Genomic DNA, 144,179 nt, shown 5'->3' with positions numbered 1-144,179 from the left:
GGGGAGCAGAGAGGTGGTGGAGGAGGACGGGAGAAGAGCGGTCTGGCTCACGGTATCCCTTCTGGCATTTGCAAACCCAGACTGGTCCATCACACTGTAAAGGTTCCCATACGCCTTAAAAAACGTGTTCGGCACAGCTGCTCTCTAGCTGCGGCTTGTCTCTTTCTGAACACAAAGCTTGGCTGTGATTTTCCATCACACCTGACCCCTATCACCACTGACATCATCTTTGGTAGTGGTTCAAGATGGCCCCATACATGCTAGATAAAGGTCAAATCCGCCGCCGCCAGCAAAAGGTTCAGCCGACAATAGCCTTAAAGGAAACATCCTATGGAAAGGCAAAAAGTGCAGGAAGGCTGGTGGGGAAGGAAAATAATAAAGACCTGAATTTACCCGTCCTCGTGCCACCAATGTGCTGCTCCTGGGTCCCTTTCGTAGCAGCCAGCTGTCAGCTTCAGCTGAAAACGTGAGGGCCCAGCTGAGCGATCCCCAGTGGCTGAGCGGGAAATCACTCAGCTGGGGTCAGGACATTGCAGCTATTAGGGCTACAGGTAACCAGCTGATGTGAAAGGGATCCAGGAGAGGGGCATCGGAGGCATGGGGACTGGTGAGTTCAGGTCTTTACAATTTTCTTGCCCCACCAGCCTGCCTGCAGTTTTTGTCCTTCCCTGGGCTTTCTCCTTTAAACATATGGGGACCTTAAGATGGAGAAGTGTAAATTGGTAACTCCATAGAGTCCAATGACAGCATGCTTCCCTCCTCTTCATTCGACACCTGGCATTGTGCTTGGGAGTTGTAAGGCTTGCATGCCACTTTTCGGCAATGGATTTAGCTACAAATATGTAAATTAGTACGTTAGAAGCACTGGAGGTGTTCCTCAGCCCCCCAGAGCATCGTTCACCTTGCCCATTGCCTCCTACAATCACCCCTACTTATACACATTTAAGTATGCATAAGAAGGCCAGTTTAAAAGGAGAAGTCCAGTGAAACTTTTTATTACAGTATTGTATTGCCCCCCAAAAGTTATACAAATCCCCAATATACACTTATTACGGGAAATGCCATACGGGTGATGTCATTTCCTGGATAACATTGTGATGTCACTTCCTGGATAACATTGTGATGTCACTTCCTGGATAACATGGTGATGTCACTTCCTGGATAACATGGTGATGTCACGAACCGACTTCCAGAGCTGTGCGGGCTGTGGCTGCTGGGGATGAAGATGGCAGGGGGATGCTCAGTGTCTCTCCAGTGCCCTGTGTCCCTCAGTGTCCCCCTGCCATCATCTTCTCCAGTAGCCACAGTCCGCACAGCTCTAGTAGTCGGGGCGTGACATCACCATGTTATCCAGAAAGTGACATCACCATGTTATCCAGGAAGTGACATCACCATGTATCCAGGAAGTGACATCACCATGTTATCCAGGAAGTGAAGCCTTGATGCAGTAGTAAGTGCAGGGAAAAAAACACTTTATAAGCCTTTCCCGTAATAAGTGTATATTGGTGATTTGTATAACTTTTGGGGGGGCAATTCAACACTTTAATAAAAAATTTCACTAGACTTCTCCTTTATGTACACATGAATGTAGAATGTACACATAGAATGTAGGCAATGGGCTGGGCAAATGGTGCTCTAAAGGGGCTGAGGATCGCCCCAGTGCTTCTAACATACTAATTCACATATTTCTTAAGGATTAAAGTTTAAAGGATTAAAGTTAAATTTACAAGCATCGGAAGAGGAGTGACAGGAAGAGGTAAGGGGCGACTGGGAGCTGCACCAACTTTGTCTGCACCAACCTGCTGACAGTTTTCCTTTAAGTGCCCTACTGTCAGGGGCGGTCTTGGCATTTCTGGGGCCCCAAGCGAAGTTATGTCTGCCCCCCCCCCTCAACGCGCGTTCCAAAACAATAGACCGCTGTGTGTTGCCCCCAGTAGTATATACCCCTTGTGCGCTACTGCCAGTAATATATACTCCTTGTACTCACCTGGGTCCGGGCGTCTCCTCTTCTCTTCACTCTTGTGGCCGCACTCTCCTTGTCCTTGCGCCGATGCTCCAGTGATGTCACTGGAGCACCGGCACCACAAGGACAGAGGGGCCACTTGTGACCGCAGGGAAAACCCTTCCTGCGGCCACAAGAGTGACTGACAGGAAGGGGGCCAATGTCTCCCGCCCTGTCAGTGCTGCTGCATGTAACTATGAGCGCTCATTACGAGTGCTCATAGTTACAGTTTAGATGGCAGCAGCGAGCGGGGCAGCGGCCCTGTCCAGCGGTCTTGAGCACAAGAGCGGAGTGTGGGGGCCCCCCTGGATGTTGGGGGCCCCAAGCGATCGCTTGGGGTGCTTGGTGCCAAAGACCGCCACTGCCTACTGTCATGATATAGCATCACTGTAGCATGAACGTTAAACGTTTTCCCTAAAGTGAAGACGTTTTCCAGAGTGAAGAGCAGTGGATCACACAGTGCAAATCCCCCCGGAGAAATCTTCATAAGGCCACCACCTTAGGAGAACATAAGATATGATCTCCACGATTCCGAGGAATAGAAGATCCTATACGGACACAATAACAATGCATTTAAGGAACTTCAACGTTTCCTTCATCAAAGAACAAAAATATTAGAAATATCCAAAAATCTGCTGTGTATAGGCAACGTGACAATGAAACCCAATCCATCCCTCGAACAGCACTGCTGATATGTGACCCCTCCATTCTTTATGAGAAGAAGAAAAACAGGGCAAGAAATGTCAAAGCAATTATTAAATGATGTTCTTTATTAACAGATAGAAATGTTTTTAGTTTTTGTTTTTCTAAGCCATTCCAATACTCTAGGGACACATAGAATGAACCTGTCCATGATATAGATGACAGAGTGTGAACACGCGCGTTCATCAATCATTGGAGCTATGATTTGAGTTTTGCTTTTCCTAACCTCGCGGAGGTTGAATACAGGCTGGAGACGATGGGCGGCCTCGGGGTCATTATAAGAATACAGCAACCAAATCATTCATCCTATACACCTAGCAGTACAAGATAATACTCCATACAGTCTAGGTTCATTTGTCATTAGAGTAGTTTATACCCGATTAGATCAAAGAAAAGGTAGATTTTTATTCCCCCCCTCCACACATGGGCCAACGCAAGGCTTCTCATTGTCTCCAGCTAGACGTGTTAATCGGTCAAAAACCTTCTCGGTGCAATTGCTTATTTATCAGATGGCCAGTCTCTACCGGTTTGCCGTTTACTATAACTTGATTTTCTGCTGTCAGCAGCATTTCGGTTTAATAGCTGTAGACTAAACCATTGTGATCATTTCTGGCTGCCTGATGGCTAAAGTGCAAACGGATTCGCTATTTGGGAGTCAAAAAAAAAAAAAAAAAAACAAGAGTCACAAGAATGTCATAGTAAATTGGATTGTCATAGCAAAAATGGATTCAAGGACCATCATAACTCATTACTAGTGTTGAGCGGAAAGGCCGAACTGTTGGGATCCAGCAATGTTCTCCAAATCCGAATGCTCATCATTGGTTGGATGAAGCTCTAGGGAGTCCTGGAGAACATGTATGCAGCCATAGGCCAAAGGGAGTCAAACGCGGAGTGTTCGGCTTCAGACAACAATGCCAAACGCAAAAGTTTGGCCTCTCCGCTCAACACTACTCATAACCTTGGGCACTAAATACAATTCTAGGCACCACACATGAATTGAGATGATGCTAGAGATGAACAAACCTCCAAACCCGAGCGTGCAGCATTTGATTACTAGTGGCTGAAGAAGTTGGAGTCAGCACTAAAAAACATGCTGGCCCATGTTTTCCAGGGCTCCCTTGGACTGCATCCAGCTTCTTCAGCCACCGGTAATCAAATGCTGCACGCTCAGGTTCCGGTTAGAAGATCGCTCATCTCCAGCTGCCGCCGCTACCCTGTGAACAGGGACAAACTGCTTGTGTATGTTCACTATGCAGTGTGCCGATCAGCAGGGGTGCCGGGTATCTGCAATCAGTGACTGATGAGCTACACGATGAATAACTAATCAGTCTGTTTTGGCCAAAAAACCCTTGAAGAAAGTGTCAAAGGAGATGCTAGGCACTGGTGGCATGTTTATGGTAGAGCTGGGGGAGATGCTAAGCTGATCCCTCCATGCATGTTTAAAGCGACTCCGTACCCACAATCTGACCCCCCCCCCCCCCCCCCCAAACCCTTTGTACCTTCGGATAGCTGCTTTTAATCCAAGATCTGTCCTGGGGTCCATTCGGCAGGGGATGCAGTTATTGTCATAAAAACAACTTTTAATCAGGCAGCGCTGTGTCTAACGGCCGGGGCTTACATTTGTATATGCATTAGGCTGGCACCACCTCTATGTCCTTCCTCCCCACCCTCCTCATCATTAGGAATACTCCAGGCAGATTGCTTCCTATTCCCCACCTGTGTGTATAATGAACATAGGCTGGATCGTTAATACACCTGTGCAAAGCTCAAACAGCAGTAAATGTTCATGGATCATTCCTAATGATGAGGAGGGTGGGGAGGAAGGACAGAAAGGTGGTGCCAGCCTAATGCATATACAAATGTAAGCCCCGGCCGTTAGACACAGCGCTGCCGGATTAAAAGTTGTTTTTATGACAATAACTGCATCCCCTGCCGAACGGACCCCAGGACAGATCTTGGATTAAAAGCAGCTATCCGAAGGTACAAGTGGTTTGGGGGGTCAGATTGTGGGTACAGAGTCACTTTAAGGTGGAAGGATATGCAAAGCAGCACTCTGGCACCACCTTATGGAGGCGGCTTTGGCTTTCAGGAGAGATGGTTATGGTAATGGTGATTATGATGCAGCCAGAAGGCATTTTCCCCCGAGTTGCAATGAAGTTATGACGAGGGGGAAATGCCCTGTACTGACTGATGGACTGGCAGCCCCTTAAGACCCCCCCCCTGCCCCCTCCTCACCCCCATGTGATTTTTCTGGTCCACAAAACCTTCTATTAGCTTCTTTTTTTTGATCCATATAAAATCATCTGTAATTGTGTCCATTTCCATATATGTAAAATGTTGAACTGGTAAAAGAAAAATGGGACTAGTTTGCTTAGATTCAATCCACGTTGTTCACGGACGTCACAAATGTAACACCCCTGATGTCCGCAAATAACATAGACATCTATAGGTAATCAATACCGCAGTTGCAATCCGCACTAGGACATGTCCTATATTTTTATGGATCAAAATTAAAACGGACTGTATGACTAGCCCAACACAAGTCAGTGTGCTCTAGGTTAAATCCGCAATTACGGACAACTTTGCGGAGCGTGTGAATACGGCCTCAGATGCGCGACACCTTTGAGAGTTTATACAGTGACCCCAAAGTGCATAACCTTGACCTAAAACAGGTAGAGTCTTCAAGATGTCAAAGACGCGTCTTAAGTGTTCAAATAACTATCATTTGTCTAAGCCAGCCAGCTGGAAGTAATCCGTGTGATGTGTAGACCGCACAAACCACAGGCGACTGTCGCTCCGTCTATCAATAAACATCAACATCAAATGCGAAACCGGAAAAACATCGGACGCAACAAAGAGAAGAAAAGCGAAGCGTCTGGGAATAAGATGAGAGATGACAGAGCTGTGGGGACTTTGTGAGGCCGATGTGGTTTGTAGCCTAGAGAAGGCCTGGAGAGTGCGCGACCAGCTCTCTCCTACTATAGAGAGCGATTTCTGGGCATCAACACTTTCTCATCTTATTCTGGGAACTCATATTATCATTCTTATAGTTTAGGAATCAGAACGAGACCTTGGAATATTGTCTCATCTGTCTTAGAAGAAGAGGTCCCCCGTTTGCAGGTAGTCGGAGAACGCGTTGGGTGACGGGAGCTTTCCCCTCTCTGGTTCATCTCTTTACTCTCTAATTCACTGTAATCTTTATCAGGGATAATGACGGCTCTTTGAAGCAGTAAATCAGCGACTATTGTCAGCGAGAAGTGTGTGACCTAAGAGAGTCCCACTCTCCCTCCGTACTTTGCATCTTAAAAGAAGACCACCCTTGAGTTCAGAGCCTTTGGTTTTTGGTGCTTTAAATCAATGCAGATTATGGGGGGATTTAGCCTATCTGTGTGTACACTAGGAAACTCACCTACACACAGATGTCTATGGACTCCTGCAGCTGGGAATCTCAGGCGTGGAGGGGTCAGCTACGGCCTCCATTGTGAGAACCTGCTATATGGATAATGTCGCTGCCTTCTGACATTGTCATATCTGTTTACAGCAGGGGTAGGGAACCTTCGGCTCTCCAGCTGCTGCAAAACTACAACTCCCATCATGCCTGGGCAGCCAAAGCTTTAGCTTTACCTATCCATGCATGATGGGAGTTGTAGTTTTCACAACAGCTGGAGAGCCAAGGTTCGAATCCCTACCCTCAGGTTACCCCTGAGTCCGTACTATCTGCTCCATCTACTTTGAGTTTATTCGCTCCCATTATTATTGGGTGGGTGCTTGTTTTGTATTTTACTTTACCTTTTGTTTTTTAATCATGTCTTTCAATGAAAAGTTTATTTCTAATTACAATGTTTAAAGGGGTAGCTCAGCATAAAAAAAAAATCTTTCAAATCCACTGGTGCCAGAAAGTATGGGAGACTTGTAATTTAATTTTATTAAAAAATCTCAAGTTTTCCAGTACTTAACAGCTGCTGTACCTCCTGCAGGAAGTGGTATATTCTTTCCAGTCTGACTCAGTGCTCTCTGCTGCCACCTCTGTCCATGTCAGGAACCGTCCCCATAGAAAACCTCCACTGCTCTGGACAGTTCCTGACATGGACAGAGGTGGCAGCAGAGAGCACTGTGTCAGACTGGAAAGAATATACCACTTCCTACAGGACATACAACAGCTGATAAGTACTGGAAGACTTAATAGAAGTAAATAACAAATTTCAGACACTTTCTGGAACCAGTTGATTTGAAATAAAACATTTTTGATGAACTATCCCTTTAGGAGAACTTAGCCCCTGGGGCCAGATGAGGAAAACAGTCACAATTCTGCATAAAACCAATAACCTTAAAGGAATTAAAGGAGCAGAAAAGGTCCTACCTATGGCTTGAAAGCCCCCCCCCCCCCCCCCCAAGGTTTGGTCCATTAAACACAATGGGCCTGCAAGTATACATCAGCATAGGTTTTTTACCAGTTGCTAACATCCGTTCTTGCATAAGTTTTTTTCCCATAAAATGGATATGCAAAATGGATTGCAAAAATGCAATGTGAACCCAGCCTTAGACAGCCCGCCAGCACCCAACACAATGCTCACGTCGCCCCCTACTGCTGCCAGTCAATGAAAGTAACAATACATTTATTTTAATATATTTAATTAGTAATATAAGTAATAAAACTGCATTTTTGCTGTCTGTTTTACTGATCCGTTCTTAAATAGTTAGTTTTAACGTACACAAAAACGCTAATAAAAAAAAAAGAAGAAAAGACACATCCCTTTTGATCTTTTTTTTTTGTAATGGAAATCAATGGAAAAATGAATCCAAATTGCACACATATGTATCAGTTTTTTTTTCATAAAACATACGTTAAACGGACAGCAAAAACACAGTGTGAACCCAGACTAATTTTTTTAAAGCAATGTATTAGTAAAAAAAAAAAAAAATTGCCTCCGCAGTACCCTTTAAAGGGGGTTTAAAGGTGTTATCCAGCAAAAATCTTTTCCTTTCAAATCAACTGATATCATAAAGTTATATAGATTTGTAATTTACTTCTATAAAAAAAAAAATCACAAGACTTCTCATACTTATTAGCTGCTGTATGTCCTGCAGGAAATGTTGTTTCATTTTCAGTCTGACACAGTGCTCTCTGTTAGAAACTCTGTCTCGGTTTTCACTGAATCCCTATAAAAATCCTCTCCTGCTCTGGACAGTTCCTGTCTCGCCCAGAGGTGGCAGCAGAGAGCAGTGTGTCAGACTGAAAATAAAACAACATTTCCTGCAGGACATACAGCAGCTAATAAGTATGGGAAGACTTAAGATTTTTTAATAGAAGTAAATTACAAATCTATATAACTTTCTGACACCAAAAGATTTTTGCTGGATAACCCCTTTAAACTGACCTTGTGTTACCACATTCTCCATTTTGTCTCTTGTCAATTATAAATCCTATCTATCCATATCAGTTGTAGAAGGGTCTGATGAGTCTTTATGTAAGTTTTATTACAGTATATACTTTTATATATTGCTGTTTCGGGGTCAGGCCCCCAGAGTGTTAGTTGTACCGGAATTACCATTTGGAAATGTAATAATTTAGGTCATTATCGCGGCTTTGCGTAGATCTCAAGTGGTTTATAAACCAGTAAGAGGGAAGCACTGGGAATTCTATAAATCTGTTGACTGGGAGCATTCATGAGTCTCTTTAATCTTGGCCATCTTATCACCACCAAGTGCACAGAATAGGGCGGCATTGTCTCTGAGAATGGGCCTCTCCATTTGCCTTCCTGCACTATACACGCTGCAGAGATGATTGACGTATGTAATAGAAGGCCGTGGGTGTAATGGAATGTGGATGGAATCCAGGCGCACACAACACACGCTAGTGATACAGCGAGACCCCACTCTGCACACCCGGGGGGGAACATTCTCCACAAAGCCGCACTTGCGTGCGATATGACATTATCGTTGGCTTCGGTCGTAATGCTTTGTCTCTATGGTGGATGGATGAAGCCTTCAGAGGATGAAAAACTAATGTTTGGCGCTAAAGACCTTGTCTTGGTGACCTATGGGTGGTACATAGCGCTGCACAGGATTTGTATAGACTCTGCATTGTAGGCTGCACTTTTGCCTATATACCCTAAAGGGGAGATTTATCAAACATGGTGTAAAGTGAAACTGGCTCAGTTGCCCCTAGCAACCAATCAGAATCCACCTTTCATTTTCCAAAGAGTCTGTGAGGAATGAGAGGTGGAATCTGATTGGTTGCTAGGGGCAACTGAGCCAGTTTCACTGTACACCATGTTTGATAGATCTCCCCCATGCACAGCCTTAATGTGGTTTCTCCATTTGTAAGCACTGATAATGAGACTTTTAGGCCTTATTCACATGTCCAGAGTTTTTTAAGGAGCGTAATTTTGTCCGTGAATAACACTGAACACTGAGTGCATCTGTTTGGATGGGCTGGGATGAGGGTCGGGAGGCGATGGTGTTGTCCAGGGGCGGAGTGGGGGCTGACAGGAGCGGGGAGAGACAAGAGCACAGGGTGACGGGAGCGATGACACGAGCCGGGGAGCTAGGACCAGTGAGAGACAAGAGTGGGGAGATAGGAGCGGGTGACAGGAGCGGGGAGAGACAGGAGCAGGGAATTGTGAGCCGGTGACAGGAACGGGGAGAGACAGGAGCAGGGAGATGAAAGCGGGTGAGAGGAGCGGGGAGAGACAGGAGCAGGGAGATGGGAGCGGGTGAGAGGAGCGGGGAGAGACAGGAGCAGGGAGATGGGAGCGTGTGGTAGGAGCAGGGAGATGGGAGCGGGTGGTAGGAGCGGGGAGAGACAGGAGCAGGGAGATGGGAGCGGGTGGTAGGAGCGGGGAGAGACAGGAGCAGGGAGATGGGAGCGGGTGGTAGGAGCGGGGAGAGACAGGAGCAGGGAGATGGGAGCGGGTGGTAGGAGCGGGGAGAGACAGGAGCAGGGAGATAGGAGCGGGTGATAGGAGTGGGGAGAGACAGGAGAGGGGAGATGGGAGCAGGTGATAGGAGCAGGGAGAGACACGAGCAGGGAATTGTGAGCCGGTGACAGGAACGGGGAGATGGGAGCGGGTGACAGGAACGGTGAGAGACAGGAGCAGGGAGATGGGAGCGGGTGATAGGAGCGAGGAGAGACAGGAGCAGGGAGATGGGAGTGGGTGATAGGAGCAGGGAGAGACACAAGCAGGGAATTGTGAGCCGGTGACAGGAACGGGGAGAGACAGGAACAGGGAGATGGGAGCGGGTGACAGGAACAGTGAGAGACAGGAGCAGGGAGATGGGAGCGGGTGATAGGAGCGAGGAGAGACAGGAGCAGGGAGATGGGAGTGGGTGATAGGAGCGGGGAGAGACAGGAGCAGGGAGATGGGAGCGGGTGATAGGAGCGGGGAGAGACAGGAGAGAGGAGATGGGAGCGGGGAGATGGAAGCGGGGGATAGCAGCGGGGAGAGACAGGAGAGGGGAGATGGGAGCGGATGACAGGAGCGGGGAGATGGAAGCGGGTGATAGCAGCGGGGAGAGACAGGAGAGAAGAGATGGGAGAGATCGATAGGAGTGGAGAGAGACAGGAGAGGGGAGATGGGAGCGGGTGACAGAAGCGGGGAGGGACAGGAGAGAGGAAATGGTAGTGGGTGACAGGAGCGGGGAGCGACAGGAGAGGGGAGATGGAAGCGGGTGATAGGAGTGGGGAGCAGGAGATGGGAGCGGGTGACAGGAGTGGGGGGTGGGTGACAGGAGCGGGGACAGGCATCCGTGCCGTCCGGGCAAGGATCACGGCACGGATGGTATGAATGAACACAGAGGATTTAATGGGCCCTAAAATTGTCCTTGGTCGCGGATTTGCGACCATGGACAATTTTACGGGACGTGTGAATATGGCCTTAGTTCTGAAATGTCAATATTTCCATACCATTCTGTGGTGAGCCCCTGCGGTGCTATGGCGGAGGAACTGCCGGTCACTTGCTTGATGGTGGGGTGTGACGCCACTCCTGTGGTGGTTGGTCGGACCCTGAGGTGTTGTGTCGTGACGCCAGTGCCAGTTGGGCACACAGGTATGGTGGCACACCTGCTTTTATTTTACACCTTTTTACACCTGCCACATTGCTATGGGTCCCTTGGGATGTGATCATGGTGGGCAGTAGTGGTGTAGTGACCCGGACTATCGGTACAGCCACCCACAGAAAGGGGAAATGTCCCAAGAATGTAGTGTACACTGTGTTGGTGTGAGGCGAAGAATCACAGAGTCTCTTTATCATAAATAATATCTTGTTTAATTGGAAAGTACTTGTGTGCAGCAGAAAATACAACTTTCCCTTGACAGGACACGTTTCTTTTGAGAAAGCACTTGATAATATACTGGGGAGTACACTCGATAATACAGTTCTGTGATAGGAGTATAGTGAAGAGTATACTCGTGCTGACTAGGTTGATTGTTGACAGATACAAAGAATCAGAGGAGCAGAGAGGAGGATGTGGTGAGAGTCCCAACCTAAGTAGTACTGTGCTCTGCCGGGATGTTGGAGGATGAGGTAGAAGAATACTTTAGAAGAAGAAGAGAATACGTGTTCCTGTGTTTTGACCTTTGGGTCTTCGCACCACCTTATCCCCACCAGTGTCGGGTGACCCGTCCTATGAGGGTGACGCAAGCCCCAGAATAGGGATGGTCCGAACCTGCCAAGGTTCGGGTTCTGCCCGCTCCATGGAGAGGGTGGATAAAGCAGGAGGATCGCCTGGAAAACTGGGATACAGCCATAGCCATAGGCTGTATCCCAGTTTTCCACGCGGTCCTTCCGCTGTATCCACCCGCTGCACGGAGCGGCCAGACAGCGGGAATCTGATGCCTAGCGTTCGGGTTCATACGAACCCGAACCTCGGCAGGTTCGGACCATCCTTACCCCAGACCCTGTTACCTGGGATGAGCGGAATGCTGAGGATTTCCTGCTGGCAACCGCGCTGAGAGATAGAGTTCCTAGGCTCTTAGGAACTTTGCTCTAGCCAGATCACTCTGTAGCTTACTGCTGTCTGTGGATACTGTCCTGCACTGTGACTCTCCTAGTCCACGGCGTGGGTTGAGAGGATCTCTGACTTGTCCTCTCCTGTAGTAATTTAACACTGCATCACGTTGTAAAGAGTAAGCTGAGGAGAAACTGTTAGCTGTGTCTTGTCTTGCTTCCTACCCAGATGGGGATCTGACTAAGACTGATCCTTGAGGCTGGGGACCTGGCAGAGGGCCGGGGCCCAGAGAGGACCACTGTAGGGAGCTTTATAGCTTGCGTCCTCCCCCTACAACTTCCAACACAAAAGACCTTCACACTTTCTCTACCCATGTGACTTCCTATCTCCAGCATATCTAAGGAGCGCTGTGAGTGGTTGAAGAGTGCATAAGAAGAAGTAAAGTGAGAGATGATAGGATAAAAGAAGAAGAGACTCTTATAGGTTCACAGATCCATGTGACACACAAATAAACAATAACTCTTTCCATACTTCAGCCGTGCAGCATCTGTGTACATACATCTGTAATAGCGACATCTAGTGGCGAAACTTTATCACTACCTTCATCACCACTGACTCACAATAAGTACAGTCTTTTACAAAGGGTGTAACCAATAGCAACACCCGTGGAAGGACACCACAATGTTTTTTGCATACACATATATTGAACATATGCATATTTGTGATCCATTTTACATTTTTGTATGTATATGTTTACTTTTAAGGGCCTTTTACACAGGCTGATTATTGAGATTGCTAAAAATGCTCCTTTGACTGATAATCCAGCCATGTAACAGCGATCAGCTGAGGAGCAGGAAACCGCCTGATCCTCAGCTGAACACATCTTTTGCGCTGCTTTTGTGGCCGCACATCTCCCTTTGTAACCAATAGCAAAGGGAAACTGACAGCACGGATATATCCGTGCTGTCAGTTTCCAGATCATACATGTAGTGCATACTTACCATCATGATGAGTAATCCCGCACTGTCAGCTTTCGTTCTGTCACTGATGTGTCTTCAGGCTGCTGCCCCGCCTCCTCTGGCTGTCAATCATTCTGGATGAGGCAGGGTGGCAGACTGTAGTTACATCAGCAGCAAGACAGGAGATGGATCACACAGCAGCACTGATGGTAAGTATGCACGGCTTGTGTGATCTGGAAACTGACAGCACGGATATATGCTATCAGTTTATATGCATTTCAATGGCTGCAAAAGTGATGCGAGAATCGTTTGCGCTCAATAATCGTTTGTCTAATAAGACCCAGTAAACACCAGACAAAAACCCAACAGACAACTGAAGCCAATGGAATCTGTCAGGTATCCGTCTGTATCATTTCCCATCTGTTATTGAACATGACGCCGAACAGACTTTCTCACAGAGTCTCTGAACTGAACCCTGGTGGAAATGTAAACCTAACCTTAACTGTAGTGTTGCATTTTCTGGTACAGCAGCTGATAAGTAATTTTGGACAGCAGAGAGCACTGTGCCAGACTGCAAAGAATACACCACTTCCTGCGGGACATACAGCAGCTGATAAGTACAGGAAGACTGGAGATTTTTAAATAGAAGTAAATTCCAAATCTATATAACTTTCTGACCCCAGCTGATGTGAAGGAAAAAAAAATACTGCTGGAATACCCCTTTAAGGGACTTTTGGCATACATCTACTTAAAGGGGTAGTGTGGCGATTAACTTTTTACGCTTAATTAACACACTTTACAAAGTTATATAACTTTGTAATGTGTGTTAAAAAGCTTTCTGGAGATTCGGCAGGAGATTCGAACGGCACCAGAGGGATGGTAAGTATAAATGCTGTGTGGGGGGTGTCACCAAAGTACTCCTTTAAAGCGACTCTGAGGAATGGTAAGTATAAATGCTGTGTGTGTCTGTGGGTTTTTTTTGGGGGGGGGTCACCAAAGTACTCCTTTAAAGCGACTCTGTACCCACAATCTGACCCCCCAAAACCACTTGTACCTTCGGATAGCTGCTTTAAATCCAAGATCTGTTCTGGGGTCCGTTCGGCAGGTGATGCAGTTTTTGTCCTTAAAAACAACTTTTAAACTGGCAGCCCCATGCCCAACGGCCAGGGATTAGATTGTGTATGCATTAGGCTGGCACACCCTCTCTGTCCCTCCTCCCCTCCCTCCTCATCATTAGGAATACTACAGGCAGATTGTCTCCTATTCCTCACCTGTGTCAGCACGGCACATGAGCTGGAACGTTAAGCACCTGTGCAAATGTTCAGACAGGAGAAAATGCTCCAGTGGCATTCCTAATGATGGAGAGGGTGAGGAGGAGGGACGGAGAGGCGGTTCAAAGTTAGGGCACAGACACTCTAAGCCCCGGCCGTTGGGCACGGGGCTGCAAGTTTAAAAGTTGTTTTTTAGGACAATAACTGCATCACCTGCTGAACGGACCCCCAGGACAGATCTTGGAATAAAAGCAGCTATCTGACGGTACAAGCGGTTGGGAGGGGGGGGGGGGTCAGATTGTGGGTACAGAGTCACTTTAAGGAAAGTTTATGCATTGTTGCAGAACTCTATGGTTTCTTGGTGCAGGATCAGAATCCTAACTACTAACCAAGTAGCAGGTAAGTACTACACGCTGCAAATACGATGCAAGATGTATATGAATGAGCTACAGTCCACAGTACACTTTATCTAATGTGTCAGCCATATATACATATATACATCAACAGACTGATCACAGCAAGTTCAGGAAATAAATGTAAATGAAAAGTTGCACAGACTTCCCCTCAATGATATGTATTATCTCAGTATATTATATATATATATATTGCATAACTAGCCCATTGTTTCCCATGCTTTTCAGCACAACTCTATGCAGATATATTACAGTACTGTTAGATGGGAAGAGCCCATTGTTTCCCATCCCTTTCAGCACTGGGGAGCCTCTGGAAAGTTCTTACCTTGAAGAGCCGTAACAAATACATTATAACAAAGACTAAAAGCAGATAAAACACAATACCAATAATCCCTCTACACCAGCTAAGCCATTAGCACCAGAAATTGAGCTTTTAAATGGGAAAACAAGAGTGTGTGAAACCTGTGATTGCTTCATTGTACACAAATGTGACTTTGTGACCTTATTTTTGACAGCCCCCCCGACTCCCACAATGATGGAAGGTCATTAAAGTGATATCACCCCCCCCCCCCCCATGTCAGGAGTTCTCATCACATTCTTCATTCTTAAGCTTATATTCTTGGCATTTCATCTTACCATATAAAGTATTTCTTGGTGGTCTCTTCCCTCAAAAATGCATGTTATTGTTGGTGGACAGTGCCATAGGGGCGGGGCTTAATGGATGTGGTGACCCATATGTCCACCCATATCGGCACTGTAGGCCCTGCCCCTCCGTGATGCCATCAATGTCTAGGCCTCGCCGCCTCCACAGCCATTGAAATGGGCCAATCTACAGTCCTAGGCCTCCTGCTTATGGCGCCCTTCTCACACAGCCTTCTTCTTATTGCCCCCCATTCACACATTCACACAGACTGCACTCACGGCCCCCCATTTACAAAGCCTCCTGCTTATGGCCCTCTTCTCACACAGCCTCCTGCTTATGGCCCTCTTCTCACACAGACTTCTTTTTATGGCCCCCTACTCACACAGCCTCCTGCTTATGGCCCCCTTCTCACACTGCCTCCTGCTTATTGCCCCCCATTCACACAGACTCCTTCTTATGACCCCCTTCTCACACAGCCTCCTGCTTATTGCCCCCCATTCACACAGACTCCTTCTTATGACCCCCTTCTCACACAGCCTCCTGCTTATTGCCCCCCATTCACACAGACTCCTTCTTATGACCCCCTTCTCACACAGCCTCCTGCTTATTGCCCCCCATTCACACAGACTCCTTCTTATGACCCCCTTCTCACACAGACTCCTGCTTATAGCCCCCTTCTTACACAGACTCCTGCTTATGGCCCCCTTCTCACACAGACTCCTGCTTATGCCCCCCCCCTCCCTTCTCACACTGCCTCCTGCTTATGGCCCCCTTCTCACACAGCCTCCTGCTTATGCCCCCCCTTCTCACACAGACTCCTGCTTATAGCCCCCTTCTCACACAGACTCCTGCTTATGGCCCCCTTCTCACACAGACTCCTGCTTATGCCCCCCCTCCCTTCCCACACAGACTCCTGCTTATGCCCCCCCCCCTCCCTTCCCACACAGCCTCCTGCTTATGGCCCTCTTCTCACACAGCCTCCTACTTATGGCCCCCTTCTCACACAGCCTCCTGCTTATGCCCCCCCCCCCTTCTCACACAGACTCCTGCTTATAGCCCCCTTCTCACACAGACTCCTGCTTATGGCCCCCTTCTCACACAGACTCCTGCTTATGCCCCCCCTCCCTTCCCACACAGACTCCTGCTTATGCCCCCCCTCCCTTCCCACACAGCCTCCTGCTTATGGCCCTCTTCTCACACAGCCTCCTACTTATGGCCCCCTTCTCACACAGCCTCCTGCTTATGCCCCCCCCCCTTCTCACACAGACTCCTGCTTATAGCCCCCTTCTCACACAGACTCCTGCTTATGGCCCCCTTCTCACACAGACTCCTGCTTATGCCCCCCCTCCCTTCCCACACAGACTCCTTCTTATGGCCCCCTTCTCACACAGCCTCCTGGTTATGGCCCCCTTCTCTCACAGACTCCTGCTTATGGCCCCCTTCTCACACAGCCTCCTGCTTATGGCCCCCCATTCACACAGCCTCCTGCTTATGGCCCCCTTCTCACACAGACTCCTTCTTATGGCCCCCTTCTTACACAACCTCCTGCTTATGGCCCCCTTCTCACACAGCATCCTGCTTATGGCCCCCTTCTCAAACAGACTCCTGCTTATGGCCCCCCTCCCTTCCCACACAGCCTCCTGCTTATGGCCCCCTTCTCACACAGACTCCTGCTTATAGCCCCCTTCTCACACAGACTCCTGCTTATGGCCCCCTTCTCACACAGACTCCTGCTTATGGCCCCCCATTCACACAGACTCCTTCTTATGGCCCCCTTCTCACACAGACTCCTTCTTATGGCCCCCTTCTCACACAGACTCCTGCTTATGGCCCCCTTCTCACACAGACTCCTGCTTATAGCCCCCTTCTCACACAGCCTCCTGCTTATGGCCCCCTTCTCACACAGACTCCTGCTTATGGCCCCCTTCTCACACAGACTCCTGCTTATAGCCCCCTTCTCACACAGACTCCTGCTTATGGCCCCCCATTCACACAGACTCCTTCTTATGGCCCCCTTCTCACACAGACTCCTTCTTATGCCCCCCCCATTCACACAGACTCCTTCTTATGGCCCCCTTCTCACACAGACTCCTTCTTATGCCCCCCCCCCATTCACACAGACTCCTGCTTATGGCCCCCCATTCACACAGACTCCCTCTTATGGCCCCCTTCTCACACAGACTCCTTCTTATGGTCCCCCATTTACACAGCCTCCTGCTTATGGCCCCCTTCTCTCACAGACTCCTGCTTATGGCCCCCTTCTCACACAGACTCCTGCTTATGGCCCCCTTCTCACACAGACTCCTGCTTATGGCCCCCTTCTCACACAGACTCCACTCACAGCCAGTGACGTTTCTAAGTGCCCGGCGGGGCCCAACAGCGCCCAGCCCCAGGGCACTCACCACTGCACTCTATTGTGACCGCAAGCATTGTTTTGCTTGCGGTCACAAGAAGCCAGCTCTTACTGGCCCCCGGCCGATGCGCGGCTGCCGGGGGTGTCCCATCCTATCCCCACAGCTTGTTAAAGACGCTCCCTGTGCCAGAAGTTCCAGCTCCGGCGCACAGGGAGCTCTCTGATGTGTGCGCTGCCGGGGATAGGACAGGACACCTCCAGCAGCTGCGCTGAAAAAATAGAAAAAGAACACTCCCTTTAAGATAAAAGATGCCGTATACCATATATTTTGGACATAAAATCCGACTTTTCATGTATTCTTTCCAGCTTTAAATGGCTGGTGTATTTTCTATAATGGAAGACTGCTGGATTATACAAAGCACAATGCCTCTCATTGTGAAAAGAGGAAAACAGGAAAGGAAACAATGTGGGTTTTCATTACAGAGAACAAAAGAAAATGTATTTTAACACTCTACAAACTATAAGGTAGAGAAGACTGATGCACTCTGCTATCTGGTCATGTATGTAGCTGAATATATGAAGCTCTTAAAGTAATTCTATTACCAGGCAGCTATACTGCAGGGGCAGTTTCCCCTAGACTGGCCAGGTCTTCGCATCCCCCAGTTGCACTGAACATCTGACCAGTGGCGGTCTTTGGCACCAAGCACACCAAGCGATCGCTTGGGGCCCCCAACATCCAGGGGGGCCCCCACGCCCCGCTCTTGTGCTCAAGACCGCTGGACATGGCCGCTGCCCCGCTCGCTGCTGCCATCTGAACTGTAACTATAAGCACTCGTAATGAGCGATCATGGTTACATGCAGCAGCACTGACAGGGCGGGAGACATTGGCTCCCTTCCTGTCAGTCACTCTTGTGGCCGCAGGAAGGGTTTTCCCTGCGGTCACAAGTGGCCGCTCTGTCCTTCTGGTGTCGGTGCTCCAGTGACATCACTGGAGCATCGGCGCCAGGACAAGGGGAGTGCGGCCTATTGTGATCGCAGGGAAAACCCTTCCTGATGCCACAAGAGTGAAGAGAAGAGGAGATGCCCGGACCCAGGTGAGTATAAGTGTTTGTTTTATTGTGTTATATACTATATGGGAGGGGGAGCACACAGGGGCCTGTGTAACTGGGGGAGCGCACAGCGGGGGTCTATATAAATGGGGGAAGCACACAGGGGGGCTATATAACAGGGGGGCTATAGACTACTGGGGCTTCACAGAGGGGTCTATATACTACTGGGGGCAGCACACAGGGGGTCTATATACTACTTGGGGCAGCAGAATGAGGTCTATATACAAATTGGAGAGCACACAGGAGGTCTATATCCAAGTGGGGGAGCACACGGGGGCTATATACTACTGGGGGAGCACACAGGGGTCTATATACTACTGGTGGGGCACACAGGGGGTCTATATACTACTGGGGGAACATACAGGGGGTCTATATACAACTTGGAGAGCACACAGGAGGTCTAAATCCAAGTGGGGGAGCACACAGGGGGGCTATATACTACTGGGGGAGCACACAGGGGTCTATGTACTACTGGTGGGGCACACAGGGGGTCTATATACTACTGGGGGAACATACAGGGGGTCTATATACTACTTGTGAAGCACACAGGTGGTCTATATATAACTGGGGGAGCACACAGGGGTCTGTATACTACTGGGGCAGCACACAAGGGGTCTATATAATACTGGTGGGGCACACAGGGGGTCTATATACTACTGGGGGAACCACACAGGGGGTTTATATACTACTGGAGGAGCACACAGGGGTCTATATCCAAGTGGGGGAGCACACAGGAGGTCTATATCCAAGTGGGGGAGCACACAGGGGGGCTAAATACCCCTGAGGGAGCACACAGGGGGCCGATATACTAGTGGGGGAGCACACAGGGGGTATATACAACTGGGGGCAGCACACAGGGGGTCTATATACAACTGGGGCAGCACACAGGAGGTCTATATACTTCTGGGGGAGCACACGGGGGGCTATATATAACTGGGGGAACACACAGGGGTCTTTATACTACTGGGGGCAACTGAACCGCCCCCCAACTGAACCGCCACCCCCCCCCCCCCCCCCCCCCCGCATTACCTCTGCTACATCACAGACTCATCTCGGCTACATCCCTAATTCAACTCAACTCTTCTACACCTCTGCTCTGCTTTTTATCCATCACAAGTCTAAAAAGCTTTAGGAGACTGGACCTGGATACAGTAAGTATAGCTGTTATATAGCTGCATTTAGAAGACTGGACCTGGATACAGTAAGTATAGCTGTTATATAGCTGCCTTCAGGAGACTGGACCTGGATACAGTAAGTATAGCTGGTATATAGCTGCCTTCAGGAGACTGCACCTGGATACAGTAAGTATAGCTTTTATATAGCTGCCTTCAGGAGACTGGATCTGGATACAGTAAGTATAGCTGTTATATAGCAGCCTTCAGGACACTGTACCTGGATACAGTAAGTATAGCTGTTATATAGCAGCCTTCAGGAGACTGGAACGGGATACAGTAAGTATAGCTGTTATATTGCAGCCTTCAGGAGACTGGACCTGGATACAGTAAGTACAGCTGTTATATAGCAGCCTTCAGGAGACTTGACCTAGACACAGTAAGTATAGCTGTTATATAGCTGCCTTCAGGAGACTGGACCTGGATACAGTAAGTATAGCTGTTATATAGCTGCCTTCAGGAGACTGGACCTGGATACAGTAAGTATGGCTGTTATAGAACTGCGTTCAGGAGACTGGACCTGGATACAGTAAGTACAGCTGTTATATAGCTGCCTTCAGGAGACTGGACCTGGATGCAGTAAGTACAGCTGTTATATAGCTGCCTTCAGGAGACTGAACCTAGATACAGTAAGTATAGCTGTCATATAGCAGCCTTCTGGAGACTGGACCTGGATACAGTAAGTATAGCTGGTATATAGCTGCCTTCAGGAGACTGCACCTGGATACAGTAAGTATAGCTTTTATATAGCTGCCTTCAGGAGACTGGATCTGGATACAGTAAGTATAGCTGTTATATAGCAGCCTTCAGGACACTGTACCTGGATACAGTAAGTATAGCTGTTATATAGCAGCCTTCAGGAGACTGGAACGGGATACAGTAAGTATAGCTGTTATATTGCAGCCTTCAGGAGACTGGACCTGGATACAGTAAGTACAGCTGTTATATAGCAGCCTTCAGGAGACTTGACCTAGACACAGTAAGTATAGCTGTTATATAGCTGCCTTCAGGAGACTGGACCTGGATACAGTAAGTATAGCTGTTATATAGCTGCCTTCAGGAGACTGGACCTGGATACAGTAAGTATGGCTGTTATAGAACTGCGTTCAGGAGACTGGACCTGGATACAGTAAGTACAGCTGTTATATAGCTGCCTTCAGGAGACTGGACCTGGATGCAGTAAGTACAGCTGTTATATAGCTGCCTTCAGGAGACTGAACCTAGATACAGTAAGTATAGCTGTCATATAGCAGCCTTCTGGAGACTGGACCTGGATACAGTAAGTATAGCTGGTATATAGCTGCCTTCAGGAGACTGCACCTGGATACAGTAAGTATAGCTTTTATATAGCTGCCTTCAGGAGACTGGATCTGGATACAGTAAGTATAGCTGTTATATAGCAGCCTTCAGGACACTGTACCTGGATACAGTAAGTATAGCTGTTATATAGCAGCCTTCAGGAGACTGGAACGGGATACAGTAAGTATAGCTGTTATATTGCAGCCTTCAGGAGACTGGACCTGGATACAGTAAGTACAGCTGTTATATAGCAGCCTTCAGGAGACTTGACCTAGACACAGTAAGTATAGCTGTTATATAGCTGCCTTCAGGAGACTGGACCTGGATACAGTAAGTATAGCTGTTATATAGCTGCCTTCAGGAGACTGGACCTGGATACAGTAAGTATGGCTGTTATAGAACTGCGTTCAGGAGACTGGACCTGGATACAGTAAGTACAGCTGTTATATAGCTGCCTTCAGGAGACTGGACCTGGATGCAGTAAGTACAGCTGTTATATAGCTGCCTTCAGGAGACTGAACCTAGATACAGTAAGTATAGCTGTCATATAGCAGCCTTCTGGAGACTGGACCTGGATACAGTAAGTATAGCTGGTATATAGCTGCCTTCAGGAGACTGCACCTGGATACAGTAAGTATAGCTTTTATATAGCTGCCTTCAGGAGACTGGATCTGGATACAGTAAGTATAGCTGTTATATAGCAGCCTTCAGGACACTGTACCTGGATACAGTAAGTATAGCTGTTATATAGCAGCCTTCAGGAGACTGGAACTGGATACAGTAAGTATAGCTGTTATATTGCAGCCTTCAGGAGACTGGACCTGGATACAGTAAGTACAGCTGTTATATAGCAGCCTTCAGGAGACTTGACCTAGACACAGTAAGTATAGCTGTTATATAGCTGCCTTCAGGAGACTGGACCTGGATACAGTAAGTATAGCTGTTATATAGCTGCCTTCAGGAGACTGGACCTGGATACAGTAAGTATGGCTGTTATAGAACTGCGTTCAGGAGACTGGACCTGGATACAGTAAGTACAGCTGTTATATAGCTGCCTTCAGGAGACTGGACCTGGATGCAGTAAGTACAGCTGTTATATAGCTGCCTTCAGGAGACTGAACCTAGATACAGTAAGTATAGCTGTCATATAGCAGCCTTCTGGAGACTGGACCTGGATACAGTAAGTACAGCTGTTATATAGCTGCCTTCAGGAGACTGGACCTAGATACAGTAAGTATAGCTGTCATATTGCTGCCTTCAGAAGACTGGACCTGGATACAGTAAGTATAGCTGTTATATAGCTGCCTTCAGGAGACTGGACCTGGATACAGTAAGTATAGCTGTTATATAGCAGCCTTCAGGAGACTGACCTGTATACAGTAAGTATAGCTGTTATATAGCAGCCTTCAGGAGACTGGACCTGGATACAGTAAGTACAGCTGTTATATAGCAGCCTTCAGGAGACTTGACCTAGACACAGTAAGTATAGCTGTTATATAGCTGCCTTCAGGAGACTGGACCTGGATACAGTAAGTATAGCTGTTATATAGCTGCCTTCAGGAGACTGGACCTGGATACAGTAAGTATGGCTGTTATAGAACTGCGTTCAGGAGACTGGACCTGGATACAGTAAGTACAGCTGTTATATAGCTGCCTTCAGGAGACTGGACCTGGATGCAGTAAGTACAGCTGTTATATAGCTGCCTTCAGGAGACTGAACCTAGATACAGTAAGTATAGCTGTCATATAGCAGCCTTCTGGAGACTGGACCTGGATACAGTAAGTACAGCTGTTATATAGCTGCCTTCAGGAGACTGGACCTAGATACAGTAAGTATAGCTGTCATATTGCTGCCTTCAGAAGACTGGACCTGGATACAGTAAGTATAGCTGTTATATAGCTGCTTTCAGGAGACTGGACCTGGATACAGTAAGTATAGCTGTTATATAGCAGCCTTCAGGAGACTGGACCTGGATACAGTAAGTACAGCTGTTATATAGCTGCCTCCAGGAGACTGGACCTAGATACAGTAAGTATAGCTGTCATATTGCTGCCTTCAGAAGACTGGACCTGGATACAGTAAGTATAGCTGTTATATAGCTGCCTTCAGGAGACTGGACATGGATACAAGTAAGTGTAGCTGTTATATAGCTGCCTTCAGGAGACTGGACCTGGATACAGGTAAGTATAGATGTTATATTGCAGCCTTCAAGAGACTGGACCTGGATACAGTAAGTATAGCTGTTATATAGAAACCTTCAGAAGATTGGATCTGGATACAAGTAAGTATAGCTGTTATATAGCTGCCTTCAGGAGACTGGACCTGAATAAGTAAAGTAAAGCTTTGTTTTAAAGCTATTTTAAAATAATAAATGTAAATTGCAGACTTGCTTTATATCACATTTACTGTTGACTTAGAATTCTAAAGTTATAACGTCAGAGACACTTTAAAGTGTCACTGTTGTTACTAAAAACATTTGACATGTCATAGAGACATGTCAAAAGTTTTGATCGGTCTGGGTCCATCAGACCTGTACTGATCAGGAAAATTAGCATGGAGAAGACCGCGCTGCAGTGCCTCTGTTCCCCGCTCTATGTAAGAAAAGGAGTTGGGTTCCATAGAGCTTCATTATAAGTCTGACTCTTTTTTCTGACTCTAGAGCGGAGAGTGGACGCTCCGCTGGGGTCTTCTCCCTGCTCGTTCTCCCGATCAGCATGGGTCTGAACAGACCAGGACATATCAAAACTTTTGAAGTCTCTATAGTGATGAGCGAACATGTTCATAAATGTTCATATGTTCATACGAACATGACGTTAATTGTTCGTGTTCGCCAATCACAAACAATTTGGTCAGTGATCGGAATGGTTATGACAATCATTTTCGATCATGTTCGTGTTCGGGATCCATATCACTAGTCTCTATGGCATAAGACAAAAAGTGCAACAGCAACCTACAGGTGCAAGTGCTTACGGTACATACTGTCAGGCCTGTATTTAGAGTTCATGCTGCCCTAGGCACTTTTCACGCAGAGGCGCCCCCCAACCCCCCCCACACACACACACGTTACTGTACATGCATGGTATATACCCTGGCACTTGGGTGCCACTTCGCTTGATGCCCACTGTTCTTATCAAACAGACGTGATGGAGGAAGGAAGGAGGTCGGGGACGTCTTAGTTTGGGGACTGGTTCTGTCCAGTGTTGGACTGGGGTACCTGGAGCCACCAATATACAACCAGTGAGACACGACATGCTGACCCGCTCCTTTCCTGAATTCATCTGTATCTGTGACAAATCTCAGAACCCCCTCTATTTATACAGCTCTCAGGGTATGCTGGGAGTTGTAGTCTCTGAAAGGACAACCCTGTAATAAATCACTGTGTGCAGAGTCTCCTGGTGGCTGCAATCTGTGGGTGACAACCATCAGCCCTGAAGGTCCAGCAATACATCTGTCTACAGCGTCAGCTATCAGAGGATTATACTACTGTACTACAACTCCCAGCATATCCTGAGGGCTGCAGACTGTCAGTACATGCTGGGAGTTGTAGTGCCTGCAGCTGTTGTAGTTGGATCCTAGGTGCATCATACACTGGATGCTTTGTGGCACATAAGAATACATAGATCTGTGGGGGCTCAGTGCAGGGAAGTGACCCCAGAACGGCACTAATAGGGGATAGAACAAAAACATCTCCCCCTATATCTTATTAGTGATGTTCTGGGGTCACTTCCCTACACTGAGCCCCCACAGATCTATGTATTCTTATATGCCACAAAGCATCCAGTGTATGATGCACCTAGGACCCAACCACAACAGCTGCATGCACTACAACTCCCAGCATGTCCTGAGGGCTGCAGACTGTTCTGGGAGTTGTAGTGCCTGCAGCTGTTGTAGTTGGGTCCTGGAGGCGTTGTGGGAGATCAGAATACATAGATCTGTGGGGGCTCAGTACAGGGACGTGACCCCAGAACATCACTAATAGGGGATAGGGGGAGATGTTTTTGTTCTATCCCCATCAGTGATGTTCTGGGGTCACTTCCACACACTGAGCCCCCACAGATCTCTGTATTCTAATCTTCCACAAAGCCTCCAGTGTATAATGCACCTAGGACCCAACTACAACAGCTGCAGGCACTACAACTTCCAGCATTTACTGACAGTCTACAGCCCTCAGGATATGCTGGGAGTTGTAGTGCCTGCAGCTCTTGTAGTTGGGTCCTAGTTTAAAAGTTTGGGCTAGTGTACTGTAGTGACCGCAAGGATGTGTCAGTACACTACCGCAAACAATACACTGACCCATTGAGACCCCAATGGTACACAGGCTCTAGAGCACACTATAGAAGTGATTACAGTGCAGTTACTAATGGCTCACAGGTGACGTCTTCTCGAATTGCCGTCGCTAACTTTTTGCTTTCTTCTCCATCTGGCGCAGCATCATGAAGACTTCTCCGACTACAACTCGTCTGCAGTGTGGGCAGCTGGTGGTGACTGGGGAAGGGAGGCAGCTGGGGGTGACTGGGGAAGGGAGGCAGCTGGGGGTGACTGGGGAAGGGAGGCAGCTGGGGGGGGACTGGGGAAGGGAGTCAGCTGGGGGGGGACTGGGGAAAGGAGGCAGCTGTGGGGGACTGAGGAAGGGAGGCAGCTGGGGGTGACTGGGGAAGGGAGGCAGCTGGGAAGGGGGGGACTGGGGAAGGGAGGCAGCTGGAGGGGGGGGGACTGGGGAAGGGAGGCAGCTGGGGTGACAGGGGGAGCAGCTGGGGGAGTCAGGGAGAGCAGCTGGGGGAAAGGGAGAGCAGCTGGGGGGCAGGGGAGCAGCAGGGAGGGGCAGCTAGGGTGGCAGGGGAGAAGCTGGGGCTCAGGGGAGAAGCTGGGGTTCAGGGGGAGAGGCTGGGGGTCAGGGGGAGCGGTAAGGGGGCAGGGGAGAAGCTGGGATTCAGGGGGAGAGGCTGGGGGCATGGGAGAGGCTGGGGGTGAGAGGGAGAAGCTGGGGGTCAGGGGGAGGGGCTGGGAGGCAGGGGAGCAGATGAGAATGCAGGGGGGAGAGGCTGGGGGCAGGGAAAAGCCTGGGGACCAGGGGAGACGCTGGGGGGTCAGGGGAGACGCTGGGGGGTCAGGGGAGAGGCTGAGAATGCAGGGGGAGAGGCTGGGGGGCAGGGGTAGAGGCTGGGGTCAGGGGAGAGGCTGGGGGGCAGGGGAGAGGCTGAGGGTTAGGTGGAGAGGCTGGGGGGGCAGGGGAGATGCTGGGGTCAGGAGAGATGCTGGGGGGCAGGGGAGAGGCTTAGGGTTAGGGGGAGAGGCTGAGGGTTAGGGGGAGAGGCTGGGGGGGCAAGGGAGAGGCTGGGGGGTTAGGGGGAGAGGCTGGGGGGTTAGGGGGAGAGGCTGAGGCTGGGGGGCAGGGGAGACGCTGGGGGTAGGGGAGAGGCTGGGGGTTAGGTGGAGAGGCTTGGGGGCAGGGGAGAGGCTGGGGGCAGGGGAGAGGCTGAGGGTAGGGGGAGAGGCTGGGGGGGCAGGGGAGAGGATGGGGGGCAGGGGAGAGGCTGGGGGGGGGGCAGGGGGAGAGGCTGGGGGTTAGGGGGAGAGTCTGGAAGGTAGGGGAGAGGCTGGGGGCAGGGGAGAGGCGGGGGGGGCAGGGGAGAGGCTGGGGGCAGGGGAGAGGCTGGGGGGGCAGGGGAGAGGCTGAGGGTTGGGGGTCAGGGGAGAGGCTGGGGGGTCAGGGGAGAGGCTGAGAATGCAGGGGGGAGAGGCTGGGGACCAGGGGAGAGGCTGGGGGGCAGGGGGAGAGGCTGGGGACCAGGGGAGAGGCTGGGGGCAGGGGAGAGGCTGGGGGTTAGGTGGAGAGGCTTGGGGGCAGGGGAGAGGCTGGGGGCAGGGGAGAGGCTGAGGGTAGGGGGAGAGGCTGGGGGGGCAGGGGAGAGGCTGGGGGCAGGGGAGAGGCTGGGGGGGCAGGGGAGAGGCTGAGAGTTGGGGGTCAGGGGAGAGGCTGGGGGGTCAGGGGAGAGGCTGAGAATGCAGGGGGGAGAGGCTGGGGACCAGGGGAGAGGCTGGGGGGCAGGGGGAGAGGCTGGGGGGTCAGGGGAGAGGCTGAGAATGCAGGGGGGAGAGGCTGGGGACCAGGGGAGAGCCTGGGGGGCAGGGGGAGAGGCTGGGGACCAGGGGAGAGGCTGGGGGCAGGGGAGAGGCTGGGGGGCAGGGGAGAGGCTGGGGGTTAGGGGGAGAGGCTGTGGGGGCAGGGGAGACGCTGGGGGGGCAGGGGAGAGGCTGAGGGTTAGGTGGAGAGGCTGGGGGGCAGGCGGAGAGGCTGGGGGGGCAGGGGAGATGCTGGGGGAGAGGCTGAGGCTGGGGTGCAGGGGAGAGGCTGGGGGGGCAGGGGAGAGGCTGAGGGTAGGGGGAGAGGATAGGGGGCAGGGGAGAGGCTGGGGGGCAGGGGAGAGGCTGGGGGGGCAGGGGGAGAAGCTGGGGGCAGGGGAGAGGCTGAGGGTAGGGGGAGAGGCTGGGGGGGGCAGGGGAGAGGATGGGGGGCAGGGGAGAGGCTGGGGGGGGCGGGGGAGAGGCTGGGGGGGGGGCAGGGAAGATGCTGGGGGGCAGGGGAGAGGCTAAGGGTTAGGTGGAGAGGCTGGGGCAGGCGGAGAGGCTGAGGGGGCAGGGGAGACGCTGGGGGGCAGGGGAGAGGCTGAGGGTAAGGTGGAGAGGCTGGGGGGCAGGCGGAGAGGCTGGGGGGGCAGGGGAGACGTTGGGGGCTGGGGACAGTCTGGGGGTTAGGGGGAGAGGCTGAGGCTGGGGTGCAGGGGAGAGGCTGGGGGGGGCAGGGGAGAGGCTGGGGGGCAGGGGACAGTCTGGGGGTTAGGGGGAGAGGCTGGGGGGCAGGGGAGGGGCTGGGGGGCAGGGGGAGAGGCTGGGGGGCAGGGGAGAGGCTGGGGCTGGGGGGCAGGGGGAGAGGCTGGGGGGCAGGGGAGAGGCTGAGGGTAGGGGGAGAGGCTGAGGCTGGGGGGCAGGGGAGAGGCTGAGGGTAGGGGGAGAGGCTGCCCCGCAGAGGGGGGGCAGCTGAGGATGCAGGGGGGCCGGGCAGACGCAGGGGGGAGAGACTGGGGGAGACAGGGCGGCCGGGAGAAGGATGGGCAGGCAGGCTGGTTCCCTCCCCCCATGCAGCGCCGAGGTCCGGGGTGCGAGGCAGGGGGTGAGCTTCCGGCACACACAGTCTGACAGAGGCCGGAAGCTCACAGCTGCAGCCCCGCGATGCCCGATCTTCTCTCCCGCTCGGCGGCGCTCACGTGATGTCATCGCCGAGCAGGAGAGAAGATCCGGGACCGCGGGGCTGCAGCTGTGAGCTTCCGGCCTCTGTCAGACTGTGTGTGCCGGAAGCTCACCCCCTGCCTCGCACCCCGGACCTCGGCGCTGCATGGGGGGAGGGAACCAGCCTGCCTGCCCATCCTGCTCCCCCGCCGCTCCGTCAACACCCACACACCCCCACCCCCACCCCCCACCCCCACACCCCCGGCGCGGACTAGGCACCCGTGGGCCGGTGTTTTTTTTTTTTTTTTTTTTAAATAATAAAAAAAGTGTTCCCTGCGGGTGCCGCCCCCCGCAGAGCGCCGCCCTAGGCACCGGACCACGGGTGCCTAGTGGCAAATACGGCCCTGCATACTGTGGGTGCTATAAATAGAGATTTGGCTCCTATCTGCCCCGTTGTAAGCTTATTTAGCCCAGAGAGGCCATTGCTAGTGTGAGAATGCTAGAGTAGGACCATGTCTCTGAAGACACCTTATGTGGTGACATGGTACACTCTGTTTGATCAGGTGGTTTGCTGGGATCATCGTTTTTTTCTATATTTTTAGAGTAGGTTTTTATTGTGTGTACACTTGGGGGAGTATGTACGGTAAGCCCTTGCACCTGCTGTTGCACTTTTTGTCTTTTGTTGGCGCTTTAGACACATGCAGCATGCAACCTACAGTGTGAACAGAGGCATTGGGGCGCTGCCAATTTTTGCTCAAGTGTTCCAGTACTTATCAGCTGCTGTGTGTCCTTTAGGTAGTAGTTTATTCTCTCCAGTCTGACACAGTGCTCTCTGCCACCACCTCTGTCCATGTCAGGAACTGTCCAGAGCAGCAGCAAATCCTCATAGAAAACCTCTCCTGCTCTCCAGACTGCAAAAAAAAAAAAAACCCACTTCCTGCAGGACATACAGCAGCTGATAAGTACTGGAAGATTTGAGGGTTTTTTTGTTTTTTTTTATAGAAGTAAGTTATAAATCTCTAGCATCAGTTGATTTAAATAAAATAAAAAAATAAAATAAAATAAAAAAAAAAAATAAAAAAAAAATAAAAAATATATATATATATATATATATATATATATATATATATATATATATATACATATATATATATATCAGAAAATGTACCCGGCGCTGCCCGGGTATAAAGTGTCAGTGTATTAATTAGATTTATTCTAAGGTGCCCAGGAGGTAAATCTATGTCCTTTTTTTTTTTGTTTAAGGGTAAATCGCCAGTAGCCCTATATACCCAACAGTTCTGCACTGTTTATGTAAATTGTAGCTTATGCACATTAGAAATAAACTAAAAACTGCAAACATCCGTCCTGTATACCTGTAGTGTATAGTTGGGGGTAGGGGGGCTGTATACCTGTAGTGTATAGTTGAGGGGGTCCTGTATACCAGTAGTGTATAATTGGGGGGGCTGTATACCTGTACTGTATTGTTTGGGAAATACTGTATACCTGCAGTGTATAGCTGGTAGAGGTCCTGTATACCTGTACTGTATAGTTGGGGGTCCTGTATACCTGTAATATATAGTTGGTGAAGGTGCTGTATACCTGTAATGTATAGTTGGTGGGGGTCTTCTATACCTGTAGTTTATAGTCTGAGGGTCCTGGATACCTGTAGTGTATAGTTGGTGGAGGTCTTGTATACCTGTAGTATATAGTTTGGGGGTCCTGTATACCTGTAGTGTAAAGATTGGGGGGTCATGTGTACCTGTAGTTTATAGTTGGTAGAGGTCTTGTATACCTGTAGCGTAAAGTTTGGGGGTCCTGTATACCCGCAGTATAAAGTTGGTGGAGGTGCTGTACACCAGTAGTATATAGTTGGTGGAGGTCCTGTATACCTGTAGTGTATAGTTTTGGAGTCCTGTATACTTGTAGTATATAGTTGATAGAGGTCCTTTATACCTGTAGTGTATAGTTTGGGATCCTTAAAACCTGTAGTATAGAGTTGGTGGGGGTGCTGTATACCTATAGTATATAGTTGATGGAGGTCCTGTATACCTGTAGTATATAGTTTTGGGGTCTTTTATACCTGTAGTTTTATAGTTGGTGGAGGTCCTGTATACCTATAGTGTATAGTTTTGGGATCCCGTATACCTGTAGTATATAGGTTTAGGGTCCTGTATACCTGTAGTGTATAGTTTGGGGTCCTGTATACCTGTAGTATATAGTTGGTGGAGTTCCTGTATACCTTTTGTGTATAGTTTTGGGAACCTGTATACCTGTAGTGTATAGTTTGGGGTCCTGTATACCTGTAGTATAGAGTTGGTGGGGGTGCTGTATACCTGTTGTATATAGTTTGTGGGGGTTCTGTATACCTGTAGTGTATAGTTTAGGGTCTTGTATACCTGTAGTATATAGTTGATGGAGGTCCTGTATACCTGTAGTGTATACTTTTGGGGTCCTGTATACCTGTAGTGTTCTGTAGTATATAGTTTAGGGGACCTGTATACCTGTAGTATAGAGTTGGTACAGGTGCTGTATATCTGTAGTATAGAGTTGGTGGAGGTCCTGTATACCTGTAGTGTATAGTTTTGGGTTCCTGAATACCTGTAGTATATAGTTGGTGGAGTTCCTGTATACCTGTAGTGTATAGTTTTAGGTCCGGTATACCTGTAGTATAGAGTTGGTGGTGGTGCTGTATACCTGTAGTATATAGTTGGTGGAGGTCCTGTATACCTGTTGTGTATAGTTTGGGGTCCTGTATACCTGTAGTATATAGTATGTGGAGGTCCTGTACACCTGTATTATAGATTTGGTGGAGGTCCTGTATAACTGTAGTGTATAGTTTGGGGTCCTGCATACCTGTAGTATAGAGTTGGTGGGGGTGCTGTATACCTGTTGTATATAGTTTGTGGAGGTTCTGTATACCTGTAGTGTATAGTTTAGGGTCCTGTATACCTGTAGTATATAGTTGATGGAGGTTCTGTATACCTGTAGTGTTCTGTAGTATATAGTTTAGGGGTCCTGCATACCTGTAGTATAGAGTTGGTATAGGTGCTGCATACCTGTAGTATAGAGATGGTGGAGGTCCTGTATACCTGTAGTGTATAGTTTTGGGTTCCTATATACCTGTAGTATATAGTTGGTGGAGTTCCTGTATACCTGTAGTGTATAGTTTTGGGTCCGGTATACCTGTAGTATAGAGTTGGTGGGGGTGCTGTACACCTGTAGTATATAGTTGGTGGAGGTCCTGTATACCTGTAGTGTATAGTTTGGGGTCCTGTATACCTGTAGTATATAGTCAGTGGAGGTCCTGTATACCTGTATTATAGATTCGGTGGAGGTCCTGTATACCTGTGGTGTATAGTTTTGGGTCCTGTATACCTGTAGTATATAGTTGGTGGAGGTCCCATGCACCTGTAGTGTATAGTTTTGGGGTCCTGTATACCTGTAGTGCCCTGTATACCTGCAGGGTCGTATTTACCATTAGGCACTCATGGTCTGACTAGGGCAGCACCTTGCATGGGGGCAGCACCAGGGAGCAGGGGGAAGAAAACAACTTTTTAATTTTTATTTTTCTAGTCTTCCACCTCCTGTTCAGGGTCTTTTCAAAGTGGGGTATGGTAGTACTGGTCAGGTCTGGTGTGGCAGTGTTATCCAGTCACAGTATGGCGTTATTGGTCAGGTCTGTTATGGCTGTGTCATCCAGTCACAGTATGGCGGTATTGGGCAGGTCTGGTATGGCGGTGTTATCAAGTCACAGTATGGCGGTATTGGTCAGGTCTGGTATAGCAGTGTCATCCAGTCACAGTATGGCGTTATTGGTCAGGTCTGGTGTGGCAGTGTTATCCAGCCACAGTATTATGGTATTGGTAAGGTCTGGTATAGCAGTGTCATCCAGTCACAGTATGGCGGTATTGGTCAGGTCTGGTATAGCAGTGTCATCCAGTCACAGTATGGCGGTATTGGTCAGGTCTGGTATAGCAGTGTTATCCAGTCACAGTATGGCGGTATTGGTCAGGTCTGGTATAGCAGTGTTTTCCAGTCACAGTATGGCGGTATTGGTCAGGTCTGGTATGGCGGTGTTATCCAGTCACAGTGTGGTGGTATTGGTCAGGTCTGGTATGGCAGTGTTATCCAGTCACAATGTGGCGGTATTGGTCAGGTCTGGTATGGAAGTGTTATCCAGTCACAGTATGGCGGTATTGGTCAGGTCTGGTATGGCGGTGTTATCCAGTCACAGTATGGTGGTATTGGTCAGGTCTGGTATGGTGGTTTTATTCAGTCACAGTGTGGCGGTATTGGTCAGGTCTGGTATGGCGGTGTTATCCAGTCACAGTGTGGCTGCATTGGTCAGGTCTGGTATGGCGGTGTTATCCAGTCACAGTGTGGTGGTATTGGTCAGGTCTGGTATGGCGGTGTTATCCAGTCACAGTGTGGTGGTATTGGTCAGGTCTGGTATGGCAGTGTTATCCAGTCACAGTGTGCCCGTATTGGTCAGGTCTGGTATGGTGGTGTTATCCTGTCACAGTGTGGTGGTATTGGTCAGGTGCGGTATGGTGGTGTTATCCAGTCACAGTGTGGTGGTATTGGTCAAGTCTGGTATGGCAGTGACGTCTGGAGCTATTACCTACCAATCTATCTTGATGCTAATTGGTGAGTGAAGATGGGGCGTCCTCAGGTTCAGTGCTTAGGGCAGCAGCAGCTGGTAATACTGCCATGTATACATGTACTGTATAAATGGAGTAGGGGGTCCTGTATACATGTACTGTATAGATGACGTAGGGGGTCCTGTATACATGTGCTGTATAGATGGAGTAGGGGGTCCTGTATACATGTACTGTATAGATGGAGTAGGGGCTCCTGTATACATGTACTCTATAGATGGAGTAGGGGGTCCTGTATACATGTACTGTATAGATGGAGTAGGGAGTCTACCAGTTATTTCTGTGGATGTTGGGAGGCAGCTGCCCTAGCAACCACAGCTCCCTGTGAAAATGAAAGTAGCAATCCTATTGGTTGCTAAGGCTCCCAACTGCCATTTACTGCTGGGCAGAGCTGCAGCTAATTATATCACCTGTGTGTGCAGTGTGGAGATTTTACCATTCATCTCTATGGGGCGCTCTTCTGCATCCCCCTCCTCTCCTGTACATCTGGTGGGGACGGGACCTTCGCTCTAACCTTCCCAGGCGCCCAATGTATCTGTGGGCCAAATTTGGTAAACATTAATCATTATCAGTAATCATTTTGGTAAACTACCCCTTCAAGGTTAAACAAAATAAAAAAAAAAAGCTAAATTGAGCTCTTTTGCTTTCAAGTCCTTTGTGGCTTTTGACTTTATTATTTTTAATTATTTCATTCAAATGAAATTAAAAACACATTGAACATTAATAACGACAAATCATTTTAGACCTCAAAGAATTCAAAAAGGCAAAGGATTCCGACCTAGCGTGAGTTTTTGTTTCTGAAAGCAGAACCTTGTGAACGTCAGCGGGCCGCTGCCTAAGGGACCTTTGGCCGGTGTGGGCCGAGATTGTGCCGCTAGAAATGGGACATGTAACAGACCATAAGAGCTTGGGCGATCTAACAGATTCCAGAGAACAAATGGTTGGTATGAGAGGGGCCGCTCCTGAGTAGGTGGGCAAGAACATGAGAGAAATATTATGGTCTTCTACAGGCAAGTTCACGAGGGCAAAAAGAAACGGAGCTGGCACGAGTTTTTACCTTGAATGGATAGATTCTTCTAACCCTAAACGAATACAGAGCCCTCGCTGTCTCTTTGTTCACTTCGGATTTTTTTTTTTTTTTTTTTTTTTGAGCTACACAAGTTCATGGTGAGACACGCGTTGACTATTAGGCCGCTACAAAAGGCCGATTTGAGTCCATAATTTAGAGACTCATAAAAACATTATTGTCTCTGTCGGGACATTTATTTACTAGCTCAACAATGAGACTGAATACTGTAAGGCAGAGGGTCAATGGGGGCTCTATGTCCCAGGGCGATGAATGGATAATAAACAGTGAGTTAAAGGGGCGGAAAAATATGCTGAAGATCTAGGAGGGGACGGTCAGCAGAAAAAAGTTTGCTTAGTTAGATATGTGACCCTATACATACAAAAAAAAACTTATAATATGGTCAAAAAACAAATTTATTCCATAAAATGGCAAAATAATAAACACAATAAAATTCCTACCTTCTATGGGTACTATAGTCAATAACAATAAATATTTGCCTTTCAAAGGGGTACTCCGGCGAAATTTTTTTCCTTTCAAATCAACTGGTCTCAGAAAGCTATACAGAATTGTCGTTTACTTCCAAAATTCCAATCTTCCAGTACTTATCAGCTTCTGTATGTTCTGCAGGAAGTGGTGTTTTCTCTCCAGTGTGACACAGTGCTCTCTGCTGCCACCTTTGTCCATGTCAGGAACTGTCCAGAGCAGCATTGAATCCCCATAGAAAACCTCACCTGCTCTGGATAGTTCCTGACAAGGACAGAGGTGGCAGCAGAGAGCAGTGTGTCAGATTGGAGAGAATACACCACTTTCTGCAGGACATACAGAAGCTGATAAGTACTGGAAGACTGGAAATTTTTAAATAGAAGAAATTTACAAATTTGTATAACTTTCTGACACCAGCTGATATGAAAGGTTTTTTATTCTTCGGAGTACCCCTTTAATATCTGTAATCTATATCTATATCCCACATTCAGCACTACTGTTACTTGTCACTTGTCCATGTAAAGTGCTGAATGTTGATGCCAGGAGCTTCTCTATCTTTTCCATGTGACTTTCTGTAAGTTTAATCCTGGCGTTTCCTCGCTGTGACCCTGTCACTTAGGGATTTGGACAAGTTGTTAATTTGTTTGGACTGGTGATGCTAAATAACATTGATTTCCAATGTGTAAGACTAAATGACATTTAACTGGGTGTTCATAGGTCAATAACGCCATATGCAGTAACTTATAGCTGGTTACATCTGTCATCCAATAATCACCAATTCTTCATACAGTAACCCCAATCCACGCCGAGCAGTCAAACTGCTGCCGTACTACCCAATACTATAGTACATATATTATATACTACATACATATATACTGCATACATATATACTACATACATATATTATATACTACATACATATGTTATATACTACATACATATATTATATACTACATACATATATACTGCATACATATATACTACATACATATATTATATACTACATACATATGTTATATACTGCATACATATATTATATACTACATACATATGTTATATACTGCATACATGTTATATACTACATATATATGTTATATACTACATATATATGTTATATACTGCATACATGTTATATACTACATACATATACTACATACATATACTACATACATATATACTGCATACACATGTTATATACTACATACATATGTTATATACTGCATACATATATTATATACTACATACATATGTTATATACTGCATACATGTTATATACTACATATATATGTTATATACTACATATATATGTTATATACTGCATACATGTTATATACTACATACATATACTACATACATATACTACATACATATATACTGCATACACATGTTATATACTACATACATATGTTATATACTGCATACATATATTATATACTGCATACATATGTTATATACTGCATACAAATGTTATATACTACATACATATGTTATATACTACATACATATACTATATACTGCATACATATACTACATACATATATACTGCATACATATGTTATATACTGCATACATATATTATATACTACATACATATGTTATATACTACATACATATATACTGCATACATATGTTATATACTACATACATATATACTGCATACATATATACTACATACATATGTTATATACTGCATACATATGTTATACACTACATACATATATTATATACTCCATACATATGTTATACACTACATACATATGTTATATACTACATATATATACTACATACTTATATTATATACTACATACATATATTATATACTCCATACATATGTTATACACTACATACATGTTATATACTGCATACATATGTTATATACTACATACATATATTATATACTACATACATGTTATATACTACATACATATATACTACATACATATATTATATACTGCATACATATATACTGCATACATATGTTATATACTGCATACATATATACTACATACATATGTTATATACTGCATACATATATTATATACTACATACATGCTATATACTACATACATATTTTATATACTGCATATATATATTATATACTACACACATATGTTATATACTACATACATATATTATATACTACATACATATATTAAATACTGCATACATATCCTATATACTGCACACATATATTATATATTGCATACATATGCTATATACTACATACACATATTATATACTGCATACATATATTATACACTACATAGCAGATGAAGACAGAGAAGAGGTCTGGTTTATTTGTGCAGAAACAGCATTACTCCCATCTGTGGGCTTGTGCTGCAGCTTGAATAGTGAGTCTGAGGACACTGAATGAGCTGTATTTGTGTGCACTATAGTGGAAAGTCATGGTTTATTTTGCATTAGAGCTTCATTCAAATAGCCTGACCGGGGGTGGATCCAATGTACGCTGGTTCCTCGGCTGTCCGTCCATCTTTGCAACCCCCCCCCCCCAGTAGCGGATTATAATAGGTGCTTTGCGGGCGGTAGCCCGGGGCTGCTTTTTTACCTCAATTTTGCACAAATCAGGGCATCATGACATTATATATCCCGCACTATGTGCTGCCAGTGGGGTGGAGGGGCCCAGGCTTGGTGAACAGCCCGGGGCCTATGGTAAAGTTAACCCACCTCTACCCCCCCCCCCCCCCCCTTCCAGTGTGCAGATGCACTGATGCAGGACTCTAGAGTGCTCTTGTCCCCCTATAGTAAATAGCCTCCTGTGTAGGTCCCCCTATAGTGGATGGCCTCCAGTATACTTACCCCTTTAGTAGATGGCCCCCAAGTAGTCCCCCTTTAGTAGACGGTCCCCTGTGTAGTCCCCCTTTAGTAAATGGCCCCCTATGTAGTCCTCCCTTTAGTAGATGGGCCCCCTGTGTAGCCCTCCCTTTAGTAGATCCCTCCCCCCCCCCCAGTGTAGTCCAACTTTAGTAAATGGCCCCCTACATAATCCAACCTTTAGTAGATGGCCCCTCTGTGTAGTCCCCTTTTAGTAGATGACTCTGTGTAGTCCCTTTTGTAAATGGCCTCCTGTGTAGTCCTCCTTTTAGTACATGGCCCCGTATAGTTCTCTTTGGTAAATGGCCTCCTTTGTAGTCCTTCTTTTAGTAGATGGCTCCCCTGTGTAGTTCTTTTAGTAGATGGCCCCTGTGTAGTCCCCCATTAGTAGATGGCCCCTGTGTAGTCCCCCATTAGTAGATGGCCCCTGTGTAGTGCCCCTTCAGTAGATGGTCCCCTGTGTAGTCCCCCTTCAGTAGATGGTCCCCTGTGTAGTCCCCCTTCAGTAGACGGCCCCTGTGTAGTCCCCCTTCAGTAGATGGTCCCCTGTGTAGTCCCCCTTTAGTAGGTGGCCCCAGTGTAGTCCTTTTGGTAGATGGATCCCTCCTGTGTAATTCCCCCTTTAGTACATGGCCTCCATAATGATAATAAAAAAATAAAAAGAAAAGCTCACCTCCCAAGCGCTCCCCATCGCTGCATCTATTTCGGTGCAGCGTTCCTCTTATGTCTTCTGGCACAGGCAGCATGTGTTACAGAGCTCCCACCCACCTGTCAGCTTACAATTGAACAGTGTGTTCAAGGTTGGCCCTGCAGCCGCAATTTACTTGGGGCCCCACTGAAGAATCCTCCGTTGGGCCCCCGAGTCATGTGCAGCTGCAGGACAAGATCAGTGAGGCGGTGACTGATTCTAAGAGGCCACTTTTCCTGTCAATCCCCCCTCAGAGCGCGCTGACAGGCAGAGAGCAGTCACAGCCCAGATGACTACTTCCTGCCTCTCCCCCTGCCTCATGCGCCCGAATACAAGACCAACTTCCTGCAGCTAAAGATACCACAGACCTCACAGAACACACGGTAAGGCAGCGGTTTACCCCTCTATTGGCCGATGCTAGCAGCTTTAGAAGGAAATTCCTAGTGAAAGGTTCCCTTTAAGAAAGGATTAGATAAGCTGACATGTCACATGTTAGTCTGAATAAATGGTCACGCCCTCCCAGAAGTTCTGTCTGAGTCAGGACCCCTCTGTGGTCAAAGCAGGTAGTTTCTGCAGGGTCAACATGTTACAGTAACCAGAAGCAATGATGAATGGAGCTGCAGAGGATCAGGGTAGGTGAGTATCACTTTTTCAGAAATATCCCTGAACAACCCCTTTAACTGCAGCAAAAAAATTGCTTCAGGGTTATGTGCTGAAGTCATACTTGGATTTTTTTTAACCCCTTCAGGACGGGACAAATTTTGTTTTTGCGCTTTCGTTTTTTCCTCATCGCATTTAAAAGGCCGTAACACTTTTTTTTTACCTACAGACCCACATGAACCTTTATTTTTTGTGCTACTAATTGTACTTTGCCATGACAGACTTAATTTTTCCATAAAATAAGCTGTGGAACCGTGAAAAAAAATATTTACACCGTGAAATTTAAAATAAAACACATTTTTTCTATTTGGGAGGGGGGGGGGGGTTGTGTTTACACCGTTTGTCCAATGGTAAAACTGATGTGTTATCTATGTTCCTCAAGTCAGTACGATTACAACGATATGTAACTTGTGTAACTTTTATTTTATTTGATGACTTTAAAAAAACAAAAACAAACAAACAAAAAAAATTGCTCTATGGCCATTCTTATAGCGCTTTTATCCTTTGGTCTATGGGGCTGAGTGAGGTGTCATTTTTTGCACTATGATCTGTACTTTCTATCTGTACATTGATTGCAGATATGCAACTTTTTGATCACTTTTTATTACAATATTTCTGGATTTGATGTGGGGAAAAAATCAGCAATTTTGCACTTTGGCAGGTTTTGGCACTTACGCCATTTACCGTACGAAATCAGAAATATGATAATTTAATAGTTCGGTTGTTTACGCACGTGGAGATACCAAATATGTTTTTTTATTTATAAAATGGGAAAAGGGGGGGGATTTTTGAAATTTTTGAAGGGGATTAATGAAAAAACTTTATTTTATTTTTTTTTACACAGTAATTAGAAGTCCCCCTGGGAGACTTCTAGATGCACAGCACTGATCCCCCTGGGGGACTTCTATATACACAGCACTGATCCCCCTGGGAGACTTCTAGATGCACAGCACTGATCCCCCTGGGGGACTTCTATATACACAGCACTGATCCCCCTGGGGGACTTCTATATACACAGCACTGATCCCCCTGGGGGACTTCTATATACACAGCACTGATCCCCCTGGGGGACTTCTAGATGCACAGAACTGATCCCCCTGGGGGGACTTCTATATACACAGCACTGATCCCCCTGGGGGACTTCTATATACACAGCACTGATCCCCCTGGGGGACTTCTATATACACAGCACTGATCCCCCTGGGGGCTCCTATATACACAGCACTGATCCCCCTGGGGGACTTCTATATACACAGCACTGATCCCCCTGGGGGCTCCTATATACACAGCACTGATCCCCCTGGGGAACTTCTATATACACGGCACTGATCCCTCTGGGAGACTTCTAGATGCACAGCACTGATCCCCCTGGGGGACTCCTATATACACAGCACTGATCCCGCTGGGGGACTCCTATATACACAGCACTGATCCCCCTGGGGGACTTCTATATACACAGCACTGATCCCCCTGGGGGACTTCTATATACACAGCACTGATCCCCCTGGGGGACTTCTATATACACAGCACTGATCCCCCTGGGGGCTCCTATATACACAGCACTGATCCCCCTGGGGGACTTCTATATACACAGCACTGATCCCCCTGGGGGCTCCTATATACACAGCACTGATCCCCCTGGGGAACTTCTATATACACGGCACTGATCCCTCTGGGAGACTTCTAGATGCACAGCACTGATCCCCCTGGGGGACTTTTTATATACACAGCACTGATCCCCCTGGGGGACTTCTATATACACAGCACTGATCCCCCTGGGGGACTTCTATATACACAGCACTGATCCCCCTGGGGGACTTCTAGATGCACAGAACTGATCCCCCTGGGGGGACTTCTATATACACAGCACTGATCCCCCTGGGGGACTTCTATATACAAAGCACTGATCCCCCTGGGGGACTTCTATATACACAGCACTGATCCCCCTGGGGGCTCCTATATACACAGCACTGATCCCCCTGGGGGACTTCTATATACACAGCACTGATCCCCCTGGGGGCTCCTATATACAAAGCACTGATCCCCCTGGGGAACTTCTATATACACGGCACTGATCCCTCTGGGAGACTTCTAGATGCACAGCACTGATCCCCCTGGGGGACTCCTATATACACAGCACTGATCCCCCTGGGGGACCTCTATATACACAGTACTGATCCCCCTGGGGGCCTCCTATATACACAGCACTGATCTCCCTGGGGGACTTCTATATTCACAGCACTGATCTCCCATAGAGATCAATGCTGTGTATATAATAGAGCACCCATCCATTAGATCGGTGCTCTATTGGTCTGGTCTGCTGCAGACCAGATCAATAGAATACCAAGCTGGGATCACCGTCATTCCGGGGAGTCTGAGATGTCGGGCCCCTAGTATAGTGGGGGGGGCCCAGCTGCAGTACACGCCACATCCCTGGTTAGACAGCTCCAGGACAAAGGTCTTGAATGGCTAATCAGGGACATTACAGAGTTAAGTAGGTCATCGGGGCCATCTGTTGTGGCGGGCCCTGTAGCAGCCGCTATAATGTGCAAGTTATGCCTCTTACCTTTATCCTTGTAGACGTTCCTGTGCACTTAGTAGATCACTTGACTGTAAGACTGTTTGGGGTACTGCCCCGTCCCTATGTCGCCAATCCAGCCTGCCCTTCTAATGGTTAGCAATGGAATGGGGTGGATCATCGCTAAGGGGGGCAGCAGTGCTCCAAATGGTCTTACCAGACCGAGGAGCAAATTACTAACTGCACAGGAGCGGCTCAGAGGATGACAGTAAGAGACAGCTTCATCCCTGGCTCCTCTGCACTATAGGGACATATGAGCAGGTAGTTCCCCTTTAAGGTAGATTGGAAGAGGGCCCAAGCAAAGCATTTGCATTGGGGCCTGTAAACCTTTAGCTACCGCCCTATTTATGAAGTTTTTAGCATATAAATCCTGCATTGCATTCAGAGTATATTGGAATGTTGCGTCCTGCTTCACTCCAGTAGTTGTCAGGTCTGGATATGTATAGTTCCTCTAACTCCCCTAGACACACCATGCCTCCAGCTCTTAGTGTGTGCTATTTCCAGCTTTGTCGCCTGCAAGACACAGGAAAGCGAGAATGCAGGTAACATCAACACCTCCTTCTACATTCCCGCAGGGGGTGTTCACTAGGTTTGAGACTGCAAAGTACAAGGGTGGGAAATGTGACTATTTGTATTCCACAGAAGTGTCCGGAATGACTGCGCTAACCTGCTATCAATCACCTTCTTACACGTTTAAAAAAAAAAAAGAAGTGGGAATAAGCAGCAGCTTGAGATGCTGCAGCTACCGAGGCGAAGCAGGAATATACTGAACAGTAATGGTCCACCAATGGTGCCTATGTGGACGTAAGATACTGCCCATGGAATGGCCGTGACTGTGGGGCTGGCCGTCAGTACACCTGACCCTGAAATAAGCAGATGCATTATTATTCGCACGGCTTCTTCTGTTGCCGCCATGTACTAATATACCTATACCTTAGATTTGCATTTTAGTGTACGGAACCACTGTAACTCCTTGGCAGCACACCCAGGGCGGTATAACCAGCTGCTGCCCCCGGCACTACACCTGAAGACCCCCCCATATATACAGTACCCAGGGCGGTATAACCAGCTGCTGCCCCCGGCACTACACCTGAAGACCCCCCATATATACAGTACCCAGGGCGGTATAATCAGCTGCTGCCCCCGGCACTACACCTGAAGACCCCCCATATATACAGTACCCAGGGCCGTATTACCAGCTGCTGCCCCCAGCACTACACCTGAAGACCCCCCCATATATACAGTACCCAGGGCGGTATAACCAGCTGCTGCCCCCGGCACTACACCTGCAGACCCTCCATATATACAGTACCCAGGGCCGTATTACCAGCTGCTGCCCCCAGCACTACATCTGCAGACCCCCCATATATACAGTACCCAGGGCCATATTACCAGCTGCTGCTGCCCCCGACCCTGCACCTGCAGACCCCCCATATATACAGTACCCAGGGCGGTAAAAGCAGCTGCTGCAGCGGCACTACACCTGCAGACCCCCCATATATACAGTACCCAGGGCGGTATAACCAGCTGCTGGCCTCGGCACTACACCTGAAGACCCCCCCATATATACAGTACCCAGGGCCGTATTACCAGCTGCTTCCCCCGGCACTACACCTACAGACCCCCCATATATACAGTACCCAGGGCGGTAAAACCAGCTGCTGCAGCGGCACTACACCTGCAGACCCCCCATATATACAGTACCCAGGGCGGTATAACCAGCTGCTGGCCTCGGCACTACACCTGCAGACCCCCCATATATACAGTACCCAGGGCCATATTACCAGCTGCTGCCCCCGGCACTACACCTGCAGACCCCCCATATATACAGTACCCAGGGCGGTATAACCAGCTGCTGGCCTCGGCACTACACCTGAAGACCCCCATATATACAGTACCCAGGGCCGTATTACCAGCTGCTGCCCCCGGCACTACACCTGCAGACCCCCCATATATACAGTACCCAGGGCGGTATAATCAGCTGCTGCCCCCGGCACTACACCTGCAGACCCCCCATATATACAGTACCCAGGGCCATATAACCAGCTGCTGCCCCGGGCACTACACCTACAGACCCTCCATATATACAGTACCCAGGGCCGTATTACCAGCTGCTGCCCCCAGCACTACATCTGCAGACCCCCCATATATACAGTACCCAGGGCCATATTACCAGCTGCTGCTGCCCCCGACCCTGCACCTGCAGACCCCCCATATATACAGTACCCAGGGCCATATTACCAGCTGCTGCTGCCCCCGACCCTGCACCTGCAGACCCCCCATATATACAGTACCCAGGGCGGTATAACCAGCTGCTGCCCCCGGCACTACACCTGCAGACCCCCCATATATACAGTACCCAGGGCGGTATAACCAGCTGCTGCCCCCGGCACTACACCTGCAGACCCCCCATATATACAGTACCCAGGGCCGTATAACCAGCTGCTGCCCCCAGCACTACACCTGCAGACCCCCCATATATACAGTACCCAGGGCCGTATTACCAGCTGCTGCCCCGGGGTACTACACCTACAGACCCCCCATATATACAGTACCCAGCAGTGGCGGATTAAATGTACCCTGGGCCCCGGGCTGTCCACCCTACCTGGGCCCCCCCCCCCCCCCAGTCAATTCGCCCACATTATAATCTGCTACTGCGCCTCCCCCCCCCCCCCCCCCCCCCCACTGTCCCCAATAAACACTGCCTGCCTCCCCTCCCTGCTGGCCCCAATAAACATAATGTTTGGTCCCTTGCTGCTACCCCCAGTAAGCATTGCCCACCCCACCTCCACTGCCCCCAATAAATATATTGCCACCTCACCTGGTCCCCTGATGTTGCCCCCCCCCCCAAGGTCACAGCAGCACAGAGGATGTCAGGAGAGGAGAGTGCTGATCTTATAGGAGAGGTCCGAGCAGCACAGAGGATGTCAGGAGAGGAGGGTGCTGATCTATAGGGGAGGTCCCAGCAGCACAGAGGATGTCAGGAGAGGAGGGTGCTAATCCTATAGGAGATAGTCCCCCCTTATAGATGGTCCCCCTCTTTCCCCCTTTATAGATGGTCCCGCTCTTTCCCCCTTATAGATGGTCCCCCTCTTTCCCCCCTTATAGATGGTCCCCCTCTTTCCCCCTCTATAGATTGTCCCCCTCTTTCCCCCTTATAGATGGTCCCCCTCTTTCCCCCTTATAGATGGTCCCCCTCTTCCCCCCCCCCCCTCCCTTATAGCTGACCCCCCTCTCCCCCCCCCCCCCTTATAGCTGGTCCCCCTCTCCCCCCCCCCCTTATAGCTGGTCCCCCTCTTCCCCCCCCCCCCCCCTTATAGCTGGTCCCCCTCTTCCCCCCCCCCCCCTTATAGCTGGTCCCCCTCTTCTCCCCTTTATAGATGCCCCCCAGTCAGTAAATAACACACAAATAACAAAATATAACTCACCTACCCTGCGTTCCCCCGTCGATCCTCTCTCCGTCTGATGCGCGGCTGCCGGGGGTGTCCCGTCCTCTCCCTGGCAGCGCGCGCATCACACAGCTCCTAGTGCCGCCTGGGCCCTGACTTCCGGTACGTGCGCTCCCAGTACCGGAAGTCAGGGCCCCAGGCGGCACTAGGAGCTGTGAGATGCGCGCGCTGCCAGGGAGAGGACGGGACACCCCCGGCAGCCGCGCATCAGCCGGAGACTCTTGTGACCGCAAGCGAAACAATGCTTGCGGTCACAAGAGTGCAGTGGCGAGGGGGCCTCCCGGGCGGCATTATAATGTAGGCGGCAAGGCATGGGCCCCCCCGGAGCCTCGGGCCCCGGGCGGCCGCCCAAACCGCCTACATTATAATCCGCCATTGGTACCCAGGGCCGTATTACCAGCTGCTGGCCTCGGCACTACACCTGTGGACTGCCATACTGCCATACTGTGACTGGATAAAACCGCCACACCAGACCTGACCAATACCCCCCCTTCGAAAAGACACCGGATTTACTGATAAGTCTGAATGGGAGGTGGGAGACTAAAAAAAAATATTTGACAAAAAAGTTTTCCCTCCTGCTGCTCCCTGGTGCTGCCCCCCTGCAAGGTGCTGCCCTGGGCATCGGACCACGGGTGCCTAGTGGTAAATACGACCCGCTTGTAAAGCACAAGAGAGGGACAGGTTCGGGGTAATGTTGAAGGAAACCTGTCATAGAGAATGGAGTCCAGTCAGCAGGCGTCATGTTATAGAACAGGAGGAGCTGAGCAGATTGATATATAGTTTGGTGGGAAACGTTCCAAGATGATCCCGGCTCCTTCTGTCTCGGGAGTCATGTGAGCGATTGTACTGATCTGTGTATAACAGTGCGTATAGAGAGAGCTGTCAGTCACCAACCCAATACAGACTGTGCAGGGAGGAGAGGAGGATGACCCCCAAGAAGTTATGTATCTGGGAACCAATAATCTTGTAGAGAAGAATCTGCATCTCAATCCAACCAGACACTGTCATATATATAAAACACTAAAAGCATATCCTTAGCGCTGCTGCCCCCTTAGATCCTCCAGGCTGCCCATTGAAGTCAGTGGCGCTGCTCCTATTGCGCGGGGTGACATGCAGCAGACCGTCACTGACATGAGTGTTATTCTTCAGCTTATACAGGATAGCAATAGAATATTCCGGCACTGCTCACTGCAATATGTGACACTCAGCGTGTGCAGCCGATCCGATCAGACCCCAAATGGGGCGACCCCTGTGGTGCTCAGTTCCCACTAGGCCGTGAGCGTCTGTTGCCTGTGGAATGCCCCTGCTATTCAGCGCCGATCAGCAAGTTTGCATTGCCTGGACACGACACAAGAATCGAGCGGCCAGGCTACATGAATGACCCTTGAATCATTCGTACGGCTATGGAAACTAACGGCACCGATTTCAATATATCTGTGCTGTCAGTTTCCACATCACACATGCAGTACATACTTACCTTCTGCGCTGCTGTGTGCTCCGGCATCTTGCTCTCCGGCTCTCCCTTCCTGCTCTTTGGCCTGAAGATCCCAAGAGCAGGACTGGAAAGCCGGTGAACGGGATGACGGATCACACAGCGGCGCAGAAGGTAAGTATGCACTACATGTGTGATCTGGGAACTAAGAGCATAGATATATGCAGATCTTTGCTATCAGTTTCCATGGGCATACAAACGATTCAAGGGTCGTTTATGTAGCCTGACCGCTCGATGTTGTGCCATGTAAAGGCGACGCAAACAAGCCATGATCTCGCTGTTCGGCACTCTTTTGCGTCCTTGCATGGTTTACAACATGTTGGAAGACCACAAGCATGTCAGCTGACCATGGTCTTTTAACATGCGCTATTACACCAAATTGTACCTACTTACCACTATATTGCTGGCGCCCTCGTCTACTGCAGGATAAGCTTCTTATGATACACTGAAATAAAGGCATGGTCACAACGATTTGGTGAGTGCCGCCTTATATATTTTCTGACTGCTGGTTTATGAATCGTGAATACAAAGCTGGAGAGAGCGACTATATACTCAGACCGTCTGCGCCGCCCTCCTTCATAAGATCATAAGTGGTGCCGGACGCTGTATCTGCTTTTTGCCTAATAGAATTATTATTATTATTATTATTATTATTATTATTATTATTACACTAGCATCTATATTTGACCTAATTGATCTCCGATTAGCTTGGACACCAAAATCCACATAAATCATTTGAAGGTGTTTTCCAGGACTCTATGATTGATATTCACAGGAAGTGAATGGGAGCCAAGCTGCATCATCATCATCATCATCATCATCATCTGGTGTCCCAGTTACTGTGTAGTACAGGTCACCGAATAGCTGATTGGCGGAGGTGCTGGAAGTTGGCACCCTGCCGATCAGTGATTGATGGCCTATCCTGAAGAAGGGTCATCAATTATATAGTCCAACCCCTTTAATGTCCATTATACCTCTATAATTAATAAGTACCAATCTAATTTTATGTCAGATATAAATATATCTTTGAATTAGCACCAAATGATTCTAAGATATATATCCTGGATCTCATCTATGGCTATGCTCGAAACCTTACTTATAGAGATCAGCCCGTGAAAACAAAGTGAAGCACTTTGTTTGATCCCTTTCCCTGACACTCCATGCCGTTCTTCCCCAGGTGCCAGGAAAAGCTGGATCCAGTCCTAGGAAACTTCTCCTAGTTTCCCAGGACTGGATGCTGCTTTTCCCAACACCCAGGGTGGAACGTCACGGAGTGGAACTGAGTTAAAAAGCAGCTGGCTGATAAGGCAGCCGGCGATTCGCTCATCTCTACTAACTATGATAAGACATTTGGTAGCGTCATTGGCGGAAACACATGGTTTACTACAGTACTGTCACTTGGCGGGAGCAAGAGATCGATTATCCATAATAGTTTGTGGTCATCAAATCACCTGCAAGCCCCTCTCTAATGTCAGCACCTCCCCCTCACTCTGTATATATAGTGTGAGCCACTTCCCGGATCGGGTGGGCGGGTGTCTGTGGGTGAAGTTATTCCAGGAGTGGTCAGTGTCCAATGAATTCAGACTGTTGGTGGTTAACCCACTAGTATCCCAGGGTGTAGCTGCTGTGAAACTATTCTCCTAGGAATCCAGTCTGTGGATGCTGTAAAGCCAGTGTCTATTTAAACCAGTGTGTGGGTGCTGTGGGTGAAGTTAACCCAGTGTTTCTGCTTAGTCAGATTACTAGATAGTCGGTTCATGTAAATATAACAAAACACATTCAAATCCCCATCAAACCCCTTCCAACCCCTGTACAATAAAGGATTCAACCCCTTCCATTACCTCCAAGTAAACTCCCCCCCCCTCCCCAGTTATGTTACATTTGTGGCCTGTCCCATCTGTTTAGTCACCAGTACTGCCACTATCCCCCATATATATCTTATTTAGCTTGAAAAAATTTCAAAGTGTGCTAAAAATTTGGGAACAAGAGGAGTATGAGAGCTGCTGGAGGCAGCTGAGCATTGTACCTGGCTATCTCTGGCAGCTGCCTTAGGGCCCTATTAGACCGGCCGATATTAAGGAGCAAGTGAGCGCCTGCTCCCTGTTTACCGTTCTCTGTCTGGGCTATTACATGCACAGACATCATGTGACACCATGTGACCCCAGAAATAGCCTGGGGTCACAGGACATTGGCCGTGAGGTAAACATTGTGGTCCTGTCAGAAGAATAACTGGTGGGCAGAACAGTTTGGAGCAGCACATCCACATAAAGGAGAGCAGTGTCCGAGGAGAGAAGAGCAGTGTCAGCCATGGTGGTAAGTATTACAATACTGCTACATTGCTTCCCACTTTATACTTACATTAGGTTATTGCAGTGTGATTAGATATCTGACACATATATAATAATCCACAATTAATTAAATATTCTATAGCTATAACCCCTCCCACACGTCAATGGCTGCAGGATTTTGGTGTTGCGGTCATCGGTTGCCATATGTGAGTGTGGTTCCATCTGTATGAGGCTTCCGCAATGTGTGGATCTACTTAAAGAGATCTATGATGAGTTTTATTAACTTTTACATTGCAACCTTCTCCTGATCCACATCAAAATAATAATAATAAAAAAAAAACTGATGCAAATGGAAGAATAGTGTCTGTAGGTGTAGGTCATTTCAGCGGCACGCTTTCTAAGGAAATCACAATTAAAAGTCAATTAAAGAAGGAAAAAGTCATCATTCACATCCAAGCATCTGGCTCTTCCAAAGCATGTCAGCCAGACGGCAGCATCTCTCATTAGCTGCCATACATCATTAGCATGCACTAAGCATTGCTAAAGACAACAATCACAGTTCAACACAGTCCGGAGGAAGTTCACATTTGCACCAACACTTTCACCTCTTGTCCACACCTTCCTCCATCTGCCGTTCCTCCAGTCTTTGCAGCTTGCTGGGGATAATGGAACTAATGTGACATCCCACTAACCTTCCCAAGTGGCTGCGAATGGAGGCTTGTCCTGTGCTCATTTCCTTGTTGCTTTGTATAGATCATATTTTTTCTATTATTATGGTTTAATAAAACTGCTATATAAGCGTACAAACACGAGGTACACAACATGGTTCACATTAGATAAGGTATAGGCTGTCCTATATTGGCATATCGACAAAAGTGTGCCAATATATATCACTGTATCACAGCAGGCCCATTCACTTTAATGGATTGAAAGTAGTCAACTAATGACTGCATATGGTCCACTTCCCAAATGTATACATTGTAGCATTCAAATGCCCAGTGGATTAACTCCATCACAAATCAATAGTACAGGCAATTTTAAGAAACTTTGTAATTGGGTTTATTAGCCGCAAAATGCATTTTTATCCTGAAAAAGCAGTTTGAAGCTCTCCCCCCCTGTCTTCATTTTTCTCTGGAGAGGGGAGGGGTGGAGGGAGATGAGGCACCAAAACAGGACAACAAAGAGTTAATTTACAACTACATTACTGGGCTATCTCCTCTGAAGTCAGCACTGACCTCTCTGACCTCTGAATACCGGCTTTCACACAGGTCCCGCTGTGTAATCCGTTGTTCTCTGCTCTCTGCTGCCGACTAATCTCCCTCCTCCCCCTTCCCTCTCCATAGGTTACATAGGGCCCAACTGATGTAAAAAAGTTGAGAATTCCTGATAATGAGCAGTAAATGAGAGGTGGGGGGGGTCTTTTTGAATGCAGATAATGGCATATTGGCCTAATAAACCCAATTACAACGTTTCTTAAAATCCCCTTTTCTATTGATTTCTGTGAAATTTTATATATATATATATATATACTGTATATATATGACAGTGACACTTTAAGAAGTGGAAGACGAGGCTTAGTGAGGGCCTATACTATTATTAATGCAGGGTATAATAGGGGATTTTCTAAAATTGCTTCAAATTAAAATAATATAGATACTTTACAATCATATAGATAGCTCCTTACTTAACGAGTACCTGTCGTTTCATTTTTTATTTTTTTTTTGCAGAAATCAGTAGTCCAGGTGATTTTAAGAAACTTTGTAATTGGGTTTATTAGGCAAATCTGCCATTATCTGCATTCAAAAAGACTTTCCCCAGCCCCCCCCCCCCCCTCCTCTTTCTCATCCACTGCTCATTATCAGGAAATCTCAACTCTTTTACATCAGTCGAGCCCTGTGTAACCTATAGAGAGGGGAGGGGGGAGGAGGGAGATTAGTCGAGAGCCGAGAACAAAGCATTACACAGCGGGAGCTGCATGAAAGCCGGTATTTAGAGGTCAGTGCTGACTTCAGAGGAGATAGCCCGGTGATGTAGCTGTAAATTAACTCTTTGTTGTCCTGTTGTGGTGCCTCATCTCCCTCCACCCCTCCCCTCTCCATGGAAAATCATGAAGACAGGGGGGAGAGCTTTTAAATGCTTTTTCATAAAAATGCATTTTTCAGCTAATAAACGCAATTACAAAGTTTCTTCAAATCACCTGTACTATTGATTTCTGCTAAAAAACAAAAAACAACAGTGACACTTTATGCCCCCATTACACGGGCCAATCAGAAGGAGTCAATGAGTGCCGACCTGTCAGATCGGTGCACCCTTGCCCCTCATTCCCTCTTGTGCTTTCAGCGCTATTACATAACGTAACGGACGATAATCGGCAAAATACACCTGATAATCGCTTGTTATACAAGGACCTTTGCTCTCCACTCCTTTACTCTCCCTCTCTCCTGCTCCTTTCAGTTTTTATTCATGCTCTCTATTGTTGTATTGTTTTCGGCCGTTCTATCAGTTTACACTTGTTCCGACTTTCTGTGTAGTCTATTGTGTCTATTGTTTCCACTGATTTCCTTTCCTGCCTACAGCAGTTTGACTCATCGCTCCTGGCATATGGTAAACTCCTATTATACAGATACTTCTTCCAATCTGTTGTCTATGTGAAAACCCATGGGTGAGATGTTTGCAATGTTGCATAAAGTCCATTAGCTGGTGCGGGATTTTATACATTTTATTACATATTACTGCATGAGCAGCTCCTCATCAATTGGAGCCTCGATGTGTATGGCCGTTCTCATTAGGACATGGCAAAGAGGTATCACTTATTGGGGAAGTTCCCAGTCAGGAGGACTCAAGCTATCTTTGCGTTAGGGTCCTATTACACGGGTTGATTGTCTGGCCAATCGAGCTGATTTTGGCCGATATTGCCCTGTGCAATCAAAACCATGATCAGCCAAGGAGCTAAATGAGCTAATTGTTGTCTTTCAGCATGTTAAAAAATCATTGGCCACCATTCCCACATCGTTCCATGTAATAGGAGGTGTGTAGCTGGCCGCTGATTAAAGTATATAGAAAATAATAAAGATGAATACTTACCTCTCCACGCTCCCCGATGTCTCCTGTCTGTTTCCCACTGACCAGAGCCGCAGAAGTTTCTGCCAATCACTGGTCACAGCGCTGTTTTGTCTCCATCAGTGATTAAGTACCCGGCCTTCAACTTCAGAGACAGGTGACTCTGGTCAGTGGGAAACAGGCAGGACACCGGAGAGCTTGGAGAGGTAAGTATACACCTTTTATTATTTTCTATAAAAAGCTTTACTGATATTAACGATGTCCGTGTAGATGTAATCCAGATGTATAATAGGCTCTGTAAACGCAGATCGGCCCTCGATTACTCGATACATCGGCCTGTCTAATACTGTGATAACAAAGACCCCCACACACACACACACCACCACCCCCCGTAGCATGGATTAGTGCTGTGTTTAATCGTGTTTCTCTTCCACTTTGCCTTCCTTCTGTTTTACATTTTAGAATGTTTTTTTTTATTTTATTCAAATTCATTTCATTAAGATTCAGTGTTTTTTACATTCAGTTAAAAGCCAGAATGGATAACAACAAGTGTGGTGGTCGTATTGTAAGTCTTATATCAGTTTATATTGACATATTAACTTCAGGAATGGATGCTAAGATTTTTAGGGTAAAATGTGATGTGATAGGGTGATGTGTGAATTGAGTAACCATTTAATTTTTTTCAACTCTTCCCTCCATCTAGGAGCCAACTCTTCTCTATTGGCCGCACACAGTGAGGGAAAAAAAAGTATTTGATACTTTGCCAATTTTGCAAGTTTTACCACCTATAAGGAAGGGAGAGGTCTGTCATTTTTATCGTAGGGTCACTTGAGAGTTGAATCTATTAAAAAAAAAATCTAGAAAATCATATTGTATGATTTTTAAATATTTAATTTGCATGAAATAAGTACTTGATCACTGTTAGTTTTTCTTTAAAAAGCTCGTCCTACTCTGCTCCAGTTTAAATTTGTTATCTGTATATAAAAATATATTTCCACATACTCAATACAACCTCTCCATTATGGCCATGACCAAATGGCTGTGTAAGGACAAAATTGTAGACCTGCAAAAGGCTGAGATGGGCTACAGGACAACATAACAACATAAGGCAACAACTGTTGGCATAATTATGAGAAAATGGAAGAGACACAAGATGAGACTCTTCCTCAGTCCGGGGCTCCATGCAAGATCTCACCTCATGAGGTAAGGAAAATTTTGAAAAGCATCAGAAATCAGCCCAAAAAAACAGGGGAGAACCTAGTCAATGACCTGAAGTGAGCAGGGACCACAGTCTTATAGATTACTCAGAGAAATCCTTGAATCACGTAACTAAAGAATCACGATTTGTAATGTGAAAAAGGCCACTAGCAAAAAAAAAAGCATATAACAAAACACGCTATTTTTGTTTAAAAAAAAAAAAAAGCTGCACCAAGTACCCCAAAAAAACTGTGTTTTTGGAGCTTTTTTTCAACTGCTATGAAAAAATCATGCATGAAAGTGGCCAAAGTTTTATCTCCAGTAAGCCAATGTGTAGGTCCAGAAAATAGAAACAGGCGGCACTATAGGTTGATACAAGCGGTATATAAGGAATACAATGTCTGCTGGCAGTCTGCTGTGAAAATGGACTCAACAAGTGATGCGAACTCCAAAAAAGAAAAATATAGTCCAATGTAAACACCTTCCAAAAAGGAAGAGAAGAATGGGTTGCACTCACCGAAGGAGTCTTCATTGGCTTTATTTCTTCATATCAAACGATAAAAAACTGGACATAGTGCAAACATGGCAGACGCTAGATAAAACAAGGCGGTGACAGACTGTTTCGCGCATAGCCGCACTTCTACAGACCTTCCCGTAGAAGCGTGGCCATGCGCGAAACAGTCTTGTTTTGTCTGCACAATGCACTATGTCCAGTTTTTTATCGTTTGATATAAAGAAATAAAGTCTATGAAGACTCCTTCGGTGAGTGCAACCCATTCTTTTCTTCCAACGTGTAGGTCCAACATGTCTTCTATATTTCCTCCACACCTTTCCCACCTCTAACTGGAGGCAATCGCATGTCCGGAACACGCGGCTAAAGCTTTCCTCTAATTGAGCCTGTCACTTCCAGTATAAAGCACTATTTATTCTGTGAAATATGCGATTCCTCCGCACTAAATCCATTCTTGCGAATCAAAGTTTCAATCACATTTAGCGCTCTGAATTGCCCAGATGACGAAATTCCTTTGTTAACCCAAAATAAATGTTAGTCTTCGAAGATCACACTCAAAGGCTGTTTTCTCCGCTGCATATCATTTGGCCGTCATCCCACGCCTTCCAGCTCGTTATAAATATGCATCCGCTGCTGGCGCTACCCCAATCATCTCTGCAATCAGAGCTTTTAATTAGGTTAATTAAATTGTATCAAACCTCACAGGGATGCGGCTCACTGATGCTGATGAGGCATCCACAACAAGACCCTAACTCCGGCTCCTAATGAAGGCCCCTCTCACTGCTTTAGCTAATGACAGTGCATAATAAATTAGATATTCCCTAGGAAGGTACATCGGGGGCCAACGCTTAAGTAAATGATGAGCCAACTCCATACTATTTCTGGCTCAGGGTCCTGCCTGGCACAGACATACCCAGGGAACGAGAGGGAGCTAAATAATGAATGCGCACCTCGGCCGTCTGACCTAGGGATTTATAGCTGCTAAAGCAACAGACGCTATAATAAATATTGTGCTAGGACAGATAGAGGACTTTTCAAGAACCAATCCCATTAACTCCAACAGAAAGGAAATGGGAATACAGTGTGTAATTATTATTATTTTTTTATTTATTTAATTATTATTTTTTTTTTGCATTGACAGATGTGTTGAAACGTAAACATCAATTGATACACACGCAACGCTGCGCCTTATTACTTATTACTTATTATTACTTATTACATAAAAAAAAAATCCGACGTCCTTCCCGACAAGGAGCCCATGGGGGGTGATGAGCTTAAAGGGGTACTCCAGCGGGGGGGGGGCACTTTTTCGTGTCACCTCCTGGTGTCTGACGCGGGCCCGAGACGTGACGTCTCAGGTCAGCTCAACCAGTCAGTGACAGAGGCGGGATCTGAGCGGACTTGAAACGGATCCCGCCTCCTTCACTGAGTGGCTGAGCGGACCTGAGATGTCACGTCTTGGGCCCGCGTCAGACACCAGGAAGCGGCTGGGCACCGGAGCGGCGCGATGCGGGACCCGCCGCTGGAACCGAGGAGGTGAGTGGACGTCTTTTCCCTCAGCCACTTCGTCCCCGGTCCCAGCGAAAAAGTGGCCCCCCCCCCCCGCTGGAGTACCCCTTTAATTTACTATTATAGTCTGGCAAATATGGCCAAAAATTACAGTGACGACTACTGGACGGGGTTGTGTCACATATGGACCATTTTTAAAGGGGCTATAACAGATTCAGAAACATGGTTGCACCTATCCAGAGGTTGCGTGTTTTATTGTAGCTTAGTTTTTTTTACATGCAGAACTGTTATACCAGAGACGCACCATGGACAGGTGTGTTGCAGTTTCTAGAAGAAAGCAGCCATGTTTTTCTGTTCCTGTTCAACCCCTTAAAGAAAAATCTTTCAAATCAACTGGCGTCAAGTTATATAAGTTTGCAATTTACTTTTATTTAAAGATCTCCAGTCTTCCAGTACTTATAAGCTGATGTATGTCCTGCAGGAAGTGGTGTATTCTCTCCAGTCTGACACAGTGCTCTCTGCTGCCACCTCTGTCCATGTCAGGAACTGTCCACAGCAGGAGAGGTTTTTTAAGGGGGTTTGCTTCTTCTCTGGACAGTTCCTTTCTACCTAAACTGCAGCTGTGCACAGCGAGAGTGAGACACCTAGTGGTTAGAGTAGGGCACAGCAACTAACTGCACTAGCTGTGGAGCCTGAGTGAACTAATTTTACCTGGGTGTGTAAAGATAAGAAAACCACCCATAGTGGGACACCACATATGTATAGATATACTGTATACATATGTCCATGTCTCAGTGTCTCATGGCTCACTGTGCCAGCCATCACCCACACCAGGGTCACAGTCGGGTAGGGACCTAACAGGAGAAAACAGATCCTCAGTTTAAAGGAAAAGTATGGCGCAGACAGGGGAGGAGGTGGGTGAACATAACAACATGCACTTACCTCCTTGGCTCCAGCGTTGGGGTCCACTGTCATCTGCTCTGGTCCCCCAGTAATCGAAATGCTTCTAGGGGCCGTATTACATGGAGTGATATATTGCCGAACCAACCGGACGATTATCACTGTGTAATAGAGACAACGATCAGCCGATGGAACGACCATCAGCTGATCGTTTCTTAAGGCCCAGACCTAAAGTGCCGGGGAGAAAACAGCATGGAGGAGGAGACCAGGAGCATGGACAAGTGATTAAACTGTTTGGGCAAAGGCTGCACAGACCTCGCTAACGATGTCCGTGCAGTCCTTGCGTAATGATTCTTGGGCCCTGTAAATTAGCATCGATCAGCTACTTTACAGTATTGATCGGGTCGCCACTGGCCCATGTAATAGGACCCAAAGTCTGAGTGGGACCTGGAGGTTTACTAGACCAGTTAGGAGTCTACTTCCAGTCTCAGTCACAGTGACTACAGCAGCTAGGTATTGCTGAACCCGGAGAAACAGGAAACACCCTTGCCTACTCGAGAAACGGTGAAGAAGTCGTTGTGTTATGGATCGGGACATCTGAACCCCACCATAATTTCCTATGATAGGAAAACCCCTTTAATCAATATTTATTTGACTGGTAACCATCGATAAAAACCACATATTAAGACGTGCACTGGCAAAGCTTTTTATGAACGTCCTCCCTGCATTTTACGTTATTGAGACAAGGTCTGTGAATTATATATGTTAGTTCTGCAATGGTGACTGCAAAAGTAATAGATAGATAGATAGGAGATAGATAGATAGATAGATAGATAGATAGATAGATAGATAGATAGGAGATAGATAGATAGATAGATAGATAGGAGATAGATAGATAGATAGATAGATAGATAGATAGGAGATAGATAGATAGATAGGAGATAGATAGATAGATAGATAGATAGATAGATAGATAGATAGGAGATAGATAGATAGGAGATAGATAGATAGATAGATAGATAGATAGATAGGAGATAGATAGATAGATAGATAGATAGATAGAGAGGAGATAGATAGATAGATAGATAGATAGATAGATAGATAGATAGGAGATAGATAGATAGATAGATAGATAGATAGATAAATAGATAGATAGGAGATAGATAGATAGATAGATAGATAGATAGATAGATAGAAGATAGATAGATAGATAATAGATAGATAGATAGATAGATAGATAGATAGATAGATGATAGATAGATAGATAGATAGATAGATAGATAGATAGATAGGAGATAGATAGATAGATAGATAGATAGATAGATAGGAGATAGATAGATAGATAGATAGATAGATAGATAGGAGATAGATAGATAGATAGATAGATAGGAGATAGATAGATAGATAGATAGATAGATAGATAGGAGATAGATAGATAGATAGATAGATAGATAGATAGGAAATAGATAGATAGATAGATAGATAGATAGATAGATAGATAGATAGAAGATAGATAGATAGATAGGAGATAGATAGATAGATAGATAGAAGATAGATAGATAGATAGATAGGAGATAGATAGATAGATAGATAGATAGATAGATAGATAGATAGGAGATAGATAGATAGATAGATAGATAGATAGATAGAAGATAGATAGATAGATAGATAGATAGATAGATAGGAGATAGATAGATAGATAGATAGATAGATAGATAGATAGATAGAAGATAGATAGATAGATAGAAGATAGATAGATAGATAGATAGATAGATAGATAGATAGATAGATAGATAGGAGATAGATAGATAGATAGATAGGAGATAGATAGATAGATAGATAGATAGATAGATAGATAGGAGATAGATAGATAGATAGATAGATAGATAGATAGATAGGAGATAGATAGATAGATAGATAGATAGATAGATAGGAGATAGATAGAAGATAGATAGATAGAAGATAGATAGATAGATAGATAGATAGATAGGAGATAGATAGATAGATAGATAGATAGATAGATAGGAGATAGATAGATAGATAGATAGATAGGAGATAGATAGATAGATAGATAGATAGATAGATAGATAGATAGATAGGAGATAGATAGATAGATAGATAGATAGGAGATAGATAGATAGATAGATAGATAGATAGGAGATAGATAGAAGATAGATAGATAGATAGATAGATAGATAGATAGAAGATAGATAGATAGATAGATAGATAGATAGGAGATAGATAAATAGATAAAAACGCGCGTTTCGTTGCCTTCGTCCCACCCCGGACGAAGGCAACGAAACGCGCGTCGGTGTGGTGGCGTCCTGGAGGATAGACACTGTGATTGACCATAAAAGGTATTGAATTGGCTGGATCTCTAGATGTTGTGCGGCAAATAATAGTGGATGAGGGGCGGATAAGTAACTTATTTATTTAAGCGTCGGACTATTTTATGATTTGCATGCACTAGCACTTTATTTTATTATATTATCTATATATTGTCCTACTGCCTGTCATTGAGAATACATCCCCCCTTTACTTTGATGTAGGTTGTTGGTCAGGGATCCTTGCCTATGTGATTGTGCTATATTAAGAACACCTCCAGGATAGCCACCGTTCTTTTAATGTTTGGTTTGTCTCTCTTTTTATTAATTGTTTTAAAATATATATATTCAATAAAGATACAAGAGTTTTTGCTATGAAAATCAGCATTTGTTCTTTTCTTTTGTAGTTTGTGGTAGCTGTAGTGGCAATATAACGGCTGTTTTGCAATACACCTATATCAGTGACAGTTATAGTTTACAGGTGCATAGGTATTGCATATAGACAAAATTGCGAATCTAATAAGTTTCTATAACTAGTTTATTTGAAAGACAAAAAAAGTCTCTTTAACTCCATCATTTGGGAACATTTCCATGGGTGGAACAGGTAGGTCCCAATTTTGGTGATTTATATATGTTGGTAAGTACGGTTCTGTTCAGTTACTTAAAGGTATGTGAATTAGTCTGTGTCCCGTTTATTTTTCGCAGACCCCTCCATTACATCTTATTACTGTGTGGCGGTATACCGTGCAGAAGGAAATCCGTAGTGCGGTGCGCGGTACACGATGAGGGTGACAGTTCAGGTGTTTCCCGGCTTTGTCGGATAATTTACAGCCTCAGCAGCACAAATCACACAAGTACAGGATAGATTCCGCTTCCAGCAGTTTGCTATAAACTGTGTTTGACCCTTTTTGCCGGAGAGAGATTAGCGCGGCTCTCTAAGCCGCCGCCGCCACCATCCCCAACTCCTGCCTGTAATTAATAAGAAGCTTCCACTTGGGATCCAGGCAGCGGCTTCTCTCCGGAGCGGCCGTTCTCAGCTGGATGCTGGAGCTTTTGATGTGAATCTAAACTGTTCCTGATGGATTTCTGGGTTTCATGGGATTTGTTGTATGTGGAATGATGTGATGTGTAATACACAGCTGTGGAACATCTCCGACCGTTATACAATGTCGCGGCCCACGCGCAGTGTAACAAGCCGTATTATGAGGACCTGGTCACATGAGCGTTCACCGATACAAAATGGGGACAATGCATTTTACTCCACTCAGATATTGGGCTATAACTTGGTAAAAGAAGATGGCTGAAACCAAGGATGGCTACGAGAGAAGAGCGCAAATCCAGCATGCTTGGCTCTATCCAAAACGAGCATGGAAAACATGGGTACGGCCCATGGCCTATGAATGGTGTTGTAGGAGAGCGGACCACGTTTGTTTCTTTTCTGTGTCCCAGATGGGGGGAGAGGCTGCGTCTACTTGGTTGTGCTCTCCATCCATCCCACTTGCCAGTATTAGGGTCCCATTACACTGAGCGATTTTTAATGATTAACGACTAACAATAAACGATCACAATCGAGATTGTTTATCGTTAATCTGAAATTGTTCACCATATTACACAGAACGATGGTCGTTAGTTGCGATCGTTACTACAATCGATACTATGATCGTTTATTCCTTCTGATCCCAGCAAAACAATGAACAACGTGCAATGACACTGAGCGATTAGTGAACAAATGCGGAACTTGAGCGAACGAATGTGGAATTACAGCCAACGATTATTGATCATTTTAGGTTCAGATCTAAATCAATGATCGACATACAAAAATTTTACGATCGTTGCCTGCAATTACACAGAACGATTATCGTTAAAATTCTGACTATATAACGATTTTTCGCCCGATAATCGTCCCGTGTAATAGGGTCCTTAGTTGGATCCTGCATTCCGAGAGCATTGGCTTATAATATGCCAAGAAGAGGCTAAAGCATATTGTAGGGTGCATCCTGGCATGACGCCACCTTATCACGGTGGGATGGTACATACTATTTGCAAATATCAAGCAATATGCCACAGTCCTGGAGGGGGGGGGCTGCTTTTCGTGATTTTCATATCTGTATAGGGTCTGTATCTTGCCATTGCGGTGAGCTGTAGCATTTTTTTTTTTTTTTTGGGTCTTTGCAATTTCAGCCATAGTAATGTGCTCCTGCCTAGTGTGAATGGTGTTCTAGGAGAGGTGACCAAATTTGTCTTTTTGCCTGTATATAATTTATACTTTATAATTTATATTTATTTGTTTATTTATTTGTTTTATTTGTTCCCTCCACCCTCTTCAATACGTCTTCTCCGTCCCTGACTTTTAGCTCTAATGGATGTCATGCTGGGGACTGGGGGGAAATAGCCAATTACCTGTAGTAAAGCCTTTCATACTTACCATCTTTGTCCCGGTGATGCTCTCGCTGCTGGTCCGGTTGCAGGAAAATCGGGGATTCTTTTCTTTGCGCTAATTATGCTAATTAGCACAGATTCCTCCTCCTCCAGCTTGATTGATGTTCTTCTTCCATCTTTATTTCTTGTTGGATCCCACGCCGCCGCAGTCTTCACAATCTTCAGCGTACGCACGGTTCAGTGTTGAAGTTGCTTGAAAGTGTCTGCCTTTACCTCGCATTGGGCTGAATATCGGCCTGCAGACTCTGGGCTGATGACGTCGCTCTTGCCTGGAGCAGCGAATCTCTGTCTCTGCTAAAGGAGATACTAAGCCGCTTAGTTAGGCCTCCCTGACCCCTCCAGACGACACTACTGAACTTCTAATAAATGACCCTCTCACCTGCACCACTGAAATACCAATGTGGTGTCCCACTAGCGGTGCTACTATTGTTTACACTCTTCGCAAAAGTCTGTACTTTTTGTGGTCTTATTGCAGCCAAACTAGTATTAAGAGATGACCACTAGATGTTGCTATATTATGTATTGAAGTGTAGAAGCTGCACAGCTGAAGTGTCTCAAAGGGTTATTGTGTTTGTGTGTACCAGAATCTGTGGACCAGTAGGATCTTCCCTTTCTTCTGTCCTATCACCTCTTTCCTCTGGTCTTCTGTTGCACTCTATTCACCCAACCACAGCGCGTCTTACATGCTGGATTGGAAGTTAGTCCCTTGGGTGAAGGAGGAGTCTTAGTCGGGATTCTGTGGAGGAAGTATAATAAACAGAAAAAAGAAGCAGGCGGCACTACAGATATATAAAAGCGGTATGTAGCGGTATGTGCAATCCGGATTAACAGTCTGCTGTAAGTATAGACTCAAACAGGTGGTGCAAACTTCCCCAAAAACAGCATAAAGTCCATCATGAATAAAGTTTAAAAGAAAATACAATGGGGTGCTCTCACCAAAGTAGTCTTCATAACTTTATTTCTTCATATCAAAAAATTGGACATAGTGCACAAGATGGACGCTGGGAAATAAACAAGGCGGTGACAGACTGTTTTGCGCGTGACCGCGCTTCTATGGACCACCCCTACTACACATCATATGCTATACAAATAGCTAAGTAAATTAATGACATGCGGCACCTGTGATACATATACAACACAACAAAAAAGGTTAAAATAGACATATATATAAAGTATATACTTAAAAATTGTTTGACCTGGTAGCAGCTGACAGGACACCGACCACAGGAGAAAAGGGTACAACCGACCTTACACCTTAAAAGCAGGTGTGCCATCAAACTGGCGTCACGTGACAAGATCTTAAGGTCCGGCTGTATGTTGGCCATCCCCCAGAGGAGTGGCGTCACACTTCCATCTAGCAAGTGACCGGCCGTCCCACCGATATAACACCAACTGGGGGTCACCACACCAATGCCCCCCTACTTCCTGCAGTAGAGACAGTAGAAGAGACACCCCGCACTCTCGCCCATATTGAGTAACGTTGTGACTGGCTGCTATGGGTAATAAGGATCATCTGTAAGGATTTAGGGCATGGTCACATGTAAAGCAACCCTACAGTCATGGTCATGGTGTACCTCAAGGATCCCCATCATTCCCCATCATGCTAAAGGCTATCCAGGGAATGGAAACTGTAGTCTTCCGACAGCAGGAGGGTCAAAGGTAACGTGACATGGTGGGTTTATATATGCGGATTGTTTGTTTATGACACTTGAGAAAGAAGTTGGACCAGGTTCAAAACGCGTCAGGTCTGAATAAATATTTTACATTTTCATCTGATGACTTTGCACCCGTCACCTCTGCTTTGGAAAGGAGGATTTTATTCTACAAATAATGATATTGTGATATGTATTCAAACATGGTCCCACAAGCCGAAGGCCGTCCAGGCATGATGGGAGTTGTAGTTTTGCAACAGCTGGAGGGCCAAAGGGTCCCCATCCCTGCTTTACAACCACACAGTCTATACATATACATACTGTATACATATATATACCAGAGCAAGTGAAGTATTGTGCTGCTGGCTATATTTAAGTATCCAGATTGTGAATAAGCAAATTGCCGGAGAGAAGGAAGAATTTAAGGAGTAGTAGGAACACGGCTTCCAGTTATTTAAGGAAAAAGATTTTCCTTGGGCGCCACCTAACCATCAGCTAAAGGGTTAATAAACAAGAATCTTTTATTATAATTTAATTATATTTATACTATGTTTTGTTTTGTTTTTTTTGGTCTGGTTTTGGACTGGGAAGAGAATGAACTCCTGATGGCGGAATCGTCAGTCCTCGGCCGTTGCAGACGCCATGGGATGTTGTGCTCGGCTCCAGCTTTTCTAATGACTCGCAGCAGAGGTTTTAACGGCATCGGCCCATGGGACACTGGTTCAGCTCGGAATTAATAATAGATATCCTATTAATTACTTTACTACAAGTTAAAAGATATGACTGTTGGGATACGGGGTACTAAGAAAACCGCTGGTAAATAATTAATTCATAAAAAAGATCATAGGGACTAAACATCAATGGAACGGAGACTCCGCTTCCCTCCCAATGCACAGTGCAGACCCCCTAACAAAGCCGCTGACACTCACTATGGCGAGGGGTGAGCCATGGAACATGGTTATATACACTACCAGACCTTTTCCGTTTCTTTTTTTGTTTTGTTTTGTTAAAATCCTCTCCGGACAGATGGAAGAACGGCCATCAAGCTCAAAGCGGATGCAAAGTTGTTTCACGGACGGAATCCATGCAGAATCCATGCGGTGATCAGAAATACATGCAGTGAAGGATGTTACTCTGCTCCCCGCGACCCACTTACAGTGTTGTATAGAAATCCTGTACCTTGACTGTCTAGTGACTGGTGGCGGCTCACATAGACATTTGCCTCCACCTGTCAGTACAGGAGCGCAACATTTAACAGTTTTGGAGCTCGCAGCATCATAATGATACCTGATGCTGACTCTGTTCCGTAACACATCGTCCATATTTACAGACCGTGCACGGCTAGGTTCACACTACGTTTTTGCAATCCGTTTTTTGCGAAAAACTGATGAAAAAAACGGATGTAATTGTGTGCATCCATTTTGATCCGTTTTTCCATTGACTTCCATTATAAAAAAAAAAAAGATCAAAACGTTTCTTTTTTTTATCAGGCACAAAATGAGGTCGACCACGTTTTTGTGTACGCTAGAAAAAAAACGGATCTGTTTTGATCCGTTTTTTTTAAAAATGGAAGTCAATGGAAAAAACGGATCAATACGGATGCACACAGTTGCATCCATTTCTTTCATCAGTTTTTTGCAAAAAAACGGATGAAAAAAACTGATTGCAAAAATATAGTGTGAACCCAGCCAAACATGGGGATGATTGGAGCATTCCTGTCAGAGACTGCTTTGGCTGCGGCTTGTCTCCCCCAGAACAAGGGAGCCATGCAATGATTTTTCTTTTCATCATGCCCAGCATCTATCTTCACCAACATCCTGTGGGTGGTGCATTTTATGCTGATAGCATCAGGTATAGCCACCAAATGTATAAAGTGTATGGGGTCCTTAACACAATTTTAGCATAACCACTTAAAGGGGTACTTCAGAGGGGAAGAAAATTATTCAGATCAACTGGTGTCAGAAAGTTATATAGATTTGTAAATCACTTTTATCGAAAAATCTCCAGTCTTCCAGTACTTATCAGCTGCTGTATGTCCTGCAGGAAGTGGTGTATTCTTTCCAGTCTGACACAGTGCTCTCTGCTGCCACCTCTGTCCATGTCAGGAACTGTCCAGAGAAGCAGCAAATCCGCATAGAAAACCTCTCCTGCTCTGGTCAGTTCCTGACATGGACAGAGGTGGCAGCAGAGAGCACTGTGTCAGAATGGAAAGAATACAACACTTCCTGCAGGACATACAGCAGCTGATAAGTACAGGAAGACTGGAGATTATTCAATAAAAGTATTTTTTTTTTTAAATAGAAGTAAATTATAACTTTCTGAAAGCAATTGATTTGAAATAATAATTTTCCACCAGAGTATCCTTGTAAAAGCTTGCTGCTGTATATTTCTCTCTGTTCTGCCTGATATTGGGTTATTCCTATGTAGTCGCTATTGTCACATGGCATCCAGGAGGGCAGCTATGGTTATATAAATGGTGGTGCTATTTAGCCCTCAGTAAAGCAGTCATTGCAGTGGACCCTTTTATGACGTATAATTTATTTATCTTTATTTTTTTATAATGAACCTTTGTATTTAAAAAAAATCATTTAATGTTAAAGGAAGAGTTAGAATTGCCGAGCGTATTTATAACCTGACCTAAGGAGATAATGATGTCCCCGAGGGTCACTTCCATCTACCCAGGGCCTTCCTTCTGCACAACCCAGCTCGCTTTCAATACTATTGATACTCTGCTATCCTTTGCCCTTTATCACGTTTCCTCTAATAAGGTCAGCCATGTACCCCCCAGATCAATGGTATTGAATAGATGAGGGGGCACCAGGACACAGGCGGCACCCGATCATGGGAAAATCAATCTCTCATTTAGCTTAAGGTAGCGCTGGATTAGACAGACAATCGTGTATATTCCACCATCACCTTATATACAGTGTATATTCCATCATCACCTTATATACAGTGTATATTCCGTCATCACCTTATAAACAGTGTATATTCCACCATCCCCTTATATACAGTGTGTATTCCACCATCACCTTATACACAGTGTATATTCCACCATCACCTTATATACAGTGTATATTCCATCATCACCTTATATACAGTGTATATTCCACCATCACCTTATATACAGTGTATATTCCATCATCACCTTATATACAGTGTATATTCCACCATCACCTTATATACAATGTATATTCCATCATCACCATCACCTTATATACAGTGTATATTCCACCATCACCATCACCTTATATACAGTGTATATTCCACCATCACCTTATATACAATGTATATTCCACCATCACCTTATACACAGTGTATATTCCACCATCACCTTATATACAGTATATATTCCACCATCACCTTATATACAGTGTATATTCCATCATCACCTTATATACAGTGTATATTCCATCATCCCCTTATATACAGTGTATATTCCACCATCACCATCACCTTATACACAGTGTATATTCCATCATCACCTTATATACAGTGTATATTCCACCATCATTATCACCTTATATACAGTGTATATTCCCCCATCACCTTATATACAGTGTATATTCCACCATCACCTTATATACAGTGTATATTCCACCATCACCTTATATACAGTGTATATTCCATCATCCCCTTATATACAGTGTATATTCCATCATCCCCTTATATACAATGTATATTCCATCATCCCCTTATATACAGTGTATATTCCATCATCACCTTATATACAGTGTATATTCCACCATCACCTTATATACAATGTATATTCCACCATCCCCTTATATACAGTGTATATTCCACCATCACCTTATATACAGTGTATATTCCACCATCACCTTATATACAGTGTATATTCCATCATCCCCTTATATACAGTGTATATTCCATCATCCCCTTATATACAATGTATATTCCATCATCCCCTTATATACAGTGTATATTCCACCATCACCTTATATACAGTGTATATTCCACCATCACCTTATATACAATGTATATTCCATCATCACCTTATATACAGTGTATATTCCACCATCACCTTATATACAATGTATATTCCACCATCCCCTTATATACAGTGTATATTCCACCATCACCTTATATACAGTGTATATTCCACCATCACCTTATATACAGTGTATATTCCATCATCCCCTTATATACAGTGTATATTCCATCATCCCCTTATATACAATGTATATTCCATCATCCCCTTATATACAGTGTTTATTCCACATCACCTTATATACAGTGTTTATTCCACATCACCTTATATACAGTATATATTCCATCATCACCTTATATACAGTGTTTATTCCACATCACCTTATATACAGTGTATATTCCACCATCACCTTATATACAGTGTATATTCCACCATCACCTTATATACAATGTATATTCCATCATCACCTTATATACAGTGTATATTCCACCATCACCTTATATACAATGTATATTCCACCATCCCCTTATATACAGTGTATATTCCACCATAACCTTATATACAGTGTATATTTCACCATCACCTTATATACAGTGTATAGTCCACCATTACCATCACCTTATATACAGTGTGTATTCCATCATCACCTTATATACAATGTATATTCCACCATCACCTTATACACAGTGTATATTCCATCATCACCTTATATACAGTGTATATTCCATCATCACCTTATATACAGTGTATATTCCACCATCACCTTATATACAGTGTATATTCCACCATAGCCTTATATACAGTGTATATTCCATCATCCCCTTATATACAGTGTATATTCCATCATCACCTTATATACAGTGTATATTCCACCATCACCTTATATACAGTGTATATTCCACCATCACCATCACCTTATATACAGTGTATATTCCACCATAGCCTTATATACAGTGTATATTCCACCATCACCTTATATACAGTGTATATTCCACCATAGCCTTATATACAGTGTATATTCCATCATCCCCTTATATACAGTGTATATTCCATCATCACCTTATATACAGTGTATATTCCATCATCCCCTTATATACAGTGTATATTCCATCATCCCCTTATATACAGTGTATATTCCACCATCACCTTATACACAGTGTATATTCCACCATCACCTTATATACAGTGTATATTCCATCATCACCTTATATACAGTGTATATTCCATCATCACCTTATATACAGTGTATATTCCACCATCACCTTATATACAGTGTATATTCCATCATCACCTTATATACAGTGTATATTCCACCATCATTATCACCTTATATACAGTGTATATTCCCCCATCACCTTATATACAGTGTATATCCCACCATCCCCTTATATACAGTGTATATTCCATCATCCCCTTATATACAATGTATATTCCATCATCCCCTTATATACAGTGTATATTCCACCATCACCATCACCTTATACACAGTGTATATTCCATCATCACCTTATACACAGTGTATATTCCACCATCACCTTATATACAGTGTATATTCCACCATCACCATCACCTTATATACAGTGTATATTCCACCATCACCTTATACACAGTGTATATTCCATCATCACCTTATATACAGTATATATTCCACCATCACCTTATACACAGTGTATATTCCACCATCCCCTTATATACAGTGTATATTCCACCATCACCTTATATACAGTGTATATTCCACCATCACCTTATATACAGTGTATATTCCATCATCACCTTATATACAGTGTATATTCCACCATCACCATCACCTTATATACAGTGTATATTCCACCATCACCTTATATACAGTGTGTATTCCACCATCACCTTATATACAGTGTATATTCCACCATAACCTTATATACAGTATATATTCCACCATCACCTTATACACAGTGTATATTCCACCATCACCTTATATACAGTGTGTATTCCACCATCACCTTATAAACAGTATATATTCCACCATCACCTTATATACAGTGTATATTCCACCATCACCATCACCTTATATACAGTGTATATTCCACCATCACCATCACCTTATATACAGTGTATATTCCACCATCACCATCACCTTATATACAGTGTATATTCCATTATCACCTTATATACAGTGTATATTCCACCATCACCTTATATACAGTGTATATTCCACCATCACCTTATATACAGTGTATATTCCACCATCACCTTATACACAGGGTATATTCCACCATCACCTTATATACAATGTATATTCCACCATCCCCTTATATACAGTGTATATTCCATCATCCCCTTATATACAGTGTATATTCCACCATCACCATCACCTTATATACAGTGTATATTCCACCATCACCTTATATACAGTGTATATTCCATCATCCCCTTATATACAATGTATATTCCATCATCACCTTATATACAGTGTATATTCCATCATCCCCTTATATACAATGTATATTCCATCATCACCATATATACAGTGTATATTCCACCATCACCTTATATACAGTGTATATTCCACCATAGCCTTATATACAGTGTATATTCCACCATCACCTTATATACAATGTATATTCCACCATCACCTTATATACAGTGTATATTCCATCATCCCCTTATATACAGTGTATATTCCATCATCACCTTATACACAGTGTATATTCCACCATCACCTTATATACAATGTATATTCCACCATCACCTTATATACAGTGTATATTCCATCATCCCCTTATATACAGTGTATATTCCATCATCCCCTTATATACAATGTATATTCCACCATCCCCTTATATACAGTGTATATTCCACCATCACCTTATATACAGTGTATATTCCATTATCCCCTTATATACAGTGTATATTCCACCATCACCTTATATACAGTGTATATTCCATTATCACCTTATATACAGTGTATATTCCACCATCACCTTATGTACAGTGTATATTCCACCATCACCTTATATACAGTATATATTCCACCATCACCTTATATACAGTGTATATTCCACCATCACCTTATATACAGTGTATATTCCACCATCACCTTATATACAGTATATATTCCATTATCACCTTATATACAGTGTATATTCCATTATCACCTTATATACAGTGTATATTCCACCATCACCTTATATACAGTGTATATTCCACCATCACCTTATATACAGTGTATATTCCATCATCCCCTTATATACAGTGTATATTCCATCATCCCCTTATATACAATGTATATTCCATCATCCCCTTATATACAGTGTATATTCCATCATCACCTTATACACAGTGTTTATTCCACATCACCTTATATACAGTATATATTCCATCATCACCTTATATACAGTGTTTATTCCACATCACCTTATATACAGTATGTATTCCATCATCCCCTTATATACAATGTATATTCCACCATCCCCTTATATACAGTGTATATTCCACCATCACCTTATATACAGTGTATATTCCACCATCCCCTTATATACAGTGTATATTCCACCATCCCCTTATATACAGTGTATATTCCACCATCCCCTTATATACAGTGTATATTCCACCATCACCTTATATACAGTGTATATTCCACCATCCCCTTATATACAGTGTATATTCCACCATCACCTTATATACAGTGTATATTCCACCATCACCTTATATACAGTGTATATTTCACCATCACCTTATATACAGTGTATAGTCCACCATCACCATCACCTTATATACAGTGTGTATTCCATAATCACCTTATATACAGTGTATATTCCACCATCCCCTTATATACAGTGTATATTCCACCATCACCATCACCTTATATACAGTGTATATTCCACCATCACCTTATATACAGTGTATATTCCACCATAGCCTTATATACAGTATATATTCCATCATCACCTTATATACAGTGTTTATTCCACCATCACCTTATATACAGTGTATATTCCATTATCACCTTATATACAGTGTATATTCCATCACCTTATATACAGTATATATTCCATTATCACCTTATATACAGTGTATATTCCATCACCTTATATACAGTGTATATTCCATCATCACCTTATATACAATGTATATTCCACCATAGCCTTATATACAGTGTATATTCCATCATCCCCTTATATACAGTGTATATTCCACCATCACCTTATATACAGTGTATATTCCACCATAGCCTTATATACAGTGTATATTCCATCATCCCCTTATATACAGTGTATATTCCACCATCACCTTATATACAGTGTATATTCCACCATAGCCTTATATACAGTGTATATTCCATCATCCCCTTATATACAGTGTATATTCCACCATCACCTTATATACAGTGTATATTCCACCATCACCTTATACACAGTGTATATTCCACCATCACCATCACCTTATATACAGTGTGTATTCCACCATCACCTTATATACAGTGTATATTCCACCATCCCCTTATATACAGTGTATATTCCACCATCACCATCACCTTATATACAGTATATATTCCACCATCACCATCACCTTATATACAGTGTATATTCCATCACCTTATATACAGTGTATATTCCACCATCACCTTATATACAGTGTATATTCCACCATCACCTTATATACAGTGTATATTCCACCATCACCTTATATACAGTGTATATTCCACCATCACCTTATATACAGTGTATATTCCACCATCATTATCACCTTATATACAGTGTATATTCCACCATCACCTTATATACAGTGTATATTCCACCATCACCTTATATACAATGTATATTCCACCATCACCATCACCTTATATACAGTGTATATTCCACCATCACCTTGTATAAAGTGTATATTCCACCATCACCTTATACACAGTGTATATTCCACCATCACCTTATATACAGTATATATTCCACCATCACCTTATATACAGTGTATATTCCATTATCACCTTATATACAGTGTATATTCCACCATCACCATCACCTTATATACAGTGTATATTCCACCATCACCTTATATACAGTGTATATTCCATTATCACCTTATATACAGTGTATATTCCATTATCACCTTATATACAGTGTATATTCCACCATCCCCTTATATACAGTGTATATTCCATCATCACCTTATATACAATGTATATTCCACCATCACCATCACCTTATATACAGTATATATTCCATCATCACCTTATATACAGTGTATATTCCATCATCCCCTTATATACAATGTATATTCCACCATCCCCTTATATACAGTGTATATTCCACCATCACCTTATATACAGTGTATATTCCACCATCACCTTATATACAATGTATATTCCACCATAGCCTTATATACAGTGTATATTCCATCATCACCTTATATACAGTGTATATTCCACCATCACCTTATATACAGTGTATATTCCCCCATCACCTTATATACAGTGTATATTCCATCATCACCTTATATACAGTGTATATTCCACCATAGCCTTATATACAGTGTATATTCCACCATCACCTTATATACAGTGTATATTCCATCATCACCTTATATACAGTGTATATTCCATCATTACCTTATATACAGTGTATATTCCACCATAACCTTATATACAGTGTATATTCCACCATAATCTTATATACAATGTATATTCCATCATTACTTTATATACAGTGTATATTCCACCATCACCATCACCGTATATACAGTATATATTCCACCATCCCCTTATACACAGTGTATATTCCACCATCACCTTATATACAGTGTATATTCCACCATCACCTTATATACAGTGTATATTGCACCATAACCTTATACTGTATACTATGTAACATAGGAGGAGATACATTTATATTATAACCAGCTGTTGTTTCACATTGTAATTGTCATTGGACAAGTTTCTTCTTATAACCAGATCAAGGCTGGGTTCACACTATGTTTTTGCAATCAGTTTTTTTCATCAGCTTTTGCAAAAAAAAAAAACGTATGGAAAAACTGATCTGTTTTTCCATTATAAAAGAAGGATCAAAACGCACAAGTTTTTTTTTTAACGTACACAAAAACGTAGCTGATCTTAATTTTGTGTACATTAAAGGAGAACTCCGGCGAAAATTTTTATTACAGTATTGTATTGCCCCCCAAAGGTTATACAAATCCCCAATATACACTTATTATTGTACATAAAGTGCTTTTTTCCCTGTACTTACTACTGCATCAAGGCTTCACTTCCTGGATAACATGGTGATGTCACTTCCTAGATAACATGGTGATGTCACTTCCTGGATAACATGGTGATGTCACTTCCTGGATAACATGGTGATGTCACTTCCTGGATAACATGGTGATGTCACTATCTGGATAACATGGTGATGTCATGACTCCCAGAGCTGTGTGGGCTGTGGCTGCTGGGGAGGATGATGGCAGGGGGATGCTCAGTGTCCCTCCAGTTCCCTGTGTCCCTCAGTGTCCCCTGCCATCATCCTCTCCAGCAGCCACAGCCCACACAGCTCTGGGAGTTGGGTCGTGACATCACCATGTTATCCAGGAAGTGACATCACCATGTTATCCAGGAAGTGACATCACCATGTTATCCAGGAAGTGACATCACCATGTTATCCAGGAAGCGACATCACCAGGTTATCCAGGAAGTGACATCACCATGTTATCCAGGAAGTGACATCACCATGTTATGCAGGAAGTGACATCACCATGTTATCCAGGAAGTGACATCACCATGTTATCCAGGAAGTGACATCACCATGTTATGTGCATTTCCCGTAATAAGTGTATATTGGTGGTTTGTATAACTTTTAGGAGGGCAGAACAATACTTTTATAAAAAATTTTGCTGGGCTTCTCCTTTAAATTTTCATTCCATTTTTTATAATGGAAGTCAATGGGAAAACAGATCAAAACAGATGCACAAAAATGCATCAGATTTTCTAGCCGTTTTTTGCAAAAACGGATTTCAAAAATGTAGTGTGAACCCAGTCTAAGCATTATTTTTTACCTGCTAAAAACACGGCGGACACATTATCTGGCAGTGAATAGGATCTGAAGTTCTCTCTACACGGTGTGGGAGATTTCTCAGTTTTGGCGTGTAAGACTGGGTTCTCACTGCATTTTTCATATATATATATATATATATATATATATATATATATATATACTGTGAGTGATGGGCGGTTACATTGGAAGACTTGTGAACAAGTAACCAGGATTTTCAGGTCAGCTCAAAAGATAGAATCAACGACATACGAAGGTTGTTTGATCATTGCCGCGCTTACACCAGAAAATGATCGCTTACATTCAAATGATTTAACGATTTATTACACGATAATTGGCCCTTAAGTTTTTGGCACTGCACATGCTGAGTATGTATGAAAGGGGTTCTCCGCCGAAAATCTTTTTCTTTCCTATCAACTGGTTTCAGAAAGTTATTTACTTCTATTTAAAAATCTCCAGTCTTCCGGTACTTATCAGCTGATGTATGTCCTGCAGGAAGTGGTGTATTCTCTCCAGGCTGACACAGTGCTCTCTGCTGCCACCTCTGTCCATGTCAGGAACTGTCCAGAGCAGCAGCAAATCGCTATAGAAAACCTCTCCTGCTCTGGACAGTTCCTGACATGGACAGAGGTGGCAGCAGAGAGCGCTGTGTCAGACCAGAAAGAAAACACAATAATGTATAATTATTGTAAGCGATGTCTGTGCAGCCATTGCTTTGATGTATAATAATAAAGATATATACTTACCTGTCCAGGCTCCCTCGGTGTCCTCAGGCCCTGGTCTCTGCAGCTGCAGCTCACACTTCTGGTCCCACCTTTGAAGAGACCGGCTACTCATCCAATCACTGGCTGCGTTGCTGTCCCGTCTCGGCCAGTGATTGGCTGAGCGGCCTGTCACCAGAGGTGAGAGCTGCAGCTGTGGTGACCTGGGAATCCCACAGACAAGGCTGGAGGACACCGGGGGAGACTGGACAGGTAAGTAATAGCTTTATTATTTTATACACACAATCACCCGCTGCTGGCCGTGCTACCTTTTACCTGCAGCGATGCATCAGCCGAGGATTTTTAAACTTCCCACAAGACAACCAGTGGCGGATTAAATGTATCCTGACCCACCCCCCCCCCCACCCCCCGATCAATCCGCCCAGAGCGCTCACATTTTAATCTGCTACTGCCCCCCCCCCACGCTGTCCCCAATAAACACTGCCTGCCTCCCCTCCCTGCTGGCCCCAATAAGCATAATGTTTGGTCCCTTGCTGATACCCCCAGTAAGCATTGCCCACCCCACCTCCACTGCCCCCAATAAACATATTGCCACATGTTCTCCCGCTGTTGACCCCCAAAAATATGACCGCCTGGTTTCCTGCTGTTGCCACCAATAAACATCTTACCACCTCACCCGGTCCCCTGCTGTTGTCTCCCCCCCCCCCCCCCCCCCCCCCCAAGGTCACAGCTGCACAGAGGATGTTAGGAGAGGAGGGGGCTGATCTTATAGGGGAGGTCACAGGGTCACAGAGGATATCTGGAGAGGAGGGTGCTGATCTTATAGGGGAGGTCACAGCGTCCCAGCAGCACAGAGGATGTCAGGGGAGGAGGGTGCTGATCTTATAGGGGAGGTCGCCGCAGGACAGAGGATGTCAGGAGAAGAGGGTGCTGATCTATAGGCGAGGTTACAGCAGCACAGAGGATGTCAGCTGGCCCCCTCTTCCCCCCTTATAGATGGTCCCCCTCTTCCCTCCTTATAGATGGTCCCCCTCTTTCCTCTTCCCCCCTTATAGATGGTCCCCCTCTTCCATCCTTATAGATGGTCCCCCTCTTCCATCCTTATAGATGGTCCCCCTCTTTCCTCTTCCCCTCTTATAGATGGTCCCCCTCTTCCATCCTTATAGATAGTCCCCCTCTTACCTCTTTCCTCTTCCATCCTTATAGATAGTCCCCCTCTTACCTCTTCCCTCTTTCCCCTTATAGATGGTCCCCCTCTTACCTCTTTCCCCTTATAGATGGTCCCCCTCTTACCTCTTCCCTCTTCATCCTTATAGATGGTCCCCCTCTTCCCCCCTTATAGATGGTCCCCCTCTTCCCCCCTTATAGATGGTCCCCTTCATCCCTCTTTCCCCCTTATAGATGGTACCCCTCTGCCCCCCTTATAGATGGTCCCCCTCTTCCTTCCCCCCCCCCTTATAGCTGGTCCCCCTCTTACCTCTTCCCCCTTATAAATGGTCCCCCTCTTACCTCTTCCCCCTTATAGATGGTCCCCCTCTTACCTCTTCCCCCTTATAGATGGTCCCCCTCTTCCCTGTTCCCCCCTTATAGATGGTACCCCTCTCCCCCCCTTATAGATGGTCCCCCTCTTACCTCTTCCCCCCTTATAGATGGTCCCCCTATTACCTCTTCCCCCTTATAGATGGTCCCCCTCTTCCCTGTTCCCCCCCTTATAGATGGTCCCCCTCTTACATCTTCCCTCTGCCCCCCTTATAGAGGGTCCCCCTCTGCCCCCCTTATAGATGTTCCCCCTCTTCCTTCTCCCCTCCCCCTTATAGATGGTCCCCCTCTTCCTTCTCCCCTCCCCCTTATAGATGGCCCCCCTCTTCCTTCTCCCCCCCTTATAGATGGTCCCCCTCTTAACACCCCCCCCCCCCCCCCCCCCCCGTGCAGATAACACACAAAAAAACAAAACACAACTCACCTGCCATCCATTCCCCCGTCGAGCCTCGAGCCTCCTGGTCTGTCCCCGGCTGATGAGCGGCTGCCGGAGGTGTCCCGTCCTAACCCCATCAGCACGCGCATCAGAGAGCTCCCCGTGCGCCGGAAGTCCCAGCCACAGGCGCACTGGGAGCTCTCTGATGCGCGCGCTGCCGGGGATAGGACGGGACACCCCCGGCAGTCGTGCATCAGCCGGGGACAGTAAGAGCCGGACTCTTGTGACCGCAAGCAAAACAATGCTTGTGGTCACAAGAGAGTGCAGTGGCGGATTATAATGTGGGCGGCGTTGCATGGGCCCCACCGGAGGCCCCGGGCGGCCGCCCAAATCGCCCATATTATAATCCGCCACTAAAGACAACGATCAGCCGATGTTCAGCTTTTGGCTGATCGTTGTGTTCATTACACAGAATGATTTTGTTGTGTTGCAGCCAATGTTCGCTCCGTGTAGTAGGGCCCTTAGATAGCTATTGGGCAGGGCTGGACTGCCCATCTGGCATATTGGGCAAATGCCAGATGGGCCGGTGTGCTAAATGGGCCAGTCCATGAACATCTTGACGGCTGGTTTTCCCCAACACAGCATCCTCCCTGCACTACATAACATAGTAAGACATTCGTTATAGAAACTCTACAGTTCAGACAACACCGTGCAGGAGAGGAACCAGAGGTGAGGCTGAGAAGGAACGTAGGCAGAGCTTTGTGGTGGACAGGAATCATAGGTGCAGGGGTCCTGCCATCTCCTGCTTACCTATTACAAGGTTCATCAGTCAACAACAACAAAAGCAGGTGAGAATAGCGATGTGGGTGGTGGATGTATTGTGGATAGTAAATGTCCATTGTATTTCATTTTTTTTTTAATTTCTATCATAGCAGTCCTTTCTTCTGGGTGCTTTGCTTTGTCTGGCCTCTCCCCTTTGACCTGTCTGGCATTGGTGACCCCACCAGGAGTATTACTCCCACCAGCTTAGCTCATTGGATCACCAAGGCACACAAGCTCCCTCACCATGTCAAGGTGAAGGCAAGGAGAAGCCCCTCCACCCTAGCCCGATTACACATTCCAACCATTAATTTACCTGTCCTTTGCTATAAGGTGGACCCCTGCCCCGCTCAACCCAACCTCCTAATGTGGACCCTTCTGCGCCCTTCCTAGCTCAGGCCCACCCCAACCCGCTGACACAGGCCCTCCTAGCGCCTTTCCCAGCTTCCTAACACAGACCCTCCCCCACTTATGGACTGAGGAGCCGTCCACAGGATAGTCCCATCAATCTCTGATCGGTAGGGAAGGCCAAAGATTGTAGCCATGTTTTCCAGACTCCCTAGGGCGGCATCCAACTTCTTCAGCCACCGGTATTTAAATGCCAACCGATCGGACTCTATGCTCCAGTCACCCTCATCTCTAGTCGCTGCTTTTACACAGGGACAAACTGGTTCCAGCCCCACTTACTGTGTAGCGTGGACGGTGCGGACGCTGTGGATAGCTTATCAGTCTATTTTCCCAGAAACACCCCCTTAAGAATTGTGCAAAAAAAAACACTTGTAAAAAATTATTAATTGGGCGTTACCAGGTAGGGAGTTTCGCAGTGAAATCTGCCGCAATACTCACTACCATTATAGTCTATGGCATTCCATTCTCGCTGTGGATTTTCATTCCGCCATGGTTAACTATTTAGCTGCCATGTAACAATAATAAACAGTCAATGCTTACCTGCCTGTGTCTCCCACCTGGTGCACTCCTGCTCAAGGCTCAGCCAATCAGTGGGCTGTCCTGCCGCAGCCTCTGATTGGCTGAGCGGGCCGTCAGTGAGCAGGGACACAGAGACTCGAGAAGGAGCGTGCAGGGGGAACGCGGGCAGGTAAGCATTGACTTGATTATTTTTATTGGTGCAGCAGCTAAATAGTCAAACACGGCTGTTAATACATTCTTGCCGCAGAATGAAAAATGGAGGGCCATAGATTATAGTGGTACTGGGAAAATGTGCAGCGCGAAATCCCTTGCAAACTCGCTGTGTGAACTCACCCTAAACGGGTATTCCCATTTCAACTTACATGTCCTCTATGCACAGGTTTGGGGACACGCATGAGATTGTAGAGGTTGTGCCCACTGGGGATCTCTAGATCGGCGCCCCGGCTCCTTTGTTATGAATCTCTAGATCGGCGCCCTGACTCGTGACAAGGAGAGGTAAGTACCTACTTGCAATCAATTATTTTTTGGGCCACTAATTGTATTTTGCAATGACAGACTTAAAGTGTCACTGTGGTTTTTTTTTTGTTTGTTTTTTTCTTTCAGAAATCTACAGTACAGGCGATTTTATGAAACTTTGTAATTGGGTTTCATAGGAAATCTGCCATTATCTGCAATCAAAAAGACTTTCCCCAGGTCCCCCCCCCCCCCTCCCTCCTCTCTCTTTCACTGCTCATTATCAGGAAATCTCCACTTTTTTACATCAGTCGAGCACTGTGTAAGCTATGGAGAGAGGAGGAGGGAGATTAGTCGGCAGCAGAGAGCAGAGAACAAAGGATTACACAGTGGGAGCTCTGTGAAAGACGGTATTCAGAGGTCAGTGCTGACCTCAGAGGTAATAGCCCGGTGATATAGCTGTAAATTAACTCGTTGTTGTCCTGTTTTGGTGCCTCATCTCCCTCCATCCCTACCCTCTCCATAGAAGAACAATGAAGACAGGGGGGGAGAGCATCAAACTGCTTTTTCATGATAAAAATTCATTTTTCGGCTAATAAACCCAATTACAAAGTTTCTTAAAATTGCCTGTACTATTGATTTCTGCAAAAAGAATTTAACCGACAGTGACACTTTAATTTGTCCATAATATATGCTGCAAAACGAGAAAAAAAAATTATATGCGCAGTGAAATTGAAAATAAAACACTATTTTTTATTTGGAGGGGGGTTGTGGTTGTGTTTACGCCGCTTGCCCTATGGTAAAACTGACATGTTCTATATATTTCCTAGACATACAACAATATGTAACTTCTATTTTATTGGATTGGCTTTTAAACAATTTAAACCTTTAAAAAAAAAAAAGTTTGTTAAAATCTCTCCATTCCCGGGCTTATAGTGCTTTTATCCTTGGTCTATGGGGCTGTGTGAGGTGTCATTTTGTGCGTCATGATCTGTGTGAGGTGTCATTTTGTGCGTCATGATCTGTGTGAGGTGTCATTTTGTGCGTCATGATCTGTGTGAGGTGTCACTTTGTGCGTCATGATCTGTGTGAGGTGTCACTTTGTGCGTCATGATCTGTGTGAGGTGTCACTTTGTGCGTCATGATCTGTGTGAGGTGTACCTTCTTTGCGTACCTGCGACTTTTTGATCACTTTTTATCACAATCTTTCTGGATTTGATGTGACCAAAAATCAGCAATTTTGCGCTTTGGCATTTTTTTTATTTATTAAATGGTAAAAGGGGGGTGATTCAGACTTTTATTTGGGGAGGGGACACAAGACGGACATAGCAGACACATGAGGTACCAGGTTCATCATATGTCCTTAAGGGGTTAAACATGTTTAACATAAACAAGACAGCAAGTGGGCCTCTGTGCTCTCCAATGCCAGGGCTGAATTATATTCCTGGCGCTGCCCTGCTGTTCGGTCAAGGAGACGCCTGGTACCTTTCATATATCCAGCTGTGCTTCCAGGAAGCAGAAAAATGCTTTTATTCTCTGCTGCAAAGAGTCAGAGAGGCTTTTTCAAGCTCCTGGGGTGCTAATGGTGTAATGCCTCCTCGCTCCCCCTTCCATCATCGATTGACAGTCAGTTGAAAGTCAACACAATTTGTATGTACAACACAGGAAGGAGATCTGGAAACACTGCTTAGCCTCCAGGTCTCAGCTTGACTGTGAATTGATGATGGGAGGGGGAGCAAGGAGCTATTACAAACCCTCAGCACTTCAGGGGCTTGGGAATGCCTCTCATTCTTTGGACAGAAGCATTGTGCGAAACAATCACCTCCAGGGTTGTGCCCGCTCCACACTGTCCCCCTTCCCTGCCTGTGCTTTGATGTCCACAATAAACTGAAGATACTTCTGCTCCAGCGGTGAGTGCCGCATTCTTTATCTCTCGTTTTACATTGCACTACTATGTTATTCCTCTGCACCTCCCGCATTGTATCCACAACTGCAGACATCCATTTACCTGCGTTGCCTTCAGTGCCAGCTATCTAGCTTGTTGCTACACCGTAATGAATGAGTTCTGTCTGTAGTATACAGTCCGTGCACCGACCGCACAAATCCGACCATAAGAGGTAAAGAGGCCCTGGGAAGAGGTCACTCCACAGGGAGCTGCTATTGTCTCCGTTATCTACTAGTGTCACATGATGCTGCACAGATCAGTTTACTGCAGCATTTTCTTATCATCACAGACACAAGAGGATGTCTCAGCTTAGTTTTAGCCCCAGTGGTGACAATGAGAACTGCAACATATCAGGATTATTTTATAATATAGATAGAAAAAATGGAAAATTAGAAAGAAAAAAAAAAGTCACCAAAAATTCAGACAGAGTGTGTCTATTGTTGTCTATATCCAGGAGTCCTGATGTCTATACCCAGAGCTGAGCGAATTTACAGTACAAACAAAAAGCGCTTAGTTAGCTCTGCAACAAGCCGGCTGCCGCTTCTACCTGGGTGCTAGAAAACCTGGATCTAGTCCCTGGAAACTCCTCCCAGTTTCCCAGGACTGGATCCAGCTTTTCCACGCAGCGGGGATGGAGCGGCATGGACTTCAAAAGCAGTCGGCACATGACCAGATTTCCAAGCTAACAAAGCGCTTCGTGTTGTATGTACTGTAAATTCGCTTCTCTCTATCTATACCCCATCTAGATGACAGGGGAGCAGTTATCAAATACAAATAGTAACTTTCTAATGTTTTAACATATTAACTTGAAGCTGAAGGACGTCAGAAGTACAATAAATAGACGTATAACAAATCACACGTATATCAAATTATTAACACTTCTAAGGAGGGGGGGGGGGGGAAGAGTCATATGACCAAGCCTATCTATATGGGGTGTGAGATATTGTGGCATTCAAGCACACTCTGCTTATTAAAGGGAATAGAATATTGCAAGTAAAATTTCTAATATTTGGATTTGCTCATCATGAGGTGGAAACTTTTGGTTAAAATTGTTCAAAAAAAATGTCAGAAGGCGGCTTCCCCTAAAGAATAAGGCTGCAATATAAACAACGGTTCAATCAATGATCTTCTACTGCCATCTAGTGGAATATGGGAAGTAGTTCGACAAGATTTTTAAAGCAAACAGGACAGGCACCGCCGTAAATTGCAGTGGAATAGTATGGGATTGTTTATTCATTTTACGCCTGTATTGAGCCAAGAAGAATTCACTACATTTATTTATTTATTTATTTATAACAGACAATGCCTCTAAGGACATCATTGTGACATTCACTGCGGTGAAAATCTCTTTCAAATCAGCTGGTTTCAGAAAGTTATATAGATTTGTGCTTTAACTTATATTTAAAAATCTCCAGTGTTTCAGTACTTATCAGCTGCTGTATGTCCTGCAGGAAGTGGTATATTCTTTCCAGTCTGACACAGTGCTCTCTGCTGCCACCTCTGTCCATGTCAGGAACTGTCCAGAGCAGCCGCAAATCCCCATAGAAAACCTCTCCTGCTCTGGACAGTTCCTGACATGGACAGAGGTGGCAGCAGAAAGCAGTGTCAGACCGTAGAGAATACACCACTTCCTGCAGGACATTCAGCAGCTGATAAGTACTGGAAGACTGGAGATTTTTAAATAGTAACAAAATTACAAATCTATATAACATTCTGAAACCTGTCGATTTGAAAGAAAAAGATTTCTGCCGGAGTCCCCCTTTTAACACAGAAAACAAACACCACTGCATGGAAGTTTTCTCCTGAAATCCACAGCATTTCTTGCCAATTTTTAAATTGATCCTTGAAGCTAATGATAGAAATTCCACAACCCATGTACAAGATGCAGAAACAAACCCATTCAGATGTATAGAACTGATCTGCAGTCACAGAATATTCTGCAATAAACTCAATGTGTGAATGGACTCTTACATGTCTTTTGTTGTATCCATTTCTTACATACAGAACATACAGCAAATAGAGAAGATATATGGTCACGGAACAACAGCCTTAGGTTTTCTTGGGGGGGTCAGGGGTCACGTCCAGCTCAGTGTCTTATCGCTTTCTCTGTTTTTTGAATTTATATATAGCTGGGGAGTTTTTGGTTTCTTTTACCACTTTCTTTTTAAGTCTTTTATCCTAGAAGGAAAAAAAAAAGCAAAAACAAATAATTGCCACCGCTATGATACACAAGCAGTGTCTGGTAATTACACACACACACACACACACATATATATTAATATATATATATATATATATATATATATATATATATATATATATATATATATATATATATATATATATATATATGTATGTATAATTACCATATATATTATATATATATATATATATATATATATATATATATATATATATATATGTGTATGTATAATTACCATATATATTATATATTATATATATATATATTATATACACACACACATATACATATATGTACATATACACACACAGGCACACCATTGGACAAGTGACTCCTCACCATAAGATCTTTGCGCGTCTGGATTTTCTGAGTTATAACAAACATTTCGCGTTCTCGCTCTATTCTTTGGCTCAGAATCTCGTACTGTTGTCTCCTTTGTTTGGCCAGTTTCTGGAAATTGAAAAGAGCACAAATTATACACAAACACTCAGAAGACGGCCGGGAAATATTTAACCTCTTAGACCCTGTTCACACTATGGAATCGGTGCAGAGATTCAGTGTGGCAACCCGGCCCCTTTGTCTAACATTACAAAGTTATACAACATTGTAATGGGTGTTATTTATGTGAACGGCCCCCTTCCCCATGATTCCACCCCCCCCCCTCCCCCCACGTGACCCAGAAGTGTAATACTGAATTCTCACATAAACACTGTCGACCCCTTCTGTCCCGGCCGCCATCTTGGGACGATTACGTCCCTCTTCAGGAGGCCGGCCTGACTGCTCCGGACCCCGACCAGCGCGTCGTCAGCTGCTTATCCGCGATTGGCTGAGCATTCAGAAGACGTCTGGGGCTACAGCCAATCAAAAGGCTGCCAGTGCACATGACTGGCCGTAGCCCCAGACGTCTTCTGTTATGCTCAGCCAATGGCGGCTGAGTAGCCAATGATGCGCTGGAGGGGGTCCGGCATGAGGGAGGGCTGGAGCAGTCAGGCCGGTCTCCTGATGATTAGGTCGACGACCCAAGATGGCGGCCGGGACTGAAGGGGTCTACAGTGATTCTGTGAGTATTCTGTACTACACTTCTGGATCAAGCGTCGGGGGGTGGAATCATGGGGAAGGGGGCCATTCACATAAATAACACTCATTACAATGTTGTATAACTTTGTAATGTGTATTTAGTGAAAAAAAGTTTTACACCAGACTAATCCTTTAAGGACCGTTCACCAATTTTTATTTTTGGCTTTTTCCTTTCTTTTGTGCCTGAGAGCCATAGAACTTTTATTTTTCAGCCTGCAGGGCTGTTTGCCACCAAATTCTCTAGTTTTTATTGGTACCATATTCGTGTAGATGGGACTTTTTTCAGATATATAATGTAACAATAAAAAAAATGTTTATTTTAATGTGTTATATATAGAAAAAGGGAAAGGGGGGGGGGTGATATAAACTTTTATTGGGGGAGGGGATGTCATAATTTTTATTTTTTAGTCTCCCTAATTCATTGCATTGCTAACACTGTAATACTATGCCATAAGCATTCATCATTGTTACCTGCGATCTTCACATAGACCCTGCCTGTGGCAGACACTAGCAGAAGGCCGAAGATCAGACTGCATGAAGGTAAGGAAGAGACATCTGGGGGTCAGGGGAAACGACTGGGACCTCCGCAGTCACAATGCACCAATGCAGGGGTGCTGATTAGACTGTGACAGATCCTGCGCTCTGCAGCCCAACAGTTCAATGCGGAACTGAGAGATTAATGGCACATAATTAAAAGTGTGCACCCTGGTAGCAGCTGGACCTTCTGGCCTTACTCCTGGTTACTTTTTTTTAGGGGGTTGTGGTCGGTGAATGTCTCATGTGTTGTGTATATGAATGTCTAGATGGTCTATTGGTTAAAGGGGTTGTCCAGTAAAAATGTTTATATTTCAAATCAACTGATATCTGAAAGTTATATAGATTTGTCATTTATTTTCCTGTACTTATCAGCTGCTTTATGTCCTGCAGGAAATGTTGTTTTATTTTCAGTCTGACACAGTGCTCTTTGCTGCCACCTCTGGCTGAGACAGGAACTGTCCAGAGCAGGAGAGGTTTTCATGTCTCGGCCAGTGGTGTTAGCGGAGAGCACTGTGTCAGGCTGGAAATAAAACAACATTTCCTGCATGACATACAGCAGCTGATAAGTATAGGAAGACTTGAGATTTTTTAATAGAAGTAAATTACAAATCTATTTAACTTTCTGATATCAGTTGATTAGAAAAAAAGCTGGGCATCCCCTTTAATCACTCATTAAACCATGGTTTAAACACAGAAGATTGTTTTTCCCATAACCGGGTACATGAATGCGACGTTTCTGTCCCATGGGTCATTATCACTCAGATGCCGAGCCTATTTAAGTTGTTCTCTGACATAATGTTGCTCATTCAAGGGCAATAGCTCCCTACTGTACACAGCGCTGAGGATGAAGGTAAGAGCCATCAGCAGGTCACATTCAGATAACCTGCGGACAGTGCCCCTTTAAGCCATGTATTGCAGGTAGACAGTATTAGAAGAAAATCCCTTTAAATAACGGGGAACAAAACACAGAAATGCTAGGAGGTGGGACGGTAAAGAGTTCTCCTGTACTCTACAATGTCTTACCTTTAACTCCTTAGCTGCCGTGGGCCCCTTTACTGTCTGATTGTGTAGGGTTTCTAAGGTCGGTCTGTTGTACACTCTGTTAACCAATTCTGGAGCCGTATTCAATCGTTCTGCCAGGTCAAAGTGGCGCACTAGAAGGGGGGAGGGGAGAAAAACATGTAAACAAACAAGAGTGATAACAATTGTCCAGTCAAAAGTTCTTCTGTATAGTCTTCTCAGATCTTGTTGCCTTTCAGCTGATTTCCATCTGGACAGACCTATCATCTGTGACTACGGCTTAGGGCCCCCTTAAAGGGGTTATCCAGCACTAGAAAAACACGGCCACTTTGTCCCCTCTCTTGTCTCCAGTTTGGAACTCAGTTCCATTGAAGTAAATTGCAAACCGCACCTGAACTGGAGAGAGGGGAAAAGTGGCCGTGTTTTTGTAGCGCTGGATAACCCCTTTAACACAGGTCAACTGGTGGCTTAGAACTAGAGCCAATCCACCTAAATGGCACTTGTTGGCTCAGCCTTCACAAGGCTCAAGGTATCACCGCATCGTGTGTGTGTGTCCCATTAAACAAATCACCGTTGGACTCACATCCTGATTGCACAGGCCAATGTGCCGCTGACGGTAACTTATAAAAAAAATAAACAAAATGGCCGCACAAAAGATTCAATCATCCGCCGAACGATGGCTCAATGATGGCCCTTTACATCATTATTATTATTTATAAAAATCAACTGATTTTATAAAAAGGTATATAGATTTGTAAATTACTTCTTTTAAAAAAATCTCCAGTCTTCCAGTAATTATCAGCTGCTGTATGTCCTGCAGGAAGTGGTGTATTCTCTCTAGTGTGACACAGTGCTCTCTGTTGCCACCTCTGTCCATGTCAGGAACTGTCCAGAGCAGCAGCAAATCCCCATAGAAAACCTCTCCTGCTCTGGACAGTTCCTGACATGGACAGAGGTGGCAGCAGAGAGCACTGTGTCACACTAGAGAGAATACACCACTTCCTGCAGAACATACAGCAGCTGATAAGTACTGGAAGACTGGAGATTTTAAATAGAAGTAAATTACAAATCTAAATACCACCATCTCACACCCTGTACTGTATAAGGCTGCTGGAGTGCATATACAGTACAGTAGTAGTACAGTCAGTGCACCACCATCTCCCCCCCCTGTACTGTATAAGGCTGCTGGAGTGCATATACAGTACAGTAGTAGTACAGGCAGTGCACCACCATCTCTCATCCTGTACTGTATAAGACTGCTGGAGTGCATATACAGTACAGTAGTAGTACAGGCAGTGCACCACCATCTCCCATCCTGTACTGTATAAGACTGCTAGAGTGCATATACAGTACAGTAGTAGTACAGTCAGTGCACCACCATCTCCCATCCTGTACTGTATAAGACTGCTGGAGTGCATATACAGTACAGTAGTAGTACAGTCAGTGCACCACCATCTCCCATCCTGTACTGTATAAGACTGCTGGAGTGCATATACAGTAGTAGTACAGCCAGTGCACCACCATCTCCCATCCTGTACTGTATAAGACTGCTGGAGTGCATATACAGTACAGTAGTAGTACAGTCAGTGCACCATCTCCTATCCTGTACTGTATAAAATTGCTGGAGTGCATATACAGTACAGTAGTAGTACAGTCAGTGCACCACCATCTCCCATCCTGTACTGTATAAGATTGCTGGAGTACATATACAGTACAGTAGTAGTACAGTCAGTGCACCATCTCCTATCCTGTACTGTATAAAATTGCTGGAGTGCATATACAGTACAGTAGTAGTACAGTCAGTGCACCACCATCTCTTATCCTGTACTGTATAAGATTGCTGGAGTACATATACAGTACAGTAGTAGTACAGTCAGTGCACCACCATCTCCCATCCTGTACTGTATAAGACTGCTGGAGTGCATATACAGCACAGTAGTAGTACAGTCAGTGCACCACCATCTCCAATCCTGTACTGTATAAGACTGCTAGAGTGCATATACAGTACAGTAGTAGTACAGTCAGTGCACCACCATCTCCCATCCTGTACTGTATAAGACTGCTGGAGTGCATATACAGTACAGTAGTAGTACAGTCAGTGCACCACCATCTCCCATCCTGTACTGTATAAGACTGCTGGAGTGCATATACAGTACAGTAGTAGTACAGTCAGTGCACCACCATCTCCCATCCTGTACTGTATAAGACTGCTGGAGTGCATATACAGTACAGTAGTAGTACTGTCAGTGCACCACCATCTCCCATCCTGTACAGTATAAGATTGAAAAAAGGGTTTTTTTGTACTTAAAAAGCGCTGCCTATATTATATTGTTTGCACAACCCAATATAGATGTTAATTTAGGTTGTTGGAGCTGCGTGTCAGATTACTGTTACCTGTAATCAGTAAATTGGAGATAATCTGTGTAAAAATGTGGCTGATCGCGCTCCTGTGTGAGTGCAGCAACTAGAGGAATAGATGACTCTGCTAGATGGATACCCTGTCTAGCCAGATGAAACAAACAGTTGTATTAGTATACACTAATGTCTCTCTATGTGTGCTGGCTCTCTTCCTATGTTATGTGATGGTATATATGCAAGTGGACTGTCAAGCAGTCCAAAAACGTTCCTCTGCCCTGTTTGTATCTACGCAGTTATGGTCGGTGTTTAAAAATAATACGATATATGGGTATCACTCACCCAGCAGTGTGGTTTGTCTTAATGTTTTCCACATTGGGTGAAATCAGCTCCCGGATATCCGAGTAGTATTCGGCTGTCTGAGTCCTCGAAAATATAGTATAAGGGGGGGGGGTCGCGTTCCGGCCGGTAACGCTCCTCTCTCCCACTGCAGAACTTTGAATAGAGTCCTTCAGATTCCAACGTGACGTCACGTCTCCTAAGGAAGCCTGGAATGGTCAAACAACCTTCGACATGTTTCGAGGGATACGCCCCCCTTTGTCAAGAAACAAGGGGCGTATCCCTCGAAACATGTCGAAGGTTGTTTGACCATTCCAGGCTTCCTTAGGAGACGTGACGTCACGTTGGAATCTGAAGGACTCTATTCAAAGTTCTGCAGTGGGAGAGAGGAGCGCTACCGGCCGGAACGCGCCCCCCCCCCTTATACTATATTTTCGAGGACTCAGACAGCCGAATACTACTCGGATATCCGGGAGCTGATTTCACCCAATGTGGAAAACATTAAGACAAACCACACTGCTGGGTGAGTGATACCCATATATTGTATTATTTTTAAACACCGACCATAACTGCGTGGATACAAACAGGGCAGAGGAACGTTTTTGGACTGCTTGACAGTCCACTTGCATATATACCATCACATAACATAGGGAGAGGGCCAGCACACATAGAGAGACATTAGTGTATACTAATACAACGGCTAGACAGGGTATCCATCTAGCAGAGTCATCTATTCCTCTAGTTGCTGCACTCACACAGGAGCGCGATCAGCCACATTTTTACACTGTATAAGATTGCTGGAGTGCATATACAGCACAGTAGTAGTACAGTCAGTGCACCATGTCCCATCCTGTACTGTATAAGATTGCTGGAGTGCATATACAGTACAGTAGTAGTACAGGCAGTGCACCACCATCTCCCACCCTGTACTGTATAAGATTGCTGGAGTGCATATACAGTACAGTAGTAGTACAGGCAGTGCACCACCATCTCCCACCCTGTACTGTATAAGATTGCTGGAGTGCATATACAGTACAGTAGTAGTACAGGCAGTGCACCACCATCTCCCACCCTGTACTGTATAAGATTGCTGGAGTGCATATACAGTACAGTAGTAGTACAGGCAGTGCACCACCATCTCCCACCCTGTACTGTATAAGATTGCTGGAGTGCATATACAGTACAGTAGTAGTACAGTCAGTGCACCACCATCTCCCATCCTGTACTGTATAATACTGCTGGAGTGCATATACAGCACAGTAGTAGTACAGTCAGTGCACCATCTCCCATCCTGTACTGTACTGTATAAGACTGCTGGAGTGCATATAATATTGGGCTGTATGGGAGGTATATGTGTGCTTGCCTTCTTTCTTGGTGTCACAGAAGAAAGTATGCCGGTTCTTGGGCTTCCCTTCAGCATCTAGCAGATGGAGCTCCGACTTGAGGCGTTCAATTTTCTGTAAACATAGAACATGCTTGAAAGCGGCGTACGAGACAATAGTGTCATCACTTTTAACAATTACAGTAAATATTGGTGTACAGCTACACAACTAGTTATAAAACACTGCGGCATTAACCACTTTAGAAGTATATAACCAGGACTTGTAGCAGCAAAGTGTGGGCCGTGATCAGCACAAATGAATGGCCGTTGTTTAGCGCTACCTACAGCCAGAATTAATGATCACAATCATTAATTCCAGCCATAGGTAGCATTAAACAACGCCCGTTGTTTGTACAGCGTGTGAACATAGGAGGCATTGCCACAATTTTTTTTTTAATAAATCAACAGTTGTGATCGCATGCAGTTTTGCAATATACTTGTTTTTACCTCTATGTTTAAATCAACATTATAAATATGGCCACTAGGTGTCTCCCTTTACTAGGCATGAGTAAAACTGATGGTGTCCACATTCAGTAGTATAGAATCCTGGGGGTGCTTGCATTGTATGGTCAGCTCTCCTGTCACACAGCACCACAACCTCTGTAACCACACAGTAACATTATACTGACTGAATTGTTACATAACACAGAGCATTGTTTCCTGGTAAGCCGCAGAGCTGATAATAGAATTAGGAAAAGTTAATAATATAACTAGCCTAAGGTAATTGTCCTCAGCTGATATACAGCCTGCATGATGGACAACTGTCTTTCCTTGTGTAAGCAGCAGAGGACGGGGACTTCCTGTGTTTGTTGTTGTTTTTTTTTTAACAGAGAAAAAGAGCGAATATCAGCACAGAGGGAGCATGGAGCACAGCCTGGCTGGATGTAAAACGATGATTTAAACAGAGATCTAAGGGTCCATTTACACAGAAAGATTATCTGACAGATTATCTGCCAAAGATTTGAAGCCAAAGCCAGGAATGGATTTAAAAAGCAGAGAAATCTCAGGCTTTTCTTTATGACCAGATCTCTGTTTATAGTCTGTTTCTGGCTTTGGCTTCAAATCTTTGGCAGATAATCTTTGGCAGATAATCTTTCTGTGGAAATGGACCCTTAGAAATGAAGAGAGTATATTGCAGACCCCTGCTCGTGGTCACATCACCTGTTGTTGATGTAAAAAAAAAAAAAAAAAAAAAATCTCTTTGCCGCCAGTGAATACAACTGATACATAATTAAAGTGAATTTATCATCTATTACATCGCTTTAAGGGTGCCTTCAAACACACCCGATCTGCAGCAGATCCGCAGCAGAAAATCCGCTACGATATGGTGTGTGTGAAGCTACCCTTAAGGGTCCATTTACACAGAAAGATTATCAGACAGATTATCTGCCAAAGATTTGAAGCCAAAGCCAGAAAGAGACTAAACAAAGATCATGTCATAAAGCCTGAGATTTCTCCTCTTTTCAAATTCCTGGCTTTGGTTTCAAATCTTTGGCAGATAACCTTCCTGTGTAAATGGACCCTTACTTCAACTGATCGGTGCCGGTGGTGCGTTTTTTTTTTTTTCTGTTAGAACCGCCGCCCGGTTCCTGCACCTGCGTACCGGCCCCCAGCATGACGATATCCCCCTCCCCTGGGATGCGGCTCCACTCGTTCTAATGGAGCTGCGTCACAGAGAGTAGGGGATTTCGTCACACAGGGGCCAGCTGGCCTACCCCCAGTGCTCCTGGGTGGGCCAGTGCTCAGAAAGAGACCGGTACGGGAACCGGATGGCTATTTAAAAGAAAAAAAAAAAAAAAAAAAAAAAAAAAAAAAAAAGGACTGTGCCACTCTGATGCTAAAAGAGATCTGGGGCTTTTAATCAATACTTTGGCAGATACAACATTTCATCCAATCAAGAAGAAAGCAGTTTAGTTTGCCATTAAAGGGGTTCTGCAGTGTTCGAAAAACATGGCCCCTTTCTTCCAGAGACAGCACCGCTCTTGTCTCCAAGTCAGGTGTAGTTTGCAATTAGGCTCCATTCACTTCAATGGAACTGAGTTACAGAACCTGCACCCAAACTGGAGACAAGAGCGGTGCTGTCTCTGGAAGAAAGCGGCCATGTTTTTCTAACGCTGGATAACCGCACACAATATTGAAGTATATCTAAATAGAGTTGTGAAAGACCTACAGAACCACGAGCACTCTGCCCACACATCTGAAACAAACAGCAAACTCCAAAGAGTGGACAGAGAGAAGTACATTCTCTAATATTGACTTGTTATACAGTATACCGCAACATGACTGCTTGAACTAGCACAAAAGTCACGTCATGTTACTAGCACATTTCACTTGTCGGCAATACATTATCCTGCTCACCAACATAACCAGCTAGTAGGTGGAGCTTACCTTGGCCTCGGCCACTCTCTTCATCTCCACGTACTTGATGTCCTGCGTCCTCATTATTTTAAGCTGCTCTTCGGTGACCTCTTCTGTCTCCTGCTTCATCACGTGGACTCCATCCTGCAGAAACAGCACTGAGAGTAAGCTACAATCCGGCCTCAGACACATCGCAATTATTTTATAGAAACAGATTAAAAGAGAATCAATATTTAGGGGGAAACAGGTGAAATCCATTATTACATGATATGGAATCTCTAATAAGTGTAACTGTGTTATCGATGTTGTTCCCAGAGTCGGCAGTAGGGGGAGCTGCTGCTTGGTACAAAAACTTCAGCGCCAGCCCTGTGTCTCCTCCCCATTCCTCACAGAAGCTGAGCTCTTACCATAAGGGCCCTGACTCCTCTTGTTTGAGAAATGAGGAATTTTGAGATTACGATTCACAGTATGTGCTATAGACTCTAATGGTAATGAGTATCACAGCGGATTAGCTGCAATATGCATAGCTGTGAACTGGAGATTTATGAAAGGGTGTACACTATCCACAGCAGCCAATCACAGCTCAGCTTTCAGCTCTGGTAAAATTAAGAGGAGCTGTGATTGGTTGCTGAGGGCAGTTTACACCCTTTCATAAACCCCCCCGTCATATATAGGAGTCCCTAGTGCTTTCCTTGTAGGTCTGGGGTACTGCAGGTCCTGATGAGGGGTCAGCTTCCATACAGGTAAGGTGCAGTAGATAATGTTACACAGCAGCGGCCGTTACCTGGAGTTTAGTGGACGTCATTTTAAAGTAGAATTCATCTGGATTCTTTTCGAGGGCTTTCCTCCGCAGGGCATCGAGGGTTTTCTTCTTCTTCCGGTAGTCACTGGATTAAGGAAAAATAAACATTGGTCATAGCAGAAATCATAAACAAATCACCAGATCAAAGTGATCGGCCGTCTCTGTAACCAACAACGTGCGGCACACAGAGGGATCCGGAAAGTGCTGGAAGCAATTACACGTGTACCGGGAAACGAGGATTTCAGTATGTTCACACACTGTACAGCTCTCTACACAGACATCCCCCACCCTCTCTCCTCACTGTACAGCTCTCTACAGATATTACACCCTCTCTCCTCACTGTACAGCTCTCTACACAGACATCCCCCACCCTCTCTCCTCACTGTACAGCTCTCTACACAGACATCCCCCACCCTCTCTCCTCACTGTACAGCTCTCTACAGATATTACACCCTCTCTCCTCACTGTACAGCTCTCTACACAGACATCCCCCACCCTCTCTCCTCACTGTACAGCTCTCTATAGATATTACACCCTCTCTCCTCACTGTACAGCTCTCTATAGATATTACACCCTCTCTCCTCACTGTACAGCTCTCTACAGACATCCCCCACCCTCTCTCCTCACTGTACAGCTCTCTACAGACATCCCCCACCCTCTCTCCTCACTGTACAGCTCTCTACAGACATCCCCCACCCTCTCTCCTCACTGTACAGCTCTCTACAGACATCCCCCACCCTCTCTCCTCACTGTACAGCTCTCTACAGACATCCCCCACCCTCTCTCCTCACTGTACAGCTCTCTACAGACATCCCCCACCCTCTCTCCTCACTGTACAGCTCTCTACAGACATCCCCCACCCTCTCTCCTCACTGTACAGCTCTCTACAGACATCCCCCACCCTCTCTCCTCACTGTACAGCTCTCTACACAGACATCCCCCACCCTCTCTCCTCACTGTACAGCTCTCTACACAGACATCCCCCACCCTCTCTCCTCACTGTACAGCTCTCTACACAGACATCCCCCACCCTCTCTCCTCACTGTACAGCTCTCTACACAGACATCCCCCACCCTCTCTCCTCACTGTACAGCTCTCTACACAGACATCCCCCACCCTCTCTCCTCACTGTACAGCTCTCTACACAGACATCCCCCACCCTCTCTCCTCACTGTACAGCTCTCTACACAGACATCCCCCACCCTCTCTCCTCACTGTACAGCTCTCTACACAGACATCCCCCACCCTCTCTCCTCACTGTACAGCTCTCTATAGATATTACACCCTCTCTCCTCACTGTACAGCTCTCTATAGATATTACACCCTCTCTCCTCACTGTACAGCTCTCTACAGACATCCCCCACCCTCTCTCCTCACTGTACAGCTCTCTACAGACATCCCCCACCCTCTCTCCTCACTGTACAGCTCTCTACACACATCAGCCACTCTCTATCCTCACTGTACAGCTCTCTACAGACATCCCCCACCCTCTCTCCTCACTGTACAGCTCTCTACACAGACATCCCCCACCCTCTCTCCTCACTGTACAGCTCTCTACAGACATCCCCCACCCTCTCTCCTCACTGTACAGCTCTCTACAGAGACATCCCCCACCCTCTCTCCTCACTATACAGCTCTCTACACACATCATCCACCCTCTCTCCTCACTGTACAGCTCTCTACACACATCAGCCACTCTCTATCCTCACTGTACAGCTCTCTACACACATCAGCCACTCTCTATCCTCACTGTACAGCTCTCTACACACATCAGCCACTCTCTATCCTCACTGTACAGCTCTCTACAGACATCCCCCACCCTCTCTCCTCACTGTACAGCTCTCTACAGACATCCCCCACCCTCTCTCCTCACTGTACAGCTCTCTACACAGACATCCCCCACCCTCTCTCCTCACTGTACAGCTCTCTACAGACATCCCCCACCCTCTCTCCTCACTGTACAGCTCTCTACAGAGACATCCCCCACCCTCTCTCCTCACTATACAGCTCTCTACACACATCATCCACCCTCTCTCCTCACTGTACAGCTCTCTACACACATCAGCCACTCTCTATCCTCACTGTACAGCTCTCTACACACATCAGCCACTCTCTATCCTCACTGTACAGCTCTCTACAGACATCCCCCACCCTCTCTCCTCACTGTACAGCTCTCTACAGACATCCCCCACCCTCTCTCCTCACTGTACAGCTCTCTACACAGACATCACACCCTCTCTCCTCACTGTACAGCTCTCTACACACATCACACACTCTATACTTACTCAGCACGGAGCTTGTAGTCCTTCTTCTTCTCCAGAAGCCCTAGATTCTTACGGAAGCCCGGCTAGAACAAAAAGCAGAGATATCGTTTTAGGTTGTGGATGAGCACCTGTCATTAGATAATCCAATGGCCTCCCTCTGAGCGCTGGTACCTGGGACCTCTCCCTGTGGTTCTTCTGCCGGGACTTCAACGCTTTCCTAAAAGCTGCGGACATTATGACGGCAGGAGATTACTAGTAGTGCAAAAGCAACATGAGGAGCACACTTCTGAGTGCACTTCCGGCGTTTGGTTTGTACTTCCGGTTAACGTCGTGCGCTGCGTTCCACAGCTTTCTACGTCACACGGCGACGCTGCAGTTATTATGGGACGGCCGACAGGTGGCGCTAGCGGCCGTGGTTGCGTCGTCTTGCACGCGCGTCTGGACGTATCTTCTTTAGGAGCTGTTCACACTTCTTCCATATCATGCCTAGACATACAACAGGCGACGACATGTGGCACTCCAGCTGCTGCAAATAGTATGGCTTCATCTGGAGTATACTGCATAATATTGTCAGAAAATAGAGTTTTTACCGAAGGAGTAGTAGATGCGTGGAACAAACGTTCAGCAGACAATCAAATAGGAAATAACATAGTAGCAAACTAGATGGGTAACGTGGTCTCTTTATTTGGGCCATGTTCCCACACAGTATTTTGCAACTAAAACCAGGAGTGGATTGAAACCACAGAAAGGCTGAAATTGAGTCGATGTCCGTTATCTCATGGCAAATAATTGCTGTTATTTTAAAACAACGGCCATTAAATGACGGCCATCGACTAAATTTCAGCCTTTCTGTGTTTTCAATCCACTCCTGGTTGTGCTTGCAAAATATTGTGTGTGAACATAGCCCAAAGGAGAAGTCCGGGCAAATGGAATAAAAGAAATAACATGTAACATGCTCCTACCTCCCCGCCCCAGCGCTGGTGGCCGTGCATCCAAGGTGGGCGCCCGCCAACGCTGCAGCACCGAGGGAAGAGCATGGTATTTCTGTTATCTCCCTCAGTACTTAAAAAGAATGATTTGCCCAGAAAGCACCGTCCCAAACCCAAGCCAACACCCCCCCCCCCCAAAAATGCTCATCTAACTATTACAGGGCAAAAAAAAAACTGTACTTCCAGTACTTATCAGCTGCTGTATGTCCTGCAGGAAGTGGTGTATTCTCTCCAGTGTGACACAGTGCTCTCTGCTGCCACCTCTGTCCATGTCAGGAACTGTCCAGAGCAGGAGAGGTTTTCTATGGGGATTTGCTGCTGCTCTGGACAATAATCGAGCGCATTATTACATTGAAAATATGGCCGTATCTTTACCTAGAATTACATTGTTATTTTATTATTACATTATTTATTATTATTATTATTATTATTATTTTACATCTATACTTTATTAATTTTTTTATTATTAATAATATTTTACATCTATATTTTATTACATTGTTTATTATTATTTTACATCTATATTTTATTACATTATTATTATTATTATTATTATTATTATTTTACATCTGCATTGTATTATTATTATTATTATTATTATTTTACATCTACATTGTTGTATTATTATTATTATTATTATTATTATTATTATTATTTAATTACATCTTTTTTTACAGTGTGTTAACATAGCCCTGACCCATGAATACAAAAATAATAATAGGAAAGACTATTAAGTAAAAACACAAATTTCCTTTTTATTTCCTTATTATTAGTATAAAAATGACGTAAATTTAAAGTCCTTTGTATCAGAAGAAAAGAACAACAAACTTTTTTGAATAACCGAAGAAAAATACTCGTGTACTGAAAAAAAAAAAGACAAAAACAATCATAACGATCCGGGGAAACTTAAAGTAAGTTAAAATACGTCTGGCTTTTCAGCGTAACAATATTATCTATTGAATTCAATGGGTGACTGGCCGTCAGTGCGCACACAGTATAATAACGGCCGTCATTGATTAGGACTGTGGAAATAATTAACGTGCTCGTTATATACCACCTGCTAGTGCAAAAAAAAAAAACCTGCTGTTATTTTTTTCATCTGTTCTCATATTGTTTTATTTTTACTCCAAATTCTGTATTTAGCTTTTATTTTACTGTGTGTGAATCCAGCCTTGGGCTATGTTCCCACAACGTCTGTTTTTGGCAGTTTGAGTTCAAATAATGGCCGTTGTGCTGGCGTTTATAATTTCATAATAACGGCTGCTGTCACTATGAATTAACGGCCGTTATTTGGACACAAACTCTCAAAACCAGACGTTGTGGGAACATGGCCTCATAGTGCTGATCATATAACGTCTTACTCCATAGGTGACGGCTGCAATGAGCGTCACTCGTACCCCAGAAGAGATAACGTCCCCTTCTCACTGCCCAGGATGGGGACGGACGTTCCTGCCATCATCCTGCACTGACCCAGAACCCCACCAGGCAGGGACGACCCACATAAAGCTGCCTTCTGTTCACACTGCGCAGTGCTCGCCTGGGCTGTACCACTGGCTGAATGTAGGGGGGTTCACAAGCTCCTATCTCCCTTCTAACACTTTCATCCTCTCCGATACTATAGTGTAATTCATAGGTGGATTATTGTATATGTTATATTGTACATCTAGGCCAAATGGAATCGGGGTAAATGATCGGGAGCGAGTGAGCTTATACTGTGCACCTGTTCATGTCCACCCTGTGTGAGTGATGGAAGGAGCCGGCCAGCTTCTTGTGAATGCATTGTGCTGGATGGACAGGGGATGAGAAGTGAATGTGAGGATGAGGAGTAGTAGAGCTGGGGGCTGATCCAGTATAGTACAGCGAGGATGCGCCCCTCCGCCTGACACTGCTGCATCACTACACACCATCACCCAGTGCACACCATCACCCAGTGTATTACTACACACCATCACCCAGTGCACACCATCACCCAGTGTATTACTACACACCATCACCCAGTGCACACCATCACCCAGTGTATTACTACACACCATCACCCAGTGCACACCATCACCCAGTGCATTACACACCATCACCCAGTGCATCACTACACACCATCACCCAGTGCATTACACAACAGCACCCAGTGTATTACTACACACCATCACCCAGTGCACTACACACCATCACCCAGTGCATTACACACCATCACCCAGTGCACACCATCACCCAGTGCATTACACAACATCAGCCAGTGCATTACTACACAACATCACCCAGTGCATTACACAACATCAGCCAGTGCATTACTACACACCATCACCCAGTGTATTACACACCATCACCCAGTGCATTACACACCATCACCCAGTGCATTACACAACATCACCCAGTGCATTACACAACATCAGCCAGTGCATTACTACACAACATCACCCAGTGCATTACACAACATCAGCCAGTGCATTACTACACACCATCACCCAGTGCACACCATCACCCAGTGCATTACACAACATCACCCAGTGCATTACACAACATCACCCAGTGCATTACACAACATCACCCAGTGCATTACACAACATCAGCCAGTGCATTACTACACAACATCACCCAGTGCATTACACAACATCAGCCAGTGCATTACTACACACCATCACCCAGTGCACACCATCACCCAGTGCATTACACAACATCACCCAGTGCATTACACAACATCACCCAGTGCATTACACACCATCCCCCAGTGCATTACTACACTTCATCCACCCCCCCCTGTGCACTACACACCACGGTGTCAACTGCACAAGGAGCATAGGAAACTGCAGGACTACAAGAGCCGGCGGTGCTGCACCACCATGACTGGCATCTCCTGGCTGACAGGCAAGCTGCACTCATTGTAATCCTGGACTGGACACAACAATGGACACCATCTGCATCCTGCAGCCTTTGGGATGATGATCTTCAGCAGCTATAAGGTAGGCACAGCACAAAGGACCATCCTCTCACATGTTCCGTATTGTATCTATACATACACAGAGATGATGAAGCATATTCACTTTGTAACACAATACCTTACCAGCTACAATGTGTCATTGGTTGCAGGGGGGACGTTCTGCTTCTGAATGTCTTTATTCCATGCTTAGTTTCGACACATATGTTTCTGGACTCAACCAGTCCCTTCCTTGGGAAGTACACACAGTGATGGCATGGTACAGCACAGCTACACAGTGATGGTACAGCACCGCTACACAGTGATGGTACAGCACAGCTACACAGTGATGGTACAGCACAGCTACATAGTAATGGTACAGCACAGCTACATAGTAATGGTACAGCACAGCTACATAGTAATGGTACAGCACAGCTACAAAGTAATGGTACAGCACAGCTACACAGTGATGGTACAGCACAACTACACAGTAATGGTACAGCACAGCTACATAGTAATGGTACAGCACAGCTACATAGTAATGGTACAGCATAGCTACAAAGTAATGGCATGGTACAGCACAGCTACATAGTAATGGTACAGCACAGCTACATAGTAATGGTACAGCACAGCTACATAGTGATGGCATGGTACAGCACAGCTACATAGTAATGGTACAGCACAGCTACATAATAATGGTACAGCACAGCTACACAGTGATGGCATGGTACAGCACAACTACACAGTGATGGCATGGTACAGCACAGCTACACAGTAATGGTACAGCACAGCTACACAGTGATGGCATGGTACAGCACAGCTACATAGTGATGGCATGGTACAGCAAAGCTACACAGTGATGGTACAGCACAGCTACACAGTGATGGTACAGCACAGCTACACAGTGATGGCATGGTACAGCACAGCTACACAGTGATGGCATGGTACAGCACAGCTACACAGTGATGGTACAGCACAGCTATACAGTGATGGTACAGCACAGCTACACAGTGATGGTACAGAAGTACGGGGGTTTACACTTTTTTATTTCAAGTCAACTGGTGTCAGAAAGTTATAGAGATTTGTAATTTACTTCTATTTAAAAATCTCAAATCTTCCAGTACTTATCAGCTGCTGTATGTCCCACAGGAAGTGGTGTATTCTCTCCAGTCTGACACAGTGCTCTCTGCTGCCACCTCTGTCCATGTCAGGAACTGTTCAGAGCAGCAGCAAATCCCCATAGAAAAGAGCAGGATAGGTTTTCTATAGGGATTTGCTGCTGCTCTGGACAGTTCCTGACATGGACAGAGGTGGCAGCAGAGAGCACTGTGTCAGACTGGAGAGAATACACCACTTCCTGCAGGACATACAGAAGCTGATAAGTACTGGAAGACTGTATATTTTTTAAATAGAAGTAAATTACAAATCTCTATAACTTTCTGGCACCAGTTGATTTGAAAGAAAGAATAAAATCGCCAGAGTACTCCTTTAAAGCCACTTTCACACAGACAGTATTTTATATCGGTATTTGTATACCAAAACTAGAAGTGGGTCTACAGCCCAGAATGGTGTAAATCTTGCCATTATTCTCTTTCCTGACATAATATATTTTTTCCTTTTTCTCTGGTTTTGTCTTACAAATTGCAAAATATACTACTAGGTAGAACTGGTCTTAAAGGGGTATTCCACATCAACTAGTGAAGGACTTGTCAAGTTAAATATTTTTAAGAATACATTAGTTTAGCTCCTGATATGCTGCTCTTTCTTTCTCACTGTTGACATCTCGTAGTCTAGGTTACAGAACACCACTTTGCTCTAAAAGCATATATAATGTAGATGTATGAGGATGAAGTGTATGTGTACTGTATATACAGTATAATGTAAAGTCAGACTGCTGCTTTTAGAGCAGTGTGATGGTTGGTAACCTAGACAACAAGTTGTCAACAATGGGCAAGAAAGAGCAGCATATCAGGAGAAGGTGGCCAATTTGCTAAATAAAGTATTGGCAAAACTATTTAAAGGGGAACTCCGGGTAGAGGTTAAAAAAAATGAAACTTCTGCAGAAGCATAACGCATTACTTACCTGTCTATCCCAGTTTTGAAACTACCAAAAATCCATTTGTTTGGGGGGGGGGGGGGTTGTTCTGTATTGTGTTTCTGTCCTTCCTGGTTGAGCAGTTCCCAGAATGCAATGCTTTCACTCAGCTGATCATCACAGTCCTCCATCCATCACAATCAGTAAAATTAGTGCTGCACCTGATTCTGGCTGGTCAGAGATGTTGAATCACTCAGGGGATTGGGGGATCCAGCCCCGCCTCCTGTGACGTCACACCCTGCCCCCTGTCTGCATCATCAGCCTGTGCCCAGCAAACACACACAATGTGAGACAGAGGCATGGAAGATTTGTCTTCTAAGGGGGGAGAGCAGTGGGAGCAGGAGACAATGTGGATTTGCACAGGGGCCATTTTTTTCACTTCCTGTATTTCTATCAGCTACCAGTGTGGCAGAACCGCACAGATATGGTAATACATTGTATAGACACATCTATAGAACTTTTAATGTACTTTTAATAGAAAACAAATTTTCCTTATGTGGAGTTCCCCTTTAACTTGATGTTCCCTATAAATCTAAATGTTAGTTGAGATAGAAATACCCCTCCAGGCGATGCTGACACACTGTCAGAGTGATGTCCTTTTGATGGTGTGTGAACATAGCCTTATGCCAGGATTTAAAAAGCATAGCTGTTTACTTCAGAAACAGCGCCACTCTTCTCCTCAGTTTGGGTGTGGTATTGTAGGCTCCATGAAAGTGAATAGAGCAAAGTTGTTGTCATACCACACACAACCTGAGGACAAGAGTTTGGAGCTGTTTTTTTAATGGAAGAAAGGGCCGTGCTTTTCTAATCTTGGATAACAGTTAAAGGAGAAGTCCGGCCTGAGAAAACCTTTGGCAGGCGGCAAGGTCAGAGGAGAATATAACAATGAAGCATTTCTTACCTCTCCCCATGCCCGCGATGTGCCGTCTGACCCTGCGACCCCCGCTGGAAGGCATTTCCCCAAAATTCTTATGATGTCACGACAGGTAAATGTCTGTCCCGGCTGATGGAACGGCTGCTCAGCCAATCAGTGACTACAGTGGCGTCCAATCAGTGGCTGAGCGGCCAGTCCATCAGCCGGGTTGTGACTTCAGGAGCGATGGAGATTCCTGTGCCCGATGGGGGTCCTGGAGCAGATCCATCCTGATTTGTCCACCTTGTTGGAGGCCAGACTTTTACTTTAAGGGTAGCTTCACATGTACAGGATCCGCAGCAGATTTCACGTTGCGGGTTTGCAGCAAAATCCATTGCGGATCCTGGTAGTGTGAAGTTCTATGGGGTCACATACCCACAGCGGAATTTTCATTCCACTGTGGATATGTAACCTGGCCCTTTTAACCCCCTACAGCCCGGCCCGGAGCATACATTACCTGCTCGGCACTGCGGCTGTGTGTGAGGCTCCCGTGCACTGATATAAGCAGCGATGGTGGCATTATGGGCCCGTTCCCACTGAGCAAAAGAGGCTAAATTTAAGCGGAGCCTACGCAGTGGATTCCGCTTAAGATTCTGCCTGTCCTATTGCTTTACTGGTATTTCTTGTGCGCCTCTGCTCTGAACACGTTGATTCTTTCAGCGGAGAGCAGAGGCGCACAAGAAATACCAGTGAAGCAATAGGACAGGCAGAATCTCAAGCGGAATCCACTGCGCAGACTCCTCTTAAATTCAGCCTCTTTTGCTCAGTGGGAACGCTCCCTATGGCAGCAGAGGCAATGCAGTGACCTGTAGCATGAAGATACTGAGACAGCTCAGAAAGAGACATCCCAAAAGCAGGGAGAAGTAGTATGGAAATAAGAAGTGCTTGTTGCTTCTCATTGATGCAATCTTTTATAACATGGACCTGGAACTGATGGATGCCAAGATGGTTCAGAGAGGGACATTCCAGCAGCCGTAGTAAGAAATAGTGCAAAGATAGTTGTTGGAGCAATGTACAGACCCCGACCGATAAAGACTTGTGATTTGTCTCTATGAAACATCAAGAGTTTTGTTTTCTGGCACAGTGCCCATTTAAAGTAGAACTCCGGGCCACAGCTAAAGATCCACTGCAGACTGCAGGGAGATAATAAAAATGTATACTTACCCATCTCTATGGCTCCCATAGAGCTGCACCGCTACTTCCAGGGCCCAACCAGCCTCCTCTGGCTCCCATTTCTGCAATGCCACGGCCGAGGCACAGAAATGCCCGCTCGGCTATTCAGTGACAGGGCCGGACACAGCTGCTGTCACTGATTTGCTGAGTGTGTATTGTTCCCGGGTTGTGACATACCAGAAAGCTGGGAGGAAATAAAGTTCATAGGTTGTCTAAGAGGTGGTGATAGAGCACTGCAGGGACGGGTAAGTATACCTTCTTTATTATGTTCCCGCACCCCTCTGCCTGCAGTGGATTTCTAGTTGTGGCCGGACTTCTCCTTTAAAGTGACTCTGTACCCACAATCTGACCCCCCCCCCCCCCCTTCCCTTGTACCTTCGGATAGCTGCTTTTAATCCAAGATCTGTCCTGGGGTCCGTTCGGCAGGTGATGCCGTTATTGTCCTAAAGAAATACTTTTAAACTTGAAGCCCCGTGCCCAACAGGAGTATCTGTGCCCTAACTTTGCACCACCCCTCTGTCCCTCCTCCCCACCCTCTTCATCATTAGGAATGCTCCAGGCAGATTGCCTCCTATTCCCCACCTGTGTCAGCACGGCACATAGGCTGGATCATTAAGGACCTGTGCAATGTCCAGCATGGAGAAAATGTTTCAGTGGTATTCCTAATGATGAAGAGGGTGGGGAGGAGGGACGGAGAGGTTGTGCAAAGTTAGGGCACAGATACTCCTGTTGGGCACAGGGCTGCAAGTTTAAAAGTATTGTTTTAGGACAATAACTGCATCACCTGCCGAACGGACCCCCAGGGCAGATCTTGGATTAAAAGCAGCTATCCGAAGGTACAAGTGGTTTGGGGGGGGGGGTCAGATTGTGGGTACAGAGTCGCTTTAAAGTCTCTGTGATCTGTTGGATTGGCCAGGGGCTGAGCGTTTAAACTCCAACCAAATAGAGGAAGCCAGGATAAGTGTGCGGCTGTGCTCTTGACTCCCCGATTTGCTTTGACTTCCGTCCATTTGCAGGAGACAGTCCCTGAGACTTAAGGCCCTATTACACAAAACGATTATTTCCTGTATTCGGACGATATCGGCCATTATGGCTGATAATCGTCTCGTGTAATAAGAGACAACAATCAGCTCCTAGTAATATAGGTAACCCCTGCCCCTCCAGGATGCCCCTAGTATTATAATTCACTCCTACCCCCTCAAGGAGCCCCTTAGTATTCTAGTTAACCCCTGCCCCTCCAGGATCCCCCTAGTATTGTAGTTAACCCCCCTTCCCGGATGCCCTTAGTATTGTAGTTAACCCCTGGCCCCTCCAGGATCCCCCTAGTATTGTAGTTAACCCCTGGCCCCTCCAGGATCCCCCTAGTATTGTAGTTAACCCCCCTTCCCGGATGCCCTTAGTATTGTAGTTAACCCCTATCCATGATGCCCCTAGTATTGTAGTTAACCCCCCTTCCCGGATGCCCTTAGTATTGTAGTTAACCCCTGGCCCCTCCAGGATCCCCCTAGTATTGTAGTTAACCCCTGGCCCCTCCAGGATCCCCCTAGTATTGTAGTTAACCCCCCTTCCCGGATGCCCTTAGTATTGTAGTTAACCCCTATCCATGATGCCCCTAGTATTGTAGTTAACCCCCCTTCCCGGATGCCCTTAGTATTGTAGTTAACCCCTGCCCCCTCCATGATGCCCCTAGTATTGTAGTTAACCCCTATCCATGATGCCCCTAGTATTGTAGTTAACCCCCCTTCCCGGATGCCCTTAGTATTGTAGTTAACCCCTGCCCCCTCCATGATGCCCCTAGTATTGTAGTTAACCCCGGCCCCCTCCAGGATGCCCCTAGTATAACGCCCCCTCTCCCCCTTGGATGCACCTAGTATATTAAATGACCCCACCCCGGGACCCTTTGCATTGTTATTAACGCCTTGGTCCCCAAAGTAATGCCCCTTGTCTGTGCCAAGTCCAAGTTAAAAAAAATTCCACTCACCTGTCCTCCGTTCGTTGGCCGGCCTCTTCATTCTCCTGTAGTCTCTGCGGCTTGCAGCTCTTCTCCTACAGGTGGCATGCAACAAAATGTATGCAATACCTTTGTGTACAGGAACAGGGACTCCCGGCTTCTATACGGGCGGAGTCCCGTCCCAGTCACTGATTGGCTGAGCAGGCAATGACTTGGCCGGGTATGTGTCTTACTTTATGTGCTAATAACTTTGTAAGGCTTTAACATATGTAAGTGATTCTGAGCGGTAGGTATTATTTGCTGAGCTTTTATTTACTTTTCTTAGGATGTTAGAGGATTTAAGAGTTTAGCAGCAAATTTTTACATTTTCATTGAAATTTCCAGCATTGGTTTTAAGCGACCAATTTATTTTTTAAGCAGATTTGAGAGGCCTGTATGCTAGAAACCTCGGCCTCAAAGAGTTCATAGGTGGGTTAAGGAAAGCCAAAAATCTCTCCAATTAGATAGACTACCCATCTGCAGACAGCTGTTTCAGGGTCCTTGCCCTTTCTCCAGTGCAGAGCAGGGTGGTGGCTGGATAGTGAGAGGCCTATCAACATGGGTCAAATGGACATTAGTTCTCCCTAAGGAGAATCTGCAGCAGTGGCGTAGCTACCATAGAGGCAGGGTAGGCAGCTGCTATGGGGACCATGCAGGAGGGGGGCCTGGGGTTCCACAGGGAATATAAGAGTCTCCTGTCTCCTTCTGCTTAACTCCTTACGTACTGTAGTGTGTAAGTGACCCAGTGTTCACTTACATGCTGCAACATAAAAAAGGATTAATATGCAGAGGACAAGGAAATCTTTGCTTCACTCCTCTGATAACCCCTGACCTCTGTTCTCCAGAACTCCTGCAGTGGTCAGGGGTTATCTGTGCACTAGCAGTAAAGCAGAGATCTCATTGTCTTCCTTTTTAACTCTTTTTTTTTGTGTTGCAGTATGTAAGTGTAGTACATAAGGGGTTAAGCAGAAGGTAGTCTGCTCCTCCACCTACAGTATGTATTCAACCATAAGGGCTCTTAATGGGCCCTTATAGTTAAATACAGTGGACTGACAGATCAAGCAGCCATTGTCTCTCTGCTCTGCCAGTCACTTTTGTAGCTGCTTCTGCCTCACCAAGCCCATATATATATATGTAGTACTTTGTGTGTAGGGGAGGGGGGGCCCATACAGGTTTTGCTATGGTGCCCCATGAATCCTAGCTACCCCATTGATCGTCAGTAAAGACATGTGGAGACTTAAAGGCCATTCCTGCTCCACTGAGAATTCTGGAAAGAAAGGGTATGCAAAGTAGTTCCTTCAAGTTAGTGTTCCACTCCATCTAGGAGTCTTAGAGCATGGACTGGGGATACTAACTGCAGTGGGACGTGCATGACATGGCGCTCGCTTGTGATGCCTGTACATGGCACAACTAATCGAGCACCCTATAGTTGAGAGCTTGTTGCGCTCTTCGCTCTCAGAGAAGTGCCCGAGTGGAGATCACACGCTGTTGAAGCAAGGTCCCTTTTTATTGAGCTCCAGCAATTTTTTTTTTCCTTTTAACTAATGTCAGGAAGTATAGATTTGTATTTAAAAATCACAAGTCTTCCAGTACTTATCAGCTACTGTATGTCCTGCAGGATGTGGTGTATTCTTTCCAGTCTGACACAGTGCTCTCTGCTGCCACCTCTGTCCATAACAGGAACTGTCCAGAGCAGTAGGAAATCCTCATAGAAAACCTCTCCTGCTCTGGACAGTTCCTGACATGGACAGAGGTGGCAGCAGAGAGCACTATGTCAGACTGGAGAGAATACATCACTTCCTGCAGGACATACAGCAGCTCATAAGTACTGGAAAACTTGAGATTTTTAGATAGAAGTAAATTACACATTGATGGTGCGTTCTCACCTACAGGATCTGCAGCTGATTTTCTGCAGCAGATTTCATTTAAATAACTGAACACAGCATCAAATCTGCTGCAGATCCTGTAGGTGTGAATGCACCCTTATATAACTTTCTACACCAGTTGATTTTTTTTTTTTGGGGGGGGGAATTGCTGGAGTTCCTCTTTAAGGACAGATAATGGGCCTCATTTTGAATGTGTGAACATAGAGCCTTATAGGGTAAATTTACATTAGTATATAACTTTATGTATAAAGCACGCAAGAATATAATAGTGACTATAGACATTTTTATTAGTTGATGACCCCTAATGGCCAAGGGCTATCTGTCCCAATCTCTGTGTACACAATTATGTTTATTCCTATTGTTCTCTTTGAGGAGTGAAGAAGCTGCTACCAAAAAAACGGTTTGACACTCGATATTATAAAGCTTTTTCATCTGATTGTTAGTGACCACACAGTGCATATATATATATATATATATATATATATACTGTATATATTCAATATACAATCACATTCATAAGAAAGAGGTCAATAGCAGTTGGTTCAATAACAATTAAATCCTGCAAGTAACTGAGTATTGATCCCTTTTGTATGATAATACGATTGAGGCGCCTGCATGCACTATTATACCTTCAGACTGTATGGTAATGTTCCCTACAGTGTAATTATTTTGTCCCTGGTTGTGTTGCTACTTACAGAAAGAAGTGAAGGTTCTATAATTATTGAGTTCTGGGCTGACTGAAACACACTGCATTACATAATAGAGATGGAATAGTTATATAGAACATGACATACACCACAGGATGCAGTAATGCGGAAATAAATAAAAAATACTGCTATGTATATTGGTAAACTTTGCGACTGATGTGTTAGTTTTGTATTTATGGAAAATAGAATTTTTTCTTTTAATATGGCCGTGCAGTGTGAACAAAGTATATAGATACCTCTCCACGCTCCCTGCTGCCCGCTCCCCGCTATCATCCTGGCTTCTGTAGCCGTCGGTGGATCTTCAGAGCGGTCTCTGAATTGACAGGCTGCTCAGCCAATGACTGGCCAGGACAGCCACAGCCTGTCACTTCAGAGACCGCTCTGAAGATCCACCAGCGGCTGCAGAAGCCAGGCAGATAACGGGGAGCGGGCAGCAGGGAGCATGGAGAGGTATCTATATACTATTTTACAATTTTAAAGAAAGGGCTGCACGATTATCGAGCCGTGTACAAGTGCCGATCGAGCAGACTGACGTTTGTTTACATTACTGATCAGTCTGTGTAATACGGCCCTTAGGGCCCTATTCTACGGGACGATTATCGTTCGGATAATCATTAAATCGTTCGGATTGAAGCGATAATGGTTCGGTTGAATAGCCGTTAACGATTAAGCGGTGAACGAAAAATCGTTGATCGCTTAATGAGACCTGGACCTATTTTTATCGTTGCTCATTGGCATGGAATAAGATTACGTTCGGTCATTCGCAATAGCGACGTCAAGGCTACCGCAAGAACAATCATAAGTAACGATCATCGTTCCGTGTAATTGGGTGAACGATTTCAGGGTGTTCGCAATAGCGACAGTTTGAGATCGTTTATCTTTAACAATTATCCGAACGATAATCGTCGCGTGGAATAGGGCCCTAACTGAGGCAAGTGATTGGCTGCAGCTTTCCATGCACAGTCTATGGTGACAACACACCAGGGCACTTCTGCCAAGCAGTCCTAAGTGCTGGGTGCGACCAGGAGTGAGTATAGATGGAAGGGAACCCGGAACCTCAATGGAATACAGGGACAGACATACAATGTAAGCCCTAGGGCTAGGCCCCCCAAGACTGTCCCTGCTTACTTGCCAGCCCAACTCTAGGTGGAAGGCGACAACTGGGCGATGGTCCCTATATAAAGTAAGTGAAACACAGAATGAGACAGACAAACACAATGAAGACTTGTAAGGTAGATACAAGCCAAATTGGAGATAGCAGAACAGAACAATAACAACAGTTAAAAACGGAGAAAGAGGTCAGAATACTAAACAACCCAATCCAATACAAAACACCAGCTCTAGCTACAAGATTATTGCAAGCAACGTCCAAGAGCACAAGTGAACTTCTTATGAGAGGCCAGAGTTCCGGTCCAGGACCGGCCCACTGACATCCAGACCACACTGAACACAGACTGGCAGGGAAGGGAGATAAGTGGAGAAGGCAGCTGCCCATCACTACTCAGTCTAAACCATCTGCAGCCCAGCTATGGCTAACAGAAGAAACCAGATGGGTGTGGTGGAACCTGTCAATCACCACACAGCAAGTGCTGGAATAAGACAGGCTGGTAGGAAACACTGAATCATGGCCAAAAGTGCAGTCTCAGCTGTATGGACAGACGATCACACTGAGGTCTGAACAGTGCACTCCCCTGGCCGCACGATTATCGGGCGATAGGCTCGGTAAGCGAGTGCCAATCAAGCCTGTGGATCTAATACTGATTATAGTAAAATATCTTACATTGTTACGATAGAAGCCTGTCAAAGTGTGGATATTATTGCAGTCTAGGCGCTCTCATGGGGACGGTACCCGATACGCATTAATGAGATGGGTCTGCAAGTTCATTTAGCAATTAGACGCTGTTCATAGAAGAACAGCAGAAGAGATCTATAGTCAGCACATCATTCTAATAGATGCACTCATCATACTTTCCAGCAGAGAATTTGATGCCTGGCTAGCTGTACTAATAGGAGCTTAAATCAGCCATATAAATATGTTCCTGATCTACTGTATTGATTTTGCATTTGAAAGCAGTCCTGCAACACTAAGCATTGACATTGAGCCGCTGCACAGCAGGGAATGCTGATTAGCCGGGACAATGACTGGAGGCCACATGCAGGACTTCCATTCTTATGTAGGGATCAGTCCTAATCCTAGCAGAGCAGCAGAGCTTCCATAGTGCGGTATATGGGATCATCAAATGGGATCTGCCAGCAGCCTCTCTCCTTTATTGTGTACATTGAGCCGGGTATTAATATATTGATGTAACAGAAAATTTTTTATCACTTTTTATTAATTTTTTTCTGATATATAATTTAAGAAAATCAGCAATCCGGGTGTGTTTTTTTTTTTGTTTCCGTTTACGCCGTTCACCGTGCGGCAACAATAATGTTATATTTTAATAGATCGGACAACTCCGCACACTACGATATGTAGTATGTTTATTTATTGGTTTATATTTTTATAATGGGCAAGGGGAATTTAAACTTTTATTGGGAGGGGGGCTTATAAGGGTTTTTTTTTATATACTTTTAAAAACTTTTTTTATTACACTTTTTTGTCATTGTAAAACATGCAATCATTAGATTGCATGTACTGATCTATTTTATGCCATAGCATAGATCAGTGTTATCAGCAATCTATATATAGAGCCTGCCTGAGAGCAGACTCTATACATAGATCGCCGATCTGACAGGATGGGGGTAAGTGACTTACGCCCACCTGTCAGCACGAGCGAACGGGACCCCCGCAGGTCCCAAACACTCAGTGACAGAAGCTTGAGTACCTTAAACGCTGCGATCGCTATAGATTGCGGCGTTTAAGGGGTTAATGAGATAGCTGCGGGATCGCAGCTGCCTCCCATTACCACCGGACACACTGATGTGTGCAAGACCGCTCTCACTGCAGCAGTCCCGCACACATCAGAAGCCCCTCAATCAGGAACGTATATATATGAATTCCTACTGCACGGGGTGTGAGCAGTAGGAACGTATATATACATGTTACTCACAGGAAGGGGTTAAAGACCAATATGATCAACAAACGGGGCCAGGAAAAGCATTAAAAAAAGTGGAATCCATGTATATATTTTGGAATCTGTGTACAACACAGACATTTATTAAGACCCACGTCCGGGATAATATAATAATTGGGGATCCAGCCAGGGCTGAGGGGGAAGTGTCACTGATGTATACTTACCTGTCTCGCTCCCTGCAGCTGTCGGATGCTGGGCCGCCATCTTTGCACCGATGTCAGTGTTTTAGCAACATCCATTGACGTTCAGCTCCCTTCAGAAATAGGAAACTCTATACTGTCTGTGTTGATCAGCCGTTTACGACTGCAGCACAGAGAGGGCGGCCCAGGATCCAGCAGCTGCGGTGGAGTGGGACAGGTAAGTATACATCACTGACATGGCCCTTGCAGACCCAATTATCATATTATCTCAGTAAAAAAAAAAAAAACTTTAAATAAAGCTCCTCCCACAGTTACCCTGCCAGATTTACTGATATGGTGGTTTTGGTGGTCTCCGGAGCAACCCCTTTGATAGGTAGCCTCCTCCTTTGAGAGATATCTGCTTAGTCCCATGTTTCGCGACTCTTAAGGCTCCTCTGTTGACTTTTTTGAATATTTGTAGTTCCCAGAGGGCAATGCACCTAGGTTTTCACTGTGTTGAGCGCTTTAACCAACAGCCAAGAGCATCTTCTTTAGTTGGTCTCCCTGAGATCAGTGATTTGTTTCCCATATGGCTCTACTAGGCATTGCTTCTGGCTAGCCAGTATCCTGCTCCACACTGGTGAGGGGAACAACCAAAAACAGCTGTATGTGGATCGCTTCTCGGCCTTTTGGCTAAGATCAAGTGTAGTATCTGTTCTTACGGGAGCAGAGAACCACACAGACGGAATAGGGTTTGAGGTTGGCTGGAGCGCAGGCCCGCTTCCCCCTGGTGACCCCCGGGTGCCGTAACCCACTGGGGAAGAGCTCCCACTGAGCCAGAGCACTTTGCATGGCACTTCACTGTCACCTCTTTGAGCACTCACCTCTAGATTTCCGGCCTCCAGCTGTTGAGAGCCCTTTTGGGTGTCCCCCTGGAGGTCTAGGGGAGGCATGTGTGGCCATCAGGTTCCTTGCCTCCCTGCAAACCTGGGTCTCCTTCGGGAGATAGCCAAACCATTGTTGGCTGCTTATTAGCGAACGCCTGGCCTGACGCTCGGGTGGTTGCCGTGTGCGGCATTGGTTCTCTTTCTGCCTCGACAGTGAGGAGATAATTGTCCTGAACCCTCGCAGGAGCCTTCTGGCCCGGAGGGGGAGGGAATGGGGTTGGTTGGGGACCCATCTCTTTTTAGAGAGGGCTTGCGATAGACTGCATCCTTGTTGCACTTTTTTGCGCACTTGGGTGAGAGCATGCTCCTCGGACTCTCAATAAAAAAAAAATCTGTCTGTGGATGAATATCTGGCCTTGGTATTTTCCTTGTAATATCCTTAAACTCATTGGATATGAGTTGGACTGGAAGGGCCACTTAATATGGGGGTTTTGGTGGCCTTCTTACAGAAGCCAACCCTTTGCCGGGTCCTTCCATGGAGGGATATCTGGCTAGTCCCGTGTTTCGAGGCCATTGGAGTCGAGAAGGAATTTTCTCCCTGTGATGGGGCAATTGTCGCCTGCCTCATAGGGATTTTTGCCTTCCTCTGGATCAACACAGTAGGGTTTCTCTAGGTGGAACCTGATGGACTCTTGTCTTCTTTCAATCTTATTAACTAAATTACTATGTAAATGAGACTCCGCTGACACCTCTGGGTAAATCCAGCAGAAATCTATACCAATTCCGGCGCGGGTGTAGATATCTGCCATGGTTTAGGCCTGACTCCAGGGCATATGGACAGGTGCTGTCATTTAACATCCCCCTCGATGTCTGTAGGTTGCCGTGAATTGCAAGTATCATTGCATGATGAATCTTTATAATGGCCCTGAATGTACTCATACATATTTATATGGTTGTCTGTGAATGTTTGTTATGATTTATTCCCTTGACCTAGATCATATTGCATTCGGTATTCGTACAATAGGATGTTCGGTACAGTATACGCCGGAGTCTGTAGTATCTGTTGTAAATTTAAATGTCAGACAATGAGCTACAGAGATTCTGCATCGGTCACACATTTGATATAAATATAATTGTGAGTTGCTATGGGGATAAGCTCTGCATGTGTTCCAAGATACAATTCTTTAGTGTAAAATATCCTCCGGTATAATGTCGGCGGTCCTCCACATCGCAATTATTTGGTAAATGGGATAAGAAATTGATATACGTGTGCAGCAGGTCTTAAAGGGAACCTGTCACACTAGAGACCGGGGCAAAACCCACCTTAACCCATAATAAAGATTTGCATACTTACCCTCTCGGTCCCGGTGGTGCTTGGATGGGTAAGTATGCAAATCTTCATTATGGGGTAGGGTGGATTTGGCTCCAGTCCCAAGCGTGACAGGTTCCCTTTAAAGATAAGTGTTGAAATGTGAAAGAATCGCTGTGACCTTGGTGCCTTCTCAGATCAGTATAGATGAATGTATATCAAGAAGAGATGAGCGAAACTTGAGCACGCTCAGGTTCATCCCGAACCCTCAGCATTTGATTACCAGGGCCTGCAGAAGTTGGATGCAGCTCTATTTATTCCTGGAAAACATGGATACAGCCTAGGGCCTATGGCTACATGGCCTATTCCACCGGACGATTATCATTCAGATTATCGTTAAATCGTTCGAATCTAAAGGATAAACGTTTGTTTGAATAGCAGTTAACGATTAACGACCGAACGAGAAATCGTTGATCGCTTTATAAGACCTGGACTTATTTTTATCGTTTCTCGTTCGCATTGAATAAGATGTCGTTCGCAGTAGATACGAACGCAATAGCGAAGAAAAAACGATCGCAAATACGATCATTAGTAACGATTATCGTTCCATGGAAATGAGTGGACGTTTTCAGGTCTTTCGCAGTAGCGGTCTTTTGAGATCGTTAATCTTTAACGATTATGCGAACGATAATCGTCCGGTGGAATAGGGCCCTTAGGGATGTATCCAACTTCTTCAGCCACCGGTAATCAAATGCAGAGAGTTCGGAGGAACCTGAGCGTGCTTGAGGTTTGTTCATCTCCAATACATACGGGCACGTTGTGAATCATATTTTCTCAGCAGCTCAGTTCACCGCCCATTAGGTTCAGTTACCGTTCGGCTACGAGGGACACGTTCATCAAACATGATGTCATTTCAGCCGATATCTAAGTTAAAGCTCCACTCATTTATGACTCCATCTGTTTTCTTTGATACATGCGTCACAACATACATCACTGCCACTAACTCTCACCGCACGTGTACAAACAGATGTACACCGCACAGATTAGGGCTTTGGGCTCTAAGGTTGTTTATAAGTAATATAAAAATGAAGGATTTAAAAAAAATTTTTTTTTAAAGCGCCAGAGAGGGGCTGGGAAAAAAAACACAACATGCACTTACCTCCCCGGCTCCAGTGCTGGTTCCGCTTGTCTTCCGCTCTGGTCTCCTGCTGCTTCCTGGTCTAGAGAGAGGATCTGGGATGTGACGTTCCAGGCCCGCTGTCAGTGAGCGGCTGTAGCTGTGCCCCGCCTCTGCTGGCTGAGTAGGCCTGACGCATCACGTCCCAGGTCCCCAGTGCTGGAGCCGGGGGAGGTAAGTGCATGCTGTTTTTTTTCCAGAGTTTTCCTCTAAACCAACAAAACTTGACCTAGTTTCATGTAGTGTCGGCCTGCATGGAGCAATACTCTGCAGTTCTGAGTTCTGCAGACTTGTGATCACACCCAGGGTGATGTTCTGCTAGAGATACCTGGAGTGACAGTCGTTCAGCCGCTATGGGCAGGGGGTGTGCCAATATCAGGGGGCCGCACCAATCAGCTGCAGGGACGACGTCATTTAAACATCCTGGGATCTGACAGCTGTGCCTGTGCTGGCTCTTGGCTTGCCATACTTGCCATACTTCACCAGCATTTTCTCTGTGTTACTGACTTCTCCTTATCATTCCCGGACCCTGGCTTTGTCATTTGATTTTGTACCTTGCTACGGACAGTGTTTGACCCTGGCATGTATATCGGTGTTTCCATTGGTTCTGATTTTGTTCTGCACTGTCCCTCTTGGTTTTAACCCCTGGCTAGTTCTCTGACTTCTGATTTGTGGCATATACTTACCAGTTTGTTTCTGACACCGACTGCTTGACCATTCGCACCTCCTGACGACCCCTGCACATAACAGCATAGGGACTGTCGCCCAGTTGTCTCTTGCAGCATAGGGCCTGGAGGTGAGATCAGGGCTCACGCTTAGGGTCCTATTACATGGGATGATTATTGTGTAGAAAATCGTTATATCGATCAAATTTAAATGGTAATTGTCCTGTGTAATTGCAGGCAACAATCGAAAAATCGTTTGTGTGATGTTGATTGTTGATTTAGATCTGACCCTAAAATCATTGTTAATCGTTCAGTGTAATTCCACATCGTTCCTTATTTTGCTGCGATCAGATGGAGTAAACGATTGTACTAACAATAGTAACTAACAACTATTGTTCTGTGTAATATGGCGAACAATTTCAGGTTGACTGTAATTGTTAAAAATCACTTTGTCTAATAGGAGCCAACTCCCTGACCTGGGTCCGTTCACTGAACCGGACTGTTTCTTTGGAATGTTCTAGAGTCCGGCACATTTTATATCAGTTAGGAATCACATGAGGCAGACACACATTTGTATACAGGGTTATGTGCCGTCACTTTATAATACTATAAAATATTATGTTTTAAGGTGGGTGCGGCATTATTGCACATTGACCTTGGATTGATCCTTGAGGAATCCCAACAAAAGAAGAAGTAGAAATATAGCCGACAAATGATAAACTGAAGGCTTGGAAAGTGGGGTGAGAGAGAGCAATATTCTGAGTAATGCTGCGTTTACACGAACGATAATTCGCTCGATCAAACGATTAACGATTTCGAAGTAACGATTTTTTTTTTTAACGATCAGCGTTTAGACGGAACAATATATCGTACGGGAAATTAGTTTTGCCATCATTTTGCGATCGCTTAAGCCTATCTCACACATAGGTAAAATCGGTGAACGACTGTTTACACGGAACGGTTTACACGGAACGATCTGCGAATTTTTTTGCGAACGACGATTTAAGAACATGTTCAAAATGAACGATTTCTCGCTTGTCGTTCGATCGTTCGCTGCGTTTACACGTACGATTATCGGTTGAATTCGCACGATAATCGTTCCGTGTAAGCGCAGCATTAGGGCCCTATTACATGGAGCAATTATCAGCTGAATGTGGCCTATTCTGCTGATTATTGCTCCGTGAAATGCTGCGTGAAATGGAGCGATTATTGTTAAAATTTTTTGCAATAATGATCGAATTTGAGCAATAATCTTTCCGCGTAAACACAGCGAACGATCAAGCAACAAGCGAGAAATCGTTCATTTTGATCTTTCAACATGTTCTTAAATCGTTGTTCGTCCGCTAAAAATTCGGAGATCGCTTCGTGTAAACAGTCTTACAAAGATTCACCCTATGTAAAAGATGGGCTTAACCCCTAGGTGACCATGGGCGTACCTGTACGCCCTGACCTATGAAGCGCGCTTCATAGGAGGTGGGGGCAGGCTGCAGGGAGCAGCTGGCACCTCACCGTTAATGACAGGCTACAGCGATCGTGCTACAGCGTGCCATTAACCCCTTAAACGCTGTGCGGCGTTTGTGTAAGTGACAGGGGGAGTCCCCTGTCACTTACTGATCGGAACCCCCGCAGTATGACTACGGGGATCGCGATTGCTAAAACGGACCGCCGGAGGTCTCTCACCTGCCTCCGTGCGGTCCCATAGGCGCTCTGGTCACTGAGCCTGCACAGACAGGCTCAATCAGCAGAGCGCCGATCACACTGATCAATGCTGTGCCTATGGCATAGCAGTGATCAGTGTGAATAATCACACTAATGTATGTACAAGTCCCCCAAAGGGACTTCAAATGTATAAAAAAAAAGTAAAAATCACTAACACACCACCCCAAAGCCCCTCCCCCAATAAAAGTTGAAATCCCCCTTTTCCATTATATAAATAAAACATATATAAATAAATAAACATATAATATACCGTAGCGTGCGTAATTGTCCGATCTATTAAAATATAACAAGCGTCATTGCGAATGGTGAACGGCGTACACGAAAAGAGGGAAAGAAGTGCGCGGATTACCGTTTTGATGTTACATTATGTATAAAAAATTTTTATAAAAAGTGATCAAAATGTCCGATCTTCACAAATATGGTATTAATAAAAACTAGAGATCATGGCGGAAAAAATGACACCCCATACAGCCCCGTAGGTGAAAAAATAAAACTGTAATAAGCGTCACAATAGGCCCATTTTATTAATAATTAAGGATTATATATATATATATATATATATATATATATATATATATACATATATATATATTTATATATATATATATATATATATACTGTATGTATATATATATATATATATATATATATATATATATATATATATAAAATTATAGAATCTGTGTAACCTGCATATGGTTGTGTTCGGACTGACCTATAGAATAATAGTATCATGTCGCTGTTACCATATAGTGCATTACGTAGACACAGGAACCCCCCAAACATTACCATATTGCATTCTTTTTTACGATTTCGCCAATTTATATCTTCATAAATAATATATTTGGGATTCCGTCATACATGTTAGGGTAAAATGAATGACGCCATTACACAGTACAACTATTCCTGTAACAAACAAGCACTTACATGGCTTGTAGATAGAAAACTGAGAGTGCTGGAGCTCTTAGAGGGGAGGAGGGAAAAACGAAAACACTAAGATCAAACTGGGTCATTTTGGGCCTGGTCCTCAGAGGGTTAAACAATCTTTAAAACGATCGCAATAACGATTTTTCTAACGATTTATTCATCTAAACACTGATCGTTATAAAAACCAAATTGTTGCTGCAAAATCGTTAAACGATCGATTGGGCAAATTATTGCTCCGTGTAAACGCAGCATAATAGAGAAAAGGATCATTGGCTGATAGTTCTTTAGGCCATGATCTAAAATCAACGGCCGCCTCTCCTGCACTCTGCATGCGTCACGGCACCCCGGCTGCAGCTTCAGGGCCTGTCAACTCTCAGACCGCTCTCAAGCTGCAGCCACAGGACTGGGAAGCATGCAGAGTGCAGGAGAAGACAGGTAATGTATGAACTGTTTGGGCAAGGGCTGCACAGACATTGCTAATGATGTCCATGCAGCCCTTGGTAAACATAAATTTTATTATTATTATTATTATTATTATCATCCCATTAGTGACCGCCCATACTCCCTTTTTATGGCCATCACCATAAGTTTTTTTCAGCATTAAAAAGGAATGTGGTTTATTGTGGGTGTGGTCTCGGTGGGGTGTATCATTTTGACGGTGTGTGAACATAGACTAAAGGTTATAGTCTTGTCCCCTTAAAAAATGAATAATATATTCGCTCTACAAGTAAGAAGGTAAATGAGCGGAATCCGATCGGCTCTCGGTGTTCTCCTGTTTCTGCCACGTTGCGTCTTTCTTTGTGGCCGCTCGATTTCCCTCCTGTTATTTAAAGATTCAGTGAAATTTAATATTAGAAGAACTTTAGTCTTTTCAAATGAAATACAAGCCACTCGGCAGATGTCCCTTAGATGTATGAATGAGGAGACATACTGCGGAGATATATAGGAGAGCATAAAATATTCTAGGAGAGTTAATAAAGGGGTTGTACTACCAACACGTACCTGCTGTCCATAGGACTAAAGGGGAACTCCAGCGAAAATCTTTTTCTTTCAAATCATCTGGTGTCAGAAAGTTATATAGATTTGCAATTTACTTCTATTTAAAAAATATCCAGTCTTCCAGTACTTATCAGCTGCTGTATGTCCTGCAGGAAGTGGTATATTCTTTCCAGTCTGACACACTGCTCTCTGCTGCCACCTCTGTACATGTCAGGAACTGTCCAGAGCAGCAGCAAATCCCCATAGAAAACCTCTCCTGCTCTGGACAGTTCCTGACATGGACAGAGGTGGAATGTGAGTTGCAGGTGACAGATTCCCTTTAAGAGAATAGCCCAATGCTGCAGCTCCTTTCCTCACTGCTAATAAAAGTGAAAGTTTCAGCAGTAGAGCCTGAGTTGCAGCTGACAGAGTTAGGCCACATTCACACATTCTATAGTTACGTCCATAATTACGGATCCCCAATTACAGTTCCATGTAAGGTTCTATTGTTTTCACACATATTTTTACGGATCCACAGAAAAACGGCTACGGCCAACTTACTGACATGCTCTAGTGCGGCCCATATTTACGGCACGGATTGTCGCATAGAAATCTCTATAGGAGCATCCGCAATTAAAGGAGAAGTCTGGCGAATATTTTATTAAAGTATTGTATTGCCCTCCAAAAGAGTTATACAAATCCCCAATATACACTAATTACAGGAAATGCTTATAAAGGGCTTTTTTCCTGCACTTACTACTGCATCAAGGCTTCAATTCCTGGATAACATGGTGATGTCACTTCCTGGATAACATGGTGATGTCACTTCCTGGATAACGTGGTGATATCACTTCCTGGATAACATGGTGATGTCACTTCCTGGATAACATGGTGATGTCACTTCCTGGATAACGTGGTGATGTCACTTCCTGGATAACATGGTGATGTCCCTTCCTGGATAACGTGGTGATGTCACTTCCTGGATAACATGGTGATGTCACTTCCTGGGTAACAGGGTGATGTCACTTCCTGGATAACATGGTGATGTCACTTCCTGGAAAACGTGGTGATGTCACTTCCTGGAAAACGTGGTGATGTCACTTCCTGGATAACATGGTGATGTCACTTCCTGGATAAAATGGTGATGTCACTTCCTGGATAGAATGGTGATGTCACTTCCTGTAAAATGTGGTGATGTCACTTCCTGGATAACATGGTGATGTCACTACCTGAATAAAATGGTGATGTCACTTCCTGGATAAAATGGTGATGTCACGACCCGACTCCCAGAGCTGTGCGGGCTGTGGCTGCTGGAGAGGATGATGGCAGGGGGACACTGAGGGACACAGGGCACTGGAGGGACACTGAGCATCCCCCTGCCATCATCCTGTCCAGCAGCCACAGCCCGCACAGCTCTGGGAGTCGGGTCGTGACATCACCAAGTTATCCAGGTAGTGACATCACCAAGTTATCCAGGTAGTGACATCACCATGTTATCCAGGTAGTGACATCACCATGTTATCCAGGAAGTGACATCACCATGTTATCCAGGAAGTGACATCACCATGTTACCCAGGAAGTGACATCACCATGTTATCCAGGCAGTGACATCACCATGTTACCCAGGAAGTGACATCACCATGTTATCCAGGAAGTGACGTCACCATTATATCCAGGAAGTGACATCACCATGTTATCCAGGAAGTGACGTCACCATTATATCCAGGAAGTGACATCACCATGTTATCCAGGAAGTGACATCACCATTATATCCAGGAAGTGACATCACCATGTTATCCAGGAAGTGACGTCACTATGTTATCCAGGAAGTGACATCACCATGTTTATCCAGAAAGTGACATCACCATGTTATCCAGAAAGTGACATCACCATGTTATCCAGGAAGTGAAGCCTTGATGCTGTAGTAAGTGCAGAGAAAAAAGCACTTTATAAGCATTTCCTGTAATAAGTGTGTATTGGTAATTTGTATAACTTTTGGGGGGAAATACAATACTTTGATAAAAAAAAATTTCGCTGGACTTCTCCTTTAAAATATACAGCTAAGTAATTATTTTAAACCATTCCCACTTGTTTGACTATCACTTCTCACTTCTTTACTGAATGTGTGAATGTAGCCTTAAACAGCTCTTAGGTCAAGGAGACACCTGGTACCTTTCATATATCTGTCTGTGCTTCCAGAACGTAGGAAATGCTTTTATTTTGTAGCGCAAAAAGTCAAAGATGCTTTCCTGAGCTCCTGAAGGGCAACAAGCCATAACATCTCCTCCCTCCCTGCCTGGAAACCATGGACACTGTCATAAGCCATAGACTATATCCATGTTTTCCCCGAACCCCTAGGGCTGCAACTTCAACGGCCAGTATCAAATGTAATTGTAGTCCAATGTTATATATAGTTATATAGATAATGTATTTTTTCTTTTCTTTCTCCAGATTTGCCTCCGCAGAAGCTGATGGGGTAAAACTGATTTGCCATTGAAGGACATTCTAGAGGTTTCTATATCAGAACAAGATGGCGAGGCTTCGGAGGAAAGCATGTATTGCTCTTTTCCTTTTCACTCTCTTTATTTTCGGGACTATGATGGGTTTGAGAACTTTGAAGCCCACGGACGGCTTCTCAGACCTGGCTCCCGGCCTAGAACTTATGCCCTTTGGAGAACAATCCGAGAAGCGCTCGGTGTCCAGCGATGCCATCTCCCAACCAATAGGCACGGCAAACACACCAGACCAAACTAAAGTCTACTACGACCTCCATGTTTTTTACTACATGTGGTATGGAAATCCTAAGTTTGATAACAACTATATCCACTGGGATCATGTAATGGTTCCTCACTGGGATCCAAAAATATCAGCAAGCTACCCGAAAGGGAGACATAGTCCGCCAGAGGACATTGGTTCCAGCTTTTACCCTGAGCTAGGACCCTACAGTTCTAAAGACCCAGAGGTCCTCGAAGAACATATGAGGCAGCTGAGGGCAGCAGCTATAGGTAAGCTGAGGAAACGTGTTAAAAGGGTACAATGGCGATTTTTTTTTTCTTTCAGAAAGTTATAAAAATGTGTCATTTACTTCTATTTAAAAATCTCCAGTCTTCCAGTACTTATCAGCTGCTGTATGTCCTGCAGGAAGTGGTGTATTGTTTCCAGTCTGACAGCTGTCTGCTGCCACCTCTGTCCATGTCAGGAACTGTCCAGAGCAGCAGCAAATCCCTATAGAAAACCTCTCCTGCTCTGGACAGTTCCTGACATGGACAGAGGTGGCAGCAGGGAGCACTGTGTCAGACTGGAAAGAATACACCACTTTCTGCAGGACATACAGCAGCTGATAAGTACTGGAAGACTGGAGATTTTTTAATAGAAGTAAATGACAAATTTATATAATTTTCGGAAACCAGTTGATTTGAAAGAAAAAGATTTTCACCGGAGTTCCCCTTTAATTCATGTCAGTGAGTGTACTGTATAATGGTTATCCTATGTGTGCAGCCAACCACATCATTGTTTCTATTAAAGGCGTACTGGTGCTGTCATGGTACCCGCCGGGAACAGCAGATGAGAATGGGGAAGCGGTGGAAAATCTCGTACCACAAGTTCTGGATGCGGCCCACAGATATGAAATAAAGGTAACAGATATGCTGGGTTCTTAAAGGGAAAAATCTAACCTGCTGATATCTCCTGGGGTGCGGAGGATGAGGGTAAGTTTCTTATCTTCATCCTCAGCGCAGTTTCCATGCTATTAGAAGTTTAATCATTATGCTAATTAGGCGTTTAGGTGCCCTGAAGGCGGGACTACAGCCCCCAGTGCACTGATCTTCTCTCGGCCACCAGTTTCTAATAAATACCGGCGGAGTGGGACGTCCGGATCGGCGCACTGGGGGCAGTAGTCCCGCCTTCAGGGCACTAAACCGCCTAATTAGCATAAATGACCTAATTAGTATGGAAATGGCGCTGAGGATGAAGGTAAGAATCTTGCATAGTTGGGAGATACCAGCAGGAAACCAACCCTTTAATACAGGGTTGTCAGACTCCAGGCCCTCCAGCTGTGCTGGCACCTATGCTTTAATAGAAGAGACATTATACAATGTAAAAACAAACCCACCCTTGTGGGTAGATGGTACCTACTTTCAGGATAATGTTTGTCTCTTTTTAAATAAAGTTTAGATTGTTCACACACTTTTTTTTAGTCTTCCTATTTCCAGCAGTTTTTGGTTTTTGCTCTATCTTTTTAGTCATTTACGGCACAAAATGAGGCTCAAAAAATGGCGCGTGAGCATAACCGACTAGAGTATGCTTCCATGTTAAAGGGGTTGTCTGGTCATTATCGATAATTTAACATGCTCTGCAGGCTGAGGGGAACATATCAGACATGTATACTTACCTGTCTCGCTCCAGGCCGCCCGGTTTCTGCCACAATCGTGTCTGTAGACTTGGCAATGGCAGAAGAGATCGCACTATGCCGTCTAGAATGAATGAGTATTTCCTGTCCACATCAACAGAAATGGACAGCGGCAGACACTGGGCGGCCTGAAAACCTGCAACTGTGTAGGGAATAAGACAGGTAAGTATACATGTTTGCCATATCCCCTGCAGTTGCAACATCATGTTAGATTAATAATAGAAATGAATGGAGCATGTTTGAGTCCAGTGGTTTGCATATGAATACTGGTGGCTGAAGAAGTTGGATGCAACCCTATGGCCTATGGCTATATCCATGTTTTCCAGGACTCCCTAGGGCTGCATCCAACTTCTTCAGCCATTGGTATTTAAGTTCTGAACAATTGGACTCGAGCATGCTCTAGTTGTACCCCTCTCTAATTATTATTAATGTCCTCGTGTTGTGGTTAGTTGGCTTTTGTGGTGGTCACCAATATCACCAATTACTCTGTGCCAGTGGGTGCGGTATTGCACTCAGTTCCATTGAAGTGGATGGAGCAGAGTTGTAATACCGCACACAACCTGAGGACAGGGGTGGCGCTGTTTTTGGAAGAAAGCAGCTATGTTTTTCTAATCCTGGATCACCCCTTTAAAGTTGTCCTACTTTCATTGTATTACAGGTGGCCTTTCATATCCAGCCATACAAGGGCCGCGACGACCGCACGCTTCATGAAAATATTAAATATATCATTGATAAGTGAGTTTCTTTCATTCTGGTTATTTGCCGGTGGTCTTGGAAGCATGCCGACCCCATTTACATCTGTCGTGTATCATGGCCGTGGTTAGCGGTCGAGCACTGGCTAAGGTTTCCTTCCCCTGGGGCAGGTTTGCAGAATCTTATAGCGTCCTATAGAGGAGGCCAGGGGTCGGGAATCTGAGCTCTCCGGCTAAAGCTTTGGCTGTCCAGGCATGATGGGAGTTGTAGTTTTGCAGCAGGTGGAGAGCCGAGTTCCCCATCCCTCCTGTATTAGTATATCAGGCGGTTCAGTGCACTGGGGGTGGTAGTACAGCCCTGATCCACCTGCCCGCCACCTCCTCATTAATATTAAGGCGCCATCTGCAGTCACTGCATCATAAAGAGAGGCGGGCTGATTGGTGCACCAAGAGCTGTAGCCCCTCCCCCAGTGCACAGAACCGCCTAATTAACATATCGAGATGGAGCGTGACAGCAGGTTAGCAGGTTAGCGCCCCACGCTCTAGTTTTGGCCGTATTATAAAACTGTAAGAGAAAAAAAAAAAGGCGCTTCCTAGTGCAATATTGTGATAATTAAACAACCGTGCAGAGAGTTATTCTCAATGCACTCACCTTATTGTGTTGTGCAAATGATAGGCACAACACTATTGTAGGCATATATCCAATCCCGCAGCTCAGCACAAGATCATCCACACAGCGTGTGGAGTATATACACCAACCAAAACGGATCCTTCAAGGACTTCGGAATCCTACAGTGATCTTCTAAAGTGCAAAGCGCAGGTATACAACAAATACATTTGGTAACCGCAAATGCGGTAATATACCACTAACTACCCTATTCTAGTTGTATACCTGCGCTTTGCACTTTAGAAGATCACTGTGGGATTCCGAAGTCCTTGAAGGATCCGTTTTGGTTCGTGTATAACTGTAAGAGAAAAAAACCCGCCATCATTTGTAACAGTAAAATACAGCCGATTTCAACTACTTTTACAGTCGTTTTTTCTTTAGAGCCGTGTTTTTGCCTTATTTTAGAGTTCGTTACTTTTCATCCAGTCATTTATCTATTGGGGGGGGGGGGGGGGGGGGTCAAAATAACACAATAAATATAAAAGCCCAAGATAACCCCTTTAAGAAGTTGGATGCGGCCCTGAGAGTCTATGGCCTATGCCTGTCTCCATGTTTTCTTGGACTCCCTAGGGCTACATGCAACTTCTTCAGCCTCTGGAATCAAATGCCAAATGAATGAATGAATGAATGAATGAGTTGCGCTCATCTCTCCTAATAACCCTCCTGCCTCCTGAGGGTAATGCTGCGGAGCATAGTTGCACGTTGCCTCCTGAGGGTCATGCTGCGGAGCATAGTTGCACGTTGCCTCCTGATGTTCATGCTGCGGAGCATAGTTGCACGTTGCCTCCTGTGTTTCATGCTGCGGAGCATAGTTGCACATTGCCTCCTGTGATTCATGCTGCGGAGCATAGTTGCATGTTGCCTCCTGATGTTCATGCTGCGGAGCATAGTTGCACATTGCCCCCTGAGGGTCATGCTGCGGAGCATTGTTGCACGTTGCCTCCTGAGGGTAATGCTGCGGAGCATAGTTGCACGTTGCCCCCTGAGGGTCATGCTGCGGAGCATAGTTGCACATTGCCTCCTGTGATTCATGCTGCGGAGCTTTGTTACACGTTGCCTCCTGTGATTCATGCTGCGGAGCATAGTTGCACTTTGCCTCCTGATGTTCATGCTGCGGAGCATAGTTGCATGTTGCCTCCTGATGTTCATGCTGCGGAGCTTAGTTGCACGTTGCCTCCTGTGGTTCATGCTGCGGAGCATTGTTGCACGTTGCCTCCTGATGTTCATGCTGCGGAGCATTGTTGCACGTTGCCTCCTGATGTTCATGCTGCGGAGCATAGTTGCATGTTGCCTCCTGATGTTCATGCTGTGGAGCATAGTTGCACGTTGCCTCCTGAGGGTAATGCTGCGGAGCATAGTTGCACGTTGCCTCCTGATGTTCATGCTGCGGAGCATAGTTGCATGTTGCCTCCTGATGTTCATGCTGCGGAGCATAGTTGCACGTTGCCTCCTGTGGTTCATGCTGCGGAGCATAGTTGCATGTTGCCTCCTGTGGTTCATGCTGCGTAGCATAGTTGCACGTTGCCTCCTGATGTTCATGCTGCGGAGCATAGTTGCATGTTGCCTCCTGATGTTCATGCTGCGTAGCATAGTTGCATGTTGCCTCCTGAGGGTAATGCTGCCCAGCATAGTTGCACATTGCCTCCTGATGTTCATGCTGCAGAGCATTGTTGCACATTGCCTCCTGAGGGTAATGCTGCGGAGCATAGTTGCACGTTGCCTCCTGATGTTCATGCTGCAGAGCATTGTTGCACGTTGCCTCCTGATGTTCATGCTGCGGAGCATAGTTGCATGTTGCCTCCTGATGTTCATGCTGCGGAGCATAGTTGCACGTTGCCTCCTGAGGGTAATGCTGCGGAGCATTGTTGCATGTTGCCTCCTGATGTTCATGCTGCGGAGCATAGTTGCACGTTGCCTCCTGATGTTCATGCTGCGGAGCATAGTTGCACATTGCCTCCTGCGGTTCATGCTGCGGAGCATTGTTGCACGTTGTCTCCTGAGGGTAATGCTGTGGAGCATAGTTGCACGTTGCCTCCTGATGTTCATGCTGCGGAGCATTGTTGCACGTTGTCTCCTGAGGTTCATGCTGCGGAGCATTGTTGCACGTTGCCTCCTGTGGTTCATGCTGCGGAGCATAGTTGCACGTTGCCTCCTGAGGGTAATGCTGCGGAGCATAGTTGCACGTTGCCTCCTGAGGGTCATGCTGCGGAGCATAGTTGCACGTTGCCTCCTGATGTTCATGCTGCAGAGCATTGTTGCACATTGCCTCCTGAGGGTAATGCTGCGGAGCATAGTTGCACGTTGCCTCCTGTGGTTCATGCTGCGGAGCATAGTTGCACGTTGCCTCCTGAGGGTAATGCTGCTGAGCATAGTTGCACATTGCCTCCTGTGGTTCATGCTGCGGAGCATTGTTGCATGTTGCCTCCTGATGTTCATGCTGCGAAACAGTTGCACGTTGCCTCCTGATGTTCATGCTGCGGAGCATAGTTGCACGTTGCCTCCTGTGGTTCATGCTGCGGAGCATAGTTGCACGTTGCCTCCTGATGTTCACGCTGAGGAGCATTGTTGCACGTTGCATCGTGTGGTTCATGCTGCGGAGCATAGTTGCACGTTGCCTCCTGATGTTCATGCAGCGGAGCATAGTTGCACATTGCCTCCTGTGTTTCATGCTGCGGAGCATTGTTGCACGTTGCCTCCTGATGTTCATGCTGCGGAGCATAGTTGCACATTGCCTCCTGTGGTTCATGCTGCGGAGCATTGTTGCACGTTGTCTCCTGAGGTTCATGCTGCGGAGCATTGTTGCATGTTGCCTCCTGTGGTTCATGCTGCGGAGCATAGTTGCACGTTGCCTCCTGAGGGTAATGCTGCGGAGCATAGTTGCATGTTGCCTCCTGAGGGTCATGCTGCGGAGCATAGTTGCACGTTGCCTCCTGAGGGTCATGCTGCGGAGCATTGTTGCACGTTGTATCCTAAGGTTCATGCTGCGAAACAGTTGCACGTTGCCTCCTGATGTTCATGCTGCGGAGCATAGTTGCACGTTGCCTCCTGTGGTTCATGCTGCGGAGCATAGTTGCACGTTGCCTCCTGATGTTCATGCTGCGGAGCATAGTTGCACATTGCCTCCTGTGTTTCATGCTGCGGAGCATTGTTGCACGTTGCCTCCTGATGTTCATGCTGCGGAGCATTGTTGCACGTTGCCTCCTGATGTTCATGCTGCGGAGCATAGTTGCATGTTGCCTCCTGATGTTCATGCTGCGGAGCATAGTTGCACATTGCCTCCTGTGGTTCATGCTGCGGAGCATTGTTGCACGTTGCCTCCTGTGGTTCATGCTGCGGAGCATTGTTGCACGTTGTATCCTAAGGTTCATGCTGCGAAACAGTTGCACGTTGCCTCCTGATGTTCATGCTGCGGAGCATAGTTGCACGTTGCCTCCTGTGGTTCATGCTGCGGAGCATAGTTGCACGTTGCCTCCTGATGTTCATGCTGCGGAGCATAGTTGCACATTGCCTCCTGTGTTTCATGCTGCGGAGCATTGTTGCACGTTGCCTCCTGATGTTCATGCTGCGGAGCATTGTTGCACGTTGCCTCCTGATGTTCATGCTGCGGAGCATAGTTGCATGTTGCCTCCTGATGTTCATGCTGCGGAGCATAGTTGCACATTGCCTCCTGTGGTTCATGCTGCGGAGCATTGTTGCACGTTGCCTCCTGTGGTTCATGCTGCGGAGCATAGTTGCCCGTTTTATAGAACGTCCATTGCCTATCAGGTTTATCATGTGATATTCTTCTCTGTTTTCAGCTTTGGATTCCATGCGGCTTTTTACAGATATAAGACGAGTACTGGGAGGAGTCTTCCCTTCTTCTACATCTACGACTCGTATCTAACACCCCCTGAATCCTGGGCCAACCTGCTGACCGTGACCGGTTCCCACTCCATCCGTAACACGCCCTACGATGGGGTCTTTATCGGCCTGCTGGTGGAGGAAGGACACAAACATGACATCCTCACAGCCGGCTATGACGGCATCTACACCTACTTTGCCTCCAATGGTTTCTCCTTTGGCTCCTCCCACCAGAACTGGAAAACCATCAAAAGCTTCTGTGACACCAACAATCTGATGTTCGTCCCGAGCGTCGGTCCCGGTTACATAGACACCAGCATCCGACCGTGGAACAATCACAACACCAGGAACAGGGTTAACGGGAAGTATTACGAGACGGCCCTGCAGGCCGCCCTCACTGTCCGGCCAGAAATCGTGTCCATCACGTCTTTCAATGAATGGCACGAGGGCACCCAGATCGAGAAAGCCGCTCCAAAGAAAACCGCCACTCGTCTCTATTTAGACTATTTGCCGCACCAGTCCGATCTCTATCTCGTTCTTACACGGAAGTGGGCAGAACATTTCAACAAGGAAAAAGAACAATGGCTAATGTGAGCCGGAGCGTCAAACGTTCTACCTAGAAGAAATAACTGTGTTTTTAAATCAACTGGTGCCAGCAAGTTATTTCATGTATCGTGTCCCTCACCCCTTCCCTGAAGCAGTGAGCAGCCCCCCAAATGTTCCATCCTGCCCCCGGTTGTGGCCACGCTGCCAGCAGACATCAGGGGCGGCTGGGTGTAGCATGTCGCAGTAGTGCCGGCTGGCAATTTACAAGTCTGTTGATTTAAAAACTTTTTTTTTCCCCGGAGTACCACTTTAAATTGATAAATGAGCAAGAATGATGGCGCATGCATTTGTCACTGCCATTTACGGAAGACTAATATGTGGATTTTGTCTGAAATTGTATGAGAGAAATGTACTTCAAATAAACTTGTGAGGAAATTATAAGGCGAGACTGGATATTGTTTTATCCCGGCAGTAAGTGGTTAATTCACAGCCTTACACTTTGCCCAGTGCAGTCGTAGGGCCGTCAGTGTACAGCACAGAGGCTAGAGATATGTGCAACTGGCGCATGCTTAAGTTGGATTGTGTGGCATTTGATTACCGGCAGCTGAAGAAGTTGGATGTCGCCTCAACACTGCCTGGAAAACATGGATACAGCCATAGGCCATATCCATGTTTTCCCGGACTCCCTAGGGCGGCATCCAACTTCTTCAGCCACCAGTAATCAAATGGTGAACGATCAGACTTAAAGGAGAAGTCCGGCGCAAATTTTTATTAAAGTATTGTATTGCCCCCTAAAAGTTATACAAATCCCCAATATACACTTATTACGGGAAATGCTTATAAAGTGTTTTTTTCCCTTCACTTACTACTGCATCAAGGCTTCACTTCCTGGATAACATGGTGATGTCACTTCCTGGATAACATGGTGATGTCACTTCCTGGATAACATAGTGATGTCACTTCCTGGATAACGTGGTGATGTCACTTCCTGGATAACGTGGTGATGTCACTTCCTGGATAACGTGGTGATGTCACTTCCTGGATAACATGGGGATGTCACTTCCTGGATAACATGGTGATGTCACTTCCTGGATAAAATTATGATGTCATGCCCCGACTCCCAGAGCTGTGCCGGCTATGGCTGCTGGAGAGGATGATGACAGGGGGATGGTCAGTGTCCCTCCAGTGCCCTGGGTCCCTCAGTGTCCCCCTGCCATCATCTTCTCCAGCAGCCACAGCCCACACAGCTCTGGAAGTCGGGTCGTGACATCACCATGTTATCCAGGAAGTGACATCACCATTTTATCCAGAAATTAAGATCACCATGTTATCCAGGAAGTAATATCATCGCGTTATACAGGAAGTGACATCACCATGTTATCCAGGAAGTAATATCATTGTGTTATCCAGGAAGTGACATCACCATGTTATCCAGGAAGTGACATCACCATGTTATCCAGGAAGTAATATCATTGTGTTATCCAGGAAGTGACATCACCATGTTATCCAGGAAGTGACATCACCATGTTATCCAGGAAGTGACATCACCATGTTATCCAGAAAGTGAAGCCCTGATGCAATAGTAAGTGCAGGGAAAAAAAGCACTTTATAAGCATTTCCTATAATAAGTGTATATTGGTATATTTGTATAACTTTTGGGGGGCAATACAATACTTTAATAAAAAATTTCGCTGGACTTCTCCTTTAAGCATGCTTCAGTTGCACATATCACTAGTCATTAAAGGGGTAGTGCGGCGGTAAAGAATTATTGACAGAATAACACACATTACAAAGTTATACAACTCTGTAATGTATGTTATGTCTGTGAATCGCCCCCTTCCCCGTGTCCCACCACCCCCACCTGTGTACCCGGAAGTGTGGTGCGCTATACATTACCTGTCACGTGCCGACCTCCGTCTCCGATCTTCAGTCAGTGACGTCTTCTTCGGGCGGCCGGCGAACAGCTCCGACTCTCCCAAATGCCGGCCGCCCTCTGCAGCTTCATCCGATGCTCAGCCGCGATTGGCTGAGCACAGTTATGCTCAGCCAATCGCGGCTGAGCATCAGATGACGCTGCACATTATTTACCGCCGCACTACCCCTTTAAGGCAACTGCATTAAACATGATGTCACCTTATTCTTCCATGCTAGCTTACAGCCTTCTCCGTCCCCTCCGCAGCCTGGTCTGCAGAATCACTCGTTCGTGTAATTTCTAGTGGGAATTCCAACTTGCCAATAGGATGAGCTGGTTGGGATGCAAAGTGCCAGGAGTAGTGGGAGCAGGGTGGGGATGTAGACTGCTAGAAGTAGTAGTGGCAGAGAGCAGGCTGAACTAGTAGTAGTAGTAGTAGTAGTAGTAGTGGTAGTGGCAGGGAGAACTACTGACCATCCCATCCCCCAACCAGGAAGTTGAAGGAATAGGGAATATAAAGAATCAGCCCAAAGACATTGGATTATCATTATTTGTGTCTCCACATTTTGTAACCCCTTTATGACTTTGTTACGGATAAGAACTTAACCTGTTACTATGTTTCTATAGGGCAGGGATCACCCAGGAAGAAGCGGCAGGATCGGCCTCCGGATCCCCGCTGAACTGATGGACTGGCCGCTCAGCCAGTCAGTGACTGGGGTGGGATGTCGCTCCAGTCACTGATTGGCTGAGCAGCCAGTCCATGAGCCAGGACACAACTAAGGGGAAAATGTTTTCTGGCGGGGGTCCCGAGACAAGTCCCACCTCTCACCGCAGGGACGGTGATCAAATTCCCCCCTGCCAGCTGCCAGATTTTAAAATTGGCCGGACTTCTCCTTTTACCACAGCAAGAGCCCAGTACCAGCTAGCCCATCTTCGTCAGTCAAATGGGTTAGGTGGATGCAAGTGAATACAGAGGCAGTGAATTAGAGGACATGGGAAAGAATTAGGCTGGGTTCACATTACGTTTTTGCAATCCATTTTTTTCATCCATTTATGCAAAAAAGGGCTGAAAAAACTGATGGAAAAGGGATGCATTTGTGTGCATCCGTTTTACTATTAACTTCCATTATAGAAAATAAAAAAACAGATCAAATTGCATCCATTTTACCGTACACAAAAATAAAATCAGCTTCGTTTTTGTGTTCTTTAAAAAAAACGGGTGCATTTTGATCCTTTTTTTTTTTAGAATGGAAGTCAATGCTAAAAACAGAACAAAATGGATACACACAAATGCCTTTTTCCATCTGTTTTTTTTTTTTTGCAAAAACATAGTGTGAACTCAACCTTATGAAGGTAAAAGCAAAAATAAAAAAAGGTATGCCTGAAACCATAATGAGAAGCTCTATGCAGCCATAGACTTACCTACACCTCAGCTTCTCTGCTTACAGGACCAGTTTAACTCACTTTTTTGATAAAAAAAAAAATCTCGAATATCCTTTTCCAAAAATGCTTATATGGAACATTTACTGCAACTTATTACTTTCCCAAATGATTAGTTTGTAGGCCAAGCAGTAGCATTTAATATGAGGTCTTGCAAAGATCTGACAGGTCCACAGACTGCTGCAAATCAAGATCCGCTTCAGTATTTTTGTTAAAAGAAAAGCTGCTCCCCACCCACTCACGGTGAGTGACGGCTCTTTCTGCATACAGACTCAGAGCTGTGTGGGTGGGGAAAGCTGAACTCACAGGTCTAAGGGAATGTGTCACAAAGAAAAAAAAATTGGAAAGTGTTTTTTTGTCTTGTTAATTTATGTTTGTTTTTTTTAACATGTAAGGAAATATGAAAAATTAACAAATTTTTCATATTTCCCAGTGATGGCCACCAGGGAAGCTCCAGCAGAAAAACTGCTGGTAAAAAACGACCTGAAATACGGCTGCTGAAGAAAGAGGCAGTGCCTGCTCAACTGGTGTGACATCAACACCTCCCTCCTCTTTTCACAGGAGAAGTAGCGCCATTTTGTTGTTGTCTGCATAGCAGTACACATACAGCAAGCGTAACCCCAGCCAACTTTATATTACACCTCAGTTCTGCTCCAGATATCTAGAAAATATAGATACAGTCCTGCAAAACTTCACCCAGGACTGTATCCCACTTTTCCAGACACCCAGAGCAGAGCTAACAAGCCGACGGCCGTGCAAAAAAGCACTTCACTACTACCATTAATTTGCTCCTCCCTGATGTACACTCAGACAGATCATACATGCACACTCATACACAGGCGGATCATACATGCACATTCATACTTGTACAGTCATACAGGCAGCTCCTACATGCACACTCATATAGGCAACTCATACATGGACAGTCATACATGCACACTCATATAGCCAGCTCATACGTGCACACTCATACACATGCGTATCATACCACCACACTCATATAGCCAGCTCATATGTGCACATTCAGGCAGATCATACATGCACACTCATACACAGACAACTCATACATGCACATTCATACAGGCAGCTCATAAATGCACACTCATACATGCTCACTTACACAGGCAGCTCCTACATGCACACTCGTATAGACAGCTCATATATAGGCAGCTCATACATGAACACTCATACACAGGCAGCTCATACATGCACACTCATACAGGGAGCTCATACATGCACACTCATACACAGGCAGCTCACACATGCTCACTCATACAGGGAGATGATACATGCACACTCATACAGACAGCTCATACATGCACATTATACACGCACACCCATACTGGCAAATCATACATGCACACTCATACAGGCAGCTCCTACATGCACACTCGTATAGACAGCTTATATATAGACAGCTCATACATGGACACTCATACACATGCACACTCATACAGGGAGATCATACACGCACACCCATACTGGGAAATGATACACGCACACTCATATAGACAGCTCATACATGCACACTCATACAGACAGGCAGGTTTTCTGACAGCGAGTCTCCTGGCGCTCCAAAGCTACCCTCGGATCTCCATGCTCATGCAGCTCCCCGCTCAGGCTCTAGTAGCCGATGACGATACCACATACCTCAGCTGCTGTAGAACATCCTACTACACACCTCAGCTGCTGCAGAACCCCATACTACATACCTCAGCTGCTGCAGAACATCATACTACATCTCAGCTGCTAATTGTCTGGGAGTTGGAATGGAAATCTTTGCCAGTTCATATATAAAACCCATCTATATCATATTATCCTTGCATTATATATATATATATATATATATATATATATATATATATATATATATATATAGTGTAGCAGCTATAGGTTGTATCCTGACATTGGAAGGAAGGGGTTAACACACTGACTGCTTTTTTCTCCAATAGGGGGGGTTCACATTACAGAATCCGCACGGATAGATTTTGTTGCCAGTACGCCCTCACGGCCGTAGATATTAATAAAATGAAACAAAAATAATAAAAAGGAAAAAAAAAAAGTGACACATTCCCTTTAAATGGCTTTCAACATAAAAATACAAAATCAAGTCATGAATCCAGTATATATCCAGGCCGACAATCTTCCCCTCTGTTATGTTTCCCTCAGTTAGGGTTAATATGTAATGAACGATAAAATTTTTATAAATTAGAATAAACTTTACGTGTACCTGTCGCGAAAAAAAAAAAAAGTATTGAAAAACATCAGAAGTGGTTGTGATCACAAGCAGTTTTGCAATATATACTCGCTTTTTAAAAAAAAGTTTTCTATGTTTAAATCAACGTTATGCAGGAAGTCCCCGTCCTTTGTGTGGTCACACAAGGAAAGACTCCTGTTCATCCTGCAGGTTGTATATCAACTGAGGACAATTAACTTTTCTGCAGCTTCAGATTGTAAATCAGGAAATGCTGCAGACAAATGGTCCAATAATGTATTTGCTGTCGACCCCCGTCCTATTCTCCCGCCGCCATTTTGCGACGATGTCGTCACAAGCAGGGGGCAGGCCTGGTCTTCCTCTGCTTCCCCGTCTTCCTTTAGAATAAATGGGAGTGAAAAGTCTGCCGTGGCTGGAATGCATCACATGGCTTCCAGCTTGCTCAGCTCTGATTGGCTGAGCAAGCTGGAAGCCATATGATGCGATCCAGCCAATGAAAAGGCTGCCAGTGCGCATGCGCATCTGCAGTTTTTTCGCTTTCATTCATACCGTGGGACCCCGGAAGTGAGGAAGAAGATGATGAGCATCTTCATCTTCTTCCTCACTTCCGGGGTCCCACGGTATGAATGAGAGCCAAAAGGCTGCCGATGCGCGGGTTTGACGGGGATCGTGGAGGGCAGAATTTTTGAATAGTGATCGACTTAGGAGGCATGGTGAGTATAGGGTCTGTGTCTGTTAGTGTTTTTTTTTTTTTTTTTCCCTATTGCCGGAGTTGTCCTTTAAGTGGAGTACCCCTTAGTCATTGGGGAAATTCAAACAGGCCTGGACATGTGCGGTTATGAGCAGGGAGACCTTGTGTAGCCTGCAGGATTTTTTTTTTTTACCATTCTCTAATAATTACACCAACAGTTGTTGCCTTCTCACCAAGCAGCTTTCCTATTGCCCTGTAGCCCATCCCAGTCTCGTGCAGGTCTACAATTTTATCCCTGAGGTCTTGGATGATCCAGAGAAAGCATGAGAAATGGTCATATGGTCAGATAACACCAAAATAAAAAAAACTTGTTTTGTCAGTAGTGCAAATATTTAGTTTCGGCATTCACAGCATCATCATGAATAATGACGCCAGGAGCGCCGTCTTTTCTGCAGCACATTGTCCATATTTACGGAATGTTTGTATGACCCCTAACCATTTCAGGCTTCTATGACTGATCCGGAGATACTAGGCGAGTACTGATCCGGAGATACTAGGTGAGTACTGATCCGGAGATACTAGGTGAGTACTGATCAGGAGATACTAGGTGAGTACTGATCAGGAGACGCTAGGTGAGTACTGATCAGGAGATACTAGGTGAGTACTGATCAGCACAGTTCACAGTGTCTGTCTTGTGTACTTTACTGATATGCAAGAACATATTGCTCAACTATAGGCACAAATTTTCACCAAATTTGCAACAATCCCAGAGAACAGTTCTGATAGTTTGGTTTTTTTTATTTCACTTTAAGAAATTCTAGTTTCATTAAAAAATAAAATCCTTGACAGGTTACAGACTAGCAAAATGTGCCTGTACTATACCTGCATATCACAGCCCAACAGTAAGTCTAATGGGCCGCTACACATCCCCATAGTTCTGGTGATCAGCAGTCAGGCTGGGACTTACAGACATAACACAACGATACAAGAAAGTACTCGTATGGCACCAACCCAAATAAGAATAGAAGTCTGGTCCTTTAAAAACAAAGCACCCATTGTGATATGTGTACTTAAAAAAAAGATACTCTGTTCATTTTTTTAACATTAAAGGGGTATTCCGCTCAGGTAAGATAGGTTGAGACATCGCCCCCCCACTCCTGGGCACTAACAATTCCTTCCATACTTGTCATTATCTATTTAGTCTCCTTCCCCCAATTCTCAGCTGCTGCTTTCTGCTGAAGACACAAAAATCTGTGTGTGAGCTTTTCTCTCCATCTGCTTCAGAGACGGCTGATCTAAACAGCATCCTTGCTCGGCTGTATCTGCACTCTTTTAGGGTTAATCTAAGGTCAAGTTGCTGGTGACATCACAGTGATGTGAATTACAAGTGCTTATATGGGCCTTCTGGGAAGGGAGGGGGGAGACGGAGAGAAACGCTCACACGCAGTTTTCTGTGTCTTCAGCAGAAAGCAGCAGCTCAGAACTGGGGGGAGGAGACTGCTAGGATAATAAATATATGGAACAAATTGTTAGTCTCTATTGTGGGGGTGGGGGATGTGTTTAACCAGAGCGAACTACGCTTATCTGCTTATACAATCTTGGGCACTTTATGAAAAGTGATTATACTGGGCACAGTACTGCCTTGTGGGCACTTCCAAAGCGCTCACAACATTGGAGGCGCACGTTAAAGTAACAAAATAAGTCATCATTGTAACATTGTATATCTTAAATAAATAATTCATTTTTCTGATGTAGTCAGCGTTTCCTGAATTCAAATAGAAACAGAATCAGATTAAAAAAAAAAAAAAAGGTCCCACAAATTAAAACATGCGGCAGCGTCATGCACTGCGTGTCATCAGCGCTCGCATCAAACGCATGCTGGTACATGGATATCACGGGGACTGCGCCCCCAGTCAGCGATTCCCAGGAGATCCTCCGCCAGGCACATGGGATGTCAGGACACAGAAGACAGGCTGTATTTGTTCTTTAAGATTTCTAACGTTGGAATCAGAGCGCTGCAATGAAATAAATAGAGGAGGTGAGTAAATAGGATACAGTATTTACCGCTTCATGTCGCTTTGTACCATAAGAAATGAAGGTCGTCATATAGTTCTTTTCAGTCCATCCCTGCTACAACCTCTGTCCGTGTCATGAATGGTTCAGAAAAGGAAAACAAAGAAGTTCCTGACATGGACAGAGGTGGCAGCAAAGAGCACTTTGTCAGACTGGAGAGAATACATCACTTCCTGCAGGGCATACAGCAGCTGATAAGTACCGGAAGACTGGAGATATTTTTAACAGAAGTAAATTATAAATCTTTATAACTTTCTGGTACCAGTTGATATGTAAAAATTACTCTTTTGCTGAACTACCCCTTTAAAAGGGGTTAGTGACAGGCAGTTGTGCGATTGCAGCTGCCTGTCATTATCTCCGGCTCCTGGGACACCAGTGTGTGTGCGTCCGATCACACGTTAAACCCCTTCATGGCAGAAACATATGTATACGTTCCTCCTGCGCCAACATTGGCAATAGGAATGTACGTATACATATTCTGGGTGTGAAGGGGTTAACAACATTACTAAAGATTCTACCACCACCAAAACAATCCCATAGAAGACACACAACAGGCAGAGATACAGGGGGAGATTTATCAAACATGGTGTAAAGTGAGACTGGCCCAGTCGCCCCCGGCAACCAATCAGATTCCACCTTTCATTCCTCACAGACTCTTTGGAAAATAAAAGGTGGAATCTGATTGGTTGCTAGGGGCGACTGAGCCAGTTTCACTTTACATCATGTTTGATTAATCTCCCCCTCAGTACGTATATAGGAAACCCAGGACTTCCTATAAGAACAGTGAACTTACCAGCCAGGCCGGATTACAGAGAACTTCCCAGGAACAGAAAGATCTACTACAGTGGATCCCAATCTACATTCTGGACTAGACAAGTCTCCAATAGGTCCTCCATCCACTACGAGGGACAACATGGGCCACAGGTCCTTAAACTCCTACAACCAATAATAACATTTATATAGAGACGAGGGATTCTGCTGAAAGGTACAATTCAGGACTAAATGGAAAGAGAAAAACTGAGACATTACAGGATTATACTTCTTATTCAGGCAAGGAGGAGCCAGAGTCCCCGCCCCCGGGCAAGGAGGAGCCAGAGTCCCCGCCCCCGGGCAAGGAGGAGCCAGGGTCCCCCCCAGGCAAGGAGGAGCCAGAGTCCCCGCCCCCTCAGGCAAGGAGGAGCCAGAGTCCCCGCCCCCTCAGGCAAGGAGGAGCCAGAGTCCCCCCCCCCCCCCCCGGGCAAGCAGGAGCCACAGTCCCCCTCCCCCCCTCCGGGCAAGCAGGAGCAGGAGTCCCCGCCCCCCAGGAAAGGAGGAGCCAGAGTCCCCACCCTGGGCAAGAAGGAGCCAGAGTCCCCCCCCCCCGGGCAAGGAGGAGCCAGGAGGTCCCCCCTCAGGCAAGGAGGGGCCAGAGTCCCCCCCCGGGCAAGGAGGAGCCAGAGTCCCCGCCCTGGGCAAGGAGGAGCCAGAGTCCCCGCCCTGGGCAAGGAGGAGCCAGGAGGTCCCCCCCCTCAGGCAAGGAGGGGCCAGAGTCGCCCCCGGGCAAAGAAGGAGCCAGGGTCCCCCCGGGCAAGGAGGGGTGAGAGTTTCCAATTTACAAGGGTCAAGACAAAAGGCAGAAAGTTATACACAGGGTAGATCACATAGTGGTGGGAGAACTAGTCACCAGTCTGCTGCATAAGACCAGAGTGGGACACTGCTGAGTGACAGCAGAGAATGTCTTACACCTGCCTGACATGTATTTATAGGGCTTGTAAATGAACGTTGGATACAAGTCTGATGGTTCGGGGTTCTGCCTTACATAAAATACAGTGCAGGGCGAGCAAGTTTTGGAGATGTTAATGGGAGGTTCAAATTGTGAATCAGTTTAAATCTTCGCAGTACTGTACTGATAGCCACACAGCTGTGTCAGTACAGTACTGGGAATATTAAAACCAATTACGAGATCACGGCATCATCATGAATGAAGGTGCCGGGAACTCCAACATCCATTCTGTTGCACATCGTCCGTAGTTACGTACCGTGCATGGAACGTGTAAATGTAGCATCAGAGTTTTAGCTGTTTCCAAAGAAAGAAAGGGGCAAATTGTGGAGATGTAGCTGAGCGGAGGTGACACAATCCTAAAAGGGACTGAATATAGTGGGGGATCTGCACCTAGTATAACCACAAGAGTTATGGTGGTAGCACACAGCCAGATGGCATTGCCCAGTCTACAGAGTTCTCAGTCTATGGAAATACAAGTTTTATTTAGGGGAATTTTTGATTTAGACATAGGGAGGACATGATGTGTGAGACAGCAGACCGACAGTAACACAGATTCCAAATAGATCACTTATATAATCATATATGTAAGAAGACAATAATGGAGCATTTAAAAATTAAGAATTTAGCTGTGCATTACATCTGCAGACCTTACATTATAGTGGAATATATATATATATATATATATATATCTGATAATACCTCCACGGATAGTGTGCTCGGCTGGGTGCTGACGTTCGCACTGGTCAGTGCCAGGGGCTCGGTGCAGATCTGTGCCAGCTGTCTGATAAACGCGTGGTCTGGTATACGGACTCCCACCAACTGGAAGACGACAGGACTAAACTTCAGTACAAATATAGAAAAACTTGAAACAAACAGAGGGATCAGCTCACCGTTCACTAATAAAGTTCATATGATGGTTTTCCTGTGTTGGAGCAACGTGGGAAAATGATGCGGGCCGTTGACCCGTAATGTCCAAATGTGATAGCGTCACCCACAGCTCCTTAAAATCCAAAAAGTTTATTTATATTCCACTTAAAAATAATATATAGCAGTGATATATTATTTTTAAGTGGAATATAGATACACTTTGTGGATTTTAAGGAGCTGTGGGTGACGCTATCATTTTGGTATGGAAAAAAAATGACAATTTTATAGGTTAAAGAAACTGGAATTGATGCATTATAAAGAAGACGTTCCGGGGGTGAAAGGTGCCGATCGGTAATAACTTTAAGGCTGGGTTCACACTACGTATATTTCAGTCAGTATTGTGGTCCTCATATTGTAACCAAAACCAGGAGTGGATTAAAAACACAGAAAGGATCTGTTCACACCATGGTGAAATTGAGTGGATGGCCGCCATATAACAGTAAATAACGGCCATTATTCAATATAACGGCCGTTGTTCTAAAATAACAGCAAATATTTGCCATTAAATGGCGGCCATCGACTCAATTTCAACATTGTGTGAACAGAGCCTTTCTGTGGTTTTTAATCCGCTCCTTGTTTTGGTTGCAATATGAGGCCCACGATACTGCCTGAAATATACGTAGTGTGAACCCAGCCTTAGGCTACGTTTACGCACCGTGAAATACGGCCAAATCTTCAATAATGCAAGTCAATGTACGCTTGGCCGGCAAACACCATATAAAGTAACGTCTGTGACCGATTACGGCAGCTTTTCTTCACTCGGAATTACTGTTGTATTCAGCTATTTTACAGAGTGTGAACAGTACTCCCTAAAAGGAGTGGTTCACTAAACAAAAGTGAACAGAAAGTGTCAGAAAGTGCCAGAGACTTGTTATTTTCTTCTATTAAAAAAAAAAAAAATCTCCAGCTGCTGGTACTTATCAGCTGCTGTATGTGCTGCAGGAAGTGGTGTATTCTCTCCAGTCTGACACAGTGCTCTATGCTGCCACCTCTGTCCATGTCAGGAAATGTCCAGAGCAGCAGCAAATCCCCATAGAAAACCTCTCCTGCTCCGGACAGTTCCTGACATGGACAGAGGTGGCAGCAGAGAGCGCTGTGTCAGACTGGAGAGAATACACCACTTCCTGCAGCACATACAGCAGCTGATAAGTACTGGAAGACTGGAGATTTTTTTATTATTTTGGTATTACGGTTTTGCAAAACTTCATGGTTGCATGGAACTGTAACAGAGTTCATGTGCATAAGAGATGAAAGCGACGCTCCTATACATCACAGCACTGGATTACTTACAGGATCAATAGGTTCCACCAATAAGGGTTCTACTTACTGTAGTGTAGGGATTCAGCTCCTTATTAAGTTCATCTGATCTCTCCATCACCAGAGTAACTGGTCCAGGTAGTAAATCCCGGAGTAACTGGTCGGGGACGTTAACCTGGCAGTATCTGCAGTCACAAGAAAGTCACATCAGACATTTCCTCCATGTGGTTCTCTCTCTCTCCTCTGCTTCTAAAGTGTCCAAATCCCTCAGACCAGTAAGCAGTGTTACAGAGTGAAACGACTGGACTTAGGATCCTATTACACGGCCCTATCCGGCCGATTATTGTTCCGTGTAATAAACACAGCGATCAGCTGATGATCATTGTTATCGTTGATATAGGTTCTGACCTATAATTGTCGTCCACCGACCACGAACGGCCACATGTAATAGCGGTGCGCGGCCGGCGGCTGACGATTTGCAAAATAAATACCTTACCTATCCATGGTCCAGGGCTCCTCTAGCTCCTCTTCTCCCCGGGTCCCGTGCGCTGCAGCTTCAGAGCGGCCTGTCTTAGCTGACAAGCCGCTCAGCCAATCACAGGCCGGGACCGCCGCGGACAGGCCGCTCTGAAGCTGCAGTGTGCGGTACCCGGGGAGAAGCGGACTGCAAGAGGAGCCATGGACCCGGGATAGGTAATGTGTGCCAGTTTAGCAAGGACTGTAAGGACATCGGTAACGATGTCCCTGCAGCCCTTGTTAAAAGATTATAGGGCAGTATAATAGGCGCAGTAAACGTGCGCCGATCTAGCAGATTGGCGCTCATTTCGTTATTATCGGGCCCCCATCCCTGCCGTTACTATGCGTATATCTGACCTATTCCCAATTCAATGGAAAGGTTACCGCTCTTGCCCGCTCGTTTCCCCTCTGATGTCTGTAGTAGTTACATACAGAGCAGAGGCCAGCAGCGCTCTATTATTTCCACAGCTCCTATGACCTTCGGTGTAAGGGACACTCACACTTGATGTTCCGCCCATCCCATTGGCTTCATTCTATGCTCAGGCAGATTCCGTCGTCCGCCGAAAGAATCGACAAGTCAATTCTTTGGGCGGATGGAGGAATCAGCCTGCGAATATAATGAAGCCAATGGGATGGGCGGAATATTAAGTGTGGGTGCGCGGCGGAATCCGCTTGAAGTTCTCCGCCGATTTTCTGTAGTGTGCACATACCCTAAAGGCGTCTGACAGTTGACTTGTTTGGAGACTAAAGCAGCTGGAAATCAGGAGACATTGGTGCCTTGTTTTCCCAAAAGGTGAGGCACTTCCAACTATCAGGCACTTAGAACATATGGAAAGGATATGCTATGAATGTGGGGGGTAAAAAAAAAAAAACAAAAAAAAAAACAAAAAAAAAAAACTTTAACCCCCTTAAAGATCAATGAAAAGAATACTCATCATGTCCGTGCTAAGGAGGTACAGAGAAGGCTCAGGATGCGACCCCTCTCAGTACCACACTGCTCTTGGCTGCTATCACATCGTCCATTCCGGCTATTGAATCATTTAGATGCTGCTGTCAAAATTGACAGCAGCATTTTAATTGTTACAATGCTTTCATTGGTGGTTAGGTGTGGGGGGGCATTAATCAATGCTGTACATAAGGGCTGCATTGATCCCAATGAGCAATTATAGTATTGGTGGAATAAAAAAAAAAAAAAAAAAAAATTAAAAAAAAGGTTAAAATATATAAAAAAATCCCATATTAAAAGTATTTTTTTTTTTTTTTTTACACGAGTTGGACAGATCCCGGTGGTGCTGTCTATTTTTCAAATAGACGCCCAATTCCTGACATGCAGCAGTTTTTTCTTGATTTGAAGCAGGTGATATCCCCTCCCCTCTGTGACGCACCTCCTTTAGAATCAAGTCTGACTGCTTCCTGGTCCAGAGATGGGACATGGCAGCCCGCTCAGCCATCCAGGGACGCCCCACTTCTGCCACCGACTAGCTGAGAGGGCCTACCACGTCACATCTCAAGACAAGGAAGCGGATGGACACCAGAGCAGTGGAATGCGGACGCTAGTGCTGGAGCCGGAGAGGTAACTGGATGTTTTAGTTGGCACCCAAATCCTCCCAGACGGAGTGCCCCTTTAAGGGGTTAAATACAATTTTAACGTGTTGTAATCCAGAGAATGGAAACAAATACAATGCCAAACCCTTGTTACTAACTTATAAATATCCTCGATGGCCCCCACACAGACCGCCAGGGGTTTGGTCCCATCGCGTCCTTTCACGTTATAAATATTTCTAATAGACTGGGAGCTCTGCGCCAGGCAGGCGATTCCGTAGATGGTGTCGGTGGGCACGCCGATCACTCCACCCTGCTGCAGAACACCTGCAGAGGTATTTAAGATTTCTTTCCAGCCTAGAGGGAGAGAAGAGGAAAAAAAGTTACTGATCCAAGATGAGATGAAGAACAACAAGAGCTTAATGTCTCAATGTCGTTTATCATTAGTAATTTTTTTTTTTTGCAGAAATCATAGTCCAGATTTTTTTTAAAAACGCTGTAATTGGGTTTATTGGGCAAATATGTCATTATCTTCATTCAAAAAGCCTTTCCCCAGCCCCCCCCCCCTCTCTCTCATTCACTGCTCATTATCAGGAAATCTCCACTCTTTTACATCAGTCGAGCCCTGTGTAACCTATGGAGAGGGGAGGAGGGAGATTAGTCGCCAGCAAAGAACACACAGCGGGACCTGTGTGAAAGCCAGTATTCAGAGGTCAGAGAGGTCAGTGCTGACTTCAGAGGAGATAGTCCAGTGATGTAGCTGTAAATTAACTTTTTGTTGTCCTGTTTTGGTGCCTCATCTCCCTCCACCCCTCCTCTCTCCATAGAGAACAATGAAGACAGGGGGGAGAGCTTCAAACTGCTTTTTCATGATAAAAACGCATTTTTCGGCTAATAAACCCAATTACAAAGTTTCTTAAAATCACCTGTACTATTGATTTCTGCAAAAAAGGGGGTTTCCTAAGCAGAACAGCCAGGATAGCTCACCAGTCGCTGCACTACACAGTGAATGAGGCCAGAAGCAGTTTGTCTCCGGTCACTGTGCTGCGGTGAAGACCTGTAACTGCAGCGCACGTGACCTGGGATTGGGCTGCAGTTACCAGTCACCATCGGGATAATGTGAACGGAGACAAATCGCTCCTAGTCCAGTACGCGGTGTGATATCTGTGCGGGTGGCAGAACTCCACCGATCAGAGACTGATGACTGATCCTATGGAGAACCCACCAGTCTTTTCTGCATGGACCATCACTGCAATAATGGGGGATAAAGCTCCCAGATCACACAAGAAAAACTCAGGCCAGTGGTTACAGAACTACAACTCCCATCATGCCTGGATAGTCTGGATAGTGAAGGCTAAAGCTTTGGCTGTCCAGGCATGATGGGAGTTGTAGTTCTGCAACAGCTATGATGGTAAACCTATAAGAGGAGCACTCTGCCAGCCATGAGACTGGGTAAAACTAATTCCAGGCACAGTGCAGAAGATGTGACATGAGCTTCCATGATGGCTGCTGTCACCTTCCTCCATTACTACAGTCACACACAGCATGTCCCCATCACCAGTACAGTCACACACAGCATGTCCCCATCACCAGTACAGTCACACACAGCATGTCCCCATCACCAGTACAGTCACACACAGCATGTCCCCATCACCAGTACAGTCACACAGCCTGTCCCCATCACCAGTACAGTCACACAGCCAGTCCCCATCACCAGTACAGTTACACACAGCATGGCCCCATCACCAGTACAGTCACACAGCCTGTCCCCATCACCGGTACAGTCACACAGCCTGTCCCCATCACCGGTACAGTCACACACAGCATGTCCCCATCACCAGTACAGTCACACACAGCATGTCCCCATCACCAGTACAGTCACACACAGCATGTCCCCATCACCAGTACAGTCACACACAGCATGTCCCCATCACCAGTACAGTCACACACAGCATGTCCCCATCACCAGTACAGTCACACACAGCATGTCCCCATCACCAGTACAGTTACACACAGCATGGCCCCATCACCAGTACAGTCACACAGCATGTCCCCATCACCGGTACAGTCACACACAGCATGTCCCCATCACCAGTACAGTCACACAGCCTGTCCCCATCACCAGTACAGTCACACACAGCCTGTCCCCATCACCAGTACAGTCACACAGCATGTCCCCATCACCGGTACAGTCACAC

General features: G+C 45.5%; 3 protein-coding genes and 1 pseudogene across 3 annotated transcripts in view; 2 read left to right on the top strand and 2 right to left on the bottom strand.

Moving 5' to 3' along the window:
• Window positions 1-80,827: 80,827 nt before the first annotated feature.
• Window positions 80,828-94,282, bottom strand: UTP11 (UTP11 small subunit processome component). The gene is made up of 8 exons (XM_069972684.1): window positions 94,146-94,282; window positions 93,996-94,057; window positions 91,693-91,795; window positions 90,939-91,052; window positions 88,533-88,626; window positions 84,479-84,609; window positions 82,181-82,291; window positions 80,828-81,816 (listed from the first exon to the last, which is right to left on the bottom strand). Exons 1-8 carry the CDS (start codon window positions 94,206-94,208, stop codon window positions 81,733-81,735), a joined length of 762 nt encoding a protein of 253 aa, XP_069828785.1. The 5' UTR covers window positions 94,209-94,282; the 3' UTR covers window positions 80,828-81,732.
• A 95-nt stretch (window positions 94,283-94,377) lies between these two features.
• On the top strand, window positions 94,378-128,070 carry MANEAL (mannosidase endo-alpha like). Its single transcript, XM_069972682.1, has 5 exons — window positions 94,378-94,509; window positions 119,945-120,498; window positions 121,019-121,128; window positions 122,560-122,636; window positions 127,058-128,070. The coding sequence occupies exons 2-5, from the start codon at window positions 120,024-120,026 to the stop codon at window positions 127,692-127,694; spliced, it is 1,299 nt and encodes a 432-aa protein (XP_069828783.1). The 5' UTR covers window positions 94,378-94,509; window positions 119,945-120,023; the 3' UTR covers window positions 127,695-128,070.
• LOC138794305 (U2 spliceosomal RNA) lies at window positions 110,505-110,571 on the top strand (annotated as a pseudogene).
• Window positions 128,071-134,681: 6,611 nt separating the features above from the next.
• Window positions 134,682-144,179, bottom strand: part of YRDC (yrdC N6-threonylcarbamoyltransferase domain containing) — a 10,013-nt gene continuing 515 nt past the window's right edge. Inside the window, exons 2-6 of the mRNA XM_069972681.1 lie at window positions 142,143-142,338; window positions 139,994-140,108; window positions 138,439-138,558; window positions 136,771-136,913; window positions 134,682-135,919 (exon numbers count right to left, since the gene is read on the bottom strand). Of these exons, the coding sequence (XP_069828782.1) occupies window positions 135,859-135,919; window positions 136,771-136,913; window positions 138,439-138,558; window positions 139,994-140,108; window positions 142,143-142,338 (635 nt within the window). The 3' untranslated portion in view covers window positions 134,682-135,858. The remainder of the gene's footprint in view (window positions 135,920-136,770; window positions 136,914-138,438; window positions 138,559-139,993; window positions 140,109-142,142; window positions 142,339-144,179) is intronic.

The sequence above is a fragment of the Dendropsophus ebraccatus genome, chromosome 5 (genome assembly GCF_027789765.1).
Source record: "Dendropsophus ebraccatus isolate aDenEbr1 chromosome 5, aDenEbr1.pat, whole genome shotgun sequence".
In the NCBI taxonomy this organism is placed as follows: domain Eukaryota; kingdom Metazoa; phylum Chordata; class Amphibia; order Anura; family Hylidae; genus Dendropsophus; species Dendropsophus ebraccatus.
The sequence above is the reverse complement of the archived record's forward strand: the minus strand, read 5'-3'. Positions and strand labels throughout refer to the sequence as shown.

Excerpts from the sequence above, each read along its gene's own strand:
- UTP11 (XM_069972684.1), bottom strand. The coding sequence starts at position 94,208 with ATGTCCGCAGCTTTTAGGAAAGCGTTGAAGTCCCGGCAGAAGAACCAC. Across the intron at positions 88,627-90,938 it reads AGAGAGTGGCCGAGGCCAAG|AAAATTGAACGCCTCAAGTC; the intron begins GTAAGCTCCACC and ends CTATGTTTACAG. Across the intron at positions 84,610-88,532 it reads CTGTGACACCAAGAAAGAAG|TGCGCCACTTTGACCTGGCA; the intron begins GCAAGCACACAT and ends CCCCCCTTCTAG.
- MANEAL (XM_069972682.1), top strand. The coding sequence starts at position 120,024 with ATGGCGAGGCTTCGGAGGAAAGCATGTATTGCTCTTTTCCTTTTCACT. Across the intron at positions 120,499-121,018 it reads GCTGAGGGCAGCAGCTATAG|GCGTACTGGTGCTGTCATGG; the intron begins GTAAGCTGAGGA and ends TTTCTATTAAAG. Across the intron at positions 122,637-127,057 it reads ATTAAATATATCATTGATAA|CTTTGGATTCCATGCGGCTT; the intron begins GTGAGTTTCTTT and ends CTCTGTTTTCAG.